The following is a 144,179-nucleotide window of genomic DNA, read 5'->3' on the forward strand; positions in this document are numbered from 1 at the left end:
CGCTTCGCCACGCTGCCGAGCGCCTCTGCCCAGTAAAATAAACATTAACAAAAACAACGAGCCGCCCCTCCCCGCCCGCCCCCGCCCCCGCGCCGCGGCAAAACAAAGCCCACACGCGCGGCGCGCTGTCACCGGCCCCGGCAGCGCCGCTGCGCTGCCCTCCTCTCCTCCCCCCCCCCTTTTTTTTTCTTAACGGGACGTTATTTGCTGCTTTTCTTCATCGGATGATGAGCGGGAAATAGAAAACATCGACCATTTCATTTAAAAAAAATCCACACCCAGTATTGCATGACACACGTGTGTTGAGTCAGTGCAGGTAAATCATCACTTCAAGTGGCCAATGATGCTTCGTTTGGTACCTGTGTATTGATATGGTGTCAGTGGTTTGGTGTAAGGGCTTCGCTGATATCAGTGCAGGTTTGAGGGAGGCGAGACAGAAAATAGAAGAGTCGCTAGGCTGTAGTCGCAAGCCTTAGAAACGCAGCCGCCCGCTCCCCCTGCCGCTCTGATCTGCAAGTCAAAGCCTCTCTCCTGGCTTTGCACTGATTTCTCCCATTTGGGGGGAGAGGTGGAATTAAAGGGTACTCGGATATCTGACTGTGGAAAGTTGGCTTTGTCACTGATACGAAGGTAGAAGAGAGTAGATGTGAGCGGGTTTCTAAAGCTGTCTCCTCTTTCTCTTTCCCTGTACCCTTTCTCCCTTTAGAAACACCTCGGTTTATCCTGATGTTTGAAGAACTTTTAGCGCCAGGGGAATTTCTACCGGCCAGGCTGTAGAATTAAATGCAAGCGCTGTTTTGAAAATGAAGGGTATTCTTTATTAGGATTTAAGCTTATATATTTCTCGTGGCAGTATTTATTTGTTTGTCTGTTTTGATATGTTCCAGAGCATCTCTCTAGATCTTGGCACAGTCGCTCTTAGAGCAAACCAGCTGCGAGCCAGCGGCTCCCTGCACGCACGCACACACGCTCACACCCCCGCACACTCACGCACGGCTCCCCTAGTCAAACATCGCAACTAAACTTAATTGGCGAGGCCAGGAAACGGAAACGCGGGTGTATATCTGGTTAAAAGCCTGCTGGAGAGGATAAATCCTCTCAGCAATGCTGCGTAACCGGCGTTTGTCCTGGATTTCGTTAGATTTTTCTGTGATTGCATTTTTATTCCTAGGGAGCTCTCTTTGTCTGCCTGGTACCCGGGGGCTGTGCTGGCAGCGGCGCCCCTGGGTGCTGCGGGCGGCTGGACCGCGATGGGGGCTGCGGAGGGCCGCAGCCAGGACGAGGAGGCCGGGCTGCCCCGGTGGAAGTCGGCTGGAAATCGGCGCCTCTCCCGGGAGCGGCGCTGCGTGCGGGGCGCCCGTCTCACCTACCGAGACACAGATGTGTGCATAGTGTGCGTGTGTGTGTACATATATATGTATGTATGTGTGTATATATATGTACACACACACACACACACACACTTTTTTAGCCTTGCCCCTCCCCCGCCCGCCCCCAGTCCTCGCACCTCTCCTCTGCACACGCGCTCTTCGCGCCTGCTCACACTCCTTGACACCTACACACGCGGCTCCGCCACGGCCGCTGCGGAAACTGGCGGAGCCCACAGAGCGGCCCTCCGCGGCCGCTGCGCCGCAGCCGCCCCGCCAGCCCTCGCCGTCCCGGCCCGGGGGCGAGGGCACCCTCGGGAGAGCCGGCCTGCCTCCCTGCCTTGCCGGGCACCACCTCCCTCCCCCCTCCCTCCCCCCTCCCTTCTCCCCTCCCTCGCTCCCTCCTTCCCTCCCTCGCTCCCTCGCTCCCTCCCTCCCCGCACACCTCCCGTGCTCAGACGCACACCCAAACTTCTCCCACCGCACCGTGCATCTCTCTCGCCCGGCTCCCGCGCCCTAAAAGGAGATGGCGGTTTCATGGGCGAGGCGTTGGGTCTGTGCCACTGGTTTTGAACCTGAAGCGTTGAATGAGCAGGAAAAGAAGGAAACCGCAAAGCTTTATGAAACCCTCCTTCCAGCAATCACTGTGTTGGCGAGAGGTCGCGCTACAAGTTTGCATGAAAACAGAAATTGAAGAGATGCTTTTTGTTAGCGTTATTATCACTGCTGTTGTTGGCCGGTTGACTGATTTTGACAAAAGTTACACAAAATGGCAGTGACTCCCAAAAACAAGGCTCAGAAGAAACTGTTCTTCAGAAGTTAGCTGGAGGAAAATACCTTAGAAAACTCGACCATTTGGTGCATTTTTTTAAGTTTCAAAAAAAAAAAAAAAAAAAAGTACGCTCTCCTTCTCTGGGAAAATGTAGCCATTGCTCTTCTTTAGATTAGACATTTCTAATTTGTTCCGTCTGTCAGAATGGGACTATGAGAGGTTTTGGTGCAAATTCATTATCTCTGGCAACGCATAACGTATAGTAGGAACCGAAAAAGACCGTGGCAATGGATGAACAATAGGGCTTCAGTTCATCAGCAACAAAAGCGTTGGGGAAATTGGTTGAATTTCAGAGCACGTCCTCCTCAGCAGAGAGGGCTGGACTAGACCTTGGCCAACCCCCCCCCAAAAAACTTGCAGAGCCTCACATACAACACTTCACTTTCTACTCTGGGGCTTAGGAAGCGATATGGAAAACAAGAAAAAAAAACTTTTTGCATTTCTTTCCCATTTTTCTGGATGGAATCTTCCAACTCTTTTAGAACCACACGTACAAGAATTACACCATGGAACTAAGCGTCACTTTTAAATAGAGACGACGAGAGGAAAGATCTGAATTTCTGGAGACATGAAAGAGCCTGCTTTCTGTGCTTTAAGGGGGCTCGACCGTGGGGATCTTTGTTTTCCACCGGAGATTCATCTAACCATCTAGCTCTGGGGGCAAATCTTTCTTTTATAGGAAGAAGAAATGTAAGTATCGCGGAGGGGGTGTTCAGACCCTGCATCCCTTGTCAAAGGGGCCAACTGAACTTCGGGGCACGGCCGCGGCTCCCGGTGCCCGCAGCGAGGCCGGGGCTAGGGCCGGGGCCGGGGCCGGGACCGGGGCTCGGCCAGGGGCAGGGGCTGCTTCGCCGGTGCCCCCCAGAACATGTTGTCTCGGCAGGGCTCCAGTAACTTCCCCCGGCGACTGCGAGGGAAATTTGATTAACAAGGCAGACTTTTATGAGTTAACAGGATGGCTCATATCAGTTAACTGATTTTGTACGTCTGATGCTAAACCTGTTGGTCTTGCGCCTAGTTGGGTGTGAGAACTGTTAATTATCAAGCAGATTGCCAGTAAACGGAGAGCTATAACGTTTATGTACGCAGAGAGGAAGCTTTTTAGCAATGCCAGGGCATCCTCCGAAGGTGTATCGACATAGGACCAATCGTTAATAAGGTTTAGAATTAGCATGTGGGAACTAACTCCTGCTGACTCTACATTTTCGAGCTGTTTTGTTAAAAAAAAAAAAAAAAAAAAGCCGAAGGCATATCTTTGAGATCACCAACGTGGAAGAGATTAGTCGCTGTAGTTACTAAATGCGGCTGCCTTCGTGTTTAGTGGGTCACTTCAAGGCAGCAGCCATCACTTCCTGGGTAGTCCAAAATGCAGCCTGATCAAAATATGTATCCCTTTTCGGGGGGGATTTATAAATGATTGCTGATGTTGCAATTATTCCGCTCTCGGAGGGGGCGGCAGAGCCAGCTGCGGCGTGTCTGGCACCGGTCAGCCCGGCTCCAGGGCACACCTTCGGGCCGAGCCGAGCCGGGCCGGGCCGGGCCGGGCCGGGCGGGGGCGGCCTGCGCTCCGCGGGCGCGCAGGGTGACCGCGCCGCGCCGGGGCTGCCGCTGCGCCGCCCGGGAGCTGCGGCGGCGGCGCAGCGCGGCCCGCGGCGGGTCCCGGCCCAGCCCGGTGCGACGCGGCCCGCAGCGGCTACCGGCCCAGCCGGGCGCGGGGCCGCCGCGGTGCGGTGCGGTGCGGTGCGGGCCGGGCTGCCGGGGCCGGGCGCGGGCCCCCGCCACCCGGCCTGGCCTCCCGGGCGCCCGGGCCGGGGGGCGGCAGGCGGCGGGTGTCACCGAAGGCGAGGGACTTATGCAATAGTGTTCCTATTTTAGTCCTCCCACCACCCACCAGCCGAGCAAGTAGCACCCCTCTCCAAGAAAAAAGCTCCAGCCCACCCCAGCATTCTTGAAAGGGGCGACATTACTTACCTTAAAAAAAAAAAAAAAAAAAAAAGACTAGGAGAACACGATTACTTTGTGAGAAATAATCTGCTTTTAAACTAAGGCTGATGTAATCGATATGATGCAATGAAAGTGAGTAGATTACATTATATTTATTTACACAGCCAACTCTTTATACGGTAATAGCTCTGCAAATATAGACCATGCCTTACTCATGATCCTGATTTCAGGACATCACGGATCTGAAAGACCTGGAAAATCTAGCGGGAAAAATACCGGCTTAATGTGTTTTGCATGTTTTGAACTGGAGGCTAGGTGGAGCCTCCATCCTTTATTAAGTAACTGGCAGCTTATAGTATGCAAATATTATATCTGTCTCTGTAGTTTTCACCATCTCTATTCAGCAGCCCCAAATATTCTTAACCTTTTTTTTCTTTATCATAGCTTTCCCGCAAATAATTATGGAACTCGTTTTCTATCTTTCATATTATTTCCTGTAAATATTAATTACTACATTTAACCCTGCAGATACCGGAGCACATTAGTCATATCTGTTTTGTGCCACATTAGAGCATCTGCAGGAAATGTGGCTAGTTATTTCCCTGTTTAATATAGAGCCAAGCGTTTTAGTAATTTATTTAATAATCTCAAATGTTGATATACACAGCGCCTTCTGAACACACATACGTTTATCTGTTCACATACTTTTCATGAACAAGAATCAAACACTGAAAGTGTTTAAATTATGATCCTTTGCTTTTTTGTGGGTATTTTTCAGATTTAGACAACGCAGAAAGACCACAGAAAGCGACAATCACGACAAGAAACGGTAATTTTTATTTTTCGTTTGATAAAAGTCAGACAATAGAAAATACATTGCATAAAAATATGAATATGTGTTCTTTAACAGCACGCAGTGTTTCTATGTATAATTACAGAGCATTCGGGGTTCTTTTATTTTTTCAAGATTTTGAATTCTCGATAGTCTGCCTTTTCTTATCTTGTAATTTGGATTTGTATTAGATACCCCTTTGCATAGCATGTGCTCAACATAACAGAAATGTGGTCTGCACTTGCCTGTAAAATGAAATAGTGGTCACGAAAGAAATGATAAGACACTCTCATTAGAAGGCAAGCCAGTCAAGTGACTTACCTGGCTGAAAGGAAAGCGAAGTTATGCAGGAAATGCTGGTCTGGATTGTACCGGCATACTGTGGTTTACATCTATGTGAATTACATTCTAATTTAGTATGAAAAGAGGATTCGTGTAACGTTTTACACGCCTGACGTACTTCAGAGCAGTTTAAGTAGAGTTCCTCTGTGTGTTCCGTTCAGAAGGTGGGGATACTGGCGTTGGAACAAGGCTCTGACTGTAATCGTTAGAGAATCATAAGCATTCCTCTTTAAAGTAAATGGAGACTGTTTATTCTTAAGAAATCCACGCAGGATGTTTCTTCTTTACGTCACAGCCATCTGGAGACCTATAAAAAGATTAGAAAACAAGCATGACAATCACATACTAATCTACAGGCCATTAATGGGAATTTATAAGGGAGGTAGGAAGAAAAAGTATATGTTTGGATTCAGTTTCTTCCAATGTAGAGATCATTTCCAAAGTGATTTTGGAATAGATAAGTTTTATACGGTTATGTAAACTGGGGGGGGGGGGGGAAGCAAGTAGTATTAAGAGTTGCTTCTGACATTTTGGATTAGGTTTTTGATAATGATTTCAGAATTACACGTTGCTTTAAGTTTTCACATGCTAGACAACCCTGTAGTTTTGGAAATGTATATTAACAACTGCTGTATATATTTTTTGTGCTATTCAGAATAAGCAAATGTTTTTGTGCAGTCTTACTGGGCACCCATAGATTTTGAGGCCCTGCTAGATGACTGAGTTAGAAAATTTAATCGGTAATATGGCTAATGAACAACTAGGTTATAATTGTCATGTTGGCTATTTTGGCTTACTGAGGCTCCAATGATTAATCAACAAAATGTGACAGGTGTATTGCAGTTACTTCTCAAGTCAGTGTGTGAGTGAGTGAGGTGGCCTTGAGATAGAACTTGATGTTTTAAAGGTATATTTTGCATCTTTGAAACATGATAATTTACAAAGAAATGCCTTGCATTTGACTGTAAATCCTGTAACATGGCGACATGTTTTACATGCGTGCATTAATGTGTACATATGTGTCCGTGTTAATATGTATTATATATACATATATCTATGTAAGCATAGATGTACACACACATATACACAAAGAGTATGTGAATTTTCATGCCTCTGACTGAAAGAATTTAATGCATAAGCTCACAAGCCTGTTATATGTAACACATGCCTGATCACTAATACTGCTGCCTCTAGCTATTGCAAGATAAACATCTTTCTGTCTATCTGCCAATTCAGAAAAGCTCATTAGAATTTTACATAATATCAGAATGATCTTGTGCCTTTAGATATATCAAATGTCCAATTCAGTCCTCCCTGTTGTGCCTGAACAGCCTGAGAGGTAATGAAGAAGCACAGTAACTAATAATACAGCATTATAAGAAATCTAACCAGTTTATGCCAGGCTGTGTATAATCTGCAAAGAGTGCTGGCACGATTAGCACGTACATCTTATATACACCAAGCACGGGTGGCAAATTGCAGTGTTTCCCTATATTAGAGTATCTGATACGTATTTTAAAAAATCATGCTCAATTTCAAAGGCTGAGAATCTGAAAGCACAAATGAATGGCCTCATTAGTAATATCACTACTGAATTCAGGATTTGGCACATTAGTAATGTATATGTGTTACTTCTTGGTGGCAGTATTAATTCTGGGGCCTGCCTGACAAATGATATTGCTTTCCCCTTTTGATGCTTTTGTAATATTAATCTATGAGAAAAAATGGACTGGTTTATATAGTTACAATTTTACAGTGTAACCACATACACATACATATGTATGTGCACGCAAATACGTACACACAGAGTCATGTACATAGACCTACGCATGTATACTTGGTTCCCCTATGTACATACAAGCACACATATGCTTTATCATGTAAGCAGGCTATCTAGTCAGCATAAAGGATCAACAACTTCAATATAACTCTATACATTTAAGTATTTCCCCTTAAAAAATAGCAATATATGCAAACACAATTTAATTTACAAAGAGATCTATTTAAATGCAGGGTGAGGTATTCCCTATAACTGTATGGGAACACAAAGCACAATCTACTTTGTTTTATTTTATACCTTAAAGAACAGTAGCAGCATGCATTTCAAGTCATAATTCCTTTAGAAGTGCAGAGCAGTCCATATTCTGTGTCTGTGCTGAATTTTTCAATATGCGTCTTATAGCAACTGCAGCATGTACAAGCTGTTGAAGTGCATTTATTAATTTCAACAGTAAATATTGTAGATCTCAGTCAGAAGATTCATTGTATCACATATACTCGAGAGACCTTTAATGTTTGCACTTTAGACTTAGAAAAATTCTATACAAATTATACTGTTAAATAATTCAAAGTATAATGTTCTTTTTTTTTTTTTTGATGGGGGAGGGGAACTGAGAGACTTAATCCTAAAACTGTACCTAACGCATTCTAACAGTTTAGAAAGACTTGCTTTCCTCGGTTCCTTGAGTAATGCAAGCATGCATTTCTTCTCTATAGTACGAGGTTAATAAAAATAAACAATAAATCAGCATTTTATTAAGGCATTTCGCCAAATGATATATAGCCTTAGATAAATATTGCTGCAATGTTCACCTGTGTTGCATTCTAACACACACACACACACACACACACACACACACACTGGGAGAGGAAGAGGGAGAAGGGGGGGCAGAGAGAGAGAGAAAGAGAGTATAGATGCTATAAAATACACTGGAGCCGAGCAGGAGCCTGCTGCTTGCAGCATTCCCAATAAACAGGCAGAGGAAAACGCGTTGCACACTCGTCCTGGTGTAAATACCTGCGAAGCACTAGAGATACAAAACATGCCTGAGATGTGAAGCCATTAAAACACACCACAGCAGAGCAAATTGTCAATGTAATTACACATCGACTCACTGCGTACCGCAGACCTGATTCCCAGGCTCAGGAAGCAAGGCCCTGCTTTAGGCAGGAGCAAAGTGCCTCGCGTCTCTCCGCACGAGCAGAGCCTGCCAGAAGAGCAGTGCAGGCAGAGACGTTACCCAGATCTGAAACGCTTTTATCTGTCCTTAGAGAGAGCTTTCCTCCAGCCCTGGACATTAGCGCGCGGGCTCGCGCCGAGGAAGGTAAAGGCGGCGGGTGGATGTCGCTGCAGCCGGCAGCGCCGGCGGACGAGATGGTGGCGGCGCGGCGGGTGGATGTCCCTCCGCCGCCGCCGCCGCGGGCTCGGGCAGCTTGCTGACCGCTCATGCATATCAATAACCGGGGTGCTTGCGATTTCTCATGACATCATCATTACCTTGGTCTCCCGCGGTCCAGGACCTCTGACCTTGCCGGGCTGGTCCACATTTTGGCACTGAAAGCCCTCCAATGATGGCCCTTTTCTCCTTCTTTCAGACCGGGGGCAGCAGCAAGCCAGCAAGACCGCATCTTCTTCTCCCCAGCTCTAGGAGCCCTGAGAAATCGAGGATCTTCCCCCCCAAAACACACACACATACGAGATATTTGCAATCAAGCTGCCACCATTTGGTAAAAAGCTCTGTACCGTGCATAATCTAAAAGGATCAGGAGCTGGATCCTCGAATCATCTTGTCACTTTCTGCTGAAATGGGATTTTTTTTCCTCCTTACACTGCGCTGGAAATTGCCGATGGCTTTACATCTTTATAGAGGCTAAAGAGTCTTTCGTGAGAATGAAGCAATTTACAATGCAAATAGAGGCCTGTGAAGGGATGGATGCTTCTCAGTCTTAACACAGCTTGATGCACCTTAATAGCTGGTTTTATTTTCTGATATTAACAGATGAATTGTTGGCTCTCGCTGCCGGAAATTACTGGCTGAAAGAAAAAGTTCGGAATAAACTTTGAAGGCAACAGATCTCTTTTGGATGTTATTAGCTGCACAGACACACACACACACACAAACCAGGTCACAATTGCATAAAAGGATGAATATTTTAAAGCAGCACTAGTACTCTTGGAGGAAACAACTGCCTGTTTGTCAGAAAGAATCTGGATTCTAGCAAGGAAAAAAATCTTTGAGGGAAGCGAGTTGTTATCTTTGGTTATCTAGCTGTATGAGTGTTTTGGTCTTCATAAAGCTAGATAACCGAAAGTAAAAACTCCTTCAAGATCATCGTGCAGCGTGTGAAAATGAAAGACTACTGCGAGAAACAGTAAAACCCGAGAAAGGTCAGGAATGCTTACTGAATCTAACGTTTTTACAGCTAAAGGTGAGAGTGGAGGAAATTAAATGGTGTACTTATTCCAAAATATGAAGTTGTCAGATGCCACAGTTAAATGGATAGTTAAATGCTGCAAAGAGGAAATGGCACTGATGATAAACAATGCATGTGCAACTATTGCTGTTAAATAAATAAATAAAGAGAAATCCGGACCAGTTCATTTCTAACTGGGCTGAGGTGATTTTTTAGCAAGCTGCTGAGAAATGCTGAGTTTCATTTTGCAAAATGATTCATTGCAATGAAATGGCCTTAAAAATAAAGCTGATAGTGATGCTGATGAAGATGATGGTGTTGATGATGATACAGTGTGGACTGAACTGAAAAAAAAAAAATCTGTGTGCATCTTAGACAAAGCATTGGGGGTTTATTTCAAATAATATGAAACCAGGCTTTCAAAAAAGTTTACACCGAAGTGTAGGCAAGCTTAATAATTTATATCTGCTGAGAACTCGGTGGAGCTGCACAAAGATGAAAAAAGTGATGGCTGATTTTTATTCTTCTATTCAAAATGCGAGCACAGATGCTTCTCTGTTCCAAGAGGGTTTCCTTGAGGAAGCTACTGAAGCAGAAAGACATGATGGAGACGAGATCGCCTCCCCCCTTGTCAAAGTGTTAAAAAATGTTCTGTGTCTTACTCTGCGCCTAGCATTGGAAATGAAAGTGACATTTACTCCAAAACCCACGTGTGCGCCTCCTCTCTTTTTGTTTAAGGATGATCAGATCTATCCAGGAAACAGCTCTGGCATCCCAAACTGAAATAATTAGGACGTATATAGACCTGACAAAAATGGAAAGGGGGTGGGGGAGCTGAGGGTCTGTCTTGCCTAATTGATTCCGTTAACCGGCATGCAGGAGATGTGAACGGCTGGGCGCTCCCATTCCCACGCTCGGGGCAAGTGGCAATGCCATGCCCCGGCAGCCCATGACAGACAGCCCTGCTGGGGGCTGGGGGATGAAAAAAACATCAAGTGCACCACACCATACTCATCTCCATCGCCTCCGAAAGTGGAGGCATTTCCCACCCACAGCCATCTGCGGGCTCCCAAGTGAGAACACCAACTGCTCTGTGGCTGCACACCGTCTCTTTCTGTTAAATCCGCAGCCTCTCCACGAGCGGCTCAGCAGCAAGTTTCGCTTTTCTTCCGCGGCCGGAGCCCCGCGGCTGAGGGGCGGCAGCGGCGGGAGGGCAGAGCCGGGCCCGGGCGGGGCCGCGCCGCTCCCGGCCGCGGCAGCCTGCACCGCCCCTGCGGCCGCCCCGCGCTGCAATAAACACTTGTTTGGATGCTCTTCGCCTTTGTAATTACCGCAGTTTAGGCACCTTTTACAGTGAAACGGAGCGGGATTAATTCTGCAGGGTAACGTTCTCCCTTGGACTCGAGCTGAGCATCCTCCCAGAGGCACACTAGCAGATAATGCTGTATTAGACACTGAGCGTCTCCAAGGCAGATTCAAATACGATCAGAGATAAGGCAGCAGCCCTCAGCCTTCCCATACACTGAAGGGCTGACCGTGCACAGGCTGCCTTTGGTTTTGTCTTCTTTTCCTTTTTTTTTTTTTTTTTTTTTTGAATTGGGAGGCTCGCAGAAAATACTGTCTGGGGGTTATAATGGTTATATTTGCCTTCACGCCACACACTCGGAGAGGCAGGGAGCAGAGAACCAGCGAACAGGTCCTAGAAACAACACAAGTGTGTGGTTCATTTAAAATAAAGAATTCGCCTTAAAAGTAATCTCATCCCTCCTGTAGCTGCAAAATATTGCACAGCCTTTTCAGTCTAAAGGGCTTACGTGGTGCTTTTTACTGAGTTTCAGCTAGTAGCCCAGACAGACTGTATTTACATAAATTCCCACTTTGGCTGCTGTACACGTGCCAAAGTTTTACTACTGTAGTGACCGATGCGAAGACCCTTGTTTATTTACATTTGAAGCACTGTTTGTGCGAACAGCCTTTCATTGTTGAGTGCCTGTATGCCTTTCATTTACTGCATGTCCAGGGGTGCTATTTACCTAGAGCCATTGTCTACTACAATTAACATTTACATTACAAAGTATGTGGTTTTCTTTCTCAAAGAGCTTCAATTAAGGCAATACGCTGTTTTCTGGGGAAACCTATTGTTTACTTAGGCATTCAGCGGGTCAATTTACTTAAGCTGTTGCTTGCGTCTTGGTCTTTTATGTAAATTTGTTAAGGAAAACTCCCAAGAAAAATATCAGTATTACAATCGTGTGTTAGCCATTGTCATATTAAATTGTTTTGTACCCTATTAATGTTACATGACTATCAATCAATAAAATGCATTTGGATATTATTATTATCATTATCAATTATTACTGTTACTCCTTCACTGCTTCGAAGCAAAGTGTCCCATTTCTTCCCCCTTTTATCCTGCACATCTAACTTCTAACTTGGAAAAAGAGAGCATGCTAAAAATGTACTAGCATGCCCTCCAAGTTTATGCTTTAAGAGACTCACGTAGCAAATAATGTTTTATAAATTTATTTATCTGTAATGTTTCCTTAAAACTTTAAAAAAATATATATACAGCTTGACGTTAAAAGAAGGGTAAATACCAGCTGAGCAGTCCTTTGAAGGCTAGCTTTAGCATTGGGAGAAACCAGATCAAGTTTATTTAGCATACCACTGCATTGTAAAACAGTTGGAGTGAAGTTGCAGGTTGCGTGAGTATGCATGTTAACTAGTAGGAACCCAGGCTTATCCTTTGTGAAAAGGGAGCAGCAGATTGCTGTGCAAGGCCAATGTTAAAAAGGCAGCTGAATTTAACACCATCTGGAAGAAAAGATCCCTTCACGACTTTCTCACACCGTCAGACAAAACTAGTGTCTCTTGTTCTGAGCCCTTGTCTATGCAACCATACAATACTGAGTCATTATACTTTTGCTGAGAGAAAATTTGAGAACACAATATGGGCAACCAGTGAATGACCAAGTTTCATTGTGCCCGCTTAAGTCGATTGAAATCTACGTCTAGAGCCATGAATGGCAGTATTGTTTTCCTCACCGGGGCTGTACTAAATGTCAGCACAGTGTAAAGAAAAACTTGAAGTCTGCAAATAACTTACCAGATCTCAATTATAATATTTTCCCACACTAGAACTAATATCATTGCTAGGGTCTACAATGCACAAAATACAAAAAGAAGCAGAGAAAACTGAGTTCATTTACAAGTTATTTTAGGCAGATAAACATTTTAATTTTCTTATGGGAACTTGAATTCAGCATGTAGAGCTGGCTAATCGTTTCCTGAGAAGTTCAAGTTACACAACTGCTTCTTATGTAATTAAGAAAATAAACTGTGTAAACAAGCTTGTATTCTGCAACTATTGCAACCCTCTAGCTTGGGACTGATAAAACGTTAATAAGCATACTCTATATTACACGGGTTGCTTCTTCTGAGTTGAATTTAGGGAAAGATCTCTCCTTGAATATTCAGGAGAAATAAGACGAAGCTGATAAACAAAACTGGGGGAAATATATTTCTCCAGGTGTTGGAGAAATCCATCAGTACATCTCAGTGTAGACCCAGGTACCAGAAGAAATGTTTCCAGTTCTCTCAGTTTTTATTATACTTCTTTTTTTTTTCCCACTTGATAATAGTTTCCATTATAAGTGCTATTCAGTTTAGTCCTCTGTTTAGCATTCATATATCAATTGGCAGTGTACACAATGCAGACTAAGAAAAAGAAACAGTCCAAAGACATTACAAGGAGTTAGTTATATATGTCTTATTAGAATGTCTGTGCTTTAAATCTAATCGACTGCGATTCTGTTAGTGTTTCATAAAATGTCATACAGTTCTTAGCATAAAGCCGCAAAACAATGAGTAACTACACTTTTGCTGAATAATACATCTGTGCCAAACACATAACCTAGTACATTTCTAAGCAGGAACATTATCTGCAGCATTTGACATTTGGAAACCTATTGTGTAAAACTGACAGAGACTGCTCAGAATGGCTTGTGAAAAGTTAGTGTTAGAAAAGTTGAATTTCTCTTAATTTCTCATGTAACAATTTATAAGTTAAGAACAATAATTGCAACTAGAATCATCCAGGCTTGAAGTACAAAGAGCAGAATGACACACAGAGGCACACATTTAAATTCCATTCATAGCAGGTAGAAAGAAAAGTCAGAACTTTGTCAACCTTCTGCAAGCCACAGTGCTAGTGGGGCTGTTGCATTGACAGCAACAAAAGCTGAGCATTGTACATAATATGGCAGTCAGGAAAACTATATTTACCAGTCCAGAAAGTGCTGGTTGCATGAATGGGCATATTCATGAGCATATCTACCCCTTCCTAAAGTTGCCATTAATATGCATTAACATAGAATAAATTCATTATTTCTGCTTCAATTAAAATAGATGTTGTGAAATATTTCATTTTATGAAGGACTCAAGAGTGTGCTGTCTGTTAGGGTAGATCTGGCCTTTCCTTTGCGAATGAAAAGTTGCTTTCTCATTTCTGTTGACCAGCTCCAGAAAGGGAGGCGGAAGCAGCAGTCCCACAGAGACACAATGAAAAAGTCCATTCAGATTTTTAAAATGTACACCACTTTCACAGATTGCACACCCTGGGGTGAGCACATTAATTACCCCTTACCTCCTCCATTATTTTAATTTAGAAGAAAGAAAGCGTCAGACTTTGACAATTTCCTAACTAAATGGCAAATGTATGATATAAAAATTAGTGCATTTTTATGGGACTTTCTGGGAGGAAATGGGAGAGGGGAAGGAAAAAGAAGCCTTTTGGCTTTGCAGTTGTCCATCATCAATAAGCAGTTTTGTTCTTCTTGAAGTTGTCACTCATATTCTTGATCTATGTATACATTTATGATGTGTGATGTAAAGCAGGTGTGAACATTACCTGCAAGGGCCACAAGTCTCATAGGGATGAAATTGTGCTATTGGCTTCCCTGGAAGCAGGACCAAGTCTCCTACCAGACTGTTGTCCAGCAGATTTATACATATGTGTATAGTAAAAGAAAGGAAGGGGAGTGGGGTGTTCAGTCCATGTCATTAGAACAAATGCAATTTCCCCTGATTCGAGGGAATGAGGCTAAGCTATTAATGAGCCAAATCTTGCAGTTCTTGTTCCCAGAACTGCCATTGAAAGAAAGACTGGATTCATGGTTGCCCTCTCCTGTTTCTGTTGAAGACAGTGTGATTTGCTTTTGAATCTGAAGGAGAACAGGTCAATAAAATAACTATAATTAGTCTTCATTAATTTGGGTCTTGATCTTGCGTCATATCTGACAGCGCTAATTGGAGAAATCTATTATAAAGTGTGGATTGCCAGGGAAATGGTTCAAGCCCTGTTTCCTCAACCTATTGTTTACAGCGGACACACACACGGGGTGGAGAGGAGACGGAGGTGTGCTTGGCCCCACGGGCAAGACCGCCTTGTGTTCCGGCTCTGTGAGGAGCTCCCGCGTGGGGGCTTCCTTCGAGGAAAGGGGCCCCCGCCCGCCGGCTTCGCCGCGCGGCTCGCCCCGTGCGGGGCCCGGCCACCCGCGGGCGCCGCCGCCGGGCACCTCTTCCCCCAGCAGCTCCGCGAACTGAATTCAACCGCGGACGAGCCCCGGCCGCGGCGCTGGAGCCCTGCCCGCCCGCTCGGCAGCCCCAGCGGCCCCGGCCCGAGGCGGCCGAGGCACGGGGCCGGCGCATCCCCGCGGCCTCCGGCCGCCGAGGGCCGCTGCCCCGCCGAGACGGCAGGTCGCCGCCGCGGGGGCCGCCGGGAGCGGCCGTTGGGCCGCCGCGCGCGGCGGGCGCGGCCCGAGCCCCGCCCCCCGCTCGGAGCGGCGCGCGCCACCCCCGGCCGGGGCGCTGATTGGTGTTTCCCGGGAGACCGGCGGCCGCGGCGGGGCTCGGCGGCGCCGAGCCGCGCCGTGCCTCGCCTCGCCTGGCCGCGCTGGGCGCCGCCGTGTAAGGTCAGTTGTGCGGGAGCTCGGCCTCCCTCACGCCCTCGTTGGTGCCGCGCTTCTTCCCACCGAGTTTCATGTGTAGTTAGGCGCACATATATTTAGCTTTTGTACATATACGTACGCTTATATACGCTTATCATTAATCATTCAGGTTCTTCCGTCTGCTGAGCTACGAAGTTTGCATTATTAATGACAACTATTAATTGTTGTTAGTGATTATTATTAATTAGCACTTCCTTTACTAAGACGCAGTCACTTGTGTCTGCCGCCTCATACGAGCAACCTATGAAAGCGGAGAGTCCCCTCCCAACAGATATCATATTGCAAAGTAACTGACTTATTATTACCACTGATTTGTCATCACGTCAGTGTTTTCATTTGCATGGGGAAGTCTCCTCCCGCGGCTGCAGCGCCAAGCCCGCCGGGCGGCCGTGCCCCGGCCGCTGGCTGCCCCGCCGGGCGGGTCCGCGGCTCCCCGCGCGTGCCGCGCGCGGGAGCGCCGGCGGCCGTTAACGGCCGCGCGCAGGGCAGGGTGGGGGCGGGGAGCCCCTCCCCCTCCCCGGCGCCGCGAGCTGCGCGGACCCGCGGTGTCCCGCGGCGGCTGGACTCTCCCCGCTCGGTAGAAATAACTTGTCCGGAGATTGCCTTAAAAAAGTCTAAGTCTTAAGTACTTGCTAAAGCCCATTAATAACATCATGCATGGACATTTAAACTTGTTGTAAGTTCCATAAAGGATTAGAGCGAAATCAAGCTGTGCGCAGCTAATGATACCATCTTAACTCTTTAACTCTTTAAGGTGGAGCTAAACCCACCCCGGTGTGGCGCCGGCCGCCGCCTCCCCGCCTGCGCGGAGGCCGAGGAGGGCGCGGCAGGGGCAGCCCGGCGCCGGGGCACCTGCTCGGGCGGGACCCCGCCCGCGGCTCCCTGCGCCGGGTCCGTGCTGCGGTGACGGGCAGCGCGAAGCCGCCTTCTCAGCGCACCTTGGCGGCTGGGGTCGCCTCGCCGGCTTCAAGGCGTTGCTAAGTTTCTTACTGCAGAGGTAAACCCAGCAGCAATTGCAACAGACCTTCCTGGGGCTTTGCGATAGGCTGATAATGCGAGCTAATTTTTGCCATGCTAGACTGTTTGGTTTTAATTAAGTCTGCGGCAAGATTTGATGCAATGGAAATGGTGCTGTTTCTTCACTGCATCGGCAGCAGGCATCTTTGTGTTCGCGCTGTAAGGATAGGCCCATTTTTAAACCATATTACGGATTTGAATACCTTGCCTAAAAATGCCAACATGTACAGCACCTCTTAAGCAAAGAGGTAGCATTTTGAAAATAACTTTTTGCTACCCAGCCCTTTGTAAAGTTTTTCATTTTTGTATCAATGACCTCTTTTCTTTGAAATTTTTGCATCTGGGCTACACCTAAATAGAGGTATTTGTAAAATATAGTAGAATGGTAGTTACATACATGTTTAATATAGAAATAATCACGGGATGTACAGAGTTCAGGGCGAGATCAAGGTTGTTCCTCTAGGTGTAGATGTTTTCTTGCCTGTCGTGAGAACATCTTTTGCAGTTCCTTGAGCTTGTATTAAAATTTGAGGTGTATAACACTGGAACGTAATAGTGAACTGATATTTATTCACTCATCCTAAACACTGATCGTTTAAATATCTGTGCTAAAGTGCAATGTGATAAGAACACAGGTCTTCTTCATTTGCTTAACGTTTTGTAGACTATTATGGCTTCGACGATGCTGAAAACCACATGGCCTGTAAGTAAGGTTTTGGAAGTGAGCAGGATCACCAACTCTGATACAGAAACTAAAGAAACTGTAAAAGGTGTAGGTAAGGAACCTCTCTGCCTTCCCTCTCCAGTTTGCACATCAGTGTAGGGAAAGTAGAAACTAGGTCAAAACAAACTTCATAAATAAATGACTGTGGGAAACGGTCAGTAATTTGTCTTATTTAGAGTCTAAGAAGGCTTTGTTGGGAAAAAAGAGTTTTCATGCTTTGGGCCAAAGCTTGGTCAGTCTAACTTTGGACTCAAATAGGACCAGTGTTTGCCCTTGTTAAAGGACCTGTATGGATAATTTAAATTCCCAAATAAATTCTGTGGCATGAAAAGGGCATTTAATTGTTTTTTAAAATCAGAGTTTTTTAAGAGTCATCTTTTCAAATAAGTTACATTTATTCTGTTAATAATGTCAGGTTTCTGAAAGGGACATTAACGTGCAAAATGCTCCACTCTCATTGTAGTGTAGAATATTATCTTTAGGAAACAAGAGTTTGGGGTGCTATAAAATAATATCATTGTCATGTGAATAACGATAATAGTTTAATGTAATTGGAATCTAAGACACAATAACTCTGTATGAGAAAGCTGAAGTCAGTAACAGAAAACCTGCAAAGTAAGGATGGAATGTATGTGTGTAATTTCTTCTCACCTGTGTAGCTCAGCAGCAATTATGGTACATCAGAAAATGTAAAATTAACAGTTTTTTTGTATAAACTATAAATTATTGTCTTTAGCTGTTTTCTGTCACAGAAGGCAACTGCTATTTTAGCATCTTAGAATCCTCCATGGGTTCATAGAAAAGTATCGCCTTATGGTGCTACGGACTGACATGGAACCAGAGCTAATTTTTCATAGATTTTTCTATATTAAATATTTGCTTCAAAACAGACCATTAAAACTTCTTTTTCTATGGCTGCAATTGATGTAAGCACACATTATATAGGATACTATTTAGTTGAGTACTGAGGATTTTATGAGGTACCAATATTTTACCAGTAGGCATAAATATATTGTTGGAAATAGATGAATATTAATTTTATATCTTCCTCTAAATGCACATAATTCTCAAATGGCATAAATTAGATTCATATGACAGCTATGTAGATTCTCTTTTTATTTTATTTTATACATGAACAAGATTGATATATGCAGGCAAATTGTGTGTGTGTGTGTGTGCATGTGTGCATGCGTGCGCGGGCATGTGTAAGTTTACATCCTGAAAGTCTATGATCTATAGCTGCTTGTGCTTTTTCATGAAATAAGTTCACTATACTCCCTTGTAACTGAGAGCTCTACCACATTTGCCTCAAAAAGATTTCATGTGCTAAGGGAAGATCCACAGTATGATTGAGTTAACAAGAGTGAGTTACCTCTATCACCAGTCTGTCTACACTGACAAGACAGAAAACTTTCATTTCTTTCCTGCATTTTCCTTTACCATTCATGGCCAATGTGATAATTTAAAATAACTAAATAAAATCAAGTAACCATTTAATGACATTATGGTAATAAAATCAGTGTTTCCTCTGGTACTTGAAAAAGAGAGACTTGAGGATTTTATTACAAATGATATTTAAATTCAATTCCATTGTTGTAGGAATAATATTTTATTTGCTATAGAATATTCTGATCCTATCCTGTATTTAAAAGTTGTGTTTTTCTTAAAATAGAAATAGAAAGAGAAAACAATATTTATGCTTTCATAATTTAAAAATGATTCACCAAATATAGCTATGTTAGATATTATAACATCTTGCACATCACTACATTATTAAGTTAATCTAATGCCCAAAGTCATTACACACATTCCTGGGTGTCTTTCTGATATCTCTCCAGTCCACTGGATTTTGAAGTGCGATTATGTAAATTTTTCACTGATAAATAAATTACTATAATTGTAGTTGAAATACCACTCAAATTCCTAAGACCATTGCATCTAAATAATATATTATGCATTACTTAATTATTTATCAAGACTAATTCAAAATAACTGTAGGGCAAAGCATACATTTATTTTTAAATAGCCCTTTTTGCACCAGGTACAAAGATGTTCCAGATGTTAAAAAGAAAGAAAAAAAAAAAGAGAGAGAGAGAAAACAAAGTTTCCTTCATTAAGTACAAGATTTTTGTTTGGATTAATAATATTGCCATAGTGATGCCATTCTTATTGTGACCATGATATCAGTGTAGCAATTCAAACATGTATGGGTTGAGATGTATAATTTCTATTAACAGGAATACAGAAGGGGAAGTGGGTGGAAGATGAGTGTATATAACAATAAGAGAAGAATAGCATTTCTAACTTACACTTGGAAATAGTGAGGAGCTGGCAAGATTTTTGTAGCTGTAGAGTTAGCAGTGAGATTTAGAGATATATAAAACACTGCAAAATTAGAATAATAGGCTATGTGTATTTTAAACCTAGCATTCAATACTAAATGCGAAAAGTCTCAATGAACCGCTTGGTGGTTATTAGCAGCACTAGACTGCTTTCAGAGAGACCATTTAACTGCACTTATCAAGGAACCTTATTTTTAATCTTGTGCAAATTCTAATTCTAGACTGGGTTCTAATCATCATGCAGAAATCATCATAGGTATCATAAGTTTTGCAGTGTATACACAATAGTTTTTCTTTTTTCTTTTCACAACAGACCTTTATCTAGCTGCTAATGAAATACAGGAGATTGATTGCAGAAAACCTGCAAGGGTATATTTACTGTACCATATATAGTAAGCCCCATTTGTTGCATTAGCATTTAGCCATTTTATGCAAATTTAGTGAGAAAATGACTCATGTATATGATTTAATATGCATCAGCGATAACTCGTAACATCCTTATAAGAAGAAAGAAATTAAAAATTCATTAGAAAACTAGACTAGTGTCGCTACATGGTTAAAACATTATTAAAGCATATTTCAGTGTTTTGCTTACACTAGTGTTCTCATCATGGTGCCACCATTTCATGACAAAGAGCGTAGAGGAGAAAACATTCAACTTAAAATGTCTGCTGGCACACTTCGCTGGATTTGTATGTCACTAAACAATGAACGAGCATAGCCTTGAATACCAACTATTTAATTAGCACTTTTGCCAGCCATGCATAGAAAATAGCTCATTTACATGCGTCATGCTTAGTGATTATTCCCATAAAAAGCTACCGATTTTTTGTTTAATGTATGTAGCATTCTAGTATGCCATCATAAGAAAATCAAAACATATGTTATTATTCCAAAAACCTTGAAAATCAGAAATTTAATTAAAACGTAAAGTCTTGATATTTTTCTTGGAGGTATATTTTAATTATTTAATTTAACCTTAAGTGTGCCATAAAAGGCTGGATACAACTAATAATTAAGAACTTCAAAGGGCGACAGAAACCCTCTAACAGTCCCCAGTTTAATTAAAGGCTATTATTACAAACCTTTTGAACATACAGTTACATTTAATGACAAGTGGTGACTTGTAAATGCTGCATTTGAAAGATACCAGTCTTATTCTAAACACTGTTGATAGATGATGCTGAAACATGTGAATTCTCCCAGCAAAATATTCTATTTTGAACATAAATGGGATACATTCATGAAATTAAATATTTCTGTCAGTTTGAAAGTGTACTGTTTTGAAGCATTTTGCTTAGAAATATTCATTAGTTTTGTTCACGTCTCTCAACATCTGTGAAACAGATAGAGTATCACCGAAGGAAAAAAGATATGCCAGTTAATGTAAGTGAAAGTCAGCCATTTGAGCACATTTTGCTAATATTATACAGTATACAGACACACAGGCTTGCTGTACACGTGATAAACATAAGATATTATACTTAAGACAGATGTTTAATTTGTTAGATTTAGTTTATAATGTTATTACATGCTGACCTAAGAAAAAATCGCAGTGTGTTTAACCAGTGTTTTTGCAAACAATATACACCTCAAGTGTCTGTAGGAATGTAGGCCTAAATACATGCCAAATCAAAAGATATTGTACAAGCTATTACTCCTGTATAGAGCCCAATCCTGTAAGCTCCCAGCTATTCAGATAGTCATTACTTACATAAGGTGTTTCCCTGGCTTAAATAATACAGCTCCTATAAATAAGAACTGCTAAAACAAATAAAGGCTTTAGGTTGGGCCTATCGTACATCAAATTAAAATTGCTCATTAATGGATACAAGTTTGTATATTCTGAGTTTTAAAACTGATTTTGACCTGTTCTTTCTATGTTTTCATCTCTGTGGTTTTGCTACCTCAAACAAACCCCAATCCTTTCTTTAGCTACCATTTAATTACACAGAATGTTAAAGACCAGAGGATATTTGAAGTCTCGGGTGTAATAAGACCAGTTCACCTAAAAGTGAACAAAGAAATGCACAATTTTAGTGTTCTAATAAATATACGAATGAATGATGTCATTTTTTTCAAAAATGGTTATATAGTTCCACACACTTTAGTGATTTGAGGGAAGCTTATTGTCTAGTTTTATGAATAGTGAATTTATAATTTGCTGAATATACTAATAATTTGGAATAGTGCAAATGAAAACCCAAGTTACTGTATTCAGAGATGCTGTAAATACTTGTGGGAAAAGAGAAAGAGTAAAACTACTCAAGACAGGTTAGCAATATTGTCTGGAAATAAAAATGTAACATGGAAAAAACCCAAGGTAGTGGGTACCTGGGAGAAAAAAAAATAACTAGAACACAAATAGTCAATAGAAATAGATGCTAGGTAGTAGCAAGAGACCTAAGGGTGAAGGTGGGCAGCAAATTCCATACAAGGTTAAAATATAATTTGTTTAAAAAAGTAGCAATATCTTTTATGCAGGATATGTAAAGGCATCATATTGGGAACTGATAATCTCCTCATGGCAATATTAGACATACACTGTGTACTTCAGAAAACTGTTATGAATCAAACTGATGAGATTCAAAGAAAAAAAAATAGCAACACTGGGAAAAAGGAGGGATTGATTCAGGAGGAAAGCTTGAGAAAACTAGCTGAACTAACTGATAATAATAGTCAAAAGTAAATGTGTGCATGTGTTCGGGTAGGGAATAATCCAACCTACCAAAGACTTGCATGGTTTCAACTGGTCCTTCTTTGTATGTGTCCAAAGCTTTCCATAACATCAACCAAAGTGTGGTCAATATAACTGAAAACAGAATGTAATATTAAAGCAGTACTGAAATGATGTTATGTGTTCCTAGGAAATGAGAAGAAATTGAGCACAAGAGCATGTAGGCTGAATATCTGGAAAAATTCCTGGTGACAAGATAGACTGTGGAATAGATTCACAGGAAATAATGGTGACACCGTTGTCTGACTCATTTAAATCTAGAGTGGAGAATACTCTGGAGAACCCACTGTAGGTTACGCTCCTCCATACTTAGGAGAATTGACTAGATCAATTCTTAGATCTTTTTTCATTTCTAAATTTTTATGATTATATAGTCATTTGATTCCAGGTGATTCTTTTGCCTAGAGTTAAACCTTCCTATAAAATGCTTTCTAAAGATAAATCTTGGTAGTTCATTTGCACACTGGTTTTGAGAAACATACATGATAGAGACCTATTGTGATAGTATTTGCTGCCCAGCTACCATCATGGGAGTAATAGGAATACAAACATTGGTGTGAAATATAAATTTAAAAATCAGAAATGAAAATGGTTGGTTTAAGATGCACAGCCTTATGCTGAAGATCCCAAAGGTATAATTATATTAGATATAGGCACATTCTTTCCATTTATTTGACATAGATAGATATGTACTGCCTTCGCCTTTTTCACCATTTCCTGTAAGACAGTATTTGAATTATTCTTTTCTTTGAACAGGTGAATTAAAATATATCGTATTACACATCATTACATTACAGGCTATAGGAACATATAGCATTTTTTATAACTAAAATGATTTTAATTACATATATTTTTAATGTCAGCGTCCCAGAGAATTTGCATTGTCTTTTAAAGACTCTTGCATCTTTCCTTTGAAATGAATGACTGAAGCTTGTGCTTGTGCAAGATCAAGATCTCTTTATAAATGTCTGTAGGAAGTTAAAATGATTGAGTCTCAAATCATTTATAAATTATTGTCTCTGGACAGACACTGGAAGAATAGCAAGCCAAGTTAATTATAGAAGCACCCATCATGATTTCAGCCCTAAGTTTCAGCTTGAACATTGTGGGGGGAGGGGGATTCAGCCACCTTATTAGATAAGAAGAACATAGTCCAGCCTGCCAAATTCAAGCACTTGCACAATATAACCGCAAAGTTAGTTTGATATACCTAGTTTTTTCTGGGTACTTTATTGGTATGCATCCCTGATGTACATGGTATATATATGTGTGTGTGTGTGTATAGATGCATTTAGTTTACCCTTAGTGTAGAATTTCTTGGTGTCATTGTTCACTAAATTAGAGATAAAGCATGAACTCTCACACCTAGCTCCATTTTAACATATTTTTTTTCTGATAATTTCTGTGACTAGGCATGACAAAGTCAGTGGAACGTCTCTTACTGATAAGACCAACATTCAATAATATGCATTAGCCCCAAATCCATGTTGAGATTAAATATATAGAAGAAATATATTGGTGCATTAATATTTTTTTAGTGTTTTAAAGTTCCAGTTTCTAACATAAGGGCAATTAAAATAAAAAAGGGAAAAAAGAGATATGAGACAACAGAAATATGAAAAACAGTTGGAAAACTTTTGGAAAGTATTTGTCATTTAACTGGAAACTGCTAAGAGAATTTCTTTTTAAAAGCTTCATTTTCTAGCTAACACAAAGGGGAGGTTAAGGACTGTATCCAATCAAACACTGCAGTCCCTAATATTTAGGTGCTTGGTTTCAGGACTGGACTTCAGAACTAACTCTGTGCAGCCATGCAATCAATATACAGGCACCACTCAGTATTTTAGAATGAGATCCAAAATAACTAGGAAGATGCAGTTTGGCTGTACACTCAATGAGCAGTTGTTTAGAGATAGCTGATAGAGAAACGTTGAGATTGAGGAAATCTTAATCACAAAATGTTGGGCCAGGCCTTTAGAGGGCTTCTGCTCAGACAGATCCAGACCTCTGAACCCTGAACTGGGTATGCTGGCAGAGAGCTCACTATTTTCTTTTTAAAGACAGCTCTAAGAGAGGTGGTGGTAGTGAAAAGGCTGGTACTTGCGACCAGCATTTTCTTTTATGTAGTGACCTAATGATTGGATCACTTATCCAGAAAATTGCAGTCGAAGGTTCAGTTCCTTCCTCTGCTACATCTCTGTTTTAGGTGTCAGTTACAAGTTGGGTGAAGCTCTGCTGATACGTGGGGAAGTAACTGAAAGTTCAGCTGGGCAGAGAAAGAGAGAGAACAGAGGAGTCTGGCTCTGTTGTTTAAGGTTTGAGCACGTGCTGGAGAGCCCTGGATTCTAATCCTGGGTCTTCGGACTGTTTCCATGCTTTCTTTTATAGTCTTATTTGCACTAACGACTGGCCTACTGTTATGCCTAGTTCCAGGATCCCAGCTGGATGTAGACATGAATTAGATGCCAAAGACTTGATACAATTTTGGGTATAGCCTAGAGTGCTATGGAAATGTAGAGTAAAAATATAAGGTGCCTGCATAGCTTAGGTGCCTTCAGGGCTAAATTGCAGCTGCATGACAGTTTTCAGGACACCAGCTTGCTGAAGCAAGTACTTTCAGAGACTATAGGTTTTTGTTTCTTCATAGGATCTTGCCCTCAGACACCTCCCTGTGCAAAACGCCCCCCATCCCTCCAAGCTCTCCTCATTCTTGTCTTCTTATGCCTTTTTCTACATGTACTGTATTTCCCTCCTTACGAGTGCAGGTCCCAAGGAAAGAGCAAGATATATTTGTGTACACTGTGTTTCAGAACTGGGTAGGAAAGAAGGGAGAATGATTCTGCTACTGGAAATAAACAAAGTAAGCAAATACATAGCTGTTACTCTTGGGATAAGAGGTTTGCTGTCTTTAAGGATAACAAGGAAGAGTATAATAGAAGAATGTGCTGCAGTAGGGGCATCAGTGATAGAATTCAATCTTTACAAACCAGGGCATATTCTGACCTTTTAATATTGGTTTAATGTTGGTTTATCTTCATTGATGTTAATGGAATTAATTCTGATTTGCAATGATTTAAATGAGATCAGAATCAAGTATTTTTTTTCTAGAGTTTTGCTTAGCTTTTTTTTTTTTATTCCGGTAAAAATGGGAAAGATTTCCTCCTTGACACATCTTTGCGGTATTTAAATAAGCAATAAACTGAGGCCAATGGCTTGAAAAGTTGGTATTCCAGAGCCAATCTAAGAAGAAAGGTGGTGGATGATGGTAGAAGGTATGATTACTGAAAGATAACCACATAGCTATTATGCAAATCCTGCTTCTCTGATAGGCTGGCTGGCTGCCAAACAGCAGGCATGAATTTGTATGGTATATACTTAAAGAGAAATAACTGTACAGTGATTATACAAATTAGAAGCTCTTTAGCCAGTCAGAATCTAAAGCATTACAAAGCTAAGCCTGAACTGTATACAGGAGTTGAACATATCTGAACAGTGATTGACAATAAGAAATCAATTTTATTATAATTTTGTTATAAAAACTTATTCTGATAGGTATTTATGAAATTTATTTTTCATATATGTTAAAAGTCCGGATGAAATAGTATGTAATTTATTGTGAATACAGCTAAAAATGTGTTATTAGAACAAGGCTTGTAGAGTTCTGAAACTCTGTTGCTCTGAAATGCTGAGGTCTGAAACTTAATGAGTAAGTAAAGAGATATCTTTTCCCTTTTTTGAATGAATTTAACAAAATAAAAATATAACAAAAATGTCTCCCTTCAAATTAGATGTAAAATATGTGTATACATTATGAATGAGCCTTTCTGTGCAATAAATTCGAGGCAGATTATAGAAGGATTAACAATGGTATAAATAATATTTCACAAAAAGAAAAGTGTATGCCATTTTGATAAAGGGGGAAAACTGAGAAAAAACCCATCATTTCTACTGTAACCAGTTATGATGTGTGAAGAATTCTGATTTATTTTTAAATTTGTCTATATACGCTGATTTAAAATAGTCCATATAATGTACATTTTAAGTAGCATCTGAATAAAATATAAAATGATGAAGTATTCTAAAATAGGAAATTTTGAAATATTACAGTCTGTTGATCTTGATATAAATCAGGTTGAAAATAAAACCCATTTTCCTATCCTTATATCCGAACACATTCCAAGTAATGCAGCATCCTTATAATCACATGTAGTGTGTGTGTACATTTGTGTGTATGTGTATATGCATATAGAAAGAGGGCACTTCCCAGATCAAATCCCACATAAGCATGTATTAATTAATCTTAAAATAAGGTACATTTGATTGTGAGTCTGTCTGCTTTTTTTAAAAAGAGGGAAATCTCTTTATTCTGTAGATGTTTTTCACTAGAACTTGAGAGAAAACCTTATTTCACCAGAGTGATATAAAAAGCAAAAAAAAAGTTAATTTCTGTATTTTAAAAAGAAAAAAGTTATTTTCTGTATTTTAAAAAGGCCTGAGAAAAACTTGTTTCTTAAAAAAAGGGGTTTTTTTATTATTATAACTTCTATTTCTACATTCCTTGAAGAATTTAAATGCTTATGTTTTCACTGGGAAGTGTATCTGTTGCTATGAGCTTGAGTCAGGAACTGTTACTGCTGAACTGGCACTGCAGTTATCTAACTTTGGACTTATTTATGCAAGGATATTTAAGTGAAGAGCCAACGTTCATTATAGCTTTTGAATAAAGGTGGTTAATGTGCTTTAACTGGTGAACATCTGGTTTTAATTGCTTTTCCAAAATAAGTCTCCTGTTTAGACATGATCTCAGAGTGTAGGTGGAACAAAAACATGTTCATCATTGTTTAGAAGTCAGTTTGGGCCTTGCTCTGAAGTGGTATGTTTTAGTCTTGTGAGTACTGGCAACTGAAATTTTTTAAATTTACTCAGCAGTGTATTTTGGTGACACTTTTCATAACACTGACTTAGCTTCAGTGAAGAGACAGTCTTATGGCAACGTGACAGCTAGTGACATGATGGCATCAAAAGAGTGAAGGAATCGAAAGCAGGTCAACTGAGAAAGAAAAAGAAATTCTAATCAGTTAGATTCTCAATCAAGTTTTTTATTTATTTTGAGAAATCAGTTAATTACAATAATTAAGGCACATTCTAAGAATAGGTATTTTTGACTTTTGAATTCAAACATTTCAGGAGATTCTTTAGCAGAATTATGGAGAACTAAATATTCATCCTTTAGTCCTAATATTTCAGCAATGGAGAGACAATTGTTGAACTTTATGTAGAAAAAAAAAAGTTGCCTGCTCAGTGTTCTTTGGTTCAAGGACAGCTTAGTAGGTAAGCATTCATAGAAAGCAAAACTCCTGATTTTCATTGGTTACTGACTATTAATTAAATAAATCAATTTCAATAAGTTTTGAATAAACTAAGACTTCCGAGAGCCAGACTTCTGTGTCATTGGCTCAGAAAGATTTTTAAAACTCCTCAAAGTATCTTGTCTTGAAATTCATTCCAGGCCAGAGTCTTTTAAGCTTAAAGATTTTCTGAATAACATCAAGAAGTATTAGCTGAATGTCCATGTAGAAGGAGATATACTATCCTCTGTATTTACCTAAACTAGATACTGATGTAGTTAAAGATAAAATTAAATGCAAATATTTATCTGCAATAATTCTTGGAAAGACCATTAACTGTTGGAGAGCCCTGATATTGCTTATTTTAGCAAAACACAATAAGCAAGCAATGAAATAAATCTACAGAGGATAATTTTTCTGGAGAATTTCAGCAAACTTATTGGCGCAGACAGAGGAAAACTTTTTACCAAAAGTTGTTCTAAAGCATATCTCACTTCAAGGCACCTGGGAAAAGTGTTTTGTTAGCACTTCAGACATAGAACGGTGGTTGCCAAAAATATGAACCTGTGTAATTGTCCTTTCAGTAAGGCACACAATTGAAATTGGACTTCAGGATAAAGGTTGCAACTTCATCAGTAAGTTAAATATCAGAACAAATAACTGCATGCTAGAATCTCCCTGTCACTGGGGTCAAGCACACATTTCAGCAGACCTTCATACAAAGCCTATGGAGGCATAGCTCTTATGACAAGTTTATCCAGAAGATTCATCTCTGAAAAGAAGAATCAAGAAAGAACTTTTTTTATGGAAAGAACCAGTCTTATGTTGTGTGAGACAACCTTATTCATAAGCTTCACAGTTTAATTCAAGTCCTCTTTTGATGTGTTTTAGTTTAATTTCTTTGGACCCAACTGAGCATTTTACAAATGCATGATCAGATTATTAAATTAAATAAGAATAAATACTTTACACATGACTGTAAGGGCTCTTTCTCTTAAATTTGGAGGAACAATAGAGAATTCTGTAACGAACGGAAAAGATCCCAAATAACATGGCACACATAGGTTAGGCAGATATTGAAGTTCTTGAAACTTTCCTACTTTAGCCAGGTGAATTTTGTTTCCTGCAGGACCCAGCAAAGATACAACTTTGCAAAAAGCTAAGTGCCTTCTGTATAATATGCTCATTTTAATTTTAATGGAAGTTGAGACTGTTCAGCACCTTTTAGTAGACACTCAGCAACTCAAAGGCCTTCAATTTCCTTCTCAAATGCAGAGGAAAGAACAATAAAATAAAATCTCAAGACAGAGTCAATATGCCCTCAAGGAAATATCTTTCCTAACCCAAATCTGGCAATCAGTAAAGGCAGTTTATGATACCAGGAATTTCTGACAGAACAATCTACATCTGAAATCCTACCGTTCCTTTCTGAGATTTAGTACCAAGGTAAATGGCAACAACAAACCTGATAGAAAAGAACAGGAAGAAAGATGAGTGGGAGATCTGCTGCTGACAGAAGAGCTGGGATGGGCTTTCATTTCCCATTAAAAATTCTTTGTCTTCTGATGAGGGCACCCTAACTAGATTTATATGAATATGAACAAATTTTCACACAGTGGCCAATCACCTATGTTACTGGATGGTCAAATCTCCCAGCAATCCAAGAGAGCTTAGCTAGCGTGCTCCCCATGGAGGCAGAGAGCTGTATTATCATACAACTGAATCAAGTTTATAATCCCTGTTTCTTTCCTAGTACTGAACCCTTTATCCTAAACACAGCAGGGAGATAAAAATTATTGCACAGTAATGTAAACCCATGCCAGAGTAAGAAGGAAATATTCCCAAGCTTTAATTTACTAGACGTAATATGAAAATACCCAAACAAATTACTTTATAGCTGTGATTGTTATTATACAGTTGAGTTCTATATGTTAATAAACTGGTCCTGGACATACTTTAAATGGCAAGATTTATATATGATCTGCTTGTTGTAAGTACAGTTCTGTGGTAACTTAAGAGTGAGCAATGCAGTGCCTTTTTTTTTCTCCTAAGACTCAAGTACACTATGTAGATATTTAAATTCTTACAACATTGATGATAAAACAACCAAGCACAGAATCTAAATTTTGAGCTGCAGGGTATTGGTAGAAGTATACTGGTTATTTATTACTTGTGGGTCTAACCTAGCTGTTGCTAAGGGATTCTTACTTTCACTGAAGGCATATGCTAAGCCTTTTCAGAGTCAGGTCAAAAGAGAAGAACAAGGGAACAAAACTAGTTGGAAACAATCACGATGAAAAAAAAATCTATTTAAAACTTTCAGGTTTGCTGAAATGTTTTGATTTTCTTCTGGAAAAACTAGATAAAAACGTTTTAGGTTTATTGTTATTAAATTATAGCTCTCCAAGTTCTAATATTGCTTCATGGAAGTTGAAGGCTGGATTCCTTTTCTCATACATGAATGGGGCTCTGATGCAGTATTGTCTTCTGTCTAATCAAGTCCTGAGAAGCATCATTGGAAGTTGCATGACTGCAAGTGCATGCACACTGAACAACTAACCCAGTGTATAAAGTAAAAAAAGAAATGAAGACTTTTAAGAAAACTTGGTACAAAATTTAAGTATGGGAATACCACATGTTGCAATTAGATTTTAAAATTTCAAAATAATAAGCAAAACCTTAATCAGTAATGGACACCTGACTTTTTACATTTCATTTTTGAACTTGGATAGACTATTTTACAATTGCATTTGTGTTCTAGAGAACAGAAGCTTTCCTTATTTCTCATAGGGACAAGAATCAGGGACAGGTTTAAATGGAAGAAAAAAAGACATCAACATGAGTTAAAAATTAAAAAAATGTAAATGATAATTCAGCATTCAGGTCATAACTAACTTAACCTAAGTTATAATATCATAACCACTAAAAGCAAGAAAAACGATTTTCATGTAGAGAAAATCTGTAAAATGTAGGTTCAGTCTTATTTTCTTTGTGTATTCTTGTCTAGGTTAAGCAAAAAGCAAAGAGCTATCTTTCCACTGTTTTGACATCCCTTCTGTCAGTTTTGGCAATAGAAATAAAATTTATCCAAGATCAGTGGCTAGTGTAGATAAAAGGTGGTTGAGTGAAGAAGGGCAAGAATCTGCTCTTTCTGCCATGACAATGAGTGATGTAAGCGATCCTATTGATTCCTCTGTGAAGAAAGTTGGCAGATTCTAAGCCTAGACAAATGAAGAACAAAGAAAGTGTCTTTTTTTTTAAATTAAAATTTGTGATACTAGTCACAATAATCACTGTTAACTTTAACAATAGATTTTGGTAATGCATGTGATCCAAATTTGAACTCAAGCCTCCAATTTAAAAAATACATCTATTATTCCATGCAGATAAACTAGTGCAGACCTGAAATTCTGCATTCATTTTATCGTTTCCTCCCTCTATTGAGGACATTTGATTTTCCCTGCATTGGACTTTGGCACAAGGAGAAGAGTCCCTAGACTTTATAAAAGCAAGTCTGAAATGTAATTGCTGTGGCTATTAAATGTGGCCATTTTTACTCACTAAAAAGTTTCTTCTGAACCTAAATTAACCCCATCCCCCCAAAACAAAGTTTTCTTGCTTATTGCTTAATCTATTAGATTAGTAAAATGGAAACTATTATCAGAAATGTGTTCACCTAAGACTAAAATGTACTGGCCTAAATTAAGGATAGGAGTTACTTTTCCAGTTAGATTGCATGTTCTTTGCAAAGTTTATTACAGCATCAAGCAGAGAGGTAATTTAAAATTATAGATGCTCCAGTTTAGAGGTTAATTTTTTTTAAAAATTATTTTTTCTGGATACATTTTGTTTCAAAGATGATTTTCAAAATTAATCTCCTAAAGCACTGCTTTAAGTATTTTGATGGTTCTTGCATTGGATTTAATCTAATAACCTCTAAAATAAAAAAGTTCATTGTTACCTTATTGGGAGTTTTGTAACTTTCAGAAATACCAACAGCTGTTAAAAATTAGAAAGTAATCTTAAAAAAGAAACTGCAATATACCAACATCAACATTTGGGAATCTTATTTATAAATTCTAAAATCAAATCAAAACTTCTAAAATAAAAAAATTGAAATGTTCCTTGATAATTATATTTTTGTACTAAGCAAACATTTATGGAATGAAATATAGCAAAAGCTCATAATAGATAACCAACAGTAGTTTTTTCTTATTGTTTCTCAATCCTCTCAAGACCTGTTTTTCTTTTTCTATGTAACTGAAAAGTATTTAGTCAAAAAATGATAACTACGCATATGCTTTAGTGCTCAACTTTTAGGGGTTCCCACAAAACATCCAATTTAGCATTAAGCTGTCATTCATGTCTTGCTTTTCTCAAAGACTTACTCTCTCATTTTAGGTCAGATTGTGCCATTGATTTTTCACAAGAATTCACCACTGACTTTAACAGGAGGTTCTGCTCAAAAATCAATTGCATGATCTGGATCACTGAAAGAATCTGATGCCTCATAAAAATAGGATATGTGGAAGTACTGATAGTGTGGCAGCAGTATGTAAGCTGTTAAATGAAAGAAGAGTTGATAGCAAATGATACTCAAAAATAGAAACCAGGAGTTAAAGGTGATGTTTTGGCTGTTGGGCCTTCTTCAGGCCGTGAGCTGAAAAACTAACATTTTTCTATTTCTTCTTCAGCCTGAGGAAGGCCTCAAAGACAGAACATTGCCTTTAACCTTGTTCTGTATTCCAGCATGCATTTTAAAGACTAGAAGAATGTTGTTGGGGCAAAAGTGATAGGGTACCAAAAGATCAGAAGAAAACTGCCATTATTTTTCTTAACTAAACAGACTCTGAGAACTATACCCCCAGAGTTACTCTAAATTCAGTATTCTGTCCAGGGACACCAGTAGTAAATAATTAAGACTGCTACTGACTTAACTAGGCCCAATTATAGATCTAAACATTACTCTGAAAATCATTGTTTACACATTTCCCTAGTGATAATGTTTAATATGGAGGACCTGATTTGGCCATCCTGACTTTCATGATATAATATTACTTGCACATGGAGTTCCACTGAGGTTAAAAAGCCAAATTCTAATCTTGTCTGTACAAGGGGTACATCTTAAGTAAATCTATTAAGGTCAGAAGAGTTACTTTAGATTTACAGCAGTGTAAGTAAAAGCTTATAGGGTGTATGCATATAAGATTTATTTATGCTTGTAAAAGGTTACGTGCTTGGGCACCTAGCTTTTCTTTTAAAGATACAAATTTTAACATTCATATTATATTTTATATGCCTACCTCATTTAAATATTTCCTATAAGTTGTTGGTTTATAATTCATATATAAATGTAAACTCTTTAGAATAAGCCGTACTTGAATTTTGGCAAGTAATAGGGGGAAAATCAAAATATTAACTCTTTATTCAGCTCAGGAGATGCAGTTTGTTTCTTCTCATAGAGATCTTCATATAGACTCATTCCTGTAGTATGCATGCTAACATGCTCTGCTAAAAATGGTTTTGCCTTTGACAGATGTGGCCTTAGGCATGCAGAGACTGTGACATTCAGGGACATAATGTATGAAAGGCTGAAACTCAGAGGATGCATCTTTGACTTTCTCAAGATAAAGTGATGGAATCACACCAAGTTTGAAGTACATGCAGCCTCCATAAGAAATGTAAATATTATTGTTTAGTGTTACAGGAATTGTCAAAAAGTAATACTTAACAGTTCTATAGCATTTTGTATTCACAATATTGCACAAGCCTTCACTAATTAATCAGTAAGAAAGGTGATTTGACGTGGTATCTTCTTCACTTAGTGTAGCTATGGCTTTGGGTAAAAAGATATATACAGTATATACCAGTGAACATAATTGTGTCAGAGAACAAAACACAGCAAAGTGCACACACCTCTGAATTTTTATTGAGCCAAAATATGCAAAGTAAAATACGGAAGACAATATATGGGCACAATGGCATGGACATGTTCTATTCTCTCCCATGCTTAATTGTTTCAGTTAGGTTAACTGGGAATAATTTTTTTATATTTTTTCATCTAGAAATGGAATAATAAGGGAGTAACTTGATTATTGTGGTCCTATATACTTTTGAAATGACAGCTTTGAATTAACTAGTCCCATTACAGGTTGTCTTATCCACCATCAAACTCTTTTGGGCTCCTGAAGAGCTAGATTTCATAGAGCTTTCATGGAGCTTCTGAGCACAGGCAAATTCTGGTAGGCAACTGTCACCTATACAGCAGTTGTACTGGATGGAGAAATATTTGTCATTTGACCTATGGTAAATTATAATCATGCTGGCTAAGAAGTCTTTTTTCTTGATATTGATACATACTAATGAAGATAATAAATGTTCAGATGTTCATGGTTGCCCATCATGGTAGTCCATCATGGAGTAGTGACTGAACTACAAGAAGAATGAACCTTGAAGTTACTTCAAAGATGTAGTAGATGCTGATAAAAGGTTTATTCCAGATGATATAAATGGGAGTCTTATCTTTGTTTTTCATATGACAGACACAAGTCCTGGCTATGCAAAAAGGAGCCAAATTCTTTAACTGAGTACAGTAAGTTTTTCAGACTAAAATGTGGCTCTTGGAAAGCATGAAAATAGTCATTTTTAAAACAGGAGGCAAGATGATTTGATAGGCATAGTGGTTCAGAGAAAAATGAGAGGAGACTTAAAATTCCTGGTAGAATTGTTCTATAAATTTTGAGGTGAAAATTCTCATAGCTATGTGGGGAAGAATATTACCAGTATGGGCATGGCTTATGGGAGGGTTATATCACACATGGTAAGTGTCCAGAATACATTTTAATAGATACAAATGACAACTAACTCAAGTGAACTTGAATTATAGACTGATAGAGTAAACAGAACTGAGGTTCAGATACATATTTCAAGCTCAGTTTTTATGATTTTGCATTTTGGGGTGAATGATTTTCAGCAAGGAAACTGAGGAGAACTCAATCTATATGTAGAATATAGGTGTCCTGGGGACTAAAATGAGTGGTACTTCTTGAAATGCATATGGTGGACTTACATGTTTTTAAAGCAAGCACTGAGAGCCTCAGTTGTAAGCTATGAGAATATACTTTGCACTGATTTTGTGAGTTTTATTTCAATAGTAAATGTAGATCTTAATTTTTCATATAGCTAGTTTCAATTGCAATTGTCAATGCTTTTGTATTTTTCAGATATTAAAATTTTGCCTATAGGCACAAATTATTTCTTTTGGAATGATCTATAATTGGTACTCCATATAACTCAATGTTTGGACAGTTACTGTTATGGTTTCATGGTTATATTCACTTGACTTTTTAAACACATTTTTATCTTTGTTTGCACCCCTTCTAGCGCATATTTACTGGAAGGTGTATTGACAGAAATGGTGGGCTTAAAATAAACAAAGTTGAATGTTTATGGAAAAAATAATTTTGAATCTTTAGTCTCCACTATTTACATCAGAAATCTAATTCTAAGAGTTGTATTCATTCACCCGGAAGATACAAAGATCATTCAAGTTTCACATAGTCACAACTAGCCATTCAAAGGAATCTTAACTGGAAATTTTGGGATAATTTATGCTTCTGGATGAATTGCTTTCAGAGCTTGCTGGTGTGCACTGTAAGAGAATGACTTTCCTTACTGTCTAGTTTAAGGACTCTCAATACAGAGAATAGAGATGGGAAGGCACTAGAGAAGGTCTTTTTGCCTTTCTCTCACTGTTGAACTTTGTTAGGAGACCAGGAATAATATGGTCCAAATAACTCCCTAAAGCAATTAATATTTTCAATAATTTATTCCGAGTACATAGAAGAAAACAATTGTAAATTGTAAACAATTCACATATAGAAACAGAGGTGGAAATTTTTTAGGATATTTGTTGAAAAAGTGATTGTCCAACTTTATACCAAATAAATACATGGCTATAGGAACTGCTTCCTGTGATGGGAACTTTGGAAATTTTGTTCATGGGCTCACATGGAAAAACTGTCAATTCTGCTTATCCATTAATGTTCTCTTAAGGTAACCTAATAACATGCAAGCCCTTAAACGATGTTGATGTATCCTATTTCTGTAATGTTAAGGTTTTGCTACTGCTTTAAATAACCTTACTCAAAATACCTTTGTGTGGTTCCAAGGGTGAAACACTGTGTGCTGTGAAGTTACACTTTGCAAGTTTCAGGATGAGCAGTTCATCTCTGGCTTTCATCATAAGATGCAACAAGTAACAACTAGCATTTCCTCAAAGTATGAGTATTATTTACAGGCTAAACAAAAGAATACACAAAGCTACAGTGGTTATTTAGTAATTCCTACCATAAAAACAATTCAATCTACACCTTAATAAATGAAATCATGGTCAAAACTGAAAGGTACATTTAAAACAGAGGAGAGGGAATAGTATTGCTTAAAATAGGCTACATAATTAGTATGTGAAACTCACTCCATAAGAAATAATCAGGACAAGTATTAAGTATGCTAATAGACAAGTCAAGTAGCCACAGTTTTGTTATATGAAAAGTTATACATTGTACATATAACTAGTCAACAAAAAAAGCAAGAAACTTTCCTTCTGGACTAATAACTTTATGATGGTCAGTTCTGGTGTTAAATAAATTTTCCTCGGGCGTAAATAATGCTGGCCAGCAATAGAGCCAGGATGAACTGATCCAGGATGTCAGTTCCTATGCTTTTTGCCATTAGATAAATAATTCTCACTGAAGTATTGGAAACTACATCTGGGACAGCAATGGTTAAAAATTCATTAAGATCATGAGTAAAAGTTTCGTGTGAAAAAGCAACAGAGAAATTATAATAATATAAAGTATATAAATGAATGTGGTCCTTCAATTCTGAAAATGAAAGGTTACCTTAAACTTGTGAATTTTATAAGACATATATAATTTTATTATTTGGGGGTTACAATGTTTTAAATCTCAGTAAATATGATTAAAACTGGGTTTGTTTTGGCAGCTTTCAATGCAGTTTTCATTAATATGAGTATTTGATGGATCATATATTCTACTGAAATTTTAAAAAGAAGCTTTCTTTTTAGCTGTAAGAGCACTGTAAAAACATAGAGTCCATTTTTCTGTATAATCTGATGCAAGCTGTGTATCTAATCTTTCTCTATAAAATCTAATGCAATCTTTCTAAGACACTGGAAGACTCCTGCAAGCCTTTTGCATGTATCTTCTTGTACTGTTCTTGGGGTTTTGGTCTGATTTTCACACAGCTCTTTACTTTATATCTTCCAGGGTATATTTTGCTCTCTCACTAAGTGCCAATGAAGCTGATACCTCTTTCTTCCACACACCTTTTGACTTTCCTACTCTTCTAATTTAAGTACTGGAGAATGATCTTTCTCTTAAGTTAGTGAAATATTTCTGAGTCTAGATCACTCATGTCATAAGGTTATATGGTTATCTGTCACACCAGCCAAAAATTCCAAATTGGTTTAGTATGTTTAATAAACAGGCTGGCATAAATATGTGAAAACCATGCTCGTCTTTATGTGAATAGGAAAACCTGTATATTGCTGGAATCATTATTTAAAGACTTTTTCAATTGTGACAAGAATCACAAGACCAAAATTACAGTGCATTTTATGTATGCCTAACCATCATAGAAGCAGTAAAAGGTGAGACAAATTTACAATCCTGCATAGTATAAAACATCTCAAGATCACCTTGACATGTGCATACATATTCTGAAACTACAAAATATGGAGATTTTAAAGGTGGGGTAAATCACTTACTTCAACTCCTTTGTTATCAAAATAATGTATTGAATCGGTAGCAATGTCATAAAATGCTTTTCTTAACTCAATGTTCTGTTACAGTTCCCTGGAATCTTCTTTAAAAATTCAAATCCAATAAAAAGATATATAAACATGAGCTTCATTATTCATGTCTGCCTATGCACAAATATGCACACTAATAGGACATTATTGCAGTCTCATCTCTAGTTTTAGGATGTCATTTCTTGCTCTTTCTTAATTAGACTCAAATTCCAAAGTCATGTCTCAGAATACACCGGGCTCATTTTAAAACCTGAGAAACATTATTTTTATTACTATATGTTTCCCATTCATTTAGAAGTAAACATATTTTCTCCATCTAGGTTATTTGCATTGTAGCCTAAGAAAAAGAAGGACTAAAGAAATTTAGATTTTCCATGACAACACAGGAAGTTTCTCTTTCTATAAGTGTCCATTGTGGATCTCCTCAGAACTCTGACCCTGCAGACATGCACAAAGCAGAAATCAAAATAATCTGAATCAAATTCTTTCTTAAGAGTAGTGAAGTCCTGTGCTGAATTCAGGATGAATTAGCACTATAAAGGTGTAACTTCAAGTATATCTTTCTTAAAAGTGGCTGATATCCCACCAATGTTTTGGTGGGATCTTACCATTTGTTTTTCTTTTTTTTTTCAGTAAAGTAATGGAAAAAGAAAGTGAGTTAAAATGACTTTAATATTTAAAAATTTTCTCTTAGCTCTACATTAGCTACAATCACTACGCCTTTCTTAACTAAAATAATAAATTACGTTTTAATCTGAATACTGAGAATCAGTGTTTACTCAGCATCAGCTGGGTAGAAAAATAGTTTCAGAAAAATGTTCAGTCACTGAGGCCAAATCAGTCTCTAGCATAAACTGAGGACCTTTTGAGGTTGCTATGTAGTTTTTCTTGAATGCAAGATGTTCTTCTAAAACATTACCACTTCTTACATGGTGGAAGATGGAGGGAGACCAAGAATAGGTGTCCTAATAGAGTATGCTATTTACCTTCTTTCAGTGCTCTGGCTAAGTGTCTGGCCTTTAGTTATGCTGTATGTGTAGGGATTACACATATTTCTTCACTAAGAAAACTAGATTTTAAATAAATAGGTATATATTTCAAAATAAAAATATAGGATTACAACAATTAAAGAAATTCAGAAACTAAAAATTACAGCGTGGTCCTGGAATAATTTTGCCCTAAAGAGGACATTATTATGGGGCTATGCTGAGGTCATTGACAATACCCTTAATGAAGATAACAGCAATAAAAAAGTCAGTATGTCAAAAACATGTAGTTTAGGCCTCTATTTAACTGATCTTTCCATTTTTTTCTGTTCCTATGCCATTGCCCAGAATATAAACATCACATCATTGAGAAATACCAAAGCCAAAAACTGAAGAGGAAAAATAATGCTTGCCAAGTCAAATACAACAGCTCTAGAGGGGATGGTAAAACTATCTGCAAACTTCTAATTAAAAGACAGTGAGGAAAATGAAATTCAATGGCTATAGAAGAGAGCTGAACACATCCCATTAAATACTGATTATTAGCTACAATTGTCAGGTGTGCTACAAGGAACAGTGCTACATAGTTAAGGCAGTTGCATTCCCTTACAGGGAATATCCCTGAAGTTTTCTTTGCAATACTTTCAGAAATACATGGATAAGTATTATTACAAAAGGCCAAAGTGGAATGAATGGCGCATATGGTGCTATTGTGAACATTTTCAACTATAATAGCAATCAGGGCCTTGCACTGGTTGTGTGACATTTTTAGTCCTGACTATTGATCATAACCCTTCCCTTCTTGTACCCTTATCTTGTTGAGAACAAGCATAGGACCAAATGTGTTTTACTTAACTTTCTTTATATTATTCTAGAGAAGAGTGTTATCAAAATAAAAACCTGACACTGAAGAACAGGATGACAGTAGTTCTATGTACCCTCCTCTTCCTTCTGTATGACACTGTAAGTTTTGCTTTTTGGAGGACAAAGACAGATTGCAACTTTCCATAGATCAGAAGAACAATAGTGATGAAATGTGGCTTAGCAGTGCCACATTTTACATTTTACGCTTCTGTTTGAGGCTTATTGGTCTGAACCTGTAGATCTAGGTATAACAATATTCCAGTTATTACTGGGCTTTACACCAAGACTTGCTTCTCTGATGCTTCAGTCTGCTCTGTTGATTGAGTATTTTCATTGGTATTAGCACATAAATTAAAAAACACACCTTTTTTCATATTCTTTTGTGAGAAACTAAATTTCAAAATTAGGCATGAAGTATTCACAACACAAAATGTGTTCAGAAATGATTAAACTTTTTTTTTTTTTTCAGTATGACTTATCAATGCAAAGCAATATTTGGCACAAAGAAATTTAATCCAGTGGATTGCTCTCTGACATTTGATTGCACTTTCATGTGAACGTATCATATTCTGACTGAGTATTCTTGTTATGTGGCATATGATATTATCTTGTTATCTTGGTATGTTACCTATAATATGAGCTATTGTTTTTTACTTCACCAGACTAGAATGAATTTTCAAAACAGATGAGTATCTGTTCTGGAACAGAACGTTTGCATGAATATGTATTTGCACAAGTTCCAGTGTTAGCATATATGATACTTCCACTTCCTGCCAAGGTAACAAAAGTTTAACTGCCTAAGTGTTCACAGGTCTCACCAACATTAATGAAGCAAAGGATTTTTACCAAAAGAATATTTGTGGTTTCTTACTGCTGCTGTATTTCTCTGGCTCTATTCAGTTCCACAGAAATCAAAGGTGGTGAAGACCTAATAGGTTATCTAATGCTTTTCTTTGCCACTCTAGGATTGTTCCTTATAGTATATTCTTTGTTGTTTTGTCTTGTGTTGTAAAGAACAGGAGTCCACCATTTCTCCTGGGAAACTTTTCAACAGTCTGATAGAATTCACCATTAGGACCATTTTCCTTTTGTTCAGCTTACATTTTGCTTTTCTTCATTCATTCAGATACTTCTATTTAATGATAATAATCTGACAATCATACTGTATCATCTTTACAGATACATTCCCAAACACTTGGAACCTAATTCTGCAGTCATTACTAATGCACAATGATGAAAATTCAGTGTTCAAATGTTCAATGTTCAGTGTTCAAATGCAATTCTGCAGGGTGCTGAGCATGTCCTGCAAAGTCTTGTATGTCTCTCAAATTCAGCACCTCGCTGTTAAATTCAGGCTTCTTGCCTTTGTATTCAAATCTCTTCATAACATTGTCCTACCTTATTTGACCTAGACATTTGACCTGCCTCTGCCCTCTCTTTTCTACTAATGATGTTACCCTTGGTGCCCTGGCTGTCTGCATTCTTCCTCTGTGCCTTTTTGTCTCCTCCCTGCTATTTGCATAGAACGTCCTCACTGAACTGAGTTATGAAACACCCACCTCCTCCTTAGTCAGGTCTCTGATTAAAGTCCATTTTTCTGTATGAAAATTAAAGCAATGAAGGCAATCTTTTTAAATGTCTGAGTGTTTTTCTATTTTACAAATTATAGACATTGAAATAATGAGCTGTAAAGTAAATTTACCTCTGCAACATAACCATGGTTATTTATTTTTTGCCATGAAGTTTATGTCTCTCCTATCATTTTATCCAGTTCTCAAACTTTTGCTGTCCTCTGGTTTTAGTAAAAATCAGCTTCTCTGGGAAAACAAAATGTTTGCTTTGGGAGTATAATGCCTAACTTAAAAAAGAAATTATACATTCTTATTAAAAAACAGTAGTAATATTAGTGTGATCCTGAAATTCTAATAAGGAAAAAAAATCTGTAATTTTCAATAGGATTTTTACTTCAACATCAAATTTAGCTTAGGCCTCAAGGAAATTAATTAATAGAAACTGATTAGAGTAGAACTTAATTTTTGAGATTCAGCTGTCTTGAGAAAACAGGTAGCAGGAATACCACTGTACATACAAACATTGCTCATTTGTAAAAGACAGGTGCAAAGAATGATCTTGGATGCCAAGGTCTAGTGATGACTAAGCTATTTGACATGAACTACAGAAGTTTTTGCAATCATGGGCTAGATTTTGAGCTGTATCTGCAAATTAGCAGTTATTTACTCAAATGTTATGGGTGCCTTATTATAAGCTCTGTCAAAGCTCTTTGATAGATAAGTATATATATATATATTGCTCTTTGTTGGAAGTATCCTCAGGCTTTTCAGGTTGATGTGCATAGTGAATCTGAAGATGTGTCTGCTTTGTTGTGAAAGGTTATTTGAGGAAAGTAAGGCAGTTGCAAGTATTGGTGATATTTCCTATGATCCTGGGCTGAATGAATGACCAGAGGTGGAGGTTCAGTCAAGTATCATTTCCATTTGTTTCCTCAGAATAAAGAACTACTTTCCATGTTCTTTCTGATCTTGCTGGAAAAAAATCTGGAAAGAACATCTTCTCCTAGTTTTAGCCTTAGTCTTGTTGCTGTCTTTTATTACCTCCTGTAACTCCTTTGGGAACTGTCTTGTTTTTATTTTTTATTTGACCTGACATAAATATCTCTCCATTTTACAAGAAGACATTTATTTGTTTCACTGATATCTAAATTTTCTTCTGCTATCTGCCTTAGGCCTGTGTTGTGTTATTTCTGGACAGAGGCTTATGCACATAGTGTGCACTCTTATGGCTCCCCCAGCCTGTGAGCAACATCTTTAAATTATCGTCACTTAATAGTTTGACAAAAGAGTCCTCTCTTAGTGCAAGGGAAACCAATTTATTTCACTGTTATTTGTTTATCGGAACTCTCCTGTTTCCTTTGACTGTAACATAAAACTTAACAAAATATGCATTTTCATCATTTATTTGCCTTAAGGAGATATATTTTTTTATTTTTAATATTTAATTATCTTGACACTCTAATTTTAAGGTCTTGTGTTTTAGCGTTTCTGCCGAATCCACCCACTCAGATCAGCCTCCAGCAAAATCATGATTACTTAAAAGTAAATCTGAAAAAGTGTTCACCTAAGCACCTTTTTTTCTTTTTCTTTTTCTTTTCTTTGAGCGTAGAGGAAATATATATTGAAGCTGTCCTCTACAGATTTTGTTTTAGGGATGAGGATACATATATTCTTATATCTGGAATAGAGAAACCTCTCTTGCCACAGTTCCTAGCTGCACAGCAAAGCATAATTCCTTCCAACAACCTGTTAATTGAGGAGATGGAATTATATTCCTCCACTTAACTCAAACGATTTGTACTTCTTTCAAGACATATTAGTATTATTTCTTGGGAAAATTAGAGGCATAGACACAAAGAGAGAGAATCTTTTGCACACGCACTCTGTATCGCCAATTATGTTGCTAGCCAACAACGTCTTTTTGTTTTCTTCTTGTGTATGTTTTGCTGTGTTTCTTCACCTGTGTAACAATTAGATCCCATTACTCATTTACATATAATCACCCTCTTCCTATAAGAATGGCTCTATTTAGCTTTCAGGCCCTTAGTATGCTAGTTCATATTCAAACACTGAAGAGTTACTCTTTTCCAGACTGTTGTATCACACCACAGACCGGGCCAGTTTTTGACTTTATTACCTGATTAAACATTGATTGTTTCTTCTCTCAAAGAGATTTGAGTCTAGTAAGCAGACCAGGATAAGGATTGTTTTGTCAGCTGTGGGATCCTGTGAACAATTGCTGTATCATAGTCACCATTTGTAATGAACTCTGTGATTGAAAAATATGTGTGAGTGAAAATGTATTCATGTGAACTCAAAACATTTATGATTTTTAAGCTTATAATTCACATAAATACTGGATGAATAGGAAAGACTTGGAGTATTATATTATTTCAAATGGAGAGGTGACTTCTTGGTCTTATGCAATTCATTATCAAGGTTTTTTTAAGCAACATAGTGATAGGACCTGATTTTTGTTCTCAGCCAAGACATATTTCTGGCAAAACAGTGCAACTGACTGCTCACCTGAATGTTTAATTTAATGCTCACTTATGCAGAAGCATGCCAGCTACTGGTGCATAAAAACAGCTTCTGGTATCACCTGTCTCTTATCTCAGTCACTGACATGGCCCAACTTTACTTAGTTTATGAAATATGAACGCTCTGTTTGACTACAGATAAGTATACATTATTGTATCACTGGACAGTTTCTTTCCTAGCCTAGCAGTTACAACTTAAAAATTTTTAGACTGGTCCTTCGGTAAAATCCATGCTTTTACAGCAGCTACTAAGTGTATTACAAACTTTTGTCATGCTGTCCTTTATTTTAACATTATTTACAACTTGGCAATATTTTGCTACTAAAGTCTTGCTGTAGAGAATACACAATTGATGAAAGTTTTAGAATCTTCCATCCCACACAGAAAAGATGTATTACTTCTCAAGTCTGTGATTTGATGACATTCTGTAGGAAGCCGAAGATAGTACAGCTTTTTTTCCTGCCAAACTGCATTGAAAATCTTATTTCAAACTTCTTGTCCACTGTCAACCATATTTTCAGAAATGATAAGCACTTATTCTTCCTGCTAAAGTAAATGGAAGCACACAGAACTTTTAGAAATGGGATTTTCAAGCATTAATCCTTTAATGTTTGCTTTTTCCTCCCAGTGATTATCTGTGCTTCATATTATTTTTCTATTAATAAGTTTGAAGAAATATTGTAGAAAAAAATAAGACCAGTCCTATCACTAGGACTGTGAATTTATTTTCAGGGATTTTAAGATCACTTTTCTTGCATTTTGGGAGTAAGTATACAAACAAAGTTGCAGAAAGTGACATGGATTCTTGAAGGGATTATTTGCATGGCCATCTTGAGAATTCCTCCTGGAAAGCTGGAATTAAAAGGAGGGATGTTTTGACACAGAATCTGGAAGGAAGAACAAAAATATTTAAAATGAGAGTCAGTGTTGATAACTCGATCAAATTGCTGGAAGGTGTTGTGTTGCTAATAAAAGCAGTATTCATGTGTCACTTCTGGGCAAGGAAGGCATCTAATCATACAGCTGTTGCCCACAGCACACCATGGTAGTGTGGTGGTGGAATAATTGTCACATCACTAACACCCTTAAGTGTCACCTGGGAAGAGAGAGTTCAAAAGTGTGTATTGCATCATGTCCTAAGGGTCATTACTCAGAGCACAGAGGGCTAGTCATGCCTACACACATGGGAATTGTGTTAAGAAAGGGCAAATAAAAGCTGCACCAAAGAAGAAAGTACGAGTGAGACCATTTCAAGTGGGTGTGGTGGAAGAGGTTGTGTGTGCTGTGCTTGATGGCAGAATCTCCTGGGTAACAACACTCACTTGGCGCTAGGCTGTTGCAAGGAAGGCAGTGGAAACTTGAATTGGAGACGGGGAACTCAGTGAGGGCCTGAGGCTGCTGTCAGAGCAAGAACAAGCTCCAAAGGAGGCTTAGTGTCTGCAACAGTAGCAGCAGGATGTTGACATACAGGAGGATACTGAAGGGGCCTTTGCCCTGGGGATGGAGATATGAGTCATGTAACTCTCTCCGAACCTGCTGGTACTGGAATGCCCCTTGTTAAGCAGCCTGGACCAACTAACAGGGCTGCTTAATATCTTTATTGAAATGGGAAACCTGTTTCCTTTAGTATGGCAAATATTCCATTTTTATCAGTATTAAAAATTACAAGTTTACATTTCTAATAGTTGCAGTTCTAGCTTATTGTTTACCATTTCAGTCTTGCTAGAATCTATTATATAGCACTTGCAACTAAAACTATTATTTAAATACAGTCTTTTCAGGTGATCTTAATGAAATTTTTATTTTTTTTTCTTATTTAGTCAAGGAACTTTATAAACATTTAGTTTTAAAAGCCTGACAATCTGTGGGAAAGTATTGATTTTCACTGCATGGTATTTTCTGAAAGTTCGAAGTTATAATAAGAATCTGACTTTATGAGAAATTGATTTTCATATGCTAAGGAAAAATTATTAGAGACTTAATTTTCTTCACTCAGTACTTAGTGGAAGAATCACATATACATGTGATAAGAAATTAACAATCTCTTAAATACTCCCAGTTAATGTAATAAGTCTTTTTGTAGGTATGGTTCTATCCTTTACAGGAGAGAGAAATTATAGCACTTTGGAACCTAACATATACCCAGCTAAATATAATATTCTTGGAGTGTGCATGTGTATGTACGGGTATATACATATATATGTGTGTATGTGTGCGTATGTATAAACATATGAAAGGTCAGCTTTCAAATTTCTTAAGCATATGTATCTACTGATAATTCCCAATTTCTCTTGCTTTTTTTTTTGGTAAAGAGAATCAGTCCAAATCAGCCGGATTACCTTGTTTATGTAGTTTAAGTAATCAGACTAAAGACTAGAAATAACATCATGTGAATCAGTGAGAAAAAAAAAAAAGAGCTGTAAGAGATTCAGCTTCTGAGCTGTTCCTTCCTGTCCATCAAAAATATATCATTCGCCATTTTGCAAATAGCTGTGTATGCAAGAGTCCCCTTCAGGGTAGTTAGATGACTCACATGCATAACATTAAACATAGATATTGTAGCACTGAGGTCTTGTTTACTGAATTCCACTTACAAGGCCTTATAGTTGCATCTGTGCATGACTAGCCCTGGCACAGATGTAACCTGTTTCACAGCTTAGCCTGTGGAAGCATTTATTCCACAGAGACGATCTTTTATTTTCAGTGATAGGACAGTGGAGAAAGTTTGTGAGGATCATAGTCAGAAAATGATCTTTGTAAACTGACATATTGATAGGGATTATTTAAGGATAGCAGAAGCATAGACAAAATAATGATACCTCATTTGTGATTTAACCTCTCTTTCCAAGTTGTGTTTTCCAAAAGGTTAGGTAGGTGGGATATTCCTGCTGAATGGTCCTTTGTTTTTCAATGATGTCATGTATAGCTGGGTGTTTCCCATTCTGAGTGACAGAGATGAAGAAAGCTGTCTAATTGTTTTGTTGTTATTTGCAGTGATACTAATGGAAAACTAAGCAAAATGGAGAAAACTGGATTTTGTTTATAGATTGTTATAGAAGCAGAGCTGAAATGATTTATTTTTTAACTGATTGCAAAGGTCCCTATCCTGTAAACGCTTTGGCTCCAAAACTGCAGTTTGTGGCAGGTTGCTGTGTTACTGTACTGAAATAAGTAGGGTTCTGCATGGGTTCACTTGTCTGCCCCTGTGCTAGTGTTCGCTGGCTCAGGGCCTAACGCACATGCTTAACTTTGTTTGCATTAGTCATGGTATTGTACTCAAATGGGGGAGATGACTTTATGAAATAGCTACATCGGGAATATACAATACATTATTATTATGGCAGCTCTACAAACATAGACAACAAATATGTTTTGCATTGTAAACTGAAGCTGAAAGACAGAGTCAAAGGGTAGGAAACTTTAATACATAGGTGAATTAATATGGTGAAGGATTAGCAGCTCTTTAAGGTGCAATACTGTTTTGGGGCATGATTCATTTTTTAAGGGGGGGAAAAAAAGCTAACCATGAGTATGTTTTAAAAATGGTTGCCAAAGCACTGGTGAGGAATATTTTTGGCAAGAGTATACTTTTATACTTTATAGACTTACATACTTAATTTCAGAGAATGGCTATATCTGGAGGATATAGACAGTGGATGTCTTTGCCTGTACTACACTTGCATACCTTTGAAATGCAAAAAAAGATGTTTTATAGAGCTTTGTTGAATGTCTAGAAGATTTAAATGGTACTGTCTTGAAGGTACAAATGGTGAATGTCTTTGAGTCTTTCTTTTTTCAGCTTGAGACATTCTGAGCTTTGTCACAGCTTTAGAATGGTTGCATGTGCTAACTGCAATCATATAATAATTCAGCACTGCTTGTACCAAAACATATTTTGTACCCAGTTATACAAAGCATGTAATTATTATGTTAGGACAATATTCAAGTGCAATGTTCTGTCATGATAATTTTGTCTAATGAATGCTGAAAAAGATGTATTCTTCTACATTACTTAGATTAATCCAAACTCTAGAAAGAAAATTTCTCAACCTTGAGTTTTCCTCCATGTTTACATCTTTGTAGTGTGTTCTTTTTTCTGCTCAACTCTGGGCCACAATTAAAGGTCACTTTTTGATTTTGTGTGTTGTGATTTAGTATATGTGAATGGAGCTAATCTAAGTAACTTCAGCAGTTAGAAGAAACTGCCCTCAGAAAGGGGAAAATTAAAAATACAGGAGAACCCTTCTGCATCTATAAAGGAGGGAAGAACAATCTGTTCTACATGAATATGCAATTCCATGCTTTTTTGTGCTAAAAATACAACAATGAACAAAAAGTGTCAGTTGCTTTCCTGTATAAAGTTGTTCACTCATAAACCCATTTCGAGTATGCAAATAAGTATAGGTATTAATTGTACTAAGCTCTCCTATCCTATGTCATCTTTTTAGTTTGCTCCTCAAAGTGTGTGGGAGTGTTGCCTTTTTTTTTTTCTTTTTTTTGTAAAGGCAAGTATCTTTCTTTTTTTTCCCTAATGAGAAAATTGGGGCATGTGATTTCCCCCCCCTCTGCCCAAGGTCACAGAAACCCAAAACCCAAGATCCTATACCCAGAATTTGAGTAGAAGAGTAGAGTATAGCTACTAGATTTCACAGCTTGCTGTATAAAAGACTTGCATCATACATATGTATTTTGTGTTGAAACACCAAAGTTATTTTGCAGGTGAATTTCAGTAGTCTACTTCTTTCTTTTATTTACTTGGTATGCTTTGAAGTATGGCTTTGATGTGATTCTACCACATGTATGCGGTATGGACACAATCAGATTTTTGAAGAAGTTTTGGTGCCAACAGACAGACAAACTGTTGTAATTTTAGTGACTACCTACCTGGCCTAAGGTCTCCATCCTTTTTTCACAGTTCTGCATGGGCTGTCAACAAGACTACTACTATTTTAGCTTTAGTGCTAATGAAAGACAAATCTTTTGTGAATCTTTGGATACTTACCCTGGTGAGGCTAGTGGCTTAAGTTACTAAGTCCTTGTTGTCTGAAAGTGCAGAACTCAAATCCAAGTCTGTCACCATCCTATGTATGAAATTCTCTGACAGTAGAGCAATTTCAGAGCAGAATCAGGGTGAAAAACAACACATGGGCACTGTAAATGGTTAAGAAAGTTTGAGCTCAAATACAAACTCAATGCTCAAGTTAACATGACAGTTTCAGTGTAGCCAAAATATTTAGGTTTCTTGTATCCATGCATTTGAAAAATGGATTATTCTAGTCTCTTAGGTTAGATATTAGGTAGTTTGGAGCTCCAACTGGTAAAATGGTAACAAGCACTGTTTTAAAACAAAACAAAACAAAACCCTAAGCTAAACAGATACTTTTTACTCCTGCAAAATTCTCTTACAAATTACTCAAGCTCTAATCTGATTTTTTGCCAAACAGATTTTTTTTTGAAAGAGATTTCTTGCATGAATCTCCATTAATACCAACACAGAATCACAGAATGCCTTAAAAACAGTATACATACATTAAAGTAATAAGCCTCACAATCAGTCACTGTGGCAAAGAGTAAATTATCTTTATTATCCCCATTTCACAGGAATATACACTGAGGTAAAAGAGTTTATCAGAGGTCAAGCACAAGATATTATCAGAACTAGGGTTAAAACTAAGGGGTTTCCAGTGCTGTTCATATACTTAGGCCACTTGATATTGCTACTTCATTTGTCCTTTTACTCGAATATAAATGAATTTGTTATGACAAGAATGTTAAAGAGCAAAATATCTGAAACATTAATGTGTAATTATTTTTGTGTCCTACTGTCTATGAAATGAATGATTCATTTTCTCTTGGTAGATAAGCACACATCTGCATTAGTGTATTGCACATAGAATGAGAGAGAGAAGATTTTGTCCTTTAAAGTTATATTTAAACTAGAAAAATGAGCACGCTTTACAACAAACATCTTTGTCTAATGCACTTAATAATTCTATGTTTCAGAGCAGTATGCGGCTAGTAACTTATTTTCTTGAGGAGAATGCCTGAGATATCTGTTTGGAATTATTCCTGGAATTAGACCAGCATGAGGTCTCCTCTGCCAATCTAAGGTAATACTGCTGAAAGGCAAGAAATACAAAGTGATGTATGTCCAGCTGGCTGTATGTTGACAATGTCAAGCCTGGCAAAAGTTCTATATGCCTGAAGCCAAAAAAAGCCAGGAGAATGGGTAAACCTGGGGACATCATCACTCTATGAGGCACAGTAAACATAAATTCCTTTCTGAGGGATATTTAGTCAATGGAACCAAAAGTTTCTCTAGGTGATGGACAGGTTTAACTAACAATAATAATGCAGGCTTCTGTCAGAGTGAAGCACCTTCTTGAAGTTGCTGTGAAGATTAACTAAGAAGTTATTTACCTAACAACACACAGAATAATGGCAAATACAATAGCATTGTTACTTCCAGTTAATTTGTAGAGCCCTTACAACCCTCAGAGATCCCATTAAAAGAAAAACAGACAATTTTAAATGAGAATGCGGACAGTTAAGCATACACAGTCTGATACTGCAAGGACCTAAGCTTTCTGTTAGAGAAAATGATTGGATTCTGCTTTCCCTTAACCTGGTGTACATCAGAAGAGGTTTCAGTTGCAGTCATTTTATACTAGGGTAAGCCTGATATAAAATGAGGGCAGAATCAGCCCTACTGGGACTTATACACATAAGTAAGGCAAGTATGATTTGGCAACGATATGCATGGAAACTAATTTGATTGCTTTAAAATGTTCTTTTGAGATGTTTTCTTTAAACAATTGTAGCTATAAAGCAGCAGCATATACACTGAGGTCTGAAGTATATGTCTCATTCTGCTTCCTTGAGGTTACATAAATTATGTATACCCTCTTCACTTTGGATAACAGTCTGGTTGTGAAAAGATATTAATTATTATGTAATAACTTGCACTAATTGTTTCTCCCTTTAGAGTATTTAAAAAATTGGTTGTGTTGACAATAGTAAAGGATAATGAATGGTTGTTAAGATGTCTGTAGTGCAAAATGAAATACTCACTGCTTCTGCTAGTAATTTTGGTGAGACAAAGTCACTATGATTTTAATGATATTATGGGTATGTTATGCTTTTGTTACCTTTTGGAGGGGGGTAACCCTCACATTTTTCTATCCCTTATAGAACCTGAAAAACCTCCATCAAGGCACTCAAACTGTTATCAAATAACACATTAAAATATCCTAAAACACATTACAAACAATACACAAATCTTTCATGTTCAGAAATCCTGTTTACTTCAAAGGTTTGACTTGATTTCGGTGGGAGCACTGTAAACAGAGGGCTGAAAATCTATGTTTTTAATAGTAAAGACATCCTGATTCCAAAAATGCAGACAACAAAAAATCAAACACCTTTTAAAAAAAAGCTTGAAGAAAGATGTTTTTCACAAGTTTATCAGATATTTCATTTAGCTGTCAAAAACTCATGTATATGCAAGTTAATAGAAGGTTAAATGTCCTATGTACTAGAACTCACTTGTGGGATTTATGGGTATATTAACATCTCTTAAAGACAAATGTTGCCTTAGCTTACATACACACATTTTCCAATAGCTGTCACAACTGCATGCTTGTTGCCAAGTCAAAATATGTCCCAATACATATATACAGTTATCATTGTTTAAGAGAATTATGCACATAATGATATTTATGTATATATGTATGTACATCCCCCTCTAAATTCTAGACGTCTCTAATTCTAGAAGTAAATTAAATGCTTACATTGTTTTGAGGTGCTTTCTTAAAGGACACATTATTCTGTGACACAAATGCCCTGTCAATCTCTTACTAAGAGAGTACTTCATTTAAACAATATTTTATTAAAGTGCAACAAAATATTAATCTCTTCTGTACTTTTAATTGTAGTACTGCTCTTACTCTGTGAAAATATTAATAAGATCTCAGACTGATTTTGATGCTATTATTCATCTTAGTCTTTAGTTAAATGATCTTTTATGATACATTAGTTACCATTGTTTTTAGCAGGTATCTAGAACATGGTAAAATGAAGTATCCTACAAAAATTTAGCTCCTTGGAGAGTAGTGTATACCTTCACTTAAGTACTGAGTACATACAGGAATGTAGATTACCTTACAGAGCTATACCACTGCTCCTCAGGAGAGATTTGATGAAGTTTCATCTAAACACCAATGCAGCCCTATCTTAACTCTTGGGGATACAATAAGGATCAACAAGCTATTCAACAGCGTCCTGTTTGTCTTACCTCTGCAAAATAGTTTGAATAGGACAAATTTGGTGCTCAGTTCAGCTGGGCTGACGTGGATCAATAAGATGGCTGGATATGTTGTGATATTTCTTCATCTTCTGAAGAAGTGTGATAACATTAGCATAGAGATTTTTGATAAAATACCTGGAGGTATTTTATCTGCTGCTGCTGTTCCTTCTAACTCTTTTTCTCTTGGGTCTAATGAATCTTGAATATTTCTTTGCAAACTGGGACATCTTAAACAGTAGTGAAGAGTTGCCCTCACCCAAGAACAGCCCATTCCTTGTATGTGGGGCAAGTTCTGACTTTCTCTACAGAAGTAAGACCTAGAAGCAGCCAATAACATGGACAGGTGCAAGGACCTGCATGGAATTTAGGCTGGCTGAATCCAGGCCAATTTTAATCTATGTAACTCACTCATTCTGCTGTCTGTTCTGAGTCTGCAAAATATGTCAGTCTAGTGGTGAATTTATGATATAGGCACATGAATGGAGAGCAACTGCACTCATCCCAGATAAGGCTACTTCCTCGAAAAGTAAGAGGCCTCAGCAAAGTTCTGACCTCTCTGGAGGTTACGCAAGCAGAATCTTCCACTCTCCAAGCTGACAGATACAATCTACCACTGACTGCTTTTAACCTTCTTTATGAAACAAAATGGCCCTGTAATGAAATGACCTCTGCTGTTTTGAAAAGGATGGATTCTTAGTAACTAAGGTGAAAGCAAATGGTAAAATAAATATCAGCTGTAACCCAAAATCACTTATGTAGTTTCACATCAAAAACACTTTTGAATTTTAATTAATTAGTTTTAATCAGTTATAACTGATGTAATAATTCTTCTAAGGTCTACATGTTACTTGAACAGGAACTTCTTTTGTCATCATTTTACAGAAATAATGCAGTATACATTTAAATATATATGGCTGGCATAAAAAGAATAACAAGCCCTTCTCCTTGCATGAAGACCTCAGAAAATTGTAGGTTTGGAAGTTTTGTAGTAAGTGAGTATACTAAAAGTTTCATTAAAAGAGAGTTCCGCATGGTCAAGCTTTTAAAAGTTTGAAAATACAAGAATTAAAGTTTCCTTTGTAACCATTACGATACTGTCTTTGATTACACACTGTTTTTCTCACATGTTCAATCAGCGGAGTTTAAAGGTAAGATCTTCAAAGCTATAGCCCAGGTTTCTTTCATTTGAGTGAATGGAGTAACCAATAACTGAGGTCAGATACTTTTATGTATGTGGGCAGCTTTCAGAGAAAGATACAACACATACTTTGCCCCTGAGTAACACAACAGAGATAGCAGTGAAATACAGGGTATTGCTAGGCTCTATCACTAGTGCTGGGAGTAATGCATGCTCTAGCAGCAGTAACAAACACCCCAAGGAAGAACATAGATTTGGCACAACCAGCATGAAATCCATTGTGACTGAGATCTAGATTCTATTTGTAGCTCTACAGAAAGTAAACTTGTGTAACCCTAGGTTATTTTATTTGTAAAGTGTTAGTTGTTTGCTACCTGGGAAAGGAGTACCAAGCTCTACTGAGAAATAAGGTATATAAACTAAGCATAAGTCTGCTGAGCACAATGGAAAAGAAATCAGAATAGAGCTTTTGTTTCCCGAATCCCACCTAAGTGTGCTTTCCTTCCATAAATTAACTTTTTACATTTTTGTGTTGTTTTTTCTTTTTTTTCTATTAGTGCTATAAATATATATATGTGTGTGTGTGTATATGTATATAAATAAATACAGAAGACAGAAAAATTTTAAGTAAGCAAGAATAGCCTTTGAGAGGTCTGTCTTAAGACTGCAAGACTGGATTTCAGAGAAGCTGTTTTCAGTATTAGCTCAGTCTCTGTACTCAAATATATTTATTAAAAAGCTAAAAATGTTGTTTTGCTTAGGTATCCTGTTCAAGATATTATGTAAAACTAATGTACTAGGGAAGCTATTGACTGATGTTTACTAATTCCAAATCCTGTTAGCATCCAGTGTATCGTGGCACCATGTTTCTTGTTGATAGCTCAGCCACCATCAACTTGAACTTCTGAAAAATGACAGTGTAACTATTAAGAGCCAGGTTTGAATCCAGGCTAATACCAGGCTACTATTTATGCATCACTAGAGAGAAACGGCAGCATTTTTTGGATAAAAATACCTGCATTTAGAAAAATTTCAGCATCCACTTACATAAATACAGTATCATTTGCATTTATACCATATTTTTTCTAATACATTGTGGGAGTACAAATTTAATTTTTGCAAATTTCAGAAGCAGTGAAAATCCACTTATATGGTTTTAACAATAGCATGTAAAAATGTATGCATCTGGATGAATATTTGCACATGTATAAATAAGGGTTAAATTTTGACAACTAGAACTTCAGTATTGCTTCCACCCACTATCACCAACAACATAAGGGAGGATGACAATAACTGCAAGGCAGAGTCTCTCAATACTAGAAGCACTGATTCTGGAGTAAGTCGTTCAGTCCAAGAAAAGCATCGACCTGATGTGAAAACCAAACAAAACCCAATCAAATTTATCTCACCGATTACAAACAGTGGTAACCTTCAGAGATAACTTCCAAGTGCCTAAAGCTGTTCACCTACTTTTTGCATTAGAGGCTGGTGAATACCTTGCTTCTCTTTAAAGGAATGTTCGTTCATATTTTTAAGTGATTTTGTGTAATTTGCTCTGCTCGTCTGTTTATGAATATTGTAAGAAAGTAGTTTACTGAAAGAAACAGCAAATTTTAAACAAATACTACCAAATACTCATGGAAAGAAAACTTTTCATTCATACTCATAAACATTACTGTTAAAAACTACATTCCAATAGTAGTATTAGTTCAGTCAGAGGCAAGAAACATACCATATTGCTTACATATCCAAATAAGGCTATAGATTAATAATTATTTTAGCAGTAATTATTACAGTTACTTATCAAATAACTATAGATCAATAAAGATTACTTAAGACAATTTGCAGAGATGTTTACATATATTTATATTATTTTATTATTTCTTTTTAATACTCAGCTCTATACTATACCCTTGTAGTCTGGCCATATAACCTATACTAACTTCTCTAGCTAAGTCACCTACAAATCCCTACAAGAAAAGATGACAATCTTGGGCACAACCCTTTAGCTGTTATAGCTATAATTCCCAGTATTTTTGTAGTAGCAGCACACAATTTGTTAAGCATTGTACATAGGTCTAATATTTCCTGAACTGGTGAAGCCCCAAGCAGATGTTTTGTTACAGATGATATACTTTCCTCTGCTCCTGTATTCCCACAATTGACACTCTTGTAGGAAGCTCTTTGTAACTGCATACCTACTGCAAGGGGCAATTGCGTTCTGTATCTCATAAGTTTATGGTGTGAACGGGTAGAGGAAGGTAAGGTGTGTGAATGGGTTACCTTTAGGCCTGTTTTTCTCATCTCTGGTTTATTTTCAAAATCATCAGCTTGGAAGAATGTGATGACTCACAGCCACATTTCCTTTAAAATTCTTCCTCAGCTGACTGACTTCTGTCATTTTCATAATAATCTACTGAGAGAAAGCACACTTTCGATATCATTCCCAAGAGCTTGGTCCTCCTAAATTTGCAAACGTGCAATCCTGGATAGTGCATTTGTGTGAAACACTACAACATCCAAAAGGTTCTATAAAAGTTAAATGTTTTACTATGGAATATGAGTTGATCTTTGAAATTCTGAAGCATGACTTTTTCAACAATTTGAAGTAGTATGTTTACTGGTGGAAAGCTCATATTACTGAAAACCTCAGCCCTCCAGAGGCTGAGAGTTATGCCAAGCCACCTCTAGCCATGTGGATTTACAGAGTTGCTGAAAAAAAGCTTTTCCAGAATAAGTCAGCTGAGGATATGGTCCATGTATCCCTAACTGGAAGAAGCTGAACAGGAAAAATACTACTATATTTAAATTATTACAGGCTAGGTTCTGCTCTTAGTTATTTACATATTCACTGATCTGCTGACTTTTTCTGATTTTTTTTTTTTTAAATCTGAATAAGGCACAAATTGTGACTATAATACTCCATCTTGATCTTGTTTTCCTTACGTAGGAAAAGTTTCTGGGGTGGGATCTAGAAGGGCTTTTTAGGCACCTCAGACTAAAGCTTTGTAACATGCAAAAAGGTGTTTTCTTGTAGGATGATAAAAGTGCCTAGACTTCCTAGAGAGACAACAGAGAGAAACAGGTGATTCTGAAAGTCACCTCTGAGCTCCCACCTGTGCTTGGCAAGGACTCATTTGAGGTAACCAACAGGAACTCCTGTGTTCAGGAGAGATGGGCTCTCTCTCAGTTCCCTGTTCAATGGGGAGTTGTCTGTGGATTGCCATTCTGACAATCACACATAGAGCAAAAAAGAATTACTGTTAAGAAACTAGCATAATAATATGCATGCCAAGGCAAGACTTTAGGCCTAAATTTTCTAAACATCATTTATACCCTGTATGAAACTATAGTCACAAAGAACAAGATTCTGGTCCCAGCCGGACTACACATGGGGGATTGGTGCAGATGTATAGAGCTCACTGAAGGTTCAATAGTTTCATTCTTGTTTTGAAGCCTCTGAGCCCCAAAGTGCATGTTCCTAGATTGTATGTTCCAGTTTTTCTGAACTGTGGTCCATACAAAATAAATGTTAACAGAACAAAAAGAACTGTTATACCTCACGTGTGAAAGATGATCTAATCAATCAATACAAGAAATATTTGAAACAGAGAGAATATTATGTAGCATTTAAAAGCACCACACAGTGCATTATTTTATTTAAAAATATGCATTGAATAAAGGTGTCTTTGAACCAAGTAATTGTGGCAGGTCCCAAGAAGGCACAGGCAAATTCTTACAGGCGATCCTAAGGAGGGAGATGTTTCCTCCTTTAAATTATGGAGCTATTTTATCTATGCCACATCAGATCAGTGAATTGTTCTTTTGCCAGGAGATACTCTGAAACAAGGAGATGAGGGCAGGATTGTACTTTTTAAGACTAGCATGAGATATACCCTCCTTTCAGAAGGAAAATACATGTTTGTCTTCTGGTGTCCAGGAAGGAGGTGATGATCATGGCATTGTATCATAGCCAATCAGTTTAGCACTATTAAAAATTGCTCTTCTTTAAAAAGAAGTATAATGACATTGTATTTATTAATTCCATATTTCCACAGGATGTTAGAAATTAAATAAATGGTTAATCTTCCATGTAGGAATCCAAAAGAAGTGAAGGTACTTAGATGCAAGATAAAGCTCAAGGAGCCAAATTCTTCCTTCCTTTTACATCCTAAAATTCTTCTGAAATCAAAGAAAATGCTTTTATTATGTGAAATTGTGCTTCTGTCACTTGGGCCACGTTGTATTCCTAGTGCAGTCAGTAGCAGTTTATCATCTCCTTTTGAGAGGGCTACATTAAACTTTCTGTCACCTACTGTTGGATAGAAGAAACCAAGGACCTGATTCTGAAACCTTCCCTCCGGTTAGTGGATCCACTGAAATCGGTGGTTAAGACTGGATGAGTCAGCCCCAAATTTCTATAACATCAAAATATACTCAGTATAGTATAAGAATAACATGCAATTAATAATACACTTGGAGGACACAGTGTCTTTGTTTTAAGATCCAAGGAAAGCAGGAACCCTTGAAATTGAAGGTTAGCTGTCCATATTGAACCTTATATGTGCTATTCAAAAATATAATTTATAATATCACTTTATCAAGATCCATAGAGATGGGTATATGGCAAATATATCACTTGTAAATATAATAGTACATCTTACCTGTTACTTACCACTAGTACATTGCCTTAAACAAGTATCAAGAAAAAAATTCAATTTATAATTAAAACTAAAGGTTTTTGAAGGTGGTTTAGATATTGGCTTTTCATTTTCTTAAATAATTGTAAACCTGTTATTATTTTATAAGCAAGAACATGCATCTGATTTAAGGTTGAATTATCTTGATAAATTCTATGCAAGCGTCGGATGGCTGGAACAATTCTGAAGATGAGGAAAAAAATTATCTCTGTCTTTAGGTTTTGCTTTGTCACTGTGCTGCATTCTCTATCAGTAGAACAAAGGCTATATGCATAATGAGGCCATGCAAATGAAGCAAAATCAGCAAAAGCATACGGGGGAGGGAGCATGTAAAATATGGCCATCAGTATAATGACCAAGGAGTAGAGAATTTAAATGTTTAATGCTTGCACATTCAAGTTCATTTTTTCTGACATCTTTTTGAATGGGTCGACTAAGGCTCTTGAAAGACCAGAGTGAAAAGATTTCTGTTTTGGGCCAAAAGGATTAATAACATTATTTAACAGACTATCCAGATATACCTTTCTAGCCTACAACTGCTACCTTTATTTTTAAATAAAAAAGCATGGTAATAATTAGCGGGGATAATGGAGGAGAGGGAGAAACCCCGCTATTTGTGTTTTCAATGAGGGTTTTTTTTTCTTTCTTTTCTTTTCTTTTTTTTTTTTTTTTTTTTGCCCTGCTGCACTGTCTGGATGCCAGCTCCCCATCTCTCAGCCATGATGGAAGCTTAGAGTACAATAGAAGCACAGCAACAATATGAATTACAAATACATGTATATCTTACTGCATGGCCTTTTTTTGCCTCCCTCTTAAATGAATGTAGTCTAAAAATATCCTCCACTATAAATTGCTTTACTACTGAGGCAATGTCTTGCAAAAACACTACGCTCATTTACAAAAAACCATCCTCAAATCTCATACAGAATAATGTTAATGTGAATTGTTTTGCTTCTGTCTGTAAATTAACTATCTTTTGAAAGATATTATTCTCATTTAATAATGAGACTGTGTGCTCACATTAAGAGCCATAGTATTTTACTTTATAGTGGATTTATGAGGAGTATCTTGTTACTTCAAATAGAAAAGGGAAAAAATGTAGGTACTATACATGATAAGTATATATTGTGTTATTTTTTATTATTGTAGTCTAGTAAAACTAATTAATACTGGAAAAGTCACAAGCGAACCTCCTGAGGGGAAAAAGAAAAGAAAAAACCCACACCAAAATAATAAATGGAATACATATTTAAACAATTTTTTAATTTTAGAGCCTGATTCTGTGAATTCACCTACAAGAAACTACTCATTTGAGTAACCCATTGATATTAAGAGGTTTACTCAGGTAAGTATAGTTACTTGTGTGCAAAAATCTGCAGAATCAAGGCTGTGTCTGTAAATATTTTGAAAATAAATCACTGATGAAATAGACTATGTCCTTCTGTTTACAAGACGGAAATGTCCATTTGGCAATTGTAAAATGGGCTACTGAAAGGTTTTCCTAAAGAAGTCAAGATTAGGTAAGTATGAATGACTTCCTTTCAACTAGTTAAATCCTTTATTTAGCTGCTACCAGAAGAAAAACTAAAATGAATAACTCTTTATCACTTTAACTCTTTTGTGTAAAATTTTAACACTGCCAATGTCAGTGTGGTGCTTAATCAGCACAATTGACAAGGATTTATGAACTTTTTTGTTCTAAATGCATTTACATATACACAGGCATATATGTGTACATAAATTCATTTTATTACAGCCATTTTACACAAACTGAACCTTAAGTAGTTGAAGTACTAAAAAAGCCAATCAAAATACTCTTCATATATCCATAAGTCTGTAAACCCCTTAAAATTGTCTCTTAAAAAAAACCCAAACAGCTAAATTATGGAAATGCAGACTACATTACAGAATATTTGCCAGTTATATCTCGATTCTTATTTGAAATTCCCACAAGAATATAGGCATGCCAGTAATATAAACCATAGAAACAGGAGGAAAGTAGAACACAGGGACTTGTAAATAAATCCATGAATATCAAGAAGCAGAGATGCTAAGATTATGCATTTTACCAGTACACTTCTATGCCTGTAAACCATAAGACCAGACATTTGTGAGATGCAGTATTGCCAGCTCTGCAGAGAGGGGGAGAGAGTGAATGTGCGTGCATGCGTGTGTGTGTGTGTGTGTGTGTGTGTGTGTGCGCGTGTAAGAGAGAAGGAGGGAGGGAGGAAGGGAGAGGTGGGGGGAGAGGAAGGGAGGTGGGGACAGGCAGACACAATAAAGCATAATAGCATTCCTGCATGTCTAATAGCTTAAATATGCTATGTCTCTCTGTATCCTATTGCTATCTATATTGCAAGTAGAGTCAAAGAATCAGTTAACATTTCATCAATAGTCCGTCTTTGATTCAAGTACTTTTTACAAAAAAAAAGAGTAAAAATTGTAGCTTCAAGTAAAGGGAAAAATTGAAATGTTTGCTTTAACAATGTTTTCAAGATACAACAGTGTTTGCGTATCTCATATGTTTAACATGGTACCTGCCAATCATGCAATACCAACATTATATTATTTATATTTTAGTTATGTAGCACACCTTATTATTGGTGAATTAATATTAATAGTTCCAACTTATCTTTTAATAATAGTATATTTAAAATATTGCAATTTTAAGGGTGTAAAATAAAGCCAAGCCCGTAACCAACAACGTACTTTCATGATAGTATTTGGCTTTATGGTTATCTCGTGGAAATATACGGGTTTTTTTGTTTGTTTATCTGATGGATACCGTGGCTTTCACAAAGAATGACTGAATTGTCTTAACAAAGAAGATGAAGGCTGTATGTGTTGCTTACAATAGAATAACCACCTTCCAGATCTCTTAAATCCACAATATATGTAGTGCGGGTCCTGAGTGGCTTTTGTTTTCCGTGTCTTTTGTAAGCTTTTAGGTTTTTTTCTGCATCAAATGTCAAGTTAATTTACAGGGCGCTATTACTGATATGTTGCCTTGGTTTGTGGTTTCCGTGAAAGGCAGGAGGCAGCTGAGACCCGGGCGGCGCAGCGCGGCACAGCGCGGCGCGGCGCAACCGGGGGAGGGGAGGGGCGCGGCGCGGCGCGGCCGGGGGAGGGGGAGGGGAAGGGGAAGGGGAGAGGAGAGGAGGGGCGCGGCGCGGCCGGGGAAAGGGAAGGGGAGAGGAGAGGAGGGGCGCGGCGCGGCGCGGCCGGGGGAGGGGAAGGGGAAGGGGAAGGGGAAGGGGAAGGGGAAGGGGAAGGGGAAGGGGAAGGGGAAGGGAGGGGCGCGGCGCGACGCCCGCGCGCACCCGGGGCCGCTGCCTCCAAATTGGCTGCTGTGTGACAGCAGGCCGGGGAAGCCTCGTGCGTTCATTTGCATGCTGAAGAATATCCAGGATTAAACCAGACTGATTTTCATACAGGATTTAGGCCTGACATTTATTATTCGGTTCACAGACCTCTTGAAGGAAAGTTTGCTTTCCACTCATAGATGAAAAATCTTCTAAAATAAATAAAGGCTGGCTTAGCAGTAACAGTAAATAAATATCTTTCCGGTATTTCTTATGAATTTATCTTATATGATTACTAGACAGATGTTTGCCACCAAATTCTTATGTTTTGCTCCTTAGCAATTCAAAAGAAAAATATCTATCGCATCCAGTATGTGGCATTTGTAAATGTGTCCATTTAATTCCAGAAGTTTACTTTCCATAAATAAAATTTTACATCATGTTTTTAAAACAAAACAATCCTTTGAAAAAAACCTATAAATACATATATAAGAAAGATTTTATACCTTTCTGTCTGTGTGTAGACAGGTGCATTTTTGTACCTACTGTATGTATCAATTAGTATTTTCCAAGCAGTAAGAAAAATATGAGTAATTGTTACATGTGAGCATGCATGTAGTGAATTTATAATGTAGCACTAGTTCATTTTCGTCACGTAATAGGTTCATAAAATATTTCAGTGATGCTTAGCATTCCAGTCTTAATAGCTGGTAGCGATAAAAACTCATAACCCAATATTTTAACAAAATTTTAAATAAACCAAGCCTTCACTTGTAATGAGAGCTAGTACAATGCTTTGACTCGTCACTAATTTAAAGGAACATGTTACAATTTTTCAAGATGCTGCTCTCCAGATATCTCTTCCAATGACTTTGACTCAGGATGTCGGTACCTTCTGTGAACTGCTTAGTGTCTTGCAGGATCAGGGCCTTAATAAGCATATCCAGTTAATCATTACTTGCAAATCTCTAGTCTTTGCTGAACCACTTTTAAAACTTAGCTTAGAATGAAAACTGAAAACAGAGACAAATGCAAGCCCAGCTTAATGGCTGATTCCACAAGAATTAGAATACACTGTCATTCCAAAATATACTGAAAACACATTGGGACAAATCGCTAGCTGATGTGGAATTTCCTAGGCTATTTCATTCAGACCAGCTTGTGGCAATTTACATTAGCCAAAGAACCACATGTTTATTTTGGTCTCATATCTGTAAGGCACTGTAAAGCATCTTCAAGGGGCCAGCTCTCAGTTCACTAGTGTGAAAGAAACCACAATGAGAGATCGTGCTCAGTGGTGTTCAGGTTTGGACCCTCTATGAACACAGAGCTGAACAGGATAAATCTTAGTCATTCCTTCTGTGACTGCTGAATGCTAAATACGTATTCAAAGTAAACAGAGAAACTTCTTGCCTTTATCTATTTGGATATCCGTGTTTTCTGAAAAAACATGTGAAGACATCCATTTGATCTTCATGGACGTTCTGACAGATTATAAATTTTGTCATTTAAAAATATAATACTTGGGAGCCATATTGTTTTGTTCAGATTAGATGCACAAGCATCCACCCATGTGTACACCCATGCATTTAGGTACGTACAATATTTTTACTCCTTCATAAGCAATAACACAGATGTAAGTTATTTTTGTAGTGTCACAGTCAAGTTTGTACCGTATGTGTATACTAGTCACTTGAAACAAATAAATGTAAAATGCTAGATTTAATGCTCCTATGTTACACAAAGTGAAGGCTTCCCATATATTCCATTGTTTCATTACCTTCTGGATAATTTCCACAATAAAATTCGAGCTCTCATACAATAATGAAGCTCACTTTTAGTGAGCCTATCTTCCACTACATTGTTACACATGAAGGACAGGATTGGGCTTATATCCATTAGAAAAATTCTGTAGAATATATCTGTAAAAGGATGATGAATACAACAAAAAATATGGCTTTTTTTGGTAAGTGCAAATGCTATTTATGCATTTATGACATAATGAACAGCTAATAAGTTCTACTAAGAACATATACAATTAAAATTAGAGCATTGTTTTTTCTTTAATTTGGCTTGCAACATTTTATCTGTTTAGATATATAACCATAGAACAAATTCTTTTAAGACTGAAGGATTTATACAGCATTGATATTGTATGTTTTCTTTTGTGAATATTTTAAGGCATGTGCCAGCCCAAATAATATATATTTCTTGCAAATTAATTAACTCTATAACAGTATCCAGTAATATTGTATTTGCAGTGTAGCAGGCAATTTTACAAGTTTTTCTGTGAAAAGCTAGACTTCTCAGGTTTTTTGTTGTATACTTATGTATGGTGAATATCCATAGATATTTTGAGGCCTTACAGTGCATTATTCCTTCATCTGCAAGTAACTTTTCTGTTTTCTAATGAAATCATGTCATGAATTTGAGGATCTAGCTGATGTGCTAGCCACTTAAAATATACAGAACAAAGATTATAGTTAGTAATTATTAAAAATAGGAAACTTTTAGGCTAGGTCCCAATTAATTTCTTTAATAAAAATCATATCCAAACCTCTAGGAGGTTGCAACAGATCTTGAATGTAATTCCAATATGCCACAGTTACCAGCAGATAATCTAATGCCATTGTTTCAAAAGTCTGCACTTAAAATAAAAATGAGAGGAGAAGCTTGCTTAATCGTTCTATCAGGTGGGTGATCAGGTTAGTGGAGTAATTAGACAGACCAAACTCATTTTCAGAAACCAGTCCAATATAAGAGACATTTTACTCTCCATTCTTATCTCTAGGTAATGTAATAATAACACATAAAACACGTAAAACATCTACAGAAAGCCTTTTATTCATTTCATGTAAATAATTGGTCTTAAGGTAAGACAAGCTATCTTACATGCATGCACCCATACCACATGTATATAAAAAGCCTGAATCTTTAAAAAGTCGTATGCTAGTAAAGTATTTGATTTTTAAAATATAATATTCAAATTCCTACCAGTTCACACTGCTCCCAGGAGAGACCAAGGAAATATTAAAAATACTATAGAAACAAAAAGGATAAGATATTTGTCACTCTCGTTTAAATTGATGTATGCTGCTGTCCTATAAACGTCACATCGGATAACCCTGAAAAATTACCATGAATCTCCATAATTACGCATATTCATGATGGTGTTTTGCATAGTGGTAGCAGCAGACTGCATGGGGGCATTTGAAGGGAGGAGGGTGAGGAAAGACCGAATGATTTGACAGACTAAAATTATTACCAGCATCCTCGAAATAGACTCAGCAACAGTTCCATTTTGCTTGGTTTACAAAAACAAAACAAAGTCCCTAGCAGTATTCTTGTGATGCTTACAATTCATTAGTATTTTTGTGCTATATATTTAGCCATAAAAATTTAACAAGGATAAATTGCTGAGAAATGCCAGTGCTAATTAGAAGGTTCTTTTTATTACTGACAATTGTAAAGAAACCCCGGGAATGAGAAATCAGAGGAGTATTTTTCAAAATCGCCTTTTTTTGTTGCATTTCCAGCATCAGACCAGGGCACAAATTTCTAATTTGTTCCCATGGTATAGACGAGCCGAGTGCGAATTAAGGTGCATTGTTGTTTCTGCGCCAAATGTGAGGCCTAAGCAATATTCAGTAAACTGTTAAAAGACTATGAGAGATAGAAAGGTTGTCCTGTGCCTAGCTCAATAGCTTTTTGTGCCCAAGCGGAGAGCAGAGTTAATCAGAGGCTCTAGAAGTAATTATCGCCAGAGCTGGGGCAGTACAGATGCTTGGGTAAACAGCGATTGTTCTTGCCACAAGTTTGCGCCTAGAAACAACAATACTGGCATTGTCCCGCACTTCTCATTAGGGGGATTCGGGGATGGAGCTGAGCACGCCGAGGCGGCTGGGAAACTGACAGGCAAACTGTGCTCTGAACGGATCTCGCGTGATCCCACTACAGCAGGCTCTGGCTTTTGGCATCAGCAGTGCCAGCTGCATTGGGAGAAGCCAAGCCTGTCATACCATCTTCTCATCAAATCCTCAGTACGGAGGCAAAAGCATAGTTAGAGCTTAATGAAGAAACGAATACAAAAGAGAAGATTAGGACTTGTTAACACTTGCATTCATTTGTCCCTATAAAACCTGCAACAGAGGGGCAGCTCTACAGGATTTTTTTAAGGAGGAGAGAGCTACATTGATGAGGTGTTGCTTTTATAATTTTTTTTATAGATCTTGCCATGACCACATAACTATAACCCAGCAAATTATTTTGTCAAAAATTCCATTTGTAATAGTTCTGTCAATGACAACTGTCAGAGTCCATAAACATATACTTAAAAAATGTTGATATTAATAATATTGTACCTCTTGCGTCTGAAGTGTTTACTTACATCCTTTACTGGTACAATTGTGGGCTTTTGGAAAATAATCGTGTGGAACTTTATGTATTGTTATTAAAGTCAATCTGTTCTTCAGGACGAACGTTGACATTTGATGGCTCTAAATTACTCAAAGATCAGGCTATGAGCTCTTCTCCCTGAATAATACTTTCCTTCATGAGTAGCTCCATTGATTTCAGCAGTACTTCTTGTGGGGTAAAATGCTACTCACTGGGAGATCACAAGCTGGTCCTCTAATTCTATTTTACCCTTGTGGATTTAAAACAAGATGCCCTTAATCAGGGTCCAAACCTAAAAACCTTTTGCATATCAAATTTCTGTTGAAGCCAATGGGAATTTTGTGACTGGAGGGTTTGAAGAATTAAGGCCCCAGTCTTGAAGCCTGTGAACTCCACTATCTGCAGTGGAAGGCTAGCCTGAGCAGGGGCATTAGAAGATGAAAATCTGTATAAAGTAGCTTGTAGAACTATGTCTGCAGTAAGGACTCAGGATTTAGCCCTGCATTAAGCATGTTTAATATAAGGACACACTGAAACATGTGTCAGCTTAGGTGTTTGAGTGTGTATCACTGAAACAATGAATCAGGGAAAAATACACATGAAACACACAAAAGTATTTTTGTTAAATTTATATTGATAGATAATTTGGAGGCTTGAGATTATTTAAATGCTTACATTCATAAATCTATGTATGTGCATACTTAGATGTAGATATAGATAGATGCATGTGTACATAAAAATATTTCTATTTAAATGTCAGGGCATTTTATATGTTTCATAGCTGAGTACACTTGAAAAAAGAAGTCGAACATTGGAAACAATTCTCAAGTGTTTCTTGCACAAACACATGTACATATTTACCAGAAAGTGGCCAGGAAGTTTGACAGGCATAGTGCTACAATTATTTTCATTGTTATAAGTAATCATTCATCTGTAGAAAGGTGTGTTGTATGTAGACCTAATGTGAAGCTTGTCTTTGTTTATGCTACATTTAGCTATCTATCAACCATAGGATACCGGTAGAGTATATTTTAAATGTTAATATTCTAAAGAAAACAAAAGAACCGTAATTGAATAATCTGTTTACCATGCTGCAAAGTGTGTGTGGAATCTGTACAAGAAAGAGCCATAATAAATCTGTATCTTTAAAACCTTAGATGCATGTTTAATGAAGGTAGCCTACTGATAGAAGACAATGATGCAGAAGAATGTACACAGTATTTTGTGCAGAGAAATATCTGATTTTTAAACAGGAATTTTGCAGAAATTTTTATATTTTCTGCTTTGGCCTGCCAAATTTTGTGCAAAGACAACAAAAAGCATGCAGCTTTTTCCAAGTGTATTCTGCTATAGAAACAAAATGCACAAACATTTAAAGTATATAATAATATATAGTTTTATGAATTCTAGCATGTAAAAAATGCAAAGTCCCTAACAGGCTAAAATACTGTTTTCATCTTGGATTTCAGTATATTTATTTCCATATACTGACTGACTCCTGCTTAGGTGGCCAGAAGAGTAAAAAGTGCTTATAATGCATTTGAATTGCAAAAATAAAACCTATTTCACAAGGACTCCACCCCCTGGGATCTCAATGAATGTATGCTTTATTTTATTTTTCCAGTGTTTAGTATCATTATCAGACATCATTACTATTATTTTATGTTATTTCACAAAAATTAAAAATTAGCTTTCTCTTACAAGGAAGAGTGTTATCTTTTCAACACATAACGACCTTTCATGTTTTTTACGATTTAAGGCCTGTCTAAATTAAGTGTCTTTATTTGTGAAATACTTTCACAGATTCAGAGACACTTTAGGCAAGGAAAGCTTACCTTTAGTAATTATTCCTATGATGTTATTTGGTGCTGTATTTACTAGTGAGGAGCTCACTGTTGTGATCGCAGAAGCTATTTTTGTGAAGCTGCTTATACAGTAACAAAAACATACATGATTTTGTTGTTGTTGTTGTTGTTGTTAAATTAAACAGCAGCCCTCTAGTTGTTTTCAAGGAAGAGCAGCAAAGTTAAATGATGTCTCTAAGAGTCAGTATTGCTGTACAGTAGCATGAAGGCCAATATTAGTGCAGTTTGCAAATACAGTGAGATCATACTTTTCTTTACACAAATAACTGTGCTTTGTAATAACAGAATCTAAGTATGTTATCAATTACAGAATAGTTAAATATATTGTTAGAACTATAGCTAACATAATCATGTATACATGAGAATTATGCAAAGTACAGCTGCATTGTTTCATGGGTGATTATTTGTCTCTTAAAGAGATTCTGGTTATATATACAGTTATAAAACAGATAAAACCAGCACCTGAAAGCACTATTTAACAGATGCTAACTATTTTAGATAATATGTTATGAGATCATGCCATACATAAAATCATAGAAATTAAATATCCTGTTGGTGCCTGTAGCTAGTGCCATCATCTGTGTATGTCGTATATTTAGATACATGATTATTAGTGACAGATCTATAGAGAGAATCTTAAGACCGAGTAACCACTTTTTGAAAACTCTGTTGCTGGCCAGTCAGTAGTACTGCAACCTTCAAATTCCAGAGAGAGAATTAGCCCAAATTATTTGGTGTTTTATGCTTTAAATAGTTTTTGACAAAAATTAGATTGAATATGCAAAGTCCTTTGAGGAGATTATTGAAATATTTTCAAAATAAATTGTGTGATAATGTCCCCCTCTTGCTGTATTTTCTTTGGAGGCAACAAGATCTTTTCCCAACCGTTTAAAAAAATACAGAGAATGTTTTTAAAAATAGAAGGTATCTATGTGTGTGTGTATGTGTATGTGTGTGTGCATATGTGTATATATATATATACACACACACACCCACACACACATATATATATGCAGGTATCCTCAAAAAATTGTATCTGTAAGTTACATTACAGTGTTTTTCATGTATTACTATGCTGCCACTATAAAACTGAACAATACACTAGAAAATATCAAGCATAATCCAGAACAACAGACCTATTTTTACAGAGTTTAAGCAAAAATACCCACCACAACAATTTATAACAATTGTTGTGCTGTGTATAACAATTTGTGTTTTCATTTCTCCTTTACTAGAAAAGATAATAAATAAAGCGAAATAAAAAGCCACTAGGATAAAATATTACCGTGTTGTTTACAATGAATCATTTAATAAGGTTTTGATTATGGCATTTTTACTTACTTCTGTAGTACTCATGTGAATAATCTTCACCAGAACTACTTATTTAGTCAATGACACAAAAGGTGAGTGCAAATTGCAGAATTAGACTCCAGAAGGAATAATCCAAATCCTAACAAAATTACTGGAGCAATGCTGCAAGATACTGAATACTTTACTGCTAATCTAACATGAACATGAGCAGGATAAACTTAAAATGTATTCTCAAAGTTAAAAGACATACACAGGTTTAAGTACTTTGAGTGGGAGAGTAAATGAACAGAACTTTGTAGCCCTGGTTTTTGGTCTGTTTTTGAGCAATATGTTACTGGAAGTGATGAAAATGTGTTTTCCAAAATATCCAATGTTCATTGTAGCAAATTATTTTCTCCCAAGTACATACCATTTTAGAATGATCTTTTTAAACTTAAACTAGGATCAAGGGAAATCATTCAACAAAAATATAGGAGTCTGGGTTTTGTTATCAGCTCTGCCAGAGACATTGCTGTGAAATCTGGACTGCCTTTTAAGGCCAAATTCAAACTCAATAAGATTCATTTCCACTGAAATAAATGTAAAGAGTAACATTTATTGCCTTGTAAGATTGTCAAAAAGTGTTTAATTTGTTAATGTTTGTGTATTACTTTGAAAGTCTTTATGTGAGTAACGAGCATTAATACTGTTATTATCTTCATGGATTAATCTTGTGCATCTATTCATAAGGCTTCAGTAAGACTGTCTTCAGAGGCAGTGAACAAATTTTGCTCAGCATGGGAATGAAACTGTGAATTGTGGACACCAACTGTAAGATACTGAGATTCTTCAGCTTCTACCACATTGTACCTTGTGGGCACTAGCCCTTACTGTGTGCTTGTGTGGATTTGTGTGGACTGCCTGTTTGTGCATCCCAGCAACAGTTTCCTCTTCCAATCAGTGGAGAAGGCTCCATTCTGAATTAAGACACATGGCTATGCTGAATTAGATGAGATGGGATGACCATGTAGGTATGTGTAGAGCTGATGAATACTAGGCAATGACTGAGAAGATATTGTGTGCAGACTCTGAACAGAATAATACTGATACTGTCCAGAGAAGGTGTGTGTGCCAGTCCAGCCTATTGCGCAGAGTAGATGAAGCAATAGATGAAGGAGGTGAAACAGTTCCACAGCTTGTGTTGTGCTCAGGTATGTTTCATTTGCTTCTGTCCATGTCTGATGAACTCTACTCGTACCAATGCAAAGCAAGGCCAGGTGGCAAATTCCCAAAGCCTCAGTAATGTCTTTCAGTGAACAAAGATAATATTAATTAATGTCCAAAGCAAAGAAATTCTGGAATCCCTTGAAGAAATTTGAGGTTTCTGCCTGTAGGGAGTATTTTGGAAATACCTGCTCTTTAGTGTATTCTGCAGGCAAAACAATCACTCTTTATGAACTAGGAATAAAAGTCAGCCCAGTCAGGGTTGGTTTAGAAGTTTGCAGAGAGGGGAATGAAGTACTGGAAGCCACAATATCTTTATTTCTCCACCTCTCCTTCAAATTCACCACTGATACAGAAATCTGAATAGTAACATGGTCCGTTTTTAGACCTTGTGTTTTTCCAGCAGAGACTTCTATTTCCTTGTTTAACTTTCTGAAAATATCTGTGATAAATACTGAACTGTGCCATGGACATGTTGTGTCCTCACAGCTTTGCATGTATCGTTCAGCTTTCTATTAATTTCTATTAATTTTCATAAATGTAATTTACTATTTTCTATGACTTTGTTTTTTCTTCTTGCTCTCCATTGCCATGTTTTTTTGTCAATCCTGTGTACACTTTACTTTTAGAGGTGTTCCCCTCATTCCTTGCCTCTCACTTTCTTCATTTTGTCTCTCCTCCCTTCTTCTTTCCCTTCCACTGTATTTTCTCCTACAGTCCTACTATTTCAGTCTTCCTCCATCTTTCTGACTCTCTCTCATGCCCATAATCTTACTTTCCTTCCTGTTGCTTATATTACTTGTGATTTCTGCAATATCTCTTCACTTTGTTTCTCTACCGCCCCCACAGTCCTTTTCATTCTACCTGTCCGTTTGCTCCAGTCAGCCCTGCTTTGCAAGTCAGTCTTCATTGTCTTTCAGTTATGTCAACTCACACAGTCATGATCAGTGCAGTCGTTCTGCCTCTATAGCTACCTATATTCTCATCAGCTCTCTAGTGTTCATTCTGCAACTAGCATTTGCTCACTTGTATGCTGCCAGGCTTACTTCAGCTATACAGGACACAATAAGGCACTCAGTTGGGTGGTACAAATCTCTGGACTTTGAAGTCTAATTGGGAGCCACTTTTCTTTCCAAAGAAGTGCCATACACCCATGTGGCTGCTCTTTTGGGTAGGTAAGGACCAAAGAAAACTCTCTTTATGAGGAGAGCTTAGGCCACCATTCCTTTAGGTAGCCTAACATTGCACTCTTGAATCACAGGCTGCCTTACGAGAGCACAGCCTTCATGAGTTACGTGCTGCGTCTGTGTGAGAATGGAAAGAACAAACCAGCCCTGTATGCCACCCATGCAATTTGTCTGCCTTCCAACTGCCCAGTCATTGAGTCCAGGTTTGCAACAAAGCCCAACTTAAAGTTATCACCCAGATGCTTATTTTCAGCATGTAACTAAAATATTTATTGCAAAAGTAATTCTATATACATTGTTCAATATTATGAACAATTTATGTACTGTAGACTGTATTTTTTCCTTTCTACTCTGCAGCCTCACTTATTTCAAAGATTGCCATTAAAAAATACAGTTGTGCAATATTTCTCTATTAGATGTGTCATGGCCCAAATTCTATGCTGAGTTACACCACGTGCAATTATTAAATTCAATGAGTCACATTATGTGAAAGTCCTCTTCAAGGATCCCCATGCTAATGTAAGAAAACTGCATGCCCTCTTGAATGCACAAAATAGCCATGAAACAAAGGCCTCTGCACATTCCAGGTGCTGAGATGTGTTCTTCACACTGCTTTTCACATAGACACACAGAGCTCTAAGAATTAGTTTGGAGGGGTTATTTTCTTCATATTGCTGTGGATACAATGGCCAGAATGCCCCACATATGGAGTGCACTGGGGCAGTCGCTCCTACCCTAAAGCTGTCAGTGCAAAGCTTATTTACACTGTATGTGGGAAGGGTGAATCTCATCCTCAGTTACATGTGCACAGTCACATACTTCAGGGGAGAATTTGCCCCACTAAGTATCCCTAATCAAAGTGAAATATTTTGCAGCCTTATAAGGTTTTTCTAAGTAAATCTGTTATATGAGTGCATGAAAAATGCTTCTTTCTATTTTATGAAGGCTGGTATATTTTCAGACATGACCACATACATTTGTGTTAAATCAAATCTGCTAAGTGTGACTGTATGTAGGCTAACAAAAATGAATGCTCCAATTGTAGGCGTTGCAGTGACCTATTAGCCTGAATTTCATTCCTAAATCTTTCTGTGTTTAAAATTTAATTTAGCTACCTGCATGCTCTACCAATTAATTCTTATTTTATTTATCTATTTATTTCTGCAAGTATCTTCCCAATAAAAGATTAAGTGACACACTTTAATGAAGGAGGTTATTCTTAGCTTTAAGTGTCATGAGAAAGTCCCTCAAGTGGAAATTATTACTCAGAAGGCTCTCTTATGTAAGGAGGCTACTCACACATACAAGTTTTGGCAAGGATAGGCCCTCAGACTGCCATGAGAATCCTTACATGGATAAAGTTAGTGAGGTAAGTAATTGTTTGCAGGACTAAGCCCAGATACAATAACTGTGAATGTGATAGTAACAGAAGCAGTTTGCAGAGATGTCAGTTCTTGATGAATGTTGGTATATTTGGAAAAGGTACTTTACTCTCTGGCATTCATAAAATTTATATCATAACTGTATATTGTAAGTGTTAATATAAATATAAAAAAAACTTTGGATAATATATTTCTAGAGTGAACATAATTCACATAAACCTCAATGATTCAAAATAAAAAGAGATAGCATGAAGTGCCCAGAATTGTAAACAGTTAAGCACACAAAGTGCTGTTGACTTCTGTGGGACTGCTTATGTGATGAAAGTTACCTATCTTCCTAAGTGTTCACATTATTGTCTTCTAATAATGCTATCTCTCTTTCACAAAAAACACCAGTGCCCTTCAGAAAGAATAAAGATCCTGCTAAGGTATTAGAACATGTGAAGCCACTAAACAGCTCACAGTTATTTATATTATAAAGGAGAACACTTGTGCATTCCTGTTAATTGAGTGCTCTTCACTTAGGGTTAGACTGCTTAGACAACCAGCTCTGTCTAAGCAGTAATGTGTACTGACTCGTTTCAGAGAGACTTCTAGGAAGTCACAATTTTTTATTTTGCCCACCCCTTGCTCCAGAGAACAGTAATCTGCAGGTGACCTCTCCCAGTAGTAAATTATCCTTTACCCTTGCATCACTGCGCTGGCTAGAAAGCTTGAGAGTGTTGATGAGGCCTTGTTCATTCCCTGTGCATCTTCGCACACTCTGTGCCTGCTGCACCTGCTAAAGAGATGCAAGAGATTTGTGCTAGGGAGTTGAGAAGAACTCCTAACCATATGCAGTAAGCTACAGCTAACCTTCATTATTATTTTCTGGAACTTCCTACTCCTAGATAAAGCTAATTGAAATCCTTTCTTTCTCACTAGATGATAAAACAATTTACTGATTTTGCTTTATTCATTTCACTTTTATGTTAACACTGAAAGTGCAATTATTGTTGGGTAAAAATATAAAATCAAGACATTCCATTCACTAAGAAATATACTGAACAAGGAAGAAAAAATGTGAAAATGCCATAAGGTTCTCCACAGAATTTCCTTTAAAATTTTCCAGTCTAAGGAAAGGAACTGTAGCCCCATGCACAGGGAATGGGATGAGGCCTATGCATTCAGCAGATACTTCAAACGGGTGAGAGACAAAAGGTGCTGGAATAAATGCACTGACTGTAGAGTTCTGTACATGCACAATAATACAACTGCCTTAGGAGTCATGCTGGCAAAACCTCTCCCAATGCTGTGATAAACAGTGCAGAAGCCCATTTGGAAAACAGGACAGAAACTGAGCATATAAATTAATGCTGATAAATCGGCAATTCCTTGTAGAATTCTGTAGAAATCTTCAAGGAAAGTATGCTAAGGAGGCTATTGTAATATCCTAGCTTTGAATCTTTCTTGTTTCCATTTTATGGAGACCGCTTGCACGGCTTTAAAGGAATTCTTGAGGTCCAGCTTGTTACCACCCTTCTTACACTCATTTTGCTGTTTATGTAAGGCGGAAAAGTACCAGGCTAGCTTGTTACTTCATGCACTTAGAAAAGCAAAGGTGCTTTATATTTTGATTTAAATATAACTAAATATGTGTCCTCTAGATCTCCATTTGAAGTTATTGCACAATTTGCTTATTCTACAATATTCTTGAATTCTTTTCCTTAAAGTACAGACTCTGATTGATCTGTTCACAACATTATTTTTTAACAAATTCTCTTTTTCTTAACTACCACACTATTGTAGCACTTAGCACTAACACAGCAAGCAAGCCAGCTAGTGTTGTTTATGATCAGAACTTAGGGTACTTATTTTTTAAATGAAAAATTTCTGTTCTTTTTTTTTAAATCACAAATGCTATATGGTTTATCAAATATTCTCTTAAAATAAATTTGCAAACACTAACAGCATTTTTTAACTAAACATGTCTAGAAAAGCATTGATCCATTTTTCTGAAATGTATAATTGAGAATGAAGACAGACAGTGCTTGTTAACTAAGTCAGCTTTTCCATTTTTAATGCAAAAATCATAGCCAGAGATAGACTTCTAACGTGAAAAATGTTTTTGATTTTGGCTTTGTTGCCTCACTGAAAAAATAGAAAAATTTCACAAGAAATTAGGAAAAATACACAAATGTTGAAAAGGCCTTTCTTTCAAACAGGTCTAAATTTATTTAGATAGTTTATTTCCTCATTATTTTTTTTCTTCATGTTCTGTAAGTATTTGTTCAATATACCATTTGCTTTCTGTCTACTGCTATTCCAGAGCCAAACAGGAGATTGGATTATTCTCTATAACATTCACAAACATTCCCCAATTAGTTCCTAGTTCATGGTCCAAACAACGAATTGATCATGCTCTATAATTCATTTTAGATTGTGTTCATTTATACCATCTCTCCAAAAACTGGCCCCAGTTACTGTCTGCCATACGTAAAGGATGAGACCAAAGTACGACAGTATTGCCACAGTAAGTCAAAAACAGACAGTGTTTTCAGTTCATTCTAAATAACAAGCTTACCAGCATGCTGTTTAATTGGTCAGTGGGCTTGACACAACTGTCTGGATGCTTGAGAAAGAAAAAATACTTGTTTTATACCACAAAAATTTCTTTCTGATACCAGCTTATCAGTGAACTAATATTCAGTGCAAAGCAAAGAGTCCTGCTATTTGTATCTTACTCCCTACTCCCCCCAGAAGTAATTTGCCATTTTATGTCAATGTAACTACATGAGGCTGGGATGAGGAACAGGGGCAGAATTCTGCCTTCCTCAACATGGATATTTGCCCTCACATTCCTCCTAAAAGTGAGAGCAACATAAGAGTGGCTGAGATATAACCTTTATAGAGGATAAGTCCTCTCACTACTAGCTCCATATCCCAGGATTTAAGTGTGCAAGATGGGGTTTGAAAATAAACCCAGTTTCCTTCCACCTTCCCACCCCCGTGAACTGCCAAGATCTTCCTCCACAGCAGCACAGGCTCCTTTCGTGGTGTTCACTGAAATTCAATCTCACTGAATATCAGTGTCCAAAACAAACATCTTCCAAAGCATACTTGATTGAATATTGGCCATCCAACTATATCACTTCTTTCTTGCTTCTTCTTTGTACTACATAATGCATATATTTTATACATTTTGTGCAGAAGGTTGCTAACTTGCTTACCTCAAGCAAAGGGGTTCCACTGCTTACCTATACTAATGTGCTTTGCTGCAAAGAGCTTTGCAGGTCTTTGCTGCATACTGTGCATATCTTAGTAATAGCATATTATTAATGTTAAAAGCTCATTTAATCTGCAAGGACTATCTTTAGGAAAATTCTTTTGTTTTTCATTAAAATATACAGCATGCCAAATACTAATTATTCTTCCTTCACAGTGTTTTAACCAATCATGTGTTATTTATATCAATAAAGCATATATGGTCTCTAAATGCAACACTCAAATCAAGAAGAACATTGCTTCATAACAGAGCAGCTTGTGCCTTCTTTGGCTGCATATGCTTATATGAAACATTTGATCAGTGGTGACTGGCTTTGTTTTGCTTTGTGTTTTCTGTTTTGTAAATGCCAGTGAGAGTCTGATTAGAATGCTGAACATATCGTTAGCAACATCACTAATAAGTGAATGTTCCCTGATGCTTATTAGCAGGGTCTAGCAATGTGGTGAAATTGTCAGTTAAATGCTTGGAGTCTGAACAGAGGAAATGACAGGCAATGCCGAAGGTCCAGCTGCAGTGCATGTCTCCACTGTAGCTGGAATCACTGGAATGGTGAAACCAGTTTAGGTTCAAGGTTGCTGCTGACATTCAGCTGTCATGGCTTCATTGTCTGCATGCCTTCCCTCCATTGACACATTCAAGGGTACTTTATAACAACCACAAAGAGCTAGTCAATTGATACCATTACACTTCATGCACACACAAACCACACACTTGTTCAGGACTGTTGATACAGTCTAACATTTATTCATTAATGGAGCCATTGAATTTGCAACTTGCCCAACACTACTCCTAACAACGTAGACTTACTTGTTTAGTCCAAACATTTAGCTATGTCTTTTTGAAGTTTTGCACAGCATTCTCTAATTGAGCTAACATTATCTGCATTTTAATGCTAGGCCATTTGTGTCCAATGAAAGATTACCTGAAGAACCCTGCCATTTACCATGCCAGTTTAAATACAGGCAGTTGCAAAGAAAAATATACACAAAAGATGTAAGCAAGGAAAAAAGGGAGATATTTATTTGTTCTGAGAGCACCACGGAAATCCAATTGCTCAGAAATAGAGTCTGTAGTGAAAAAGGGGAAAGTATAAGCTTGGGTCAGGGAAGAGACAGTGATTAGCTCCATTGTTAGGGGTTCTTTGAGCTTCATTGGTCCTAAAGAAAAACCCACTAATGAATCTATTGAAGCTTGCCAAACTTTGTGTGGAAGACAACTTAAGTTACAGTGCTTATCTAAGACATGGTAGTAAAGTATGCTGATACAGAAAACAGCAAATGTGCATTTTTATTAACTGCTTTCCTCTAAAAACCATACGAAAATGCTTAAGATTGTTTATTCCACAAATGTGCTTTACCTGTAAGGGCAGCTGTTTAACTGAAAATTCTGATTTTGAGAGACCAATGTACAGAGGATAAAAATATAAAATAAACCAGGGTTGGTGTTAGGTGTTATAGGAAATTTTAAAGCTCCTCTTACTACCATTTTCAGAATGAGCTGGATGAAAGTTTATTTTCCTTGAACTTTTTTAGGATACATTTATTTTAAAGTTTGGCTTGATGTTTGATCAAGGACTTGAATTGTGTACATTCAAACCTCATAACCACAGTTAACTTTGCAAATTGTGTAGCAAAGGCTATTGCTTGCTAAATGTTCTACTCAAAAATACAGTTTTTGCTTTATAAAGGTGTTTCCTTATGTATGTTTCTTCCGATTTGCTTTCTCATATACTGTACTAGGCTGACAAGGAGAATGAAATCCGTTGTTACAGAGCTGGTGCAGCAGAGGCTGTAGCAGAGCAAACTTCCCACATGCTGCCCTGCCAATGTGCCTCATCTGATCAGGAGAGACCACCTCTAGAGGCTACAAAGTTGCTGAGACAGCCGACAGGGGTGCCAATTAGTGTCAACTGTTGCCTTAGTTCTGTGATATGGACACCTGTCCATTGGGAACCAGCCTGAGACCACCAAACTAATTTGAGAGAAAACAGTGAATAGGCACCAGCTGAAAACAATCTCCATTTACATACTGACTATCTGAACTAGTCTGACAAAAGTAGAAGGCTGTGCGTCATTGCCAATATAAGGCGAAGTACCTTTTCCAGCCCCGAACAGGAAAACATGTATTGTCATATAAAAGTATGCAGCAAATGCCCCCACTTGGTGTTCAGGTGACGGTGTTGTGATTACCCAGGAGGAGGTAATGGTTGTCACCAGGTGAGATACTACTGGCCTACCCTCTGCTGAGAATCTCCCATAACATTCAATAGGCTTAGACCTTATGAGCCAAACCTCACTTGAGGCTTCATCATTTAATCTGGATCTCGAGTAGGGAGAAGAAATCCCAACCACTCAGTCTTCAGTGGGTCAATTAGTAGGTTTTAAAATCACCAGATGGGATATCTAGTAACCTGCCTTAGCAAGGGTCAAAAGAAACTTTTCTGAGGAGTGGTCAGAAAAATCTTGCTCTGGCTGGCTAGCTTTTTGCCTTTTTCATAGCCATAACAGGAGAGAACTGGTGGCCAGAAGCCTAAATTCTTAAAGTGTTACAACTCAAACAGAGGTTCAGCTTTAACTTGTCAAAAACCCAGTGCTGTTGAAAGCTATAACAGCTGTTCCTTAGATATACAGTATCTGGTAGTAGATGGTCCCTTTACTGATTTTATAAATAGAATTGAGGCTACTTAATCCCACTTAGTCTGTATAATCCTTCACTTGTACGTCCAAGACAGTGAAACAGTTCCTGTATTCAGTCATGATCATATTACCAAAGGTTTCCAAGTTCATTATCATGTGCTTACAAGTGCATAAGACTTGAATTTGCAAAAAAAAAAAAAAAAAAAAAAGGCACCAGTGTAACTGAATAGGTTTAACTGAACCTCTTTATCCAATTCTACCAGTTTTCCTCAGACCATTGCATCTTGATATAGAGATGAAGCCAAGGATTTCCCGTAACTTACAAGGAAGCCAAAGTCTGAATATATGCATTGACTGAGTTCCCATTGCTCTACAACGTGTTAGTCGATTTCTGGGAATTGATCTTGCCAGACGTTCGGGTTTAACCTGAATACTGTGTGTTCCCAGAGAGTTTTCAGTTTTCTGGGTTACAGTGCAACTTGGATCCTTAAAAGCCCAGATATGGTTAGTGTCCTCTTGTAAGAATACTAATACATTCTCAAAAGGATGTTCCATGTTTCATATCCTCTCCCAAACTCTCTTTGAAACAGGCAAGAGAAAAAATTCAATTGGTATCGCAAGGAACACTCCTCCTGGGCCCCAAGGAGATGGAAGCATGAGCTACATTGTGCATCTGACTCGGTTCACAGGAGATGATTTAGGTAGCACCATGATTCTGATCCAAGACACTCTGGTGACAGCAATGAATGGGCTTGGACCCAGATAAATCTGCTGGACTACTCCTTGTTCTATGTTTTTGGGGAGGATTAAGAAAAGAGAAAGCAGGGCTAAATTACTGTAAAATAACAACAACAACAGCAAAGAGCATCACGGTAGTACGGCAAGGTCATCTGCATAACAAATTTACACTTGGTATGTATGTGCAAACACGAGTATACTACAAAAACACAGCAGAACTTACCTAGCATATGTGTGGGTGTTTTTCTAGCATCAGCATCTGTATTTCTGGATGAATCACCAGTCCATGTTAGTCAAAAACAAAATCCTAAATTTAGGCTTCTGAGTCTGATTTTGCTTGTTTTGAAGGTGCTGAAAAAGCAGCAATTCCTATTGGCTTTAATAGGAGTTGCAATAATCAACATTTTGGAAAATCAGGTTATTTAGGAGTAAAATTTTCAAAAGCCCCCAAACAGGTTTATAGGAGAGGTAGTATCTTTTATTAAACCAACTGACGTTGAAAAGACAGGGAAGCTTTTAGGTTCATGAACTCTTCTTAAGGTCTGAACATAATAAACAATATTATCTCTTCCTGTAAACTTTGCCTCATGCACAGAGGCCATTATGACCACAAAAAAAATTATCACCAAACTGACTCAGAGAATTTAAACATTTTATTTGTAGGGGCCTAAATTTAGGCTCCAGTTTTTGACTGGCATGACCATAGTACATTCTGGCTTAGGATATTCCTGATTTATAGTGTTTGTGTCTTGGGATAAAACTGGTAACTGTTTTTTCAAGACTACATTATTCTTCTGGTTCTTCCTATTTTCTTTTCTTCTTATATTCCATTTTTTCATGAAAAAACTTATATTTCAATGGCTTTTTTTCATTTTGTAGACCTAGCTCTGATACTGATAAAATCAGTGAGACCTACATCACTGATGTCTGAAGAAGTATGACAAAACCCTATTGTTTGGATAAAATATACCAAGCAAAGGGTCTTCTTGTGATTTTAAAGGCTAGTTTATGCATCATTTTCTTTCATAGTTAAACTTGGGTTCTCACCAACACAACTCATTTGCTCTCTTCTACTGTTTAAATAAGGAGTAAACACAATAACGCAACACACATTCTTCTGTACAGATGAGGCCATTTGTTAATAAAGGAAGTGTTTAACTGCAGCAATATTGCAAAAATAATGTTTGGACTTTTGTGAATGAAGGATAGAGAAGAGAGTTTTGTGCTTAACAGCTCTGGTGGTCTTGACACACTGACGTAAGTTATATCATAAACCAAGCACTCTAATTCCCATCCCATTTTTTGACTAAGAGGTCTATATCTGCCTTAATGTAATACTGATTATTTTTCTTTCTGCTATAGCATGCTAATTAAACCAAGCCTTACTCATATATTGTCGAAGGAAGGTTAATTAACAGTAGTAAAAATCAACCTTCTGAAACTCAAACTGCAATTAGACCAGATTGTAACATTTTTTCAGCTGTAATAGACACATTTTGTGTTGTTCAAAACTAGACATTTTAATTACATTATCTGGTTCTTTAGAAAAAAAGAAATCATTTTTAAGAGATAAAAGACTCGCTGGTATAATTTTCTTTTACCTTTCAACAGCACACAGCCAAACCAAGCAGTTTATAAAGAAGGGCTTCAGATAATATTTTGTTCTTCCAGATTAAAAAAGGGTAGGGGGGTGGATAGGGAGAGAAGACGCAAAGGGGGTGGGAACAGCTTACTATCCTAATAGTACAGTCTTTTATGGAAGGATTGCTGAAATACTCTTTGAGTTTAGTCTAGAAGACTTATTTGATGGGTTTACCCAGTAATTAGCAAGATCCATAATCAAGACAACTGATTCATTTTTTTACCGGGGAATCTAAGAAACTGAACACATCTGTTACAGCACACAGTCAAGCAGTCTACAACTGACTTGCTTTGTCACAGTAATGCTAGTAGTGTCTGGCAGGAAGAAAGAAAGATATCAATGTATTAATAACTAAGTTTATGTAAAAATAAAGCATCTATCCTATAGGAATAATCACTGTGTTGTATTACTGAATTCAGTGGCCTACAGTAGAGTTAGCAATAAACACAACTAGGCATTTTGAGCTATGTCTGGTATAGACAAGTAGCTTGTGATATCTCAAAGTAGGCTCAAAATTAACTCATTTTTAATATTTAACTTGAGTAATTTGCAGATTGGGCATGATTTGAGCTTTTCTTTTTTTCTAATCTTGTGGCAGATAACCCTGTTGACAACTTTAGTGTTTCAGGGTTGTTTATTGTTTGGCTTGTTGTTGATGCTTAGTGGAAGAGACACTTTCAGGTTCTGTTCTAGGAACCTCAGGGCTCTCTTTTAGGCAGTTCAGCCTAATGGAATTAAGGCTGACATGTTTCAACTCTATTTCTTTATAAAATAAACATAAAACAATGGTTTAGATTTCTAATAAAACTGTTGAACCGTGTGAGACTCAAACTTTCCCTGTTCCTTTACACATCTGTAAATAAAGACCATAAAAGAAGAGTACAACAGGATAAATCAACATGAATTTGAAATCCACTGCAGCATATTAAATGGCGCAGTCTCACTGAAAGAGAGGGCGACCCCGCGGCTTCTTGCAGTTTGAAGCTAATTGTTTTCGTCAGGATGGGAACGTCTGGAAGTCCACTGCAGTGTCCCACCAGCAAGGCTTCAGTAACTGAGCCGGCCTGCAGAGAATGAACCCACTTTGTAGCGACACAGCGGGCTCAGACACCACCTATTCTGCTCTCCAAACTGTCATGCATAACAACTTCATTGTGCTAAATTGAACTTGAAAGCAACCAAAGGCTATGAGAAGGAGAGGCTATGAGAAAAGCGTGCTGTCAGCGCTGGCAAAGGCTGACCTGGAAAGTAGGCTCAGAGACAGGAGAATAAAAGACCAGGGCCCATGAACACAGCATATTGTTTCATTTTAAAGTATGATTCCCATACCAGCGAAAGTAGCAAATGTGATGTAAATTTATTTAAATAGATTCCACTGCTTAAAAGTTTGCCAGCCGCTCTTATCCAACTTTCCCAGCTCTCTGATTCGTTACTTACAGTGGGAATATAATGACATATAGTCATCATTGTAACAGCTTCTTTGCAGGGGCACAATGATGATTAATAGCTAGCAGCAAATTTTCACATGGGCTCTGAAGCACTATAGCGTTAAGCAGCCACATACTCCCAAATCCCCCTTTTCTGTTCCACTGAAAAGTCCTCTCCTTGTACCTTGCAGATATGAACAAAGCCTGTCTTAATTCCAATCAGCTTTTCCTCATTCAAAGAAACTTTCTCTTTTTCATAATTGATTCATGTGCATTTTTTCAGTCTTTCACTGAGCCTGAGACTTTTTTTTTCTGGGGGAGAGAGGAAATCATTTCAGCAATAATTCGTTTTGTTTTGTTTTGTTTTGTTAACCCCTCCAAAATATTTTTCAAGCGATTTCTCAATTAGTTGAGCTATGCATATTTAAAAAAAAGAAGAAATACAAAACCAGAAAAGAAGCCTTAACTTTCTCTGTCTTGTAAGATTATTAACCAGTAGCACTGAGGGATGAGCTCAGAGAAACAACTCTAGTAAAGTAAGTCAAAGGCCGGAGAGCAACAACAATAAGCTACTTCTATTTATTGTATCAATGTCCATTCCCATGAGAAACTTGCAACTGAAATTTGAATGGATTCATTTTTCTGTACAGAATTATTTTAAAGATAGCCCATTTAGAAATATTTTATTTTTTCTTTTAATGTTTATTCATTGCTGTTTCATACTTTATTGGTTTTCCACAAATGTCTTTTCCACATATAGAAAAAAATACTCCTAGGACTGATTCAGTCTTCTTTTCATCAGTTTCACTCTACTATAACTACACTTTGAGGGAATTACTCCTGATTTACACCAGAATGAGCATAAGACAGGTCCACAGGATTCCATTTTGATTTTTATTTGGGCAAATACTTTTAAAGACAAAGGAAAATTTCAAAGAAATATTAGATGACTAGAATTTACAATGAATATCAATCTATTCTGCCACTCCTGCGGAAGAAGTTTGTTATGATTCTATAGCTCTACATATGCCTAACATACCCAGTTAATGTTTAACTGATACACTTTGCATATGATTGGTGTCTACTCATGAACTACTGTATGCCAAATTTGATCTGTCCAATCCAGGAGAGTATTTACTAGCCATTTGCATATTGGATAAAATGTAGACAAGAATGGCTTTTGAAGTTAGCATAATATCTAGGAATAAATAGCATTTGCTGAAATGACTTTATACAATATGTGAGATGAGAAAATAAATATATATATGTCATCAATCTTTTTTTCATAGACATCAAGAAAACACTACAGTCAAGTTGCCCATAAATTCAGCAAGTTTATTTTCTAGAAGAAGCTAAAATTTTTACCTTAATTTTGCTTCCAAAATATTCTTTTGAGAAAACAGAAAGTATTTGTGAAATTTTTCACTTGAACTGAATGAAAATTTTCAGATGAAAAACAAGTGAAAAATTTTGCTTCTGAAACCAAAACTTTTTGTCAGATAAACAGGTTGGCAGATTGAGTTTAAAATTTTATTGCTAATTTCTTAGAATTACTTGGGATATAGAATGGCATATCAAAATCTCTCAAGAAATCAAATTTCTACTCAATTTCTTTGTGTTGCAAGATTTGGCAAGCAGGTTTTCTCCTTCTGTTTGTCTCAGAGATTTTTATTTTGATGTAACTTAGCAGAATTTTATCTGATTTAATACAGGTGACTTGAAGCTTGAATCAGGCTTGTAGAATTTTTGCCAAGTGTTAGTAATGTTCAGTAAGTAGAAGCTGTATTAAAAAGCTGGGCTTCTTTTGCTGTGTTTTATCTAGTGTGTGACATTCCTTTCCTTTAACTGAAGGATATACTACATGCAAGAAAATATTGCATTATTTTCTACAAGCAGTTTCACTTTACTGTGTTTTGACGTTTAATCGAAACAGTTAAAAACAATGCAAATTTTAATATATATCAGTAACTTGTATTGAATATTCCTTGTGTTAGTTATTAGAGACTATCATTAAGAATATTGCTGGAGCAGTAGAAACCTAAAACTGCATATGGATGAGGGTGGTCCATTCATTGGTTTATGAATCCCAAGTTCCTCAGAGTCACAAATCTAACTGGTGTCGCCGAGTGCTGTGTTTTGTATATGGACCTCTGAGTTAGCTGCAAAATATGTAAAATCTTATGTAGTCAGGGAACTCTCCATTGATTATGCATCTGAAAAGCCATATGCATGTTGTTTATTGCAGCAAATACATGGAATATGTACACACTCCTGATAGACTCAGACAGCCATATGTAAATAACTGGCATGTGGGGCTAAAATCTCAAATGACATACCTTTTTCAGGATGTTTCAGCATGTGCGCTTTCAACATGTCAACATGTTCATGCATCCTAATGTGACTTTTGGAGGACAGCAGAATCCCAGCATAGTTAGGGTTTTACAGTTAGGAGGTTTATGAAAGCATACATGTTCCACATTTTAGTCCTTTGTATGTACAGGCTTCACAGAGATGAGCCTAATGTAATTGAAATTTTAGATCAGGAAACTCCTTTCACCAACAGTGTCTAGCAATTTCTGGGGATAGTTCGTATTACCTAATTTGCTGAAAATATTAGATAGATTTGACCCAAGAGCAAGACCAAACATTCTTGATCCTTGTGGAAGTCTAGACCAGAATGTGTAAACCTTAGCTCTAAATCTCAGGCTCATAACTCTAGTGTACCTTATCATATATCTTCTGCTGTATTGTGAGTTACTTAGCCACAGACTTGGTTCAGCTATCTTCTCTCACTTTGAAGAATGTTCATTCACCTTCCACCAGCAATCTTGAGAGATTTTGATGTGCACCAACCTTTTTCATGGTTTCCCCAGCAGAGCCCTGTTCATAATCAAACAACACACATCTGACCAGTACAGCAGTTGCCTATATACAGATTAAGTCTAGGGAAACATTGAAGTATTTTTACTTGCTTTTAGTGGGAAAAAGGTCTAATTTTGCCATCTGTACTCATGCTGAGTAGTAACTTGCCTCAAGATTTCAGTGGAAATCCTGCTGGTGTAAGTTACCATTAAGCAGGAACAAGAGTCAGAATCTCGTTCTTTGTTCTTTTGGGAGACAAGTGTTCACATTGTTTCTCTTCCACTAACTCTCATTTGCTCTTTATAAATATATTGCTTGCCTCTTTCTACTTTCAACATTATTAAACTTTTTCTACTACTTACTCTTCTTCCCCAAAGCCTGCTTTCTCACACAATTCCTCTCTTTTCTCCATGTGTATTTATTCTGGAAACCAGAAGAACCTTTCTTATTCCCTGTCTATTGCCACTATGGTCCTGGCTTGCCTTTTTCCATACTCTTTGAAATCTTTATTTCCCACTGTTGACTTCCATGCCATAGGTGGTTCATGACTCAGTCCTTTTTTTGCTTTGTTTCTTCAGAGCAGCCTTCCAATTCATCTCCTCTTTTTGAGTGTGGTGACGACATATAGGCTTGCATGTCCTCCATTTTCAGCAGCTTTTATCATCTATTTAAGGTCATGATGTTATGTAGCAGTGCCACACTCTCTGTGCATCAGAGATCTCAGACCTGATGTGCCTACTAAAGTGGTGTAATTCTGCCTGTAAGGGCTCGCTCTTATAAGGAAAAAATGGGTCTGTATAGTCCTTCAGTTCTTCCTATCTTAAATTAAATTTTCTCATTCCAGATCTACACAGTTGCACATTTCTGAGTTATTCCATTTTATTATCCAGTTCCAGATCACTACTTGTTTCCTCTGTGGGCTGTCAACCTTGTGAGGAACCTAGATTAAATATCTGGATTCAAACTGTGCCAAAGCTGGTGAACAAATACATTTAATTGTCTTGGGAAGGAGCACTGTGAATGTATTGGCATTATATTTTGTGCTTAGCTTCAGCTGCAACAGCCTCTCTTGAACAAAGAAGCCAAATACTGTGAAGAAAACCCATTTCAGTCTACCAGTATCCAGAGAACAGGTTTTTAGTCCTAAATCTCAGCTCTAAAAGAATTGTGAAAGATAAAAGTATCCTGCTGAAGATTGCCCTAGAATAAGTCCCTATCTGCTATTTTCTGATTGTTATTTTTGCCCTGGGTTCATGCATATTCTTCAGGTCATCAATAAGAGCAATAAATCATAAGTATTATTAATATCATAGATAAGACACTCATGACATCATGTTTTTGAATTATTCTTTTAGTCTCTTGCTGACAAGTTCTCTTAATTGCTCTGAAGGCAGTCAGTGCTTTCTGCCTAGAATTCAACATTTCCTGTTTTCCTCACTCTCACCTTTAACCTTTTACTTTCTGACTTTATATGATCATGGATCACCAGCCATTGTATGCCGATCCAATAAAGGACCATCTCATAAAGGCATCTCCTCCTAAGTATGATGCATCTTATTCCTCCAAACTCTTAAAGCAAATAGTCCTCCACAAAGAAAAAGTAGTTTGTATCCTTTAGGAAATTTGGAAGGTAATCTTTCATTCATTATGGGTAGAGCCAGCATATGTTGCCTCTTGTCAGAACATCATGCAAAACAAAGCTTGTTAAAGAACATGGGATGGAGCTGAGGGTACTGCAGGGAAGTTACAGTAGGAGATGTGAGAGAAAACTGAAGGGAATTATTGTGGTGGGAAACCTCTGTGTCTTTTGTTGGGGGAGGAGAAAAGGCTCAGGACATGGGGAAGGCATGAATTATTACAGATGATGATAAGAAGGAAGAGTAGGGAGATGGTTACTGGAGATACAAAAAAGAAACAGTAGGAAACTTGGTGTCTTTCTGTCTTTAACTCACAGAAAACAATTGGTTTACATTTTTCACACTGGGAAAGGATTTAAAAATGATTCAAAAGAGACATTGAAAAATTGGAGAAGGTAGAGCAGAGGGCTGCCATGATGATCAGAGTGTTGGAGAACTTGACATATGGAGAGAGTTTGAAGGAACTGGGTTTGTTTAGCCTGGAGAAGAGAAGGCTTGGGGAATCACAGTCTTCTAATACCTAGAAGGTAGTTATAGAGAAGGAGTCTTCTTCTCTTCACCAGGATACACAGTGGTAGCAGAAGGGGCAATGGGCACAATTTGCTTGAGGTAAAATTCTGTCTGGATATAAGAAAGGAATTCTTCTCTATGAGAACACTTAAACGTAGGAACAGGTTGCCAAGAGAAGTGGTGAAATCTCCTTTTGCTAGAAATATTAAAGACTTGTCTTGACAAGGCCATGGATAACCTAATCCAAGGCCCTGCTTTCAACAGAAGGTTGGACCAGATGATTTCCAGAGGTCCCTTCCAACCTAGACTTTTCTATGATTCTATTATTCTATCTTCAATCCATACTAGAACCAACTTTAGCATAGGGTTAAAATCCTAGAATAAATCTAATTTTATGTTAAGTTAGCATACATATAAAGTAGCATACACATAAAATATCAAAATAGAAACATGTATTTTCAAATTGCATTCATTTTGCAAGGGTAAGTTGTTTGGTGATTCTAAAAAAAATCAGAGCTCTAATCCCAATGTCCTAGGTTCTTGATACAGCCATTCTCAACTCTTACACGAAATCTCTGTCTTGTAGGTAACTCTGCTAACTTATGTGTCTCAGTTTTCTGTTCATCAAGCAAGAATAAGATACTGTGAGCTTCAGTTAATGTATATAAGTGACTTTGATGAAAATGTTTCTTACAAAAGCAATCAGACAATATAATTGTATAAAAATTGAACTTTAATTAAGTTTTAACTGTATTCCACTATGACTATGGTCACTACACCTCTTTTATTGTATTTTCCTTTTGATTTTAACTCCTTACACTCACTTTATTTGTATTTCAAGTCCCCCAATCTCACTTCTATTGGTTTTACCCATCAAATCAGATACCTTCCATTTTGTGGTCTCTCTTTTGCTATTCCTAATCTTATCATTTGTCCTAAAACAGGTGATCATTTCTCACATCTACTGTAGTGGGTGTACTTTCAACCTAATCTCCACTTGGAACTGATCGTTCTCTATGGCCTTTCACACCAAATCCCCTTTCTCTGATGATGTCTTAATTTCTACCCCTATCTCATGCCCTTTCCAAGACTTATAAGTTGGCAATGTCTTTCATTTTTATAGTGCATTCTACTCTCTACTTGTGAAAATATTACTTCTATTGGCATTATTGTCTACAACTGTTTTTTTATACTGTAAACTCTTGATCTTTCTTATCATCTTTAGTATTTGCCTCTTGTAAGACTACAAACATTACTTTTATCTTCCATCTCTGAATTCTCATGTTCTCTCTTGCCATGGAATTAAGAAGGCCAGGTATCAAGTGATTTCCCTCTTTTGCATATCTTTTAAATTGTACTATTACTTCTGTAAAATGACTGTGCTTCTTTTGCATGATCAGGTGCTGATTTTTACAGTCTTTCATGCCTTTTCTGCAACATCATGTCTTTCTGTGAAATGCCATTCCCACCTCCAAAGAATTCACCAAATCCTTCAAAAACAGTTTTCTTCTCTCTCCTCCCTTTTTTTCCATCTTTTCCTGTCAGATTTGTACTCCATTTCTTCATGGACAAAACCTTCAAAGGACTTAAATACTTTAGTTTCTCCCTATTTGTCTGGTCTTATCTCCTTTCCCAACACATTTGCTCTATTAAAACCTGATGGTTTTGTGCCTTTATCCTACTCTCATCTTCAGGCACATGGTGTGCTCTCAGTGGAGAAGAGGCTGGTAGCAATTATTGGAGAAGACGAACTACAGTACAGGAAGACTGAAAGAGCTGTTTACTGTAACTTCTCATGCTCCTCTCCTGGACAGGATTCTTTTTTCTGCACAGAACACTTCAAAGTCTCTGATCACCTTGAAACTCTCTGTTTGAGAATGGTGAATTCCTTTGGCAGGCTAGCTGTTTACTCAAGAAAAATTGAAGAAGAAAAGAGGAAACAATTAAAAAACATCCAAATGCTAATGGCTCTGTCTCTCACTTTCCTGAATCAGGCTTCATCTCTCCAACCTATTTTCCTCCTTCAGTAAGTAGTGCTGGTTTATCTGCTAGTGTGATGCCTCTTTCAGTGCCACACTTCTGAATGGAGCTTCCTATTTCAGCTTTTAAACAGTTTTAAACAAAACCCTTGGGTCTGATTTCCTCAAATTTGCAGCAAATGCTAGTTTTGCCAAAAAGACGAGACTAGAGAGAAAGTGCTGCAAGAAACCTCTTCATACTCTCAGTTACAAGCCTGCTGGAGGCTAAAATAGCCTTTGATGTAACTTAGATCAGCTAAAGATGATCTTGGTGATCTCTCTGGATCCCATAGGAACCATTGCATTGTCTAAAGATCAGGGCAATGATTAAACATTTTGCCCTCTCCTATCTGCCTGGTCACTATCCCTGACATACTCCTTACCTGAAGAAGAAATGGCAAATGGTAGTATAGAGGACAAAGTCACCATTGCCAAACTTGTAGGACATAGCTCTTGATTTAATATTTTTTCTAGGTTATGAGCACATTGCTATAAATATAATTAATAAGAACATGGCCTCATTCTTTCAGGATCCCACCAGAGCAAAGTTACACATGTAACTCAAGTTTTCCAGATGAGTCTCAGCTTTTTCATATTAACCTACTCTGTCAGGTACTGAGGACAGAAAATACCTGTTTCAAAAAGTCATAGAACAACAAGTAACCATTAGATCCAGGAATCATCTGGATATTAGGTTTCCTCATGTAATGATGAGAAGGAATGAAAGATGCCCGCTGAACATGTATCTTTCTCTGAGAAGGAAAGAAGTAATTGTGGAAAGTGAGGAAAGTGTAGGTGAAAAAAAAACTGTAGTATTTATCCAGCCTGCCAAGGCTGGCACCATCACTTCACAGTGCAGACTGGACAAAAGTAGCCCTTGACTCACAACTTTCTATATATATTTGAATGATCCACACATGAAATATCAGAGGGAATGTCCAACATAAAAGTGATTAAAGAAGCTTAGGTCAGGTCAAATATAAAATATAAATAAATACATTACTAAAGAAAATAATGGATACTCTAGATTTCTGTGCAGCAGAGGCCCACCAGACACATGGAACAGTGTAATAGCATTGCCTCAAGGAGAAATTTGGTTTAGGGACTCCAGATGGACAAAGACCTATTCTTCCAGATTTCCATATTTTTATTTGCTTATTTAGTACTGACAGTATGCTTATTGACCTACAATGCACAAAAAGAATCCTTTCTATTAACTGATATCAATAACAATAAAATAATGTCACACTTACATGGAAAATGGCACAAAAATGGGAATAAATTTGGCATGAGGAAAGGTGATTATTTTTGTCTCCTCTTGTAGAAATTGCAGAATAAGTGCCTTTTTAAGATGAAAGAAAGTGAAAAGAGTGTTTTTTTTCCAGTTACACTAGAAAATTCAGATGAACTGCACCTTCTTTTTTACTGAGGCTAGCTTCTTTTTGAGCCAGGCTGGCTCACGTAGTCAGAGAAATAAGAGAATTACTGTGCAACTACAATCATGTGACTAACGTATACGATTTGTCTCGATGAACCAAGTATGAACTTGAATTACACAGAATGGCATGATGTAGGGTTAAAACAAACCTGTAGAAAAACAGACAGAGCAAAAAGCTTTTAAGGATGGCTTGTGAACACAAACAAACCTCGCACAAATCTGCTGAGTGCTAGTTCATGGATGCAATTCAAGACATGCAGCAATCTAAATTGGGATGGAATTGGACAAAGAGTTATGGATGTAGACCATTCTCTGTAAAGATTCTCATTTTGTGTGTATTTTCTGCTTTTTACCTGAAAAATAAATATCATGCCTGAGCCACCTTAGTTTTTCAGTGTGAAAAACTTGTGCTCTGATGCAGAGATTCTAGTTGCTTGTTGTTTGGCACCTCCAGGAAACAACTTCTGTGAAATACCAGGAATAATATAAAAATGGAGCATCACTGTCAAGCTATCAAAAAGAAATCAAACTTTCAATATGTAGGTAATAATGCTACAATCTACAAAGGTGCTGTAATATATTATGTCCAGGATGGTATGTTATAAATCCACTATTTTTCTAAACAAAGAATCTTTGAAAAGACAACCTTTCAACAGAAGTCTTGGTAAACTTAAACCAATGAACTTAATAAAATTGGACCTGAATCTATTCTTAAATCTCATAAAATTGCCTACATTTTGACATTTTCTGTATTGGTTCATGTTTCCCTATGGAAATATACCAAAGACAAAAATAGAAAAGTCTTGAAATCTTTTTCATGCTTTTGGTAAGATACTTTCTTCAAATAATGTTTAACTTGCAATAACTCTTCAAGCCATGTAAAACAGAGTATTTTTAATTTCTCTTCTTTCTCCATCCTCCAAACAGTTGTTAAAGGAAAAAGAAAGCAATTGAAGTTTCACCTACATGGTAGACAACTCAATTTGTTGTTTTGCTGCAAGGTAATCTATACATGCCAGGGTGCACAGTGAGGTCTCTGTACTTGTTATAACAGAATTGCTTCAAGGTGAGGTTTTTAGTTGCAGAATTTAAAGTTTGATTTCCTTTTTGATGGAATATTAAACTTTTTTAAATAAACTGTTAATTTGATATGAATCACAGCTTTTGTTTCTTGATATAATAGCATTTCTCTATTATGTAAAATATACAGAAACTACAATTTTCTTTTCTATTCAAAACAGCCTTTCATTGAAGTTCATGTGAATAGGCTAATCTCAGAAATTTTTATAATCTTATAAATTCTATATCTTTTTTCTGCTTGTCACATTTCATATGAATTGAAAAAGTGTTTAGCTTAAAGGTGTTATGAGTGATCATGCACACCACAAAGCAACTTATTTTCTCAACTTTTTGGTCAGATAACATTTTCAGATGATTGAGATTGTGTCCAATTCTCTGTCAAACAGAAAAAGAATTGATATTCTATCAAAAATAAAAGCAACGTTTAACAGACAAAAGATTTATCTTTAGCTAGTTAAAAATCACTACCTTTCTCTCAGGAGGATAACTTTGCTAATTATATGAAACATGCTTCTTTTTGCTGTCGCTTCTTCTCCTTTTTCCTCAGTTTGTCTACTATTCTTTATTTTTCCACGTTTACTGTTCTTTAGATTTTTATAAAGGGATGGGGGGGAAGGAGATTAGACCATGTCTATGTTCAGAACTAGCTTCAATACTCTTTATTGTTAAGAATGTAACCAGATGCTTAACTAAAATGTTTGATCCTCTGTGTTTCAGTCAAAGCTCCTTTTAAATCATAGATAAAGCTAGGTCAGAGGAAAGGCATTCGCCTGCTTTATGAACTGAGGAAGTAATCTGGGTGCATGTTTTAGAGATATCTAACTCCCCACATAGGAATAAAGCTAAATCTAGAGCTGGTTTCAGGTTTAATAACTTTCACTGAAAGTTGGACCTTCTGAAATCCAATGCAAGGTAGAACTCACAAATGGGGATTTTGTTTTGTCAAGGACTAATTGCACTAGTCAGTTCAGTCCTAAACCTTTATATATTCCCTTACCCACCCTTACCTTGTACAGTATTGCTGTATTCAAGTAGTAGAATTTTATGAACCTCTATATAGTGTTAAACATCGTTTACATATGTTTGCATGTGTACAAATTAGTTTTATGACACTTTGTATGATTTATATCAATCAAGAAGGAGTTAGAGAAATCTTTATTTCTTGTATTATAGCAGGAAATCTGAAGACAAATGATACTAATGGTGTGGCAACAACTTAATTTACATGCTACTCTTGAGGTACAATGGCTGCTTTGTTGTGCATGTTTGCTTTTATGTATGTTCTCTGTTACAGAGTGGTATAAACACAGTAAAATGATTTAACATCTTTTCTTGCATGTTTTTGTCAAACAAAATAAGATCACTTGCTATTATAATTCTCCTCCCAATACTGATAAGCTTCCAAAATATACCCACTATATTTTTACGTATCTTACATGCTGTAACTATGTGAGGTAGTTATATACGCATATATATTCTCCCTTCTCCTCTCCAATGTGCCTTAAGCCATTTGGCCATGATCCACATCTCACCAAAATCAATGAAAAAAATTATACTAATTTCATTAGGTTTTAGAACAGATCTGTAGGGAACCTATCTAGGGCAACGTAAGCAGAATGTCATCCTTCACCAACAGTACACTTAGTTTTTCTGTTTTAATTTTTTCCTTACTTGGCAGCACTCTTTGTTGTTCTGCTTGCATAAGCTCCACAGGTTGTGAATCAGGGCATCAGAACGAACAGTCAGCCTCCTTTGACCTATCCACTGTCCATCTCAACCTTCAGATAAGACCTACCATTAACACTGGGATGGAAATATTCATAAGAACACTTGTCCTTGTGCAAGATCCAGCCAGAATGCTGCCTGTAGGCAGGAGATGTTTCTTTCCTAGAAGGTCATGTTGCTTCTGGATATGAAAACCTGAAAAGTTTCAGATTGTTTAGGCATGCTTCAATGGATTCTGTGCCACTCTGAAGCTTCAGAAAGTCTCCAGAAGATCTCTGAAGACAACATGGATACAATCAGCCAGCTCTAATTATAGGAAAAGCAGGGCAGGAGACTGCCAGAGTGGCAAACAGCAGTCACCCCTGCTTGCTTTGCCTGTGCCTGAATCCTGGAAGACCAGGCTGTCTGCTGCTTGCGTGACAAAGGGCCTGGTCCTTGAGGACCATCAGTACTGGGGCTGAGGAAACAAAAATCACAATCCCTCTCATCTTTTTTGTGCAGGAGGAAAAGCATTCTCAGTTCTTCAGGGTTCCCTTAAGAGCTATGCCCTAATTACATACTTTTCTTTATCTGGCCACTGTTACAGGGTGACAGAGTTCAGCTTTGCCTTTTTTCTCATGGCTGAGAAACTGGTACCTAATTTTGTGTGTGGAAGATAGTCACAGAGACTGCTCATGGTCAATGCTGACTAGTTCTCTTTACTTAAAGCACTACCACAGACAGCCTCTCTTAAGTGGGGGAGTCAGGCCAGTCCACTGGACAGAGAATGTCCTCTCCTGTGGATCTTCGTGTTTAATTTTTAAGGAAAAGTCAGTGCCATCCTACCCCTGGAGGCTATAAAGATATCTCTGTTTTCTGATGTTTTATTCTTGACATTGTATGTGTAACAGTGCTTTAGAACCACAAGTAAATCTACTTTGAAGTGTTTGTTTTCCCTCTTCCTTATCCCTAACCTTATCAGGGGTTCCTGAGGGAATTAGGGAAGAAGGTTTCAGATTGGTAGTTTTGATTCATTTCCTTTCTCAGGAGCTGGGAGGTTACGCAAAGCAAGGACAGTCTTCTAAAATCAGGTCATATTTCCCCACAAATTGGGGAAGTTTTTCTTGAAAATCTACAGCAGAGTCAGCCTCTAGGAAACTGTGGAGAGGAGGGAATATTCCAACACTGTTAGTGGATACCTTTAAAAATCAAGAATCAGCTCCCCCTGATTCAAATGATATCAATTTTTTTTTAGCTTATTTTAGAATATTAAACATAGAGTTCCATTTATTCTCTGTCTAATGTTTAAGTCTTTAGAATGTATCCAGGTCACATTATCCAGCTTTTCCTTGCAAACATAAATCTCAGATTTTAAAACAAAAAATAGAGAACGTCTTTTATGGTTGTTTCCAAATTTCTTATTTTCACATAATCACTTGTTTCCAAGAATACACTTCTCAATATTCCATGAAATATTGCTCAGCTTGAGATAAATTATGGGAGGTAGCCACATTATCACATCACAAACTAGTTTATAGTAAAAATCTATATGGATATAATCAATATGGATAGACTATATATTCTCCCATTTCTCTGCTTTATGGGGAGAATATAAAAGCTCATATGGTAGTTCTGCACCATGGGATAACTGCACTTGCAGCAGGGTCAGATTACTCTAGGCTGTTGATATAAATTGGTCACGAAGAAGAAGACAATGAGGCCCATTTAGCTCTTGATGCAGTCCAGAAATTCTGGGGAATGTGTGTCATGTCTATCTCCAATGCTCCTGAATCTGTTCTCAGGAAGCAGAATTTCCATTTCCACTGAACTCATGCAGCGAAATAATGTAACTACATAGGGAAGAAAAATCTCTGAAATACAATCCAATGAAATGAGAAATATTCTACCCAGAGAATAGGGAGAAAAATAAAGTATGAAATGGAGAAAATTTGAAATAATTATGGATTTGCTAGGGAGGAAATAATTATCTCCTTTTCCCCACAAGTGTGTAAAACACATTTTTAAGTCTTTTGTCCAGGAACTGATACCAACCAGAAGGAGTAGTGCATCCCCACAAAATTCCAGGGGTCATCTGTGCCTTTCCAGAGAACCACAGTTTTTGCAAGTACAGGTCTTTTGTTAGGCTTGTGATAACAGGCTTATTTGACCTAAATACAAAATATAGCAGAGCTAGCAAGATAATTTTCTATCTTAATTTGATATCATACATTCACCAGCTGCATAAGAACAGTCATTCAAAAGCAGATAAAATGTAACTGCAGAGAACAGAAGTTTAGGGCACTAGAACACTGACCTGCACATATATACTGTACAGGCCTACTGCCAGGGTAGACTCAGCAGCTTCAATTTTGGAGCTCTGACTTTTTCAGAAAGGCAAAATCTAGACTGCTTGCAGCAAGCATGTGCCCAACTTTAAAAAGCTGCTGCCAGTAGAAAAAAAGAACCACTCAGTTTTTCCAGATAATTCCACCTGTCAGTTAATCGTGACTATTGGATAGTGAGTAGCTGAACTCACTGAAAAGGAAGATTAAATTTCAGAAGGTTTTTAAATGGAAAACATGTAATTTTATAAATACATGAAGAACTAAAATTATATGGTTTTCTGACAACACATTAAAATACTGAAGAAATAAGACTGAAAAGATATGCACAGTCTCTCTGAAACTTCTTAATTCCCTTTTTTCCTTTTGGTTGTTCTTGCTTGCTTCTCCTGACTGTTATCACTGAGATAGGTAGTAAAAAGGGTGAAAGAGATGGGAAGCCCCTCTTGATTTTTTTCTGCATGAGTTTGATGTGATTTCCTTGCATTGCTGCTATTCTTCATATGTATCTATCACAAAATGTGTGCAGGTTGAACAGGGTAAACTGGGAGATGTATCCTTCATGCCAAGAGAACGTTTGTTCTGTGTAGATGCAACCAGAGGTTGAACAGTGTTATGCTCTGGGAAGTCTGTAAAGATAGTGCACCTGTGTGAATACAAGAGAAAGGCTGGTCACAGCCCAGTGCAGTAAATGTGGTAGATCTGAAAGAGCTTTTTATTACAGGCCTGCCTCTATGGGCCTGTGGAAGATGGCTGTGATTTTTATGTGATAGTTGTCCATTCTTGGAGGCTGAACACTCTGTTACAGTGGGGGTAGGACATGCCATGGAGCTGTGGCTGAAAAGGATTTCTCCATGCGCTTTCCTAGTCCCTGATCTATGGGCACAAAGCCTGGCTGCCTCACAAGGTTCTGTCTTGGCTCCAGAGCTATTTTGTATAGCTCCCTCCCTACCCCATACATTCATCTGAATTCACTCACATGCAGGCCCTGCTTTTCTCAAACTTTATTTCCTTCTTCCTGAAAGACTCACAACACTTTGCAGAGATTTTAACACACCTGGTGAAAAGCTGAAATTTCTAATGAAACCTGATAAAATTAATCAAGCTGTAGATTTCTGAAGTCTTCCACTTCAGAGAAATTTGAGGTGCCATTATATAGGAACTAAGTAAAAATGTAATTAAGAAATTATTTTTCTATACAGAATTTGCAATTGAGTTGTATATTCTATAATCAGAAAAGTATATACACTGTATGTACAGGAAAAATAAGAACAGATTGAGACAAATAGATCAAAATTACATTATTTTTCCTTCTTTCCTTTCTCCCCTTTCCTCCACAGCACTCCAGTATCTGGAAGCCATTTGAATCAGAAAGTTATAGGAAGATAAGCAATGACCTCCAGTTCATAAATATTTTAATATCTATGGATACTATATCATTACATTATACTAACCATTTTTACAACACGTTCTTACACTATGTTATAGATAGGCTTTGCTTGTGAGCACCCAGACTTTATGCCAATAGAGACTGAATAAAGCTATATACACTAGTTTAGATTAGGTTAGATTGGATTAGATTAAATGTACACCACCCCACTGTGTTCCAGTGCAGTATCTTTAACTTGGACACCTGGGCTCATGAAGTTTAGTTCACAATGCAGTTTGTTGAATACTCCATGTGCAAGCACTGGAAAAGAGTTGGCTATATTAATAGCTTAATGATATATTATCCTTTGCCTTTCCATCATTACCCATGAACAAGGATAGAGGAATGGATATTGTATTTTTTATTAAACAGAAATAATGACATTCAGATGTGAAGAGAATGCAGGAAATATCATAAACCTAAGCTCCAGAAAGAGAAGATTTGGGAAAAAAAAGGTTTTGGCTTTCTTTCTCAAAATCAGTCTTCACAATGTAAACCGAATACTGCTATCATGTTGAATCTATTTTCTATGCTGAGGTTGTCACAACAACACCATAAAAGGTGTGAAGTTCTACAGTAACTTTAATGGAATGCTAACTTTGATGCTTAATTATGGCCTTTTTCATGTCAACACTATTAATTACACATTGCAGAGTCTGTCTGCTTCCTCCCGGGATGAGACCTGCAGCTAGGTGACATTTAAGTTGGGAGAATCATCGTGGTTTTAGGCTGGGGAAAGTTACTTGACAGTGTGTCAGCATAGGTTTATTTGCCAAGTGCTTTTTATATTATAAATAGTATGCATCTAGACCATCTTGTACAAGAACATTATATATATTGAGTAAATACAAATAAATAAACTCCTTGCTGAGGAGTGGCCTGGCAGATACATCTAGTGTAGTCAGATGCGTCTTGTATGGCCCGTTGTTCCGTTTATTTGAGGCTCATCTATGGGAGTCTCCTCCTAGGACACATGAATACTCCAACAGCAGTAATAACTGCTAAGCAACAGAAGATAAACTTGGAAATCATCAAGGAGGAAGCTGTTTTTTCTTTTAATAAAGAATACAAAATCCAACTCACAGAAACACAGTAAAGCACCCTATAAAAATAATCAGTGAAATAATGAACACTCAAAAATATAATCCTGATTTCACCTTTAGCAATTAAAAAAAAAGTTCTTAGCTTTCCCTTATGAATATACCATATATACATTTTTATTAGCACATCCCCAATAAAAAGACTGTTACTACTGGCTGAAAAGCAAACATCACTATTTACAGTAAGAACTGTCCTCAAATAAAGCTGATATAGTCAGCTAAGTTTTTGCTGAGTAGACTTGCATTGCAGTCTTTGCTAAGTTCTATTACCATTAATCCCATAGCTGAAGTATAATTTTAAAAGAAAATGAAGTTGTCATTATTTCCTGTGCAACTCTTTCCCTCTAGTCCATGTTGGGTCTGCAAGGGCATTTTGAATACCACCAAACCATTCTCTCAGCAAGAACACCATCACAGTGGATTATTACAGTTGCATACTAGAAGCCCTTCCATTGGAGCCAAATTTCAGAACAAGGTCAATTTTAGAGTCAGAAGCCACTGCAGGCTATTGTAGGAACATGGAATCAGCCCCCAAATCAGTTGACCTGAAATGTTCTCATGGGCTAGATTGCCCCTCAGTCTAAGGCTCTCCATCCTGTCAGGAGCCAGCTTGCACTTTGAACTGGACAATACTTGGGATGCACTGTCTTGTGTGGCACTGTCTGCTGAGACTGAAGCCACCTACATAACTAAACAGAGAACCATCACAGCCCAGATGAGGTTTGTAATTCAGAAAGGTTCCACGTGGCCTCGGTGCCATGCTCTGAACTGCCCACCTGAGAGCAAACGACACAGCAAGAATTCAGCTACTGCTGCAGGTTGGTTCAGTGCTCGTACAGCAGCTAGGTGGACAGGAAACAGCTTCAGTTCCCCAATGTAAAGGTCTCTCCCCCCCAGCTGGGTTCTTTCTCTTGCTTCTGAGCCCTGACCTGAGGGTTGAACTTAATTAGTATTTTCTAGTTTCTGACTAGAACCATATTTTTATCCTGAACACGAAGAATTCTCTCTTTCCCCTTCCTCACCCTTCCCCAAAGTGCAACAGCTACAGTGAAATCAGGAGCTGATAATAGCAAAGAGTCATGTGGAATCAGACCAAGCAACACACACAAATACACACAGAGACACACAAATGTTGGGACTGTGAGAGGAACTCAGGTGTCATGAAAAAAGGTGCAGAGATTTTGAGGGTGATTCTTGGTTGAGCCTGGAGAAAAGATTGCATCGGCCATCTGACTCAAGTGTGAATCAGTGCATCTGCCACCAGAACATCTTGGTTCTGTAGTCAATGGAAAGAGTTAAAAATCTCTGGAATTAATTTAAAGCATCTAAATTAAATGCCTAAAGTCAAACTATGTGAATATCCCTTGAGAAGTAATAGAGGGAGGTGACTTAAGATTGTTTATATTTTCACTAGGAGACACCACGCTACTCATTTTACCAGTGATTTATAAACATTACACGGTTGATTTTATATTCTGCTAGTGACATACTAACAAGGAGAGTTTAGCAAAGGAAAGGGCAATATTAGGAGTCTAGAATCATGAGGCTAGTTCTTTTATGCCTGACCTTCATAAATACAATAGAATTTGTTTTGTTTTTTTAATTTGAAAGTATGACAAAGATCTTAGCTTACAAAATTAAAGGCAAATACAAGTAATCTAAGAAGGCTTAGCTACCATTCAGGTAGCATCTTCAGATGCAGAGTAGGGGAGAAGATGGCAACAATGGTCACATTTCAAGGAGAATGATTTCTCCTGGGAAAACTCAGAGGTTCAGTATTTCTTATTTCCCACTCTAACATTCTGTCTTTCATTTTTTCTGTCAAATGTGGCATTCGCACTGTTCCCCATGTCTGAAGTCAGCTTAAAACTGTTTTTTCATGAAATGTTTGAGTTGCAAAGTCTGTATTCAGCTGAATGAATTTCTAGGGTTGTAAAAACCCATGTCCCTCTTTCTTTTTCCTTTTTTGTAGTTTGCAATAAGGTGGAACTCTTACTTCCAAGATACTGGCTGTAAGTTTCTCCTGTTTTGTAATTAACACCCAGAACCTGCACTTTTTTGAAGCAAGGAGAAGAAAGGCCTGTTTTCTGCAGTGCATTAACAGTCTTTCAGTACACTTTGCTCTCCACCCTATTTGCTTTTAATTGAGACCTTATTTATAATGAAACCATTGTTGCTGAGCACAGGGTATAGCTACATTAACACAGATCAGTTTGCCTGGTTTTCATGTACATTAGTAAATTATGGAAGATCAAATATCTCACAGAGATGACACATACAGAATTAATCCTGAAGTAACCTTGTATTCATTGTTTCAAGTTCAAGATAGTATATTAAACCATCCCGCTTAAAAGGCAGTTCCAAAAGCAAACAAAAATGGTGCTTGAGCAATAAGTGGTAAACAAGATATGAGATAGTGGTTGACTTCTGTATTTGCAAATAAGGTGCAAACTCAGACGGCTGGCTTCCATATTTGCAGATAAGGTGCTAACTGCATGAAGAACTAGGAATTTGAAAACCCAGAATACTGGAAGCTCAGAACTCTGGATGGGGTGTAATTATATTTAAATAGCTAATGAGAAATTGCTAGGAAAATAAATGAAGAATAACTAAAGTTATTAATTCCATCTTACATAATTAAAAGAAAAAAAAGAATTAATAGTATTCCTTGGTGTTACGTAATAGCTATTGGAAGTTTTAACTGTATACTTTTAAAAAATATTTCTTTGTGTTTGACTTTATTTCTTTTTTACTTGGCAATTAAACCTGAGTCCTGATCAGTCCTAGAAAATAGTTATCTGTAGCATTTCTACCATTTGTTTAATATTATTAAAAAAAAATCATCAACACTTTAGAAATCCATTTATAACTTGACTTGTAAAAGTGAAAAAGAGAAAAACAGACATAAGAAAGATGTAGATGCCTGATGACTTGCTTTTTGGGTCACACAAAGTAGATGCCTCAGCAGCAAATAATAAAATATCAACAGTTCTGCTCAAAATTAGAGAGGATCATTCTCTGTATCCAAAGATAAGGCATCTAATAATAAATAACCCTACTTTGCCCAAGATTCAGTGATTTTGACTTGATTGTTTTCAATGTGAGTAAATGGAGGAAAGGTTCAACTAGTAATAAAACATATACATATCATGCTTTCAATGGAAATTTTCATGGGCAGAGAAAATCTAAGGAAAAGTTGAAGAGAAATATTTAGAATTTAAAGTGTGAATGAAAATTAATGGCTCTTTAAGATGGATTTATCAGACAAGCAAAAAATCACGATTACACAAGCAAACACAGGCAACACTGTTCTTTGGCCATCCAACAGAGAAATGAAGACAGCAAACAGAAATATATAAAAAAAGAAAAGATTAGTACACCTGCATAACAGAGGAAATGGATTGCAATCAGTACAAATAAGAATTTACAGTGTAGGTAACCAAAAAGTTTAAGACATTGGAAAGAGATCCAAAGTATCTTTACAGAGAAAAAGAGACAGTTACAGATTTAAAATATATATATAAAAAATATACTAGAAACCAAACAGATCCTACCAACATTATGATTCTGTTAGAAAATAGTAATGGTAAAATTATCAATAGGTATACAACCCAGAAACAATCAAAATTCTTTCTGCTCTGCACTTGGAAAGAATAAGGACACTTTTATTAGATAAGGATATGCTCTAATGAGGTTAATAAGTACTTTCCAGTCAATTAATAGATGTTAAGCAACATCTGTCAGTAGGCCTGAATAACTTTTACCCGAGAGTCCTGAACAACTTGACTGGGGACAACACTCATTCACTGATGTTAATTTTTAATAAGCCTTGAAAAAGCACGAAAATACCAGAAAACTGGGAGAATGTTGCTGTGCCAATATTCAGAAAGGGCAAGTGGGCCTATCCAAGTAACTTGAGCCAGTTAGAACAAACTGCTTTGGGAATCGGTTGATAGAGAATTAAAGGACAACTCACAGATGATTAAGGAAAATGAATTTTGCCAAACAGACTTGATTTCTGAATAAAACTACTACTATTATGCCATATAAAATAAAAATAATCCTCCCCTCTCCCAGAATCAATATATAGTAAAAGGGTTCAGACTTGGCTAACAGATAGGTCTACAAATAGGAATGCAGAATTATCAGCCAAATAGGATGTTCCTGCTGGGATGGTGGGAAACAGGAGCACCTCTAATGGCAGTCAACATTTTCATTCATGATTTGGTTGTAACTCTAAAATTACTGGTGATGCAATAAATACTGATGAGGACAGTCAAATAAAGTGGTGTTCACTTAATATGTGGAGTCTGTTTTGACATTTTAATACAGCTATATGAAAGTTGCACTTGAGAAAGCAAGCTGTACCTGTAAAATATGAGTCTGCATCCTAGCCAGTGGTGACTAAGAAGAAGTTCTCAGTATCATACAAAATGCCAGTTTTGCTGTGGCAAAAAAGTGTACTGCTACCCATGCATGTATAATATTGTAAGGAACTGGGGTTTGTCTTTGACTCAAGCACTGGTAAGACCAAGACTAAAATACGGGGTTCAGTAATGGGTCCTTTTAAAAAGGAAGTTGGAAAGTCAGAAGGGGTGTAGAAAAGAACCCTCAAAATGATTCTAATACTGAAGATAATTCTTTACAGTGAGAGGCTTAAAGACTCAATCTATTCAGTTTATCAAAAAGAAGATTGAGAGGGGACTTGATTACAGTGTATAAGTACCTTCATGGGGAAAACAGACTGGGTACTAAAGGGCTCTTTAATCTAGCAGAGAAAGGCATTTGAAGAACTAATGGCTGGAAATTGAAGCCAAACAGATTCAAATGAGAAATTAGACACAATCTTTTACCAGGAAGGCTGATCAATCATCAGACAAATTACTAAGGGAAGCTGTAGAATCTCCATCTCTGATATCCTCAGATCAAGCCTGGATGTCTTTGGGAAGACATGCTTTAGCTAAACGCAAGTAATAATTTAGTCAAACAGGAATCCTCGGGCTCAACACAGGAAGAAACTGATGAAATGTAATGGCTTATGATACTCAGAAGGTCAGACTTGTATGATATAATGAGTCCTTCTGGCCTTAAGGTTTGAGAATTCATGAATCTGTAATAACAAAAATAATATTAATAGTAATACTATTAATAATATACTTTTTGAATTTTTATGTGTGCCTGGAATTTGAAAGGCCAAATCCTGATTAAGGGACACTGCTTGGGAAAGCAGATTATGCTATGGTGGAAAGGAGTAGGATTTGGGGACATTGAAATTCTCTCTGTTTGGCCAAGGCCCTAAACAGAGATGGTTTCTGCTTCAGCACTGTTGTCTTGAGAGGAGATGAGGAGACAGATGACTAGATGTGTCTTTAACCTCATAGCTCTCATATTTGGTCATTTTACAAAGTGGCACTGGCCCCATAATCCCTGAAACAGGACCACACCAGCACTTAAGCCTCCCATGCTGCTTCTCTCAGTTCCCTGCAAAAGCCATTTCTGTGGAAGGGCAGTACCTACACCTGTGGCCGATGGAGCCTTCCTACCCTCAGAGGGGTAGGCAGAAGTGATTAGTCAGAGATATGAACCCATCTTTTTCTGTCATTTGTGAAAAACATATTTGACTATGACATTTCATCTTAAAAACAGGCTGCTTAAAGAACATCTGCAATCAGGTTTTAGATGAAAATTGCACAAAGATTTAAAGTACACTCATTTTAAGTTTATGTACACCTTCTTCTCCCTGACCTGCTAGTGACCTTTTGTGTCACTAGCCTCCACAGTCTATCAACTTAAACATTTCTAAGTAAACTTTTATTTGGCATATCCTGAAAACAACTCCCAAGACACAAATATTTCAAAATGACCATAATTATGGGCTTGAATGCCCTTCTCCTGTAGCTTCAAGTGTGGGGCATTGATAATATCTCTAGGAGGGCCTTTGTGGGGAGAAGTCAACAAAGTTGTGGAGTGAAAGTGGAATCACAGTGGAGTAAATTGTAGTTCTAGCGCTCAACTTTCTTGGAATGTCCTGTGTGGGGTTTGAGAGAGGGTCAAGACTTTTGTTATGCCTAACTGCAGTTTTCCTCACTTTCTAACTGGGAAGAAGACATCCAGAAACTTTCTCCTATGTGCTTAGAACTAAAGTATTATTGAGCTCTTTTCTCAATTTAGATTTTAGTTGTATATTTTTCGTGATCATTTTGTAACTATTCTAAAATCAGAAACTCACTGCACATACCTGCAACATAGTACTGTAGATGTTGGCATTTCCAAACACACACTCTTAATAGTTCTATCAGCTCTCTAAAGGACAGATCAACTCTTACCAAGCACATTTATTTGCCTTTGCAAGCATTATTTTTTTGGGCTGTGACCTGAGATACTTTATTCAAAAGAAAAGATACTTTTTCTATGGTGTAGATAAAAATTGCCATTCTTAGTTTAAATTTCATGATTTTTATTTTATTTTATTTTTTGTGTGCCATTCTTGAGAAAAAGCCCTTGAATGTCTTGTGTCCTGGTTATTATTTTTAAATAGCGATATTAATGTTGAACATTTTTATGCTTTTCTCTTTTCTAACCTTTTTGCATTTTTTCACACTATTATTGCAAACACAGCTACCTTAAAAAAATTAAAAAGTGGAAGAAGACTTCTGAGACCAAACTAGATAAAGAACAAGGTGAACATTGTTTTAGTGCATCCTTCAAGGCATTAGGATTTTGATTCTTGTTCTCATATTAGGCCTGAGATGTTGTCAATGTCATTGCTCCTAGAATTAGTTGCTGAAAGTTCACCGCAATAGGATTACTTATATCCTTAGAGTCAAGCAAGTGTGGAAGTGTTTGCAGGAGCCGACTCTTTAATAAGCAGGCTATCTGCTTCCCTGCAAACGCATGGGGTGAATAATGAGTCATCAACCTTCTGAGGGCAGGGTAGATCGGCTCCACTGCTGCTACTGAAGAGTACGGGCAGGCACCAGAACTGTAAATGACTTCTTCATTACCCCCTTCTGCTCTCAGAAGAAGGAGGCCCCCTCCCATTGTGGCATTGCTCTCGTACTCTGGCCATAGTTGCTTCAGATCCCTGTAGAAATTCTCAGAGGAGATTCTGGGAAATCTGATTAATGCAATTTTCAGTTTGAGATCCTAGTGCATTGGCACAGTCATTTTGTAAAAGAAATTTGCAGAAAATGACTCTTCTCCCAGACAAAGCTGGGAGGACATCAGCAACACTGTCAGCATTTCAAAAATGCATACTGTAGGCATGTAGAGCAGGAAAGCTAAATGTAAAGAGTTTTTGCTTTTGGAGAGCCAAATGTGTGTGTGGGTGCATCTCTCCAGAAACACCCCTTTTTTGTCAAGGACGCTTACTGGGTGCTGCCGTTCTGTGCGGATGATGTTCATTTCATGATGGTGTAGAAGAGCAGTGGCTGGCTGCAGTGCCCGCTGGGTGCTTAGGACCCCACGTTTCTCATGCGCTTGCAGTTTTCATGACCTTCAGTTTAACGCTTTTGCTTAAAGTATGACATGCAACGTTCCTCTTCAAGTATCACCTGAACCAACTCCTTCCCTAACCTATATCTTTTCCTCACAAAATAACAGATCCCCAAGATTATTAATCTTAATGAGGAACCATTCAAATAAGAAAGCTCATGTATTTTTTGAATCCTCCTTTTCTACTCTAATCCCCAGCAAATAGTTGCTTGAACACATTACATATCTGTAGGATTTTCCACTGGTTTGTGATTCAAAGGAATTGTTCAATGTAGAGCTGCTCTTTTGTTTAAATATACATCATAAATATACAGGAGAACACATTATAGATCAGCTAAGGTTACAGTGAAGGCCTTACATTTTGCACAGCCTAACTTCTTGTGACTATATGTCTGCAATGACCTGATGTTGCATTCATTCAGCTAGTGTTGGAGTTTTAACTTCTCCATCCATAAAGGCAAGGAAAAGAGTGAAAACACAAAATTCCCAGGTTTGGTATTTATTTGTAACTGCCCTCACCCTCCTCCCTGGACTTGGGCGTGATGCAGTGGCCTAAAGAGGAAGAACAAGGGACCAACGGACTTCAGTGGAGTGGCACAGATATCTGCCAGTGGTAAATTAAATTAACAGCATCTGTCTGGAATGCTAGGTTTCACTTGGAATTTCCTTACATTTATGGATTGAATTTGTAATTATATAAATGCATTTTTGTGCCTGAATTGAGGATAGAAATACGATCCTTGGCTACATTATATATCTGCACACATTTTTAATCAGGAGAAATGCATACCCATGTTTATGTTTGTAAAAAAGCCTGTCTTTGATTAATAAGCAAGTTAATTTTATCAGTGCCAAATATCTGGTCATACTGATTATTTAAGTACAATTGTATTTTTATTTATAAAATATGGGCTATGAAAACACTCTTATTCTACTTCAGATAAAAAAATACAAATGATCGTTCTTAATTTCTAGTCTTTTGGGGTTTTGAATAAATGTTGACTTTCCAGCAAAACAGAAAGATGTTGTTGTTCTGCTTCTGGCTTATGTTATACTCAGGGAATCCTTTGCCAGGAGCATTCTTAAGCGATGTCATTCTGGGCAGGAATACTATGGCATATTCTGTTAATATGAAAGAGGAAATACCCCAGTCTTCAAATGCTGCCTATTACTAGCTTTAAAAGATATGAATGCTCTATACAGGGGAGCAATGTCCGTACCAGCTACAAAACTTTTGTTGCATGTGAAAACTGAGTAAAAATTAACTTCACATCCTGCAACTGCAGAGCAAATTAAGGAAATTAAATCATTTGTATCGACTCTGGCTATATCTGCTAAATATTTTCTAACTGTTCTAAGAAAGAAAAACACAAGGCAAGCTTGCAATGAATAGAAACAATAATAGTCAGTAGCATGTGTTGCATGTTATTTGAATGGAAAGTAATTTATCACTTCTGAAATAAAAGCTGTTTATTCTTGTGTTTCACTGTCTGTAACAATCTTTACAATTTATCTGTGAAAAAGTGAGAAACTGTACCCCCATTAGCATATGAATGCTTGACACATCAAATTGGCTGTACAATAACAGAAGGACATTTGCTATTGGTGTATGCACACAGACAAAGCAGCCATTTTGAAGAAGAAAAAAAAGAAAAAATAAGAAACGGTGTGGGTGTTTAACCCCTTCTCGGGCTCCCCCGGTTCACACCGCCGCTTCGGGTCGGGCCGCGCCGCGCCGCGCCGCAGGGGAGGGCGGCTTCGAACTCGCGACCCCCCGAGCCCCGGCTGGCCGAGCGCGACGGCGATTCGCGCGGCGGCGGGGCCGGGGCGGGTGCGGCGCGGGCGCGGGCGCGGGCGCGGGCGCGGTGCGAGCGGCGAGCAGCGGAGGCGGCGCGCGTGTGTGCGCGCGCGCGCGCCCGCCCGCGCCGGTGGGGAGGTTGGGCAGAAATGACACATTGCCCACATGCAGGTTTATTTCACGGCAGCAGCATAGCGGGCCTTGGGTCAGATGTGTGAAACTATTTCTCAAAGAAGCTGCATACATAATTGAGGCCCTATGAAGGGTTCTCAGTTGAAGTTGCCAGGCTACATTCATTTCAAAAGCAGAGCCATTTGTTATCAAATTTAAATTAACTCTCTCAGCACTGAACTCAGTTTAAAGCCCAGCTTTTCAAACAGTACTTACTACCCAAGGCCGGAGGAATTGTGCCTGCTAACTGACAATAACGTTAGTCCACAAAGGACAGCAATCTTACCCATATTTAGGCCTGCAAAGCAATAATCTAAAAAGATTAATTTCTGAAGGCTGTCTTGATGCCTTGTTCTCTCTTAGGAACCGCAGTGTTCTTTTTTTACTCTCATTCTTTTCTTTCCCTTTTTTTTTAAAGTCACCCTTTCAGCTTTAATTTGGAAATAAATTAGTAAATCAATATTTGCTGCTGGGTTTTTTTGCAAGCACACCACAGCTGCCTTCACCAAATATTTTGTTTTTAAGATGCTTCAAGTGTTTAAACATACAAAATTAGCAGCTCACAAGATATTTGTGTTTTTCAGCCCCTAATGATCTACAATAGTTGGGTTTGATCCTGTAGCCTTTACTTGCAGTGGTAATCCTTATGGATATAACTGCAGTGTGACAGAAGAGATGTTCTTGCCCCAAGGAGCTTGCACAGGGGTGCGGTTGTCTTTTAAAAGCAATCCATACCACTTTATTATGCAGTATGTTTTGTAGCAAAGGGCAAACAATAAAAACAAATACCAAAAATCACAAATATGCATTCACTAAATTGATCTGCATTTGCTCAGTTGATGCCATTGCTGTGCTTGTGTTCAGAAATATTTTAGCAGTTGAGTGTCAATGGTAAAATATCTGTAGAAAGCAAATTTTATATCTTGGAAAGAAGTCTGCTTGCTAGAAAGTTTTACTGTGCTTTCTCAGTTCTTTCTGAGGAGATGCTGGACACTCCTGAGCTCAGCAGGAACATAGATACGCTTGCAAGTAAGGTGCTTTGGCCCCGATCCTCACGTAGGTCCCTAATCTTCAGGGAAATCCACCACCTTTGAGGGTTTGTTGGACAGAGGCCAGAGTGATCTCAAAACTTTGCAGCCTGAGCTCCAAAAACAAAAAAACAGGCACAGCAATGTGTGACTTCTCCAGCCAATCTCAGCTGATGAGTGCAGTGCAAATTTGGAATATCAGTAATAAAGTCATACAGTAGAAAAAAAGCTACCTTGCAATCTGCTCACAGATATGACAAGAGATGAAAAAATGGCTAAATTTATCAAATAAATTATTCATTGTGAATTATTTGCTCTGTCTAGCCTTAAATTAGGTTTACTCAGGCTAATCAGCAAAGATATGCCAACAATTAAACCCAGCAGAACATCCCAGTCACATACACTGTGTGTGTGCCTGAACGTGTCGTCATGCAATACAGGCTTTCTGAACAAGAAAAGACGTATACACTTCTATTAATTCTGTATGGAAAACAATTAGGTTATTTTTTCAGTAAGTTTTGTTTCAAAATGTTAAAGGATTATGGTTATAAAGCTTTTAAACCTGAGATTTTTAAGCATTTTAATTTTATATTTCTGTTTTCATTTCTCTGATAAATTGGAGTCTCTAGCTAAGAGTAAGACTTTTACTATTGCTAAGCTTAATATACTGAACTAAATATAGCATTCTTAACAATCTCTGCTTTTCCTTCCTGAAACATAAGCTTAGGGCATTTAATCCACATCCCTTCATCAACATAAGATGCTGATTTGTTAAAATCAAGTCAAGCCTGTTGTAGCTGTTGACATATAGGCTAATAAGACTGATTGAATTTCATCTTTGTAGTCTGTGAATGGAAAGAGGACTTTGTTTTAGAAAAGACAATTAAAATGCCACTGAAGACTGTGTTGGGAAATTAAAATTTCTTTTTTTCCCCATACAAAATAGGCAATCTATATTGTATTATTCATGTGTGTAAAGATATAAAATGTGTGTTTGAAGAATTAGCGACTACCTCAAATTGTCTACCACAGTAGAAAATGATCTTTCATAGAACGTACAAATATTTTATAAAATGTAAGAGGCAAAGGTAAATTGAATTAAAAAGTGAGGACAGTAAAGTTCCACGATACAACATTTACCTTTTGATTTTTTAAAGAAAGCTATAAAGAAAGTGTATACATGCTCCCACACAGCTCTGGATATTATTGTAAAACTACAAGCCATTTGCTTATTTAAAGCTGTACGCAGCTAACAATACTAGAGGGCCAGTAAATCCTACCAAGCACGCTTTGAGAATCTTGTTTATTTACGGGTGGAAGTAATGTACCATACTAGTGTAGCCATGACAACCCTGTAACATGCCAGAGCAGTACTAGGTCTTTCCTTGCAACTGCAATATGAGATTAAAAGTAAGAGGCTAAATCTTATTAAATAGCAGAAGCTTTTCAAAAGATAAAACATAAAGTTTATAGGAGCATATGATACTTGTTCATGGTAATATATTTGTGCTATTTCAATGCTTTAGTTAGGTTCATCCATTGACTGTAAATAGTACTGAATGGTGGACATACTAGGAAAGATAAAACTTTGCATTTCCTGCTGGAGTTCTCCACAATACAGGAAAGTGATTCAACAGTGTCAAGCCTGAATTGCTAAGAATATCAGTTTTAAGGAGTATTAAGTTGGATCATGCTGTAATTTTTATCTTTTCTTAAAAGACATTTCAGGTTCTTTAGTGTTTTTCATTCTCATGCCAAATACTTTGATTAAAAATGTTATATGATCCAGTGGATTAGTAATGTAATTGCCTATTTATATTTATAAATCCATGCATTCTCTCAGTGCATTTGTGTTTGCTATGCCATTGATATGTTAGATTGATATGATTGAGATGCAAATTATGTGTATGTGGTGGAGTTTAGAGGCAAAATGAAAATTCAATTCTTTATAAGCCATTGTTTTATTTACTGTTACTCTTGATTATGTTACTGTTGCCTCGACAAAGGTTGTGGGTTTTTAAGGTTTAGAAAAGCACCTTGAAAAATTAAATCAAATTAATGCTGCATAAGCAAATCAATGCAATGGATGAAGAGTTTCTTAGCTAGCTGTAGGCTCCAGAACAGTATTTATCTTCCTCTAACATTTTAATAAATAACACAGTTGTCCAAATTCTAGGGTAGTTTTCTGAGCATTCATAGTTTTAAATGAGGAAAGATTTTGATTTAGTATATCAGATTCCCTCCAAGTATACTATGTTTTCCAGACATGTTAGTATTTAAGCTAATGTTTAAAATACTAGATTAATATTCTATATTCTGCCTAGGGATAAAGTTTACCATTTCAGTTCTGAGTCTTTTACTTCAATCTGTCAGTTGATTCAATAAAATTAGGTATGAAGAAGTCCTGGAACAATCAGTTAGCTTTAGCTGAGACCAACCCTTCATTGTACCTTAAAAAATGAGGGTCAGGATGTGGTAGCTATAGAAATTATGCAGAAAACGGTCCTGGGACCACATAGAGTATCTTCTCATTGGGTTTTGGAATAACAGCAAACTATAATGCAAACAGAGGGAAAATAAGAAGAAACTAATTTTGTGGGGTTTCTGTTATTTTCTTTACCCTTCTCAACACACCATGAGTTGGTCACCTCTGCACAAACAGAACAATAGTTGCTTGTTAAATAGCTGCTTCTGCAGATACTTGTTTTTCAGTTAGGAGAGAGACACAGGTTTTGCTTTCCTGTTGTTGACTTATTTTGTTCATCATGCTGTAGAGTGGGAGGGGAGGATTTACATGCATTTTTTTCAGGTGTGTGTCTACCTACACACATAAACAGAACTGTGAATTTGGGGAGTGAAATATAATTTTCTCACTGCTTTCTTGGTTAACATTTGCTCAGTTTGGGAGGTCAGGGGAGTCTTGTGCTAAGGCACCCATCTAAGTGATGCTAATTTGCACTCTCAGCAGAGAAAGATGGGTCTCCCACAGTCTGGATAAATGTAGTAGTTAAATAGGTTACTAAAAAGAAGGGAACTGTAGTCCCACAGTTATTGGTTTAAAAGAAAGTGGCAGCTTTCACTTCATTTTGTAGAGTACAAAACTGGGTTGGGTTAGGTTGGTGGTGCCTTGGGAACACTTACCAGACCAGCATCCTTGGGCCATGGTGAGCGCCAAAGGCACAGAGGTCAGGTGGGCTTTCGTGAGAGGCTGATAGTGATCTTCCCAGATCTGACAAGCCTGAGGCACTACACAGACCGTAAGGCTAACTCAGCAGTGTGGCATCTATGGAATATGGAGGTATCAGCCAAGCAATATTTTTCAGGATTCCAGCTGTGATACTGGTGCCTAATTTCCATCCAAATGATTGTGCAAAAATTCCACTTTGAGCAATCTTTCTCCTTTTCCAGGTCAGGCTTCACAGGCCATCACTGTTCTCCTTTCTTCAAAGTATTTCCACAATGCTGTTGTGGAGAAATGTCAGAGAAAACTCTGGAAAACAAACAAAAATTATAAACCCAGTCAAAGCAGAGCTCTCTCTTTCCCCATAACACAAAGAGATAGGAATGGGATCTGCATGCTTTAGACAGTTTTGGTCATACTGATCTAGATGATACACATTAGGATGTAAATATTTCATACAGTAGCATTGGTTTCATAGGCCAGTGCTTTCACTAATCATTTATCTCTGATGATCAAGTCTTACTTGCCATAAGAGCAATCTGATAATACTGTTGTGATACTTACCCCATTTATGCTGATTGACCAGAATGTAGTTACATGAAAGAGACTCCAAGTGACTGATTTTTACAGTTAGGAAGGAGTGTTCCTCTTCTGGGGACTGCAGAGAAGACGCTATACCTGTTGCCACTTAGAGGCAGATAAGGAATATTACAACCTGTGAGTGTTCTAACTAGAAACAGGAACAACTGATCTTCCTTCAGGTTCAGTCTGGTCCCTTATTAGAATTTGTTTAGTCTGCGTAAAATGCATGGTTGTTCCTCTGAGCACAAGTGTCATTTTGGATTTCCTGGCTCTGAATGCAAAGATCGCTTAAACATTCAGCAATGGTCAGAGATTGACCAGGGCGACCGTCAGCCCTTGAAGGATTTGCTTCCAGGTTCTTTTGGTGTAGTCTGAGAAAATGTATATTGCCTCTGATGGATTTGGGGATGATTTTGGTTAAACAAGAGTATGAAGCTCATGCACTCTAGGATGCTGTCAGGTTAGAGAAAAGACAGTTGAAATAGGGAGTAGTCATTAACTAAATTGGCAGCAACTTTCTAGCAAGTAGCTATGGTGGTATCTACTCTCTTAGTTTTGTTTTCACTTTAACAGGCACAAGTAGCTTTTTGTTATGTGGTACAAAGTGTGGACTTCCAATGGATTAGCATTTTGGAGTACTGTTTCTTTCCTATAGATGAGCTGGGATATTTTTTAAGGTTTTTATGAAAGGGATGAATTGCCCAGAATTCTTTTGTGAATATACATTATTTCATTTTAAGCAATGTTTATCAGATAACACTTCATCTTTTAGCAAGTTTAACTACAGAAAGGGTTAATTTTATCAGTTATATTTTTTACATATCCTTCAATGTGTAGCACTTAACTACACTTTTGCACAACATTTGCAGATATTTATTATTTGTGCTGTGGCATCCATGGCCTTTTTTCTGTGGTTGTATAAAATTAGGCAAAGAGAAGCCCCCTTTAGGTAAATAATGGTAACTACTGACATACAAATTTCAGGCTGAGCACATGCAGAAGAAATAGTAACAGCTCAGTCAGATATGACTGAGGAGCAAAATCTCTTTAAAGACCCTGTTTTGCTATTGCTAGCCTGCGCAACTGTACATAGCTCCTTCTGAAGCTCATGAGAAGTCTATGAAAGGACTGAATTTAGGTCTATATTTGCATGCACTTCTGTAGTTTAAAGAACATTTTGTGGAGTCCTGAAAATTTCATAGTGCTTAGTTTTTTTGTTATTATAGTTAGATGAAAAGCCAAGATTTGATTGAGAGAGATGTTGCAAGTCCTGCACCCATGATACTATAAAATATTAAAACAGGGTTGGGGTTGTATCTTACAAATAATGACAAAATTGTCAAATTCTCTGAAAAAGAAACTGAAAAATGGGTTGTTGCTTGCACCGTGTGCTTGCACAATTCACAAATTCTTATTTTCAATTGTAAAAGATCTCATATACAAACTATGGCCAGACCAACTTGGATCAACTTTGCTAGAAGAAAATGTATTGGTTAGAACTAATGGAAAGTTAAGGAGGCAACACAGCTTCCAGCTGAAGGGTACTTGAAACTGAAGTGAGCCTACGCAGAAATTCAGAACAAGGAAAATATATACATCCCCTTTAATTTACTTTCACTTTGCACTCAGGGTATGCTATTGCTCTGGTGTCTGTTTAGAGTATTACTGATAGAGCAATTAAATTCTTCCTCAATATGTCTAAACAGAACTTTCAAATGCCAACAACAATTTATACATATTTTCTTTTCTTATTTTTATGTCATGGATATGGGACTTATCCTCTGCCAGTAGTTTTCATATTCTGTGCTTGGTAGGTACTGATAGTGCAGGTACCAGGCTCAATCTGACATGTATTCACATGAACATTTTTGGTTAAACTGCTTGTGTGCTATACACGAGGCTGAAACAAGGCACCACATTGCACTGTATACCTAGACAGAGTAGTGCTTTCCATTCTGGAGCAAATTCTTGCTTTCTAAATCACAATTGATACATGCAACTTCTATAAACTACCTGTTCAGTAAATGACCTTTTTAATGGAAATATGCATATAGCACTATATTGAACATAATGAACAGGAAACGTGATTTATTGGATAAAAGACAGTCATCATATGTTACAGTGATTATTTAGCATGCATCCTAGGCGATAAGAGGAGTGAAAATACAATAACCCCAGCACCTCACCTTGTCCTCAGTCCTCCTCGGTAGGAGGATGCAGATCTCATATCTTTCCGTGCACCAGCAGTGCCACTGTCTCAGGCAGTAGCACCAACCACATAAGCTAGTTAGAAGACATCAAGGCTCTCTTCTTTGTCCCTCACCCAAGTCCTACTAACTAGGACTGTCACCCTGTGTCTGACAGTTTGCTCTCCCACACAGTCATTACATTAGAGCTCAGGAAATTATTTTATATTACTCCTTGTAAAAGGTTCCAAGTCCTCCAAAGTGCCAGCAGGGTGTCTGTGTTCAGGGAGGACAGGCCAAGTGCGTACATGCTATTTAAAACTTTCAGGACATGTGGTAAATCTTGCTTATCCTCCCACTCATATGCCTAAATTCCAGTGCTTGTTCTCAAGGGCCAGGGCTCCCACCGAATATCTAATCCTAGTCTCCGCAAAACCAGTGAGAATCCCAGCTCTTTATGACAGTAGATTGAAATGCATGCAGGGAATTTAGCAAAAACCAGGCAACAAATTAAGGGATGAGTGAAATAAGTTACAAAGTAAAATTTAAAATAGACTTCTCTAAAATACTTAAATGAAAAAATGTTTTAAGAAAGGATAATATGGTATTGAATGTGTATGAAATTTAAGACCAAATTCCTGAAGACAGGAATATTGAAATTCTCATATACAGTATTACAACGCAATCTCCTCACAATTCCTGTTTGTGTCTGCCCTCCACGTTAGTAAGTGCAGGAAAGAACTGTGGTGTGCAAAATCCAGTTTCAGAGTGTAACTGTGAACATCTCAGCTGTGCATGCAGAGCGAGACAACATGTTGGCCATAACTTTCTTTTCAATATCTCCTGTTACTTGTCTTTGGTTACTTGTCTTTCTTCATATGGTCTAAAAGTGAGGTAGGGCATGGGAGTGATGAAGACAGAGAAGTAGGTTATACACTTACATTTTAAATTAGTGATGTAAAAAAAGTCTAGAAAAATTTAATTATAGACAGAATGTGCCTGACCTCCAATTTTCTCATGGTCAAAATATTTTTCCTGTTTGTTTCCTCAACATGTCAACCACCACAATGTTTAAGCAATAATACTTTCTAAATAGTGGAATTTCTCACTCTTATCAACTAAGTTAGAACAACTTATGCAAGTTTTATTCAAATACAGCCTATTAACAAGGTTCAATATGAAGAGCTGTTGTTCACTTCAAAATATAGTTAATAAATAAAAAGTGTGGTAAATGGTGCATATTATTCTTTATTTGATAACATCTCATTAGATAAATTGCTTTAAAAAACCTCAGCTGATATTGTTATGTTTTCAAAAGGCAAGAAAACAAATTCATCAGAGAATCCAGATGTTAATTTAGCTGTTGTTCGTATGTACATCTGTAACATTTATATGGCAAGAAGACATCAAAGAATTTTAAAACTTAGCTTGTTAGTTACAATTATTCAGCTGCAGATTTGAAAAAGTATAAAATCTCATTTTAACAAGGAAATATGTAAAACTGATTTTCAGCTTACATTTTGTTTGTGGGATGATGTTTCTGAATCTGCTACACAGAGTCAGTGATCCCATTACAAAACTGGAAGCAGACTAAAGAGGATTTTGTTGAACATGGCTCGGCTGTTGACATTGTTGACTAGAAACATAAGTCACAGGACGCTACCATAAATTGAGTTGCCATTATTAGCTCTGGGCACAAACTAGACAGCTAGCAATAGGTAAATTGTAAAAAGATTTATAGATTCTATTTGATTCAGATAAGCATCCAAAAACATTTAGGGTAGATATTGGGATGGGCTCATGAAAAGAGGCCAATGTATTTTAGCTGATGTGCAGAGGCCAGAGTGGGGACCTGCAAAGGTTGACAGAGGTTTCCAGGGCATCTAAGAACAACGAAAGGTTGATGAAAGCAGTTATTTTCACTATTGAGGGTTCCAATGCTCTTGACCAAAGTATATCCATGATGCAAAGGTATGGAAAATACAGTGTCATTATACGTGGTTTACACAGTGCTAATCTGATAACTACACAGTTAATTATTTCAGAGGATGCCCATAGGCAAAACTGGAAAGCAACAAATTGGGGTTGTTCCTATTGACTAAACATGCCTCAGAAAAGAAAATGCAAATCACAGCTGCAAACAACATTTCAGCCTATCTTTATTCAAAATAGATCAGGACAGAATACCCGCTTCAGAAATATGTTGGTTAGGTTGCTGTTTTTTCCTTTTAATGGTCCAATTCTGAAAGGCACTACAAATTCTTCACTACCACTGAAGTTAACAGAAGTTACATTCTTATGTTCTTACATCTAGTGAAATTAGACCTTTAATGTTTTGTCAAATTCTCCCTGTACTGATATAAAACATTTTTGCTTAGAAGATGTTAGTACATGCTAGAGGCACATTTCAAATATCTTGTAAGGGTCTCATAATCCCAAAATATGCATAGCCAAACTCAGTTTTACTGTATAATGGAAATAGCACACTACAAAATTTGATAATTCAGGATATCCAAGTAATTTTCATAAGAACTGAAACCAAAAGCCAGTTTTCGGTCTTTCAAGAAGTTTCATAAGGACTCGGTACAGCTGTATTTAGCTTCAGTTTGCTGCTGGTAAAATGCTATCTTTCCATTTTCAAATGCTTAAATAGCAAGCCATGTGCAATTTTACTTTACATTGTAACTTTTTCTTTCTCACATATTTTTTCCAAAATTTTCACTGTGCTCATGCTACCTTTTTGATCATGGAACAGACAGAATTTCAGTAAGAAAAGCAATTTTGAAATTCATAAGCAATTTTTTTTCCTTTCCACCTATGGGCTTATTATTAGCAAAGTTACATTTAGTACAGACTTATGGTTGTAGGAAAGTTTTCTAGGTTCTTTGTTATATTTTTAATTTGGCTTCATGGTATTTATAGAAGAATTTACTGCAAGAGTAAAAGGATGTGACTCAACAATTAAGATATAGGATATTTTAGTTAATTTGCCCACATTAACTGTATTACTTAAAAGCAATAGTCCAAAGTGTTCAAACTTAGTTACTTAAAATTAAGCACCTAAAGTGCTATCAGACCATTTATAACCAGTCCAATTTTAAAATCAGTGGAATCCCCTAATCTCCACTGGATATTTAGAATGTATTAATGAATTAGCTTTGATGCTATTCAACTGAATAACCTATTTATAGTATTTACATAAGAAAAATTTAGTCGTGGTCTGGCCCTCATGTTAGACTGCATGTGTTCTTAATCAGTCAATTTAATTAGTCTGGACAGTATTACCAATAAGCAAACTCTAAAGTGGCTGATTAGTTTATCTGCATGTATTCTGAATACTTGTGCAAATCTTACTTATTTTACAACAGAAAGTCTAAAGACACTGAATTATAAATCTTGCAGAATATATTCCATTCACTGATGGACTTCTAAAGAGTCAATACATTGCCTGGGAACTGTAAGCACCAACTTCACCCCTGGAATAAGCTCAGTGAAGTAATTAATGATATTTGGATATATAAACACACACACATTCCTGTTCTCTACTTATCAGACAGTTCAATGGAGTTATTCTTGATTTACTTCCATGTGACACTAGGCTTTATAGTTATGTGACATGAAAATATTATTTGCATTAGTCTGAATATAAATATTAGTCTAAGCAAATGTATAAAAATTCATCTCTCAGAGCCTGCAGGGTCTTGAGTTCCTTGGACTGTCCTCACAGGGAAGTAGAAGGAAACTCTTGTCTCATACCGGGTGCATTGTCTTTTGCAGGATCAGATTTTTTTTTACTTTGTTGTAAGACACTGCATGCTTCAGTAATCCACACGTTCAGGGGCTGTTTTTTCAGCTGTGTGAAAGTGATATGTATATATGGTCCATCCAAGCAGCTCACATGATATGTCTTTAAAGCTATTGTTTTGCTCTATACCTACATAGAAGTAAATTACAGCTACTTTTTTTATACAGTGCTCTTAAATATAATCATATCTCTTCATTTTTTATAGGAAAAATGGAGTTTAGAACTGACTCTCGACACTAGATGAACATTTGGCAGGAGGCCAAGGTGAATCAGAATAAACAACCAGAAGAAAATGCCAAATGCAAGAAAATAACAGCAACTTAATATGATTTAATACCAATAAAGCGGTTAAGGTTAGTGGAAACAATCCTTGATCTTTTCTTCTTCTAATAAATTAAAAATGATTTTATAATACATTATAGCTAGGGTAGCTTCCTCCAACTAGGGCTATCCATCACAGCCTAGATAGAAACACTAGTTTTTGTCCACATCATGGCACCCAACCTCTCGAGCAAGACTAGTGGCAGAAGACACTGTAATAAAGCTCTATGCTCTCTACTGGCACCAACCAGAACTTAGGTGGCTTTATGTTCTGTAACAAGCTAGGAGGTTAGGCTGGTCTCACTGACATTTGCAGACATCAAATTTTATCCATTTCATGTTTACAGATGGAAATCATGCAAAGCTTATGACTCCTGGCATTAAGATAAACTCAAAAGTTTGGGGTCTGTTCTGTTTTCAAGATCTTTCATTGACGATGTAAAAATTTCAAAATGATAAATTGTGTATCAGAAACCTGAAGAAATCAAGAAGAGTTATGTGGGTGAGCCCTTCCAAAAATCAATCTGTTGCATGTAGGGCTGTTAAGTATTTGGAACAATTTGAAACAATAAAATGTGAAATAAGAAAAGCATTACAGATGGAGTTTTCACAGGCAGAGGTTTACAGCCACAGGTTAATGGAACCAACCACTGGTTTTAGCATGATAATTAAAAGATAGCTTTCTGTAACATATTTAACTGTAACTTCCAGTTACTCAGAGGCTTTCTTTTTAAAAAGCATTGTCATTTGTATAACACTGGTGTTACGTGAAGGTTGCAGTCACCTTACTCCGCCTAGAGCAATGCAGCCTTTCCATATTCTTGCACTCTTAAGCACCATGAACAACAGATTTTGCAACATGACAGTCTATAGAGCAGAAATGCATTCTACAGTCTAACTGAGACCAACTGCCTGATACCAAAACAAATCCCACATCAGCTGCCTGTTCTCTACTATTCACTGGAGCTGCGTAAAGCTGCTGAAAAATTCACCCAGGTTTGTGCTGTGCATTCAGTTTTCTTTCCCTGCTGAAGCTATATAGCTCCAGGTGCTTAGGACTGAATAAAATTGTGTCACAGATATATAAGATGGAAGAAGGAAGAACATTTTCTGGTAAAATCAACTCCTACTGATAAGGAAGGGGAGCTTTTGATTCCAGATCTTAAAGGGAGTTAAAAAAAAAGTAAATTGAGGGACTATCGGTGTTATTAGTGGTGTGAAATGATGGAATATTGAGAGAGAACAGGTCTTAATTTCAGTTTCGCTATCTGGATTAGAGGAATGTTCATTTTGCTTCATCTTTCCATGTCCGATTGACAGGTATGATGTAAAATGTCAGGCAGCTGGAAAACACCAGCCCCCATGCTAGGAAGGCAGAATATGCTCAGTGCAGTTCCTGAAAGAGCCCTGTTTTTACAAGACTTAATGGAGACTGTTTATCCCTTGAACCGCTGGTGGTTAGTGTCAGAAATATCATAAAGAGGTACCACAACTGCTGAAGCAATTGCTGCTCAGTGGAGCAGCTTCCAAAACAAAGCACCCAAACAAAGCGGTGAGGCCAGCGCTTGGCTGCTTCTCTTCTTCTTGGCCACTGGCTACCTTCTGCTAAATAGGTGCTAAGAAAACTCAAATCGATGTACTTGATCTGTGCTGAAAATTGTATGATGTTCCACCATCACTGTGAAAGAGGCTATTAGTTCTACAAAAGCTATTATATAATTTCACTGAGACACTTCCCATTGCTGAAATATATTTGAATTAAATTAATTTCTGAATAAAAAATTAACTGGAGATTTTAATGGATGGCATCAGGGCCAAAGTTTAGCATTCTGAATTCTGTTCTTTTTTCTTTTTAAAAAAGCATGAATGAAAATGTAGTTCGCTTACACCTTTTTTTGTGTATCTTTTTTAAACACCGATATGAATGACTACCTATGAATATGTTCATGTAGCAATCACCACCATCAGATAATGTTTTCCACTTCTTAAAAGAAAAATTTTTTTGTTTGCTTTCCTTAATATATGAAGTGGAAATAAAAAGAAAGATAACACCTCAGCTGTGGATCATTTGTTTGAACTGTGTGGAAAGTAACAGTTTACTTCATGGTATTTATCTTGTAGTGAAGAGTTAAAGCTAACTGTTTTGTTTTGTTTTGTTTTGCAGATGAAGTATCTTCACCATACTTCATAAAAGCATTTAAGATGGATTACTGAGAAATACGTCTACAGTTCTGAATGCTTTGGAAACAAAAGATGATAACAATAGAAAGAAAACTTGGTCTTATTTATCTACATCATGGAATATTTTTAAGGCAATAATTGTCAATAAACTGTATAGTGACAGCTGAACTTCACTGAGACGTGAAGTTCACACTGCTTTTGGGGCAAGGACAGTTCTGCATTTGTGCGGCACTTGGCATAAAAATCCTTGACAGGAGGCACTACTGAAACATAAAATAAATAGTAAAAATATGATTTTCAGTTTATTTCCATCGTTCTATTTTTTTTTAAGGATGAGTCAATTATCGCCAGCTTTTGAGCAAATCCAATAAAGCATGTTTAGCACATGCACTGTTTCCAGTGCATGCAAAAAGTTAAGGTAGGTGTCTCTTCATGCTGGAATACAGGACTTGAGTCTTGTAGTCAGAGCTGTGGGGGCAGAACCTGGAGAGTATTCAGAGACTGCTAATTTCAGTTCGTCTTCAGTGACACACATTAACACATGCAGCTCTGAGTACCTGACTGGGGTCTGCGAATTGGAATGAGTCTACTGAACTATTATGGAGTGAAACCAAATGGAAAATGAAAAAGGATCTTAACAACCATGAGTAAGACATACAGTCGCAGCACCAAAATCTTTATTTATTTACCTGTTTATTTATTTTTAGATGAGATCTAGTAACTATTGCTTGGGTCCTTTCATTATTTGCCTGTTGCACTGTGGACTGAAAATACCGCTCTTCTACTAAATTATTCCTTGTTTGCTCGCTTGCTTTCGGCACCATAGGCCTAATGGACAAATAAGTTAAGGACACTGTTTCATATTAAACATACATAAACTTCAGAAGCAGACTGATTTACAGCCAGTCATAATTTTGAAATGGAAATCAACAGGGAAAAGCTATGAAGCTTTTTAGATCAATACCTTAAGCATGTTTTTTTTCCATTTTATAATATTTGTAATTATATTTTTTACTTCAAAACCAGTATCTTTCTACAAAATGTGGTAATGTATATTTCATTCTTTAAAGGCTTCTTATAGAATTACCTGCCTTCTCCTTTTCTGTGAAATTAATGTTTTGTCAAATTTCCTTATTCTCCTGCTTTTTATGCTCAGCAATAACAGTATAGCTGCATTTTAAAGAAAAGGCAAAATTAATCAGAAAAAAATAATTCAAATCAGTTTCAGCACAATTGTAATTTTTATTTCTACTCCAGCTTAATTTTATAATAACAGAGTTCAGCTTTTTAGGAATTTTGTAGATCCTTTATGGATAAAATATTTGTCAGTTGCTGAGACGAAGATTATAAAACTGAGCTGTGAGATTAGCTCTGTGTGTGTGTGTGTATATATATGTGTGTAACAGAGCCCTCGGTCATCTTAGATGCAGTGCCCTGCCAGCTATTCAGAATGCTTTTTTCACCAGTACAACTTAACTTGTGATATAAGTAATGTATATGTCTTTCCCAATTTTCTAATAAAATAAACAGCTAATATTGCTTAAACGCATCTCTTTGTCTGGGTTCCTAATTAAAGTCTTTAAATTCCCAGACTTTTTAGTGCATTTCTATGCTTCTCAGGAAGTTCAGCTGTTGGTGAAAAGGTTCCTCTTTTGATCTTGATCTATTTTAATCTGGGTATTATGGTGATGGGCATAGTCTAAGGCTCTGAGCAGCTCAATAGAACTGTAGTGGTGATAGAAGAATTAAAAGGCTCTGTAGTGATAGAAGAATTAAAAATAGCACAATGGTACGTAATTTTAAATCAAGTTTATTTAAACATCCAGGGCCACACAATATATGACCTAAATATGTTCATTGTTTGCAATATAAATGGCTTTGAGAGCTCTAAGTTTACTTCTGTGTATCATAACTTTTTTGGAAGAAGCAGTGCTCCAATCTGTATGATGGCAATGGTGGAACATGGTGTTCCTTCCACCTACTAACACAAAATAAATGGTAGACCCTTCCCATGAGGGGTAAGTCAAGTAAATCCAGTTGATATGATTAGTCATGGCTATAAACAGTGGTTATGGCTAAGGGTACAGTAGAAGGCAATCGTTTGATATGAACTCTGTTGCTTTGCAGGCTCAGACTTTGATTTCTTCACAGCCAGGACAGAGCTAAACTCTGTCAATATTCAGTATTCATGACAGAGAAAAGGGAAACTGCATGGACTTTCACTGGATATCAAGCATAGAGCTCTCTGTAGTCTAGCTTGGTTACCCTTAAATTAATGAATACTCATTGCATGGGCAGAGTGACACTGAGCATGGCTCATTCAGTTGTAAGTCCACCTATATTTCCATGCAAGAAAATGTCAAGAATGTCAGATAAACTGCAGGCCAGTGTGAGGAAGAGGAAAATCTGCCCCTGGACCACCATTCTATTTCCCATTAACTCCAAGTTTTTTCCCTGACCTCTAAATGCTCTAGTAATACCAACACAGTGCTGAGCAAGGAATAAACTGTGCTGGCAAAGGGGCTACTGAATCTTACTTCCACTTTAGAAGAAAGAAAAGCAAGGACTGAACTGTGATTCTAATATATACTGCCTCTCTAGAGCATCCTTCATAGGAGCTCATTTAACCCTACTTGCTTAGGAATAATTCATGGGATAAGTGAATCTAGCTCCAGATTTATAATGGATATTGAGTTACAGCAAGGAAAAAGGCAAAATGCACAAAATTTGGACCTTAAGTGTTGTGTACAGTAAGAGAGTATTTGAAGGCAAAATATGTCCTGGTGTATTTAACAGAAAGCCATAAGACAAACATGTGCGGGTATATAACATTGATCATTAACATTAGTAGGAGGATGAAGGGAATGCCAGCAATATTAAGCAACGTGTAATCCTTTTAGTGATAGAACTTATTTCCTTTTCATGCTGTTCCACAATATGAGCCTAAAAGCACTCATTTTTGTATTTCCCTTTTCACTGTTGTTTTCATCTCTGTGCCAGTGGATCAAAGAGTTAGTAAAATTTCAATGCTATAAAAGGTCATTTCAAAACTAAATGCAGCAATTCAAAGTGGAAAATAGAATGAATGCCAAGGAGACGTTTAATGAAGTAACGTTCTAGATGTATTCTTTGAAGAACATTTGCAGAATTGTTTGATTGCTTTATAGCATGCAGGAAACAATAAACCCAATACAGCGCTAGCATTGACTCTCACGGTTACATTCTGCTCAAATATCACCAAACCACTTAGAATTACAAATATATTTGATACAGAATTACCTAATATCATGGAAATATTCCTGTGTATTTTGCATAGTAAAATGTTCAAGAAAAACAGTACTTCCTTTGGCCTAGATATTAAAAACGTAAGACTTGCATTTGCTCATTCATATTAAAACAATTGCAAGCTTCACCAGTCTTCAGGTTTGTGACCAAGCTGTGTTTAAACAGCATAGAACTGCAATTTAACCACCTTTCGCACCAGTTAGATCTTCACATTTTTGTCTTATGACAGCAACTATAGAACTGTATACTTGGAAACTGTCAATATTACATGTATTGATTTTATTCAAAAGAAGCAAGCTGGTGTACTGGCTTTGCATTTCAATGTGTAGATTCCAGAGTCTACCACTCAAGGACAGTGCTCATTTCAGCTTCTAAGTCTCAGCATGTGAAATGCAGAATTCAATCTTTGGCCCAATTATTCTTAGAAGAGCAAAAAATCATGGATACCTAACCAGGCTGGAAATCAGTGTGCAGCTGGAAGAAGTGTGGTTTCACGTCAATCTTGTTACCATCAGTAGGTACCAATCAAACCAGACACCCTGAATAGCAGTGGAAAAAAGAAAAAGTAGATACTTTCTTTTTTATTGAAAATAGCTCCAATTAATACAACTCTTTAATTGTTTCTTGGCATTCTTGTTGATTTCCCACCACACTAATAAAAAAGATTTATAAACTGTTTTCACTACACTCTTCATAGTGCTGTATGGATTTCAGGCCAAGAACGCAACATATGAATTCTGTGGGCCAAGTAATGGAGGGAGGCAAATTCATTTGAGGGAAGAAAGCAGAAACATGAAGAAACTTTAAAATAGATTCTTAAGAAGCAGCTTATTTGATTTTTTTTCCAGGTTTTCTCTTTGTCAAGCTTCAGTTATTTGTGTCTGAAAGTTTCGAAAGTCTCTCTACAGCTCAGTTCTGTCCGCTGCTTGATCCTGCAGTGAAATCGCAGTGCGCCTGTGTCCGTGGTACATTGTAGGTTTTGCTAGAGAAACGGTGAACTGGATGGGAGTTGCCAACCCCTGTCCTCTTTGACTTCTCCAGGATCACTGATAAATTGTTTCACCCACTAGTACCTCAAGGCAAATTTCATCAAGCCTGATGATTTAAAAAACAAGTAACTTACCTAATTCCTCTTTAACCTGCCCTTTCCCTATGGTAGCTAGAATTTTGCCCTTTTACCACAACTACCAGCTGTGTCAACTGATTTTAGCCAAATAAAGATGGAAGAGAAAGACAAATGAAACTCTTAAGCTCCTTTAGTGCCATTAGCTAGTATCGCTTTCCCCTGAGCAGTGAATCAACACTTTCCTTTGTTTTATACCTCGCTACTACTGTACTTAGAGACCATTTTCTAGTTACCTTTCAAGTCCTTTGAGATACTTGTATCTCACTTTGTGACTTATGGACATGAAAACAGCTTCCTTCAAGTCATATCCCAGGATCCATCTGGCCTTTTATCCTGTCTCCAACCAAGGTCAATGGTAGGTACTTAGGAAAGCATAAGAACAGGGCAAGTGCGCATTAATATTTTACCAATCTCTAATGACTTGTAGCTGAGGGACTTCCTGAGCAAGAGGTTGTGTCTTTGTATGTAATAGCCCTGGGTGGATTCTTCTTCAATGAATTTTTCCCATAATTTCAGAAAAAGTCCTGAGCATACACAAAATCCCACAGTAAGAAGTACCTCAGCGTAACTCCACACTGTGAGAAATACCTCCTTGTGTCTGGGCTGAACCAACCACCTAGGAACCTATCAAACTGTGTCCTTACCAATTAGCTCAGTTTCCTCTTTCTGGTCTGTTCTTGCTCTAGTTGAGTTGCTCTCTTACCAGCCTTCCTGGTTTTGCTGTGTGCCAGCAGTTTGCACTTCTGCCCTGAATAAGGTATCTTTAAGGAAGTGCCAGCTCACATGCCTTTTTTGCACCTCTGCGTGACTGTGATAGCCCAGCTGAAGCTCTCAGTGGGATGTGAAGAACATTAGACTTAGTGTGCACTCTCGAAAACATTTCTGTTTGATGAGCCAGCATTTTCCAGCTCTCCTTTCTCTTCTCCCCAAACCCTGAAGGAAAAAGGAATGTTGAAAAAGTTTACACCATTTATAATTGTAGCTGTAACTACACTTGTAACTGTAACTGAAACACTAGGGCTGATTTCCTGGTGCCGGTTACCTCCCTGCACAGTAGCTATCACCTGTCTTGCAGTGCGGACGAGAGTGCCTCGTCATCAGTTTGGATTTTGTAAATGGTTGTCGAAGCCACAAGACAAGAGATCAGTGTATCGCCCAAGCGAGCACAGCATGGTTCAGAGCAGAGATACCTTAAATAGGTTTAACGTAGCCAGCTCAGGGTCTGGCACCAAAGACCTCAACGTAGATTAATTCATCCAACCAAGATATAAGTTAGCCCATATTTAGCTTCGTGATACTGCAAGAGGACATCTATCAGCAGCAAGGCAGTAGTGTAGAGCCGGCTCGTAGAGCAGGGACTGAGACAAAGATGTGTTTGGAGAATCAGACCCAAATGGAACCTTCAGCCTAAGCACAGGGCTTGCATAAGGAGACTTTATAGATGGCTGCAAGCATTTCCTAGTCCCAAGACTTCCCTATAGCAACAGGTAAGAAAAAAAAAGGATCAATATTGTCCTATGACTGCTTCTATATGCACACCAGTAATAAGCAAACAAATCCCAAACCAGTATTTCTTTTCTTCATTGATCCAAATCATATATTTTGCACATAAATAACTGCTTCCTTTTTATTATTCATTACTGCAGACTGGACTACTTACCTGGCCTTTTGAGTTTCACATAAATTTCTTCAAGTGGCTAGAAGTCACTTAGACACACATCAGATGCTTTGGAAGGCAAAATGAAGGCAATCCCAGAAACAGTTCTCAAGCAGACGGTGAGGAGGACCACCTTGGAGATGAGCTTTTGGGTGGGAGAGGGCTGAACCTGCAGATACACTGTGGCTGCATGCTCGGCCCTGGCTTTGGTGGCCCGTGCTGGCTTCCTACTGCTCCCAGGATGGGGCTGCCCCCAGCAGCCCGGCACCAGCAGCTCCCAACACCGCTCAGAAGGCCATCCCGGCATGGAAATCCCACTTCAAGCGGGATTCACGAGCTCAGTCCCGCTCTCAGTGATCATGGTGTACTCCTGCACTAATCATTTTAGGCAAAATTGACTTAGTTTTGCATTAATCGCCAGACATCTGTGTGTGGGTTTGTGTATGTGTGCATGCACATGCATGTATAACTAATGATGACAGTTTATGTACATACACACATATACCAGCAAAAGCTGGATGTTACGTTAGCTCACTTTTTCAGAAATAGAAATAGAGAAGCTTTGCACCTTTTTTATCTCAGACTCAGAGAAATGTCCCCGAGTTTGAACATGCAGTTTTGCAGACACAGCTGACAGAGTTTAGACCTTTATGCTAGGATTAATCTCTACTAATTTGGATTGCCTAACGGTTAGGCACTCTCTATAGTTAATAGTGAGAGAGAGGCACCTCCAGAAATCAGAGTCTAAAGAGGTGGGATCATTTATCATCTGGATGCTACGCAGGCACCTTCACAGCTAGCTTAAATTAGATGTCTTACTTTAAGATAGTTAAAGTTAGAGAAAACAACTCTTGTTCCCAGCTATTTGATTGCTGTTAGACAGCTTAATGAGATCATCTGAATATGCAAATAACTGAGTGCAAAAAATGAGAGAACAGAATAATATCATTTGTGTTCTGATAAAAATATATCAGAGAATTCAAGAGTCCAGTTAGGGCTGGATTTTCAACATCTTTGAACATGAATGCAGAATTGCACACAATACACAGTTTCAGAATCTGCAAGCAAGACCAGCTTGCCTTTACACGCAGGTATTGCAAGTCCCATATTCAGTCAAGAGCAAGTAAAGGTTTGCAGGTAAAGATGACGCTGCTAATTTTAATGGGCATAAATACTCAAACACTAACCAGCACAAGTCACCGGAACTGCTAAAATGTACTCATTGCTATGTGGCATCTTCAGACTGCCGGTGTTTATGGAGGAACTAGGAAAAGCATGGAGCAGTTAAAACATTGTAGAATATCTTCCACCATCAAGAAGTACTTTATTTACAAAATACTGGAATATTCTTTTTTTAAATAAGCAGTATTGTTAACTCTCCTCAATATATTAAAAGCATGTCTAAGATATAGAAATAATTCAAACGTGCAACTTTAAAACAAAAAGAACCACCTCTCAACACACTGTTATTTCATTTTTAATGATGTCCAAAAATGCATTATCTAACACTTTGACAGTCCTTCAGGTGATTGAATCAAGAGAACATTTCAGGTATTCCTTTCCTAAAGACAGGAAAACAAATGTCAACCTGCTGTGAAAAAACTAGTCCTGTACATCAACAATAGGACTCCTTCTTTTATACATCAAGAAAGCTTCAATTCCAAAACTACTGATCCAACTCTTTTTATAAACATACCATATACAATACAAAACAAAAATGTCTAGGCCAATACCTCAATCATCAATGATCTTTTAAGAGATTATTTAAAGCACCTCACCCACGGAAGGGAATGCTGTATTACATTCGCTTATATTGCTATGTAGAAACTAGCAAAAGATTTCTTCTCCATCTAGGTATTTAGACCGTGCCCATCAGCATGGGTTTACCTTTAATGACTTCAAGAGGGTTAACTCAAACAGGGGGGAAGAATGGAATTTTGTCTGGTTTGGTCACGATCATTTCTAAATGTTCAGGAGCGAAACAATGCGCAAATCTGATTTGTGCAAAACGGCACAATTATTGCTTTGCTCATCTTTGGAAATTGTTGCCTAAGCGATGCTGCACATGTCCACGTAAATGAAGACATGTTCCATGGACTTTCCAAAAATATAACATGAAAGACAGTAAGGAATAAAAATGCTCATTCCCACACAGAGCTCTGCATACAACTGTCTTCAATGCTAATGAGAATATGCATTGTTAGTTGTAGCATTTATCTTGGAAAGCATTGTTTGGGGCTATTTTTTGCTGCCAGAAACAAACAAACGGAAACCGTCTTAGCCGTACAGGCTGCACCTCCCACCGCAGGCGGAGAGCGGCCGGAGGAGTTGAGAGCATGTGGAGCAGCTGTGCCCTATTCGCAGCCTGTCAGGCAGCAGCCAGCAATATATTACCGTGTGCTTGGAACAAATGCCCACTCGCTTGCGTCTTCGCAGCAGTCTCACACACCCGTTTCATGAGCAGATGTGTTATTGTATGCACGCACAATGCTGCCTTTCAGGAGAAAGTGCAGCAAGACCGTCTTTGCAGTGGGAGCGGACTAGCAAAACCTGCTTGCACGATATAACGAACATGTTTTATTGGGATCTAAGCAAGCACTTAAGGAAGGTTTCTTTCCAAGGTGACTTGTCCAGGCGCAGCGGAGGGAGACAGGCACGTGCGGGTCCTGCCTTAAACGCTGGGCTCTGGGGAGAGCAATCACAGCCCGTGGCACCCGCCTCCTTCCGCTGCCAGGGAAGGCGCGCCGGGCAGCGATGGGGCTCCTGGGCGGCGAGAGCCACGGGGCGCACGCCCCGTTTCGGGCCCGCTTGCGATGAAGCCGCTCGCACAGTCCGGCATCCAGGACAGGCCTCCTTGGACAGCGGCAGACATCCGCAGCGTGGGTGGAGTGGGTCACCCCACGCTGCCCTCGGCGTTAGCAGGCACTTTGAGCGCCTGATTCACACAGCCTATTTTTGATGCCTACCTTAGCATGAGAAGAATTATTGCCTAAAATCACGTCTATGTTTGGCCAAATGACCCCCACCCCTGGTTTCCCTTTGGCCAAGGTGATATCCGATGGACTGCAAATTTAAAAGCCATCTGTAAAGTCCCACATTTTCCAAAATGATTAAATGTTTCATACTTTAAGGATTCTAAGTTACATGCAAGCTGCAGTTCAAGTCCCAATCTCGGTAATTTAGCCGCCGATTCCAATGGCGCTCTTGCATCGCAAACAGCTCTCGCCTACCCTGAAGACATTCAATGCTTGAATGCCTTTAAATAGGCTAGCGATAGTAACTTCCACAATAATGTTAGGCAAATACTCTCCTGGCATTTATAATGGAGAATGGGAGTATTTTTATTACTAATGCACATTAAAAATTATATATGTACTTGTTACTATGAGTATGTGACTGACAATTTCATGTATCTATTCTGCTTTTATGCTACACTATAACATTTCATAATGTGAAAGCATAATATGCGTGGGTTACCTATTAATTTATAACTGTTCATACACTGCCCATCAGCTTTCTAATAATTCTTAAAAAACATCTGTGTTCAAAACTGGGCAATTAATTAATTAATTGTAAACTTTGCTTTGTTCATGTTTGCAGACTTTTGCTTTGTTTTGTTAATGGGACCCCTTTCTCTGGCCCATTTGTGTTTCAGATGAGAGACTTGTTTTCTCCTGTTCTCTGACAACACAGGAAATATGTTTATATAAATGAGAAAGCTGGTTCAGTTGGTGGCATTTCAAACAAGGAAGCAGAGGCTGTACTTTGGAGCTGTACATAAGCATAACTTGAAGAGGTAACAATGAACTAAACCATATTTACACAAGTATTTGTAATAATAGCTTACAAGCTTCACAGAATGCTTTATTCCTATTAACTCAGTTGCACAATTGGTTTGTCACTTGGTATCTTATCCATCCTATAAATCTTCCTGCTAGCTAGGAAATCTAGTCCATTTTGCCATCATCTTTCACATTAAGCACACATCTCCTGCTGCTGTACTAGGGGGAAGTAAAATCTAAGGATTCTTTAAAACACTTCATTATTTTTTAATTCTACAGTACAGCACATTAAAATTAAAATGAAAAGCCCTGCACCTTATATTACTTGATGAGCTTTACAGAAATTGTCATAATTGTGTGGGGGTTTTTTAATGACTGCTTCTTGTAAAATACCTTTGGTAGTGCAAGATCAAAGCAAAGCAGAGATGTCTGCTACAACATGATAATTCAGGTAAACACACTCAATGGTAAAAATGCAAATGCTGAAATGTGATTGACTTTGCTTCTATTTAATGTTTATTTTCCCTGCCAAAGCAACGACAAGTTCAAACTAATTCCAGACCTGCTATAAAATAAATTGAAGTCAACTCGTTTCCATTTTTTTAACTTAACCTAGATCTTGAATGGTAAAACACTCCTCAAAGGTTTCATCTAGTCAGCTTTCTGTTGTGATCCAGGAACATGTGAAAGAGCTCAAAAGAAATTAGCCCGGCTATAAATATTTCCCAAATAATTCCATCATTAATTAAAACAGTACAAGAAGGTACCATCCATGCCTTCTGTGTGACGGCAGCTCTGATTTCTGTGCGTGCTGTATATCCCATAATTGCGACCCACTCTCAGAATTAAACTTTTTAAATCAATAAAATCCCCAGCAGCAGGCAAAAGGGGAGGAAGGAGCGCAGCTAACAGGTGTAAACCCACGTAGCTCCATTTACCAGTATCACCCCCTTTGTCTGTGCTTTCTCTGTGCTGCTGCAGAGCAGCGCCTTGTTTGGGTGATTCCGGCATTATCTTAAAAATACTTTTTTTTTCTGAGGAGGCTGGTGCAGATGGCTCAGACTGAACTTCCCAGAAGTATCCGCATTAGGCCAAAATCTATAAATCCAAAGTAAGTCCACTGCAGCCTGTAAGCTCCTTGGATAGGTGTGACATCAGCACATGGCATCTTCCACAGAGCCTACAGCGACATAAAAAATAAGCCATAACAACACTACAATTAATTACCATTAATCATGATACTCCTGTTTATTCACACATCGTGGAAGACTACTATCACAGCCAGATTAAAGCGTATCCAGCAGAATGCTGCTCGCTATTTACGGCGTTTGCCTGTCACACCTGTTCAGTTCTCCTACTTCACAGAAATATTAATATTCCCTCCAAAACAGGATTCTCTCTGGCTGAGAGCACGTTAGCACAAGGAAATGTCAAATAGTCTAATTCAAGCGCTTTTAGAAAACAGACATAAAATTGAGACTGTAATAGTATAAATAGAGAGGTGAAATTACACTCCAGCAGAGAAAGAGAGAAATAGAGAGATGCTGAGACAGAGTTATAGACAGCTAGACATCCATTAAGTGTCTATATCGAAACACACTTATCCACAATAAGAAACACACATCTACCCACAGAGTCACAAAACACATTATACTAATTTTCATTTATGGGAATCGCAGCGCTGGCAGGGACTGTCAGCCCTGCTCTCCTCTCCTGCACGAGCCCTTCTGGGCAAGGATGAGGTGACCCTGCAGGGTGGCAGGGGACGTCTGCCTGTCTTTGTTTTGTTTTTTTCTTTAAATTTGCAAATTTTAACAATTGTCAGTATAATGAGAAGAAAGACAGCAAGGAAATTTCAGGAAGGGGAAGTAAATGGAGTTGCTTTGCAGTTGTAAGCCCCCGCTCTGTTTCGTCTTGCCTGCGAGCTGAGATGGGAGGGAAGCAGCCCAGCACCAGGGAGGAGCGGCGGGAGCAGCCTCACCCAGTGCCTTGGCTTCATACAGGCTCAGCCCTAGTGCTGCCAGTTCACCCCAATTTGTTTATCGCTTGGCCTGTTATACATAGCTCTGTGTACAAGCCGGGTTAGCACCCAAACACCTTCAGCTGTGTCTAAATTCCCAAGTTTCCCATTTGTCTGTCGCTGAGGTGTGCCAGCGCAGCTGTTTGTGCAGCTGAGCTGTAAATCTGATCCACAAAAGGTTGAGGATAAAAAATATCATTTGGGGGAATTATTTTTTCTTTTAGCAGATTACGACTCAAACAATCCAATTTAAAATAAGTTTAAAAAAATGGAGTTCTTGTTTATTCATCTGTTTATCCGGATCCTTTTGCTGACCTGGTGCCCAGTGCAATCCCATGAACATCTATATCAGCACAGCTGAGAGGACGGTGAGCCGCGAGATGAAACTTTGCAAGCTGGCCTGGCTGTCCAAGAGAATATTATGTAGCATGTGGGGGTACTGAACTGCAGTTTGGGACTGGGAAACAGCAAGTGGAGAGAAGAGGAAGCTGGAGACATTTTAAACTGACTTTCTGCTGGAACGTCAAATGGCTTGCTAGAAAAAAGGAAGAATAGTTGCTCAAAGGGCCAGATATTCAGAATATTTTCTCTCTATTGCAGTGAAATCTAGTTTCAACCAAAGCAAAATTTAACATCTGCTTAAATAGTTGCTGAATTGTGACCCTAGTGCAGTGAACTGTTTGTTGGCAAGCAAATCATATTTGTTTGGAAAAAGGTGGATTACAATATGCATGATCTGTATAATCATACATCTGAAATTACAGCTTCTTTAAGTACTCGGGTAAACCTAGAAACAAAAATCATGAAATGTTTCTGCTGTAAAAAAGCTCTTTTGAAAGGCACTGTAGTTGAGCACAAGGTATTGAACTTGAAAATGGTCTTTCGCAGAATGGAAGGATGCCTTCCACTCCTGAAATCATAGTAAAAATGCCTCTGGTTTAACACATACGATAGACCCTACCAAGGCCGGAAGATCACAGAGGTTTCTCATGGCCGCAAAATCTATTAAACTCCAACAATAATTTCCTAACCAGAGCGTTTAAGTGTCTCTGTAAGCATCTAAATATTTATGTACATGTTAGAAAAGATGATAATTGTATTTCTTCATGAAAGACAAACACTCCTCCAACAAAGAAAAGAAGACTAAGTTCTCTCTCACCTCAGTCAACTCTTCTTTCAAATTAAACTTCATAAATGTTCCTTGTGCCAATCCTAATACGTATATGGATTTTTTTTTTACAGTTACTTGCTCTCATGTAATTCTGTTATTCTTGCACAGATTTAAAATTTTAATTTATGCTTTATCAGAGGCTCTGAATATTCTTCTTCAGTATCTTCCTCAAGATGCGATTTGATGGCTCTTGAAAGGAATCCAATTGTCAGGCCAGCGACCAGCATTTTCTACGGCAAAACAGATAGGGAGCTGCAAGCAGCCACAGGCCCTGCTGCCCTTCAATCTGGACCCAGCGGGCACACGCTGAGGGCTGCGGTCTACGCATTTAACTGCCCCTGTTCTCAAGGGGAAGGGAAAAAAATGAAAGAAACCCGGCACAAAAGGACAAGCAGAACTAAAAGGAGAAATGGAGAGGAGGGTCTAGGCAAAGATGTGACGAGAGGCAGGGAGCGAAAGCCGGCTGAGGAAAGCCAGAGCACAAGGAGGAGTATTTCCTCTCGTTCTGTTTAATTCTTGCTAGCAGAAAATATTAGATAAAATGAGTGACAGAAGGACCCTAGATATTCTCTGAAATACACAGTCACACAGGATATATGATGTAGCCTCAAATAAAGATTTTATCCCCATAAGTGTGGCTGGTCATGTTACACATGACTGACTCCGCTGTGATAAGGCAGTTCCCAGCAGATGATAAAATGTTTACACCATGCCTCCACATCCTGCGTCCTGGATGTGCAATATACTTTCACGGAAAACCTATTTAGGAATGTTTTAGAGAGTATTAAAGCATTTTACAGAGGCTATTTTTTGTCTACCTACACCTGTAGAGCCAAGTTCTCTTGATAATTATCAGTTCAAATGCAGTAGGCTTAGAAAGAGCAATGAAAATCTTAAAAATACCAGACGTAACTTTTCTGGCTCTGAATATTTGATGCCTGGAAAGCCTTGCCATGGGCTTTTTCAGGGCTAGAAGGACGTGATGGATCTCTTTAGGAGACTGCTTTTTACACAGATATAAAACCCCTATTTTCGGGCTCTCTGAGCATTAAGGTGGCACGTAGTAAAAGCATTATATATTTGGAAATAGAAAAATTTACAAGCCATGGGTGAAATTCCTTCTCTGGTTTTTGGGCATACGTAGTTGGGATGTCTAGATATCTTTCACATCTGGGGGAAAGAGGGAATCCTTTTCCTGTATTTGTTGGTAAATGGTGGGGGCAAAGCAAGGCAAAGCTTGGGGCAGTGATGGCGATGGCCAGGTCCCACGGGGGCAGCCGGCTCCAGCCACTCTGCCCCCGGCTCCCGCTGGTCTGCGGAGAGCCCTTGGCTCTGGCCCAGAGCCGAGAGCCAGCATCCTGCCTGCATGCTTTACCCCAACTATCTGCCTGGTTTCCTCATGCTCAAGGTGCTTCAGACCTTTTTTGAAGCATGCTGCCAAGCACCCTTCCTGCAACAGGGATGTTTTCCTGAGCTGGGGTCTTCAGCTATTCAAAGCAGACCTCGATACTATTGCAAAAATATGTTTACGAAAGGACATACATTATGTATTTTAAATTTGGTTCTGCTCTCCTAGGCTTAACATATTCATCGGTTGCTTCTTTTTCTCCAATTGTCTGAAGAAGGTAGGCCAAGGCGCAGTCTAACATATTAATAACTCCGTTGTTTGAATATTGCTCTTGATTATTTCTTATTCAAGCAAAAAAAAAAAAAAAAGAAAGAAAGAAATCTGAGAGTCTATATGTTCCCTGCACTGCAGGGTGGGCAAAATAAAATGAGGAGGCAATGTTTCTAAAATAAAACTGTAAAAACTTCTCATAAAGAGTCAAAGATATTTCGCCTGAAGCTGGCAACCAAGGCAGGTGCAAGAACTGAATCAGACTCTCTTTCAAAACCCTATTCTTTTCCACCTACATTCCTCCTTCTGAGTCCCATATAGGCTCCTACATCAGCCATCATATGCAGAAAAATCAGTGAACTGTAGGAAAGACTTAAATAGTGAGTTCATCTCTCTGCTAATTCAGGATTATTGTCTACCGTCTCGTTGACTATTTCTTTTCTTTTTAGCTAGCTGCTTTTCAAAAGGGCATAAGAGATTGGGGTTTTGTACCTTTCTTTCAAAACAGAGTAAATCCAGCAGTGCAGAACGGAGAAAATATCTTTTTGAGTATTTTCCATGATAACTACAAAACAAAGTTTACAATAAAATTAAAAAGTCCTGAAACTGATTTTTTTTATTTTTTTGTTTAAAATATCTTTTAAGTTCCTATAAAGTTAAAATGGTACTATTGTTTGCATTCAGCATATTTAGGAAATCTGAAAATTCAAATTCATTGTGGCAAATTCACTGTCACTGAATTTTTTATTATTTTTAAAAACCAGAAATATAATATTAACTTGATTTACACACAGCCACAGGCACAAACAGGGAAATAACCCTTTGCATAGCTGAAAGTCTACAAGCAGATGACACACAAACTATTTTTTATAGCCTAATGAAATCTTTAACATCCAGCTAACACAGAATGGTCCTTGGTTTCTAGGCTGCAGAAATTTCTTTAATACCTATGTTAAAAAGTCTTCAAATATCATCTATAAGATTACATTAGCTACTAAAAAAAATAAAATCCTGAAGTAAATTTAAGAATATGGAAGGCAGACAATAGCAATTTTTAAATATTTGTACAGCAGAAATGTGCTGCCTCCAAGCACCGTCGGCTGCGACAGCCTGCCCGACCGGACGCCACGAGGTGCCCCGCAGCACAGGGCTGTCGACAGCATCCTCCTGCTTTTCCCAGGCCTCCTAAGAGGTCAGCCCAAAAGAGCTGCCTCGCTCGAATCGCGAGGCGCAGCAGGAACGCAGCGCTGCCGGCGCTATCCCAGACGCTGTAGGAACCGCTGCGGCCTCTTTCAACAACCCCCGTGCACTTAAGGTTTTTATTTTTCCCCTGTTGTGGAAAACGCACCACTAAAAGGTTGATTAAAACGCGCTCAGGTGAAATTAAAGATGTCACATAAACCATCAAGACTTGGTCACTCAAAGTTACGACCGAAACACAATTCCTGCCTCGTTCTTTCTTGTTGATATTTTGTTGACACAAGCATGAGATTTTATGGATTACGCAGTTAGGACTACGTAAAGGTGTAAGCATCTTTAGCCATAATTTATTGGGACGAAATTCTCCGTTACCCGAGGAGCTGGCAGGGTCCTAGAGGAGGAGCGAATTCCCCTGGGGAGGAGGTGGCCGGGCAGCCCGGGGTGCCAGCGTGCCAGTGGCGGGAGCGCAGTGTGGGGCTAGGCAGCGGGCGCAGGGCTGACGCAGGGCTGGCGGCAAGCGTGGGCGCCGTTGCCCCCTGGCCCACAGCGGGTTACCACCCCCGGGGACGCAGGGATAACGGAGAACTGCTTTCGCGCCGCTGTCAGAAATCAACACTTCAGGTACCCTTGCCACGATGGCAGTAAGGCAAAAGCAGCGGTGAACCGGCAGCTTCTGGTTCGGCCCCTGACTGCAGACTGGTCGGGGTGTATGGCGATAAGGCTCCTCCAGACTATGGCCAAGCTCTGAGCTAGATTTTGGTCCTTTTTTCTGACCATTTGCCTCTTTTTCCACAGCTGTCTCATTGCTAGGTGGCTTCAGCATTCCCAACTGTTAGAGCTGCAGCAGAGCCCTCATCTGCACATGGCGGCCGCTCTTGGTGCTCTCATGCTTCTCGTGCTCCTCACGCTTCTCGTGCTGCTCGTGCTCCTCATGCTCCTTGTGCTGTTTGCGCTCTTTGCGCTCTTCATGATCCTTGTGCTCCTCACACTCTTCACACTCCTTGCGTTCCTCCTGCTCCTCATGCTCTTCCTGCTCCTCACACTTCTCACGCTCCTCACACTCCTCGTGCTCCTCACACTCCTTGTGCTCTTCATGCTCTTTGCACTCTTCATGCTCCTCACGCTCTTCATGCTCCTTGCGTTCCTCCTGCTCCTCATGCTCTTTGTGCTCTTCATGCTGTTTGTGCTCCTCACACTCCTCATGCTCCTCACACTCCTCGCAGCCATGGGCACCCAGCAGCACAGGGACCTGCCCTGGGATTGCGGCCAGTTGCGAGGCCACCGCCTGCAGCTCCCACCTGGCCTTGCTGCCTCCTGCTCCGGAGCGGCGTTGCCCTCTTCTCCGCTCTGGCGGCGACACAGGGAGCGATCCCAGCCAGAAGGTAGCTTGGAATGGCAGCTCTCTGGCATAGCAATTCGCTAGCTGATTTCCTACAGTGCTGCCAACATTTGGAGCCAGGATGGCTCTATCATGTTAAATCATTTGGAAATATTTTTACCTTAATCGGGCTCAGTGACTAATTGGTAACTGGTTAGAAAGGATGTGATATTTATTCGTAGCTCTCAGGTATAGAAGTTAAGCAACTCTTTGCATAAAAACGAACACCTGAGCTTAAGTCAGTGCAAGGAGCAACCACAGAGGGCCAAATTCAGATCTGGCTCACCGAGCGTGAGCAGTTTGCAGTGCAACCACTTCACTCGGACAGAAAGTCTATTGTAAATGTGCACATCTGATTTTATTTTACTCGCACCATTTTTACTCTGTGTAATTCTATTGACTTTAATAGAAGTAAGCCTACTTTATGTTAGTGCTGTAAAGATCAGACTCTGACCCAAATAATCAGTATTGAAAGTAGGATTTTTAGATAAAAATCTCTTGAATTTCTTTCACCATAGTAGGAAAAAAAGGGAGTGATTTTGGCATATGCTCTCCAAACACAAATTCAATCCTAGTTCCAAACAAGCAAATTGATAAACTACATTACTCTCTTAAATAAATATAGCCAAAAGTGAGCATTTTATCTTAAGGAGAAGGAAAGAGATAGAATAAGTTATTTCCTTTAGGAGATCAAAACATGATGTGGAAAACAAGAAAATAAACTTAAATGGTGTTGTAATCCCCAAAGAAAAACCTTCAGTAATACTGTGCCCACAGCAGATAGCTCACAAACATGTAAATCATTCTATCTATAAATAACTCAAGATTACAAGAAACTGATTTAAATAGTTTTATTCTAACTTAAACAAACAGGGTGATTGGAAAACAGAATTATGACAGACTAGGGGTCCAGCCTGATAAAAACTCTATTAGCTGTACTGATTTGAAGGGATTATTTTAGGAATGAGAAAGAAGAAAGGAAGAGAGAGAGAAAGGAGAGACAACTGCTGCTTGGTAATGGGAACCAAAGATGGAGAGCGTGGGTATGCGTCAGTGCCACTCGCGTAATGTCGGCATTGCCACGCTGAAGCAACCCCACGTGAGAAGGGTGCATGTAACACACGTGCTCCTCAGCTCCGATTAGTCCTCGGGAAGGCTTCTGAGCTTTTTATTAAAACCGTGCTTGCTAATATAGTTTTTCCAGGCATTTATATTGTGCTCATCACCATGATATCTGAGCACTTGGAATCTGAGTTATAGTTTCTCAATTATAGTCTCAATTGGATACCTGGTTATATAGCGATGGGAACCATTGCCTGGGAAGAGCAGCGCTCCCTGCAGCAGGTGGGGTGACCCCAGTGATAGGGTAGGAGGCAGTGCAGGCAAACTGGGACATAGCAAATTCCAACTATATAGAGAGAAATCCGTCTTCTTCCCCCACAAAGGTGATCAAACCCCGGCACTGGTTGTTCAGAAAGGGGGTAGCGTCTCCAACCCGGCAGCTCTGCAGAGCTCAGCTGTACCTGGGCTTCAGCGGCCTCATCTAACCCGACCTGCCCTGATCGCAGGGCTGGGCCACGGGGCTGCTGACCACAAAATGTGCTATGATTCTGTGAATGAATTTAATGGAAATCACAGGTCAAACGCTTTCAATTGGCACTCACACATAAAAAGTGTGCAAAACTGTGCTGTGCTGCTCGGTACGCCTGCTCCTTTCCTTCCAGCACCCAAGTCCTGTAATCGCAATCATAACTCTACAGCCGTTTAACTCGCCTGACACGCCACAAATAAACACTAAATCACTCCGCAGGTTTGTGCAACCTTCTGTGTTCACCAAAACCTGGAAACAAACTCTTTCTCCTTTAACCCCCTACAAAAATGAATCAGAACCTAATTGCCCACAGCAGGAGACTTTGTGCTAGACCCTGAGGCAGCAGGAAGGGCCGGGAAATCACGGCTTGGAAACCTGCAGCCTCGCATTTACCCACAGGTCAAGAATAGTGCACACAGCTAAGATGTAGGTGCTTTTTTACACTTTTAATTTCAACCTCAGAGATGTCATCTTTGCAGTGAGAGAGGGTGGAGAGCGAGGAAGGAGAAAAAAAGGAAGAAAGTAGAGAGAGGGTTTTATTTGCTTTAAAGGAACAGTGTAACTGCTCTTGGAGTTGCAGTGGTGGTAGGAGGAGATCACGGATTGATGATCATTAGGAACTAACCAAAGTCTCATAGGTTAATTTCAATTAAGATGATTATTTTAAACTGGTGGTGCTTCATTTGCAAGAAGTCATTTGCAAAAGTCACCTCTTTGGTGGATTATTCTGTCAGAACATATCAGGCCTCTGCTTCCCTCACTAAACATTTATTTGGTAAGAAGTGACCATTTCGATACACCTACTTTGTTTGGAGAACATCGTACCTCACTAGATCTGTTTCCAAGCCCTCTGAAACAGCTCCTGAGCTCTGCAAGGCCTTTATCAAAACCATGCTATGAAGGGACATCTGCAAACACACAGGGAGCAAGAAACCTGCTGCAGAGCAAATGCTGTTCACTTCAGGAACTGCAGATACTATCATAAAGATTTCTGCTCCCTTCCTTCCCTTTGCGCCAGGCCATGAAAGCGCAGTGGTGATTCCACAGTGTGACCTATGCATGTGTATTTGTAATTATTAGGCTTTTCAGACTACAGACCAGAAGAGCATATGATTCTTTATTATAAATCCGCAATACCTGACCTCATGTGCTACTTTATAAGTAGCACTGTCAATGTAAGTACAGAATATCTGCAAGGGACTGCTAAAAAGGACGGTCTGAAAAAGCACAGAAGGACCACGGCAGAGCTCTTCTTGACTGGATGCAAGTAAATTTTGCAGTTAAGCACGTAAACAAAAAAGCCTGTTATTACCAATGCCCCTGTCTAATCATGGCCAGGAAAAAACAAAATGTAAAAGCCAGCCCCTTCCCTGCAGAGCTTCCAATACGAAAGAGGAGAAAATGGCTAGAAACAGGTAAGATGAGGGAAAAACGAGCCATTATTGCTCAGTGTGATAGGTAGCAGGCGTCTTGCCAAGGCCAAACAAAACCGTCTCCGGGAGTACCTACCTACAGGGTGCCCTTTCCAAATAATGAAGGTGCAGGCCTAGGAGGTTCGCTGCACATATCCGCTTTCCACAGATTTTCCCAGACTGGGTGCCGTGCAGTTCCTAAAACTTCTTCAGCTTAATATCTTGAGAAGCTCCTCTTTTTTTTTCGTTATCAGTGGCTGTTTCTAGCTAAGATGACTTTTAGGTATTAGTGGCAAAAAAAATCCCCTTGTGACAGAGCGGCATGATGCATATTAATTGATATGGTTAAGTTCTGTAGCAATTACTTTCTCATAGGTTTCTGATGCTTTTTACTGAAAAATATAATAATAAATGGCCTGCAGTCCTATGAGTCTTTAGAACAGGCCTAATTCCAGATCGGTATTAGGTTCAGTAAGTGAAAAGCTGAGCAGTCTGTGCTGCTAATTACAGTGTAAACATTTAATAAATATTCCTTCTTTTTATCCTTTGCCCTTTTCAAAAATGAAAGGTTGTAATTTACATGTATGATAGTTCCTAATTGCCTCTTCACAAAACCTGCTTGTTTTATTTATTTTCTATCTTCTTTTGGGAAGAGGTGGAGCACATGAAAGAGAGCAACATTTCTACCCTCATCTACATGTCTACTATAAAACCACACTCCCTCCAAAATAGCCCCCCAACTCCCTGCCCACAAAAAACTACAGAGCAACAGCCAAGATTTCTTATGCATCCACCTGTGATCTCCAACAATAATTCTCCTGAACTGCATTTTTAATTAGAGAATGATTATCTGTAAACATATGTGTGCGTAAATACGCACACACCTACATATTTTGTGCAAAAGCAGTTTGTTTGTTTGTTTTATAACTACTCTGGCACGGAGATGGTTGCACATTTGGGGGGGGTTGTTTGTTTTTTACAGCAAAGTATGGCTGCAGGAATGGTTATGTTTGGGCTCCATATGCAGGTTCCAGCCATATATTCAAGCTGGACAATAAAGCAGGGAAAAAACAGCTGATACACAAAAGGGACCGTCTAGACAGTGCCCCATCAGTCTGGCTAAATTTGGTGCTGGCATTCCCAATGGGATTGTAATATAATTGTTCTGGTGTCTGCGTTCATTCCCCCTGTCAAACACCACCCCAAATATACAACCTTTTTTCAATACAATAGGCCCAAACTGTACCATTAGATGGAAGCAGCTTTGAAACAACAACCTAAGCAAATAGCTCCTAATGCACAGAAAACCTGTTCTTTAATTGCTGGAAGGAAAAAACCCACATCATTCTTTAATCAAAATGGAATTAATTTGATTTTCAATCAAAATACAATTATTTTAATTAAGAAACTAAAAATAATTTGTGAAGAGATCCTGAAAATATACTTTTGTATGGGCACAGAGCAAAGGCATCTTCTCCTGTATGTTTATTAACCTCTCAAGGAAAATTTAAGAGAAACTCAGAGATGTGAAAGTGTAATGATAAGTATGGATCATAAATTCTAATGAAGGAAAAAATTTAATGAAAAAAAAGAAAAAAGTGTTAATAAGCAAAAAGCAAGGAAAAATTGCTGTCATTTTACCCTCTTACAATTAAAAGAAACCAGAGGTTATTTCTTGAATTTCTGTGAGGAGACTTTCTTATTTATTTGGATTTTTTGACTGTTCAAAAAATATCTGTTAGATACTAGAAGCATAATCTTATCTTGATTAAAGCTTGTTCTGTATATTTTGTAAAAATCTGAGGAAAATCTGTAAAAATATAGGCAATTTTTATCAAGGAAATCAAGCATGAATTTGGAGCTTAAATAAAGAAAAAAGAACTTAAGAACATTGGTTGTGTCACTGATGTCCATAGACGGAAACATAGAATTAGAAATGTGCCAATAAGACGCAAAGAAGCAAAATCCCTACTTTAGGAAAGTAAGATACAGAAAATACGTTTGTGATTTCACTGTATTTGCAGTTACGTGCTATCTTTTTTGCTCTTTGGTCCTTTTATTTCAAGACCAATTTATTTCAAGACCTGTAGACATAAATAGGACTGAGGCCCGATTTTAGACATTTTAAAGAAATATTATCCCGAATAACTTTATTTTAAAGCGTGACTCCCAAAGCCCAGTGACAACTGTTTATATTACACATTGAGAGCCCACATCTTCTGCAGCTCAAGTCGATGGGAAAAGCCGCACTGTCTCACGCCGGGGCAGTATCTGGACCAGATTTTTGCACGACCGTTTTACCGAGGGAAGCAAATAATCTAGCATTTTCCCCTATCCTTTAGCAGTCCTGACAAATAGTAGCCAGAAGCCTGAAGTACGTCCATAACCCAAACCCATATAGCGAAGACAAAACCCACCCAGCCCCGAACACCAGGAGCTGCGAGTCCCTAAGTTTTCACTGCGGCAACTTTTCCTCCAGCAGTTTTGGGGCCAAGCGACGGCGAGGACGCGGGACGGAGCCGCTGCCCCGCGCCCACGCGGGACAGAAGCCAAGGGCGGGTTTTAATTTCGGCCCGGCCCGGCCAGGTGCGGGGGGGGGGGGGGGGCGGCCGGCTGCGGCTGCGGCTGCGGCTCCCTCCCCGGGGGCCGGGGGGGCCCGGGCTGGGGGGCCGGTCCGCGGCCCCTCTTGCCCCCCTCAGCGGCGCCTGCGCGGGCGAGGCGCGCAGCGGGGTTAGGGGAGCGCGTTAGCGCCGGGGCCGCGGTGCTGCGGCTGCCGGGCCGGGCCGCGGCAGAGGCTGGGTGCGGTGCGCGGGTCGCTCCGCGCAGCACCGCGCAGGCCGGCGCGGCGCGGCTGGGCGCGGGGGCTCTGCAGCTGCCCCCTCGCACTTGAATAAAGGCGAACTTCGCTTTCGGGAGGGGGCGAGATCTGTGAATACCTTGCCCAATAAGAGATGAGGCATATTGAAAACTATATTAAATTACCCTGATTAACAATTTAGCCACGAACAGGGGAGCTTTGGGAGATCTCTATAGGCAGGGCTGGGGGCTATTCATGCCAGCAGCTAAGAGGTCGAAAGGTTTCTGAAGTTCACA

General features: G+C 38.1%; 1 long non-coding RNA gene across 1 annotated transcript; it reads left to right on the forward strand.

Moving 5' to 3' along the window:
* The first annotated feature begins 2,628 nt into the window (after positions 1 to 2,628).
* Positions 2,629 to 118,683, forward strand: LOC136995413 (uncharacterized). Its single transcript, XR_010887007.1, has 4 exons — positions 2,629 to 2,889; positions 4,922 to 4,972; positions 49,487 to 49,593; positions 118,550 to 118,683. It is a non-coding gene; the product is annotated as an uncharacterized lncRNA (long non-coding RNA).
* Positions 118,684 to 144,179: the final 25,496 nt, after the last annotated feature.

The sequence above is a fragment of the Apteryx mantelli genome, chromosome Z, assembly GCF_036417845.1.
Source record: "Apteryx mantelli isolate bAptMan1 chromosome Z, bAptMan1.hap1, whole genome shotgun sequence".
NCBI classification, from domain to species: Eukaryota; Metazoa; Chordata; class Aves; order Apterygiformes; family Apterygidae; genus Apteryx; species Apteryx mantelli.